The sequence below is a fragment of the Apus apus genome, chromosome Z (genome assembly GCF_020740795.1).
Source record: "Apus apus isolate bApuApu2 chromosome Z, bApuApu2.pri.cur, whole genome shotgun sequence".
NCBI classification, from domain to species: domain Eukaryota; kingdom Metazoa; phylum Chordata; class Aves; order Apodiformes; family Apodidae; genus Apus; species Apus apus.
The window spans coordinates 3188913-3329245 of NC_067312.1; the positions used below are offsets into that span (position 1 = coordinate 3188913).

General features: G+C 46.3%; 5 protein-coding genes and 1 long non-coding RNA gene across 24 annotated transcripts in view; 4 read left to right on the forward strand and 2 right to left on the reverse strand.

The window, feature by feature from the left end:
* Window positions 1-18994, forward strand: part of SKOR2 (SKI family transcriptional corepressor 2) — a 29826-nt gene extending 10832 nt beyond the window's left edge. The window contains 3 exon segments of the mRNA XM_051642446.1: window positions 5825-5892; window positions 16281-16345; window positions 18253-18994. Coding sequence (XP_051498406.1) covers window positions 5825-5892; window positions 16281-16343 — 131 coding nt within the window. The 3' untranslated portion in view covers window positions 16344-16345; window positions 18253-18994.
* A 12774-nt stretch (window positions 18995-31768) lies between these two features.
* Window positions 31769-32860, reverse strand: LOC127395472 (uncharacterized). Of its 2 annotated transcripts, none has more exons than XR_007891806.1 (2): window positions 32594-32860; window positions 31769-32498 (listed from the first exon to the last, which is right to left on the reverse strand). It is a non-coding gene; the product is annotated as an uncharacterized LOC127395472 (long non-coding RNA). The 2 variants fall into 2 exon arrangements; XR_007891805.1 differs by having other exon boundaries at window positions 32588-32860.
* Window positions 32861-37911: 5051 nt separating this feature from the next.
* Window positions 37912-41945, forward strand: IER3IP1 (immediate early response 3 interacting protein 1). Its single transcript, XM_051642547.1, has 3 exons — window positions 37912-38046; window positions 39344-39445; window positions 40543-41945. The coding sequence occupies exons 1-3, from the start codon at window positions 37956-37958 to the stop codon at window positions 40596-40598; spliced, it is 249 nt and encodes an 82-aa protein (XP_051498507.1). The 5' UTR covers window positions 37912-37955; the 3' UTR covers window positions 40599-41945.
* Window positions 41946-43937: 1992 nt separating this feature from the next.
* Window positions 43938-60605, forward strand: HDHD2 (haloacid dehalogenase like hydrolase domain containing 2). 5 transcript variants are annotated; one of them, XM_051642536.1, is made up of 8 exons: window positions 43950-44019; window positions 44138-44284; window positions 46843-46949; window positions 49896-50104; window positions 52193-52277; window positions 56644-56860; window positions 57206-57269; window positions 59131-60605. In XM_051642536.1, the coding sequence occupies exons 3-8, from the start codon at window positions 46849-46851 to the stop codon at window positions 59232-59234; spliced, it is 780 nt and encodes a 259-aa protein (XP_051498496.1). In that variant the 5' UTR covers window positions 43950-44019; window positions 44138-44284; window positions 46843-46848; the 3' UTR covers window positions 59235-60605. The 5 variants fall into 5 exon arrangements, with proteins under 5 accessions (XP_051498495.1, XP_051498498.1, XP_051498496.1 ...); XM_051642537.1 differs by lacking the exon at window positions 44138-44284 and adding an exon at window positions 45055-45174; XM_051642535.1 differs by lacking the exon at window positions 44138-44284 and having other exon boundaries at window positions 43938-44019.
* A 626-nt stretch (window positions 60606-61231) lies between these two features.
* On the reverse strand, window positions 61232-99660 carry KATNAL2 (katanin catalytic subunit A1 like 2). 4 transcript variants are annotated; one of them, XM_051642501.1, is made up of 16 exons: window positions 99584-99652; window positions 90872-90942; window positions 90314-90480; window positions 87180-87219; window positions 86134-86257; window positions 85304-85399; window positions 84353-84451; window positions 83529-83606; window positions 80645-80743; window positions 80043-80106; window positions 78336-78454; window positions 75948-76039; window positions 72874-72984; window positions 64611-64773; window positions 62737-62839; window positions 61232-62210 (listed from the first exon to the last, which is right to left on the reverse strand). In XM_051642501.1, the coding sequence occupies exons 1-16, from the start codon at window positions 99632-99634 to the stop codon at window positions 62071-62073; spliced, it is 1617 nt and encodes a 538-aa protein (XP_051498461.1). In that variant the 5' UTR covers window positions 99635-99652; the 3' UTR covers window positions 61232-62070. The 4 variants fall into 4 exon arrangements, with proteins under 4 accessions (XP_051498461.1, XP_051498458.1, XP_051498460.1 ...); XM_051642498.1 differs by lacking the exon at window positions 99584-99652 and adding an exon at window positions 97481-97552; XM_051642500.1 differs by lacking the exon at window positions 90872-90942 and having other exon boundaries at window positions 99584-99660.
* A 5203-nt stretch (window positions 99661-104863) lies between these two features.
* Window positions 104864-138933, forward strand: PIAS2 (protein inhibitor of activated STAT 2). 11 transcript variants are annotated; one of them, XM_051642478.1, is made up of 15 exons: window positions 104864-104951; window positions 115454-115928; window positions 118789-118873; window positions 119502-119552; window positions 119679-119769; window positions 124746-124880; window positions 128187-128292; window positions 128791-128864; window positions 129350-129510; window positions 129834-129967; window positions 130416-130603; window positions 133269-133408; window positions 133870-133928; window positions 135200-135237; window positions 136826-138933. In XM_051642478.1, the coding sequence occupies exons 1-15, from the start codon at window positions 104928-104930 to the stop codon at window positions 137009-137011; spliced, it is 1947 nt and encodes a 648-aa protein (XP_051498438.1). In that variant the 5' UTR covers window positions 104864-104927; the 3' UTR covers window positions 137012-138933. The 11 variants fall into 11 exon arrangements, 10 of the variants coding, with proteins under 10 accessions (XP_051498438.1, XP_051498439.1, XP_051498442.1 ...); XM_051642479.1 differs by having other exon boundaries at window positions 136829-138933; XM_051642482.1 differs by having other exon boundaries at window positions 136855-138933.
* The last annotated feature ends 1400 nt before the right edge of the window (window positions 138934-140333 follow it).

Sequence of the window (140333 nt, forward strand, 5' to 3'; positions counted from 1 at the left end):
TCTTAAACAGCTTCTTTGAAGCTTTTGAAGATAGGGTGCTTCCTAGTCCTCTTTAGGTGGTTCTGATTGGTGATGGACAATTCATTTGGCCTGTGTTTCAGAATTAGAAGGACCTGTTTGGATTTTTCCTCTTGAGATGGAATATTTGAGATGGCCCTTTCACCACAGCTGGTGAGCAGGGTGCTACCCAGGGGTGATGGAAGGGCATGTTTAAAGTCATAGACTCACAGACTGGTTTGGGTGGGAAGGGACTTTAAAGATCATCCAGTTCCAACCCCCCTGCATGGGCAGGGACACCTCCCACCAGCCCAGGTTGCTCCAAGCCCCATCCAACCTGCCCTTCAACACTGCCAGGGATGGGGCAGCCACAGCTTCTCTGGGCAACCTGGGCCAGGGTCTCACCACCCTCACACCAAAGAATTTCCTCCTCATGTCTCACCTAAGTCTACCCTCTTCCAGTTTTAATCCATTCCCCCTTGTCCTGTTATTCCATGCCCTTGTCCCACGCCCCTCCCCAGCTTTCCTGGAGCCCTTTCAGGCACTGGAAGGTGCTAAAATAAAACCAAACAGGTAATTAGGGTTTCTTAAAGCTGCCAGAAAGTTGAACTGCATTCACAGGGGGATGGGAAAAGACCTATTGATTGAGGCCTTTGGAATTACACGGGCAGCAACAGAGGGAAGCATGTTTCCAGGATAAATCCCATGTACCTGAGGACAAACTGGAAGACACAGTGAGGGCTCTGCAACATGCAATGCATGTGGTGTTACAGAGCTGGAGGCATCAGGGCCTCTCCAGTGATCTCTGCCCATCTGGCACAGCACCAAGCAGAGATCATGCAGGTCACCCCATCTCGTCACAGCTCTGCAGCTGCTTGCCCACACAGTGCCTCCAGTCCAGTATTAAGGTCAACCTAAAGGAAAATGGCATGTTTGCACTCACCTTTTCCTTCTTCACCAAGTCCCACAGAGGTCTTGACAACATCTCCATTCAGTATTTTCCTAATGTTGATGATGAGAGGTTTTTTTAAACTTTACTTTTTAAAAATCAATTTTTGTCCTGGTTTTCCTGTGAATCTATATGTGGATGGAGCACTGTGGAGTTACTTGACTCACAGTAACACAAGATAGACATGTTAAAACCTTCCCAGATTAATTGTCAGGCTCTTCTGCCAGTTTCTGACTTCTCTCAACCCCTGTGTGGCTGAAATATTTGACCAGCACTCAATGCAAAATGCTCTTGTGCTGGTTCAGAATCACAGAATGTTTTGGGTTGGAAGGGACCCTTCCAGGCCAAGTAGTCCAACCCCCCTGCAGAGAGCAGGGACATCTGCACCTAGATCAGGTTTCTCAGAGTCCTATCAAGCCTGATCTTGAATGTCCTCAGGGATGGGGCCTCCACCACCTCTCTGGGCAACCTGTTCCAGTGCTTCACCAGCCTCAGAGCAAAGAACTTCTAATGTCTCATCAAAATCAACCCTTCTCTAGTTTTTTGCTCATTGTACTGTCACTAGGGGACTCTTGTAAACAGTCCCTTCCCAGCTTTCTTGTAGGCCCCAAGTATCATAGTTTCTTGAAGACTTCAGAAACCCTCTGTTTTGTTAATCCCCCAAGTTCCTTCATAGAAATTCCAGGGGCAAAACCCAGTATTACCCCTGAGGTAAGTCAGTCAACTAACACCCACTCTAGCAAGCTGAGGAATGTTGCACCTTCCTGGACTGCAGGAAGAGGTGGGGACACACACAGCATTTTCCTATTATTTAAAGAAAATGCAGTTTTTTCCCCTTTCTGTAGCATCAGGTAGGGAAGTTCAGGGAAGCAAGGAAGTGTGAGAATTCTGGGAATGACTCCATCTTTAGCCCAAGTATTGAGAGATGTAGACAGCTTCATAAATGAAGGAGAAGAGCTGCCTGAGGTGACACAAATATTAATGAAAGGAGGATAACCTCATCCTTCAGGAGAAATTCAGTCATTCCTTGGGTTTGGGAGTGAAGTAATTTTCAAATCATTTGTGGAGATCAAAACCCTGATGTGTGGTATTGGCAAAATGGCATCTTGGAGTTTTGCCAGTCAGGTCACTCATTTATCCTTTTGTTCTTCTGCAGTCAAATGAATGCTCTGTTGTTGCTGTGTAAATAAGCCCTGCAATTAAACCCCATGAAATACAATTCAAATAAAATAAAAGAACATGTATGGCTGACCAAGGAAGTGGCAACTGTGTATGCTGGCTTTGAAAAAGATGTGGTTTCCATGTACCACAAAGTAGTGGTCAATTTTCTTCAGGATTAAAATAGAAAAGGGATAATGTGCTATAAACAATATATACAAGTGACCGTAAAACCTATTTACAGATTTAGATTTACCAAAAAAACCCCCTCCTCTGCATATAATAAAACAGGAAAAAGAGTCTGTAAAACAAGTAAGTGTAAAATCTAAGATAAGTGTGATTTGTGCTCCAGAGCAGTATGTGTTCTAGCAAAAGAGCACAGAATCACAGACAGGTTTGGGTTGGAAGGGGCCTTAAAGATCATCTAGTTCCAACCCCCCTGCATGGGCAGGGACACCTCCCACCAGCCCAGGTTGCTCCAAGCCCCATCCAACCTGCCCTTCAACACTGCCAGGGATGGGGCAGCCACAGCTTCTCTGGGGAACCTGGGCCAGGGTCTCACCACCCTCAGAGGGGTGGGACAGAAGGAGAGTGAAGAATTTCTTCCTAGTATCTAACCTAAATCTCAGCTCTTCCAGCTTAAAACCATTACCCCTTTCCCTATCACTACACACCCTTGTAAAAAGTCTTCTCAACCTTTTTTAAGAAGAAGTGATCCCTGTGTCAGCAGGGAGGCAACATGTGAGATGTGGAAGGTAATGCCCTGTCTGTCTAGGAAATGCTCCTGTCAGGTGATCTGGAGTTAAGTTCAAAGTCACCTTCTTTTGAGTCTTGGACCTGAGCACGTTTGGGGTCTTACACATTAATAGGATCAAGCCACCACCCACAGCAGGGCTATGAAGTGGTAAATGGGTTTTGGTTGCCATGTTCTCCTCGTGGAAATCACTGTTAAATGAGAACTGATGTTATTTGCAAGCTCATTCAGCACTCCTGTTCTGCACAGCGCTCAGTGGCTTCTTGTACCTGCTTGAAATGTGCTAATTTAGAAAACAGCAGATCTTATCTTCTGCTGTTTGCACCTTTCTTTGTATATTGGTGTTGAACAGATGAGGTTTTCCATGACTTACAAGATCTCTCAATGCAGAGATAGCTAGAAGAAAATAGTAAAAAAAAAAGATAATTGAAGAAAATAAATTTGCTGTCCTGATGGAAATAGGAGCACCTGTGCACAGCATGTTCACCCAGAACCCTCCACTGGTTGGTACCTGTGGTTGTTGGCAGGCTTGCATTTTGTCCAGCTTCATTTAACGTGGTAATAAGAAGGCAAGAGATGTAGTCTGGATAGTTGAAAGTATTTAATTTTGTGTTAAGGAAACTATTTAAATATTCATGTATTTTCTCTTGGGTATTGCTCCTGGCTTTGTCTGTGTGAGCAGTCAGACTCAGATAAATGCTGCTTGGAAAAATCACTGTCCTTACCCTTAACACTCCATTTCCACTGTGAGCTTGGGCATTTGCAGTGCAGGACTGAGCAAGATTTCTGAGCTATTTGTTCTGAGAGGTGATGAGCCTGGGAAGAGGCAGTCAAGAGGAGAGTGTTGAGAAGGAAAATGTCTCCATATAGCCTCCACCTCAGAGTGAAACTGGAGGACCTCAGTAGTAGCTGGCACAGATTTCTCAGCCTTCAGTCACCAGGACAGGATCATAGAATCATAGGGTTTGGGTTGGAAAGGAGGTGGTCACCTTTTTCTACTGCACAGCTTTTTGGGGGCTAAGAAGAGAGGAATTGCAAACCTGCTTCTTTTTCTGGTCAAGCTGCAGTAGAGGGAATGGGCTGACAAATTCTGTGGGCATTTACTTGAAAACTGAAGAGCTTTGTTAAGAGCTTTGTCATCATGTCCTTTTCTGTGTGGCTGTGCTGGATCCTGATGCTTTCAGCCTGACAAGTTTTCCCACTCTTTCTTTGTTTTGTTGCTCTTTTCTTCTTGGCCTAAAGTGCCTCCTTGCCTTTGAAACCACTAGCTAGTCATTCAAAGAGGGCAAAATGTTTGTGAAGAAGAGGAGGACAGAGCTCTGCCCCCTTGTACTTTCTCCTAGCCCCTTTCTATGCCCACACTCGATGGGGACATGTCCCTTTTCCCCACAGGTGAGGTACATCCTTCCCCTCTAGGGCATGGAGCCACAGCTGCTCGCTGCCTTCCTGCTCCTGCTTTTGGGGTGAGAAATTTGAGAATTATGGCAAAGCTGGTTTGGGAGTTGGGGAGCTCCCAGCACCCAGAGTTTTGGTAGGAGCTGCTTGTTCTCACCTGGACTCAAATCTTTCCATGGCAATTTAGGTGTTTCTGTGACTCCCATTCCTGTGCTATCCAAGTATCCCACAGTTATTTCATCCAGGAATCCTCCCAATGCACTTGCCAGATGAAGTAGTGCTGTTATTCCTGCTTTAGTGGTGATGAAAGGAGACATGGAGAGCCACAGATTTGGAGTCCAGTAGAGCAGGTATTGAACCCAGGCTTCCTGAGTCTAGTGTCCCAGCGACCAGCATGACTATTTAACTCTTCTAATTGATTAGTTGTAAATAAACCATTTGAGTCACTTTGGCCTGTTAGTGCCCTTCTCCAAGCCCTGGGTGTTGAGGTGCTCCATGCTGTTTGCTCTTGGCATTCATCTTGCTGTTCCCATGGTCCAGGACAGGCCTCAGTTACCCAGATCAAAAAGAAGTTGGCTGCAGTGGGCTTTCTTTCCTCTTCCACTGAGAATCATGGAATGTGTGGGCTTGGAAAGGACCTTTAAAGGCCATCTAGTCCAGCCTCCCTGCAGTGCTTAGGACCTGCTTCACTAGATCAGGTTGCTCACAGCCTTATCAAGCCTTCACTGTTCCAAGGGATGGGCCCTCCACCATCTCCCTGGGCAACCTGTTTCAGTGCTTCACCACCCTCAGTAGTCCATCAGTGCACCCAGTTCCCTGGGTTGGAGTCTGTTTGCTTCTTGTCAAGTTCCAGTTGCAGTCTATTTGCTTCTTGTCAAATTTTGTTTATATTTTCCTGTCTTTTTCCCCACCCTCCAACAGCAACGTTATGGCCCACAGACCAGCAGTTTATATTCTGCCAAACAAAGTTTTGACTAAAATGGTTATTGAGGAGGAAAATAAGGGAAGGAAGAGCTACTGGAGCAGGAAGGCTGCCCTGTGCTGTAATCCAGCCATCTGGGATCTTTCAAAGACTGTTTCTCTTCTGACTTTCACATGGAGCTTTAGTCTGAGTTGTGTTCAGAGCTGTCAGCACAATGTTACAAACTACAAATCAAACCCTGCATCCTTGAACGTTCTCACAGATTGGACAACCCTTTCCATGTCAACAGATTTATGCCAAAGCATAGAAGAGCAGTTTTTGTTCTTTTCAGTGTTGATAAATGTTTGACTAATGACTGCAGAGTCTGGCCTGTTGAGAAAATACCTGTGAGAATGAATGCTAGTGGCAGAAACTTAGCAGCCTACATTTGCTATTTGGGGAAGTAGCTGAAGCTGATTTTTACAGTTTTTCTGTTGTCTACAGTGTCTCCTACTAGACAAGTTTTGTGTTAGGGTTTTAATTGGCTGAAGGGCTTGGTAGCTCTTCAGTTCCTCAGTAGTGATGGGGTTTGATTTAATTTGATTTCTATTAGTTCTGTGTGGTCTCTGCTTTAATTACTGTGCCTTACTGTTTTTCCCCCCTCTTACAGATAATTTTCAAGATCAGATGAAGAGGGAGCTGGCATACAGAGAAGAAATGGTTCAGCAGCTACAAATTGTAAGTTTGCCTGCTCTGCTAAAAACTGTTATGAACTGTCACTTGATGTTTTTTTAAATGCACTCCTCAAACTTTGCCTTTGTGTGCCATGCAGATGTACTATTACCAAGCTCATATTACCTTCTGCTTAGCAAGACAGTTCTCTGCTGGTTTAGAGTCTAATTACCTGGAGATTTACTTTCATGCAGTAACCAGATGGGTCTTCATGTTTCAACTGAACAAAATGTGTTGACTCAAGACCAGGAGGTGCTTCTTCAGAGAGAAATGTGGGGACTGCATCAGGCAGTTAAATGTTTCTACCTTGGAAGAGTTGCCAAGGGGTGTGTTTCAGCCCCTCAGTGGGGGATCAGTGTGGAGCCAGCTTCTCACTGGCAAATTACACCTTAGGATGTGTCTTTTTCAATTTTCAGCCACCAGAAGAAGAGCTTCTTTCAGCAGTAAGGGATCAAGTTGCCAAAACACAGTTCAGTGCAGGCACACGTTGCTTTTTGGTCTCTTGCTTGTTATTTTAAAATAAAGAGGGATTTTGCATGTATGTGTTAGTGCAGCTCTAGATCATTGCATAGAGCGGTGCTGATTTGAGAACTTGACATACTTAGAATCATAGAATGATTTGGGTTGGAAGGGACTTTAAAGTTCCAAACCTCCTGCATGAGCAGGGACACCTCCCAGCAGCCCAGGTTGCTCCAAGCCCCATCCAACCTGCCCTTCAACACTGCCAGGGATGGGGCAGCCACAGCTTTTCTGGGCATCCTGGGACAGGGTCTCACCTCCCTCACAGCAAAGAATTTCCTCCTCATGTCTCACCTCAGTCTCCCCTCTTCCAGTTTTAATCCATTCTCCCTTGTGCTCTTGCTACAAGCCCTTGTAATATGTCCCTACAAAGATGGGATGGAGTACATTAAGCTGTTTCTTACTCAGATTCTGCTTAGTGTGGTTTTAAGAGCAGGGCATCATAACCAATGGGAGACTCCTCAGCTATTGCTTGTTTTATTAGTGCTTTTTCTGTGGTCAGTCTGATTTATTCAACAGGGTGTTTTTGAGGCAGACTTAACAAATATCCCCACTTACCCAAATCAACCCTGTGCTCAAGCATCTGCATTTTCCTTCTGCTTGTCACAGACCCTGGTGCAGAGGATTCTTTGTCCAGCCTTCTGGTACTGTCATTTTCTAACTGGTGGGTTAGGACATAAAAATAAAGCTGAAGGCCAGGATTGTCAGACTCATGCACCTGTGTTTAAAGGCATTTAGGAGTGGTCTTATTTTTAGAGCTGCTGAGCATTCCTGCTCCCTGTTCCTGCTGATTTTGGAGATTTCAATGAGAGATGGAGGGTGCTTGAAGGAGGTTCTTCAGGGAGGAAGTGGAAGTCCAGAACATCTTTGGAGACTTTTTTTTGTTTGCTGCTGATCTTCACTCATTTTCTTTAATGTGTCCAGTTATTATTGTGTTCCCCTTTGTCTCTCAATGCCAGGCAAGGGATTTGGTTTGAGCTGCCAATTGCATTGTCACAGAAGATGGTCATTGGGGTGCCATCCTCAGAAGTACTTCCCTAGGCAGGTGAACTGTCTGATCCCTGCTGTGAAGGACATTGAAGCACCAAGTTTGTGGGCCCACTTCAGCCTTTAGCTCTTGGGTCAGCTGAGCTTGGAGCTAATTCTCCCCCCAGAAGGAGAATGGATCATCTCTGCCATTCTCTTTGTGGCCCAGTTGCAAAGTTGTTACTGAAACAGGATATCCCAGACCTCCAGTGAGGGAGATGTGGTGGTTTTCCTGCTTTACAAGAAGTGCAGAAATCACAAGGTTCACTGTAGTGCTTTTTCATGGGCAGGGAAAGAAATATGATCATGTAATTCACACCCTTTTCACTTACTGATGGTGTGCTGCAGGAAGACTTAAGAGTCATTTGATCATTAAACAGAACTGCCTGAATGTACTTAACAGAGAACAGTTGCAACATTTCATGTACTGCACCAACAATTCAGGACCTCTTCCCTCACTGTGACTAATCATCATGAATAGAAATGGTGTGTAATCATCAGTAAGTCTTCATGCTCTCATTTGGGTATCCCTCCTAGGCTGACCAATAAATCATAGAATCATAGAATGGTTTGGGTTAGAAGGGACCTTAAATATCATCTAGTCCCAACCCCCCTGCATGGGCAGGGACACCTCCCACCAGACCAGGTTGCTCCAAGCCCCATCCAACCTGCCCTTCAACACTGCCAGGGATGGGGCAGCCACAGCTTCTCTGGGCAACCTGGGCCAGGGTCTCACCACCCTCACAGCAAAGAATTTCCTCCTCATGTCTCACCTAAATATTCAGAGGTGGTTTAGTTGATAACTGAAATGGAGTCAGCACTTTTTGTTGTGATAATCCCTTCAGTTATTTGAACTGATTCATGTGAATGTATTTTGCATGGTTATGTCTAGAATTAAGATTAATGAGCTGAACGTGCAAAGGTTGAGCTCCTTGGGTTATGACATGGATGAATTAAAGCTCTTGCTGCAGATTGCACAAAAAGCCTGGTTACATTTGACTTTTTGGTGGAGTTTGTTGTTTTGTTTTTAACAGGGGCAGGTTGTTTTCTATGTACACTCAGTTTCTTTTGAAGGATTCTACTTAAATTAGTCCTTCCTGAAGACCTGTGCATGGTCATGAAGTCATCAGTGGGTCCCAGAGGGCAAGTTTTGCTCTTAATAGTGGTTTCACTCACCCAGAACTGGAATGTTTCAAGCTGCATAATGGGGTAAGTCAGACCTTCAAATACACTGCCTCGGAGTGTTTGATTTGTCAGAGATGTCTGGAAATCCAGCAAGCTGAAGCAAAGCATGAACTAATTAAGCAAAGAGAATTGTATTGGAAAACTTTCTGGCAGCACAGCCTGCTGGAACCTGACTGTTCCATGGAAAGGACTGCTTGTAGGCAGTGCTTTGCCCTCAGCCGCTGCTGAAGGCTGCATGGAATGCTTTTTTTCCCCCCCTGTTTCTCGGGTGACACTGTGGGACTGCAATGCAGGAGGGGATGATGACTCTCCAGGCGTGGAGCTGCTGCCCTGAGTGGGGTGGTTGCTGTGGGGGGGTCTGGCCTGGGCTCCGGGTGCCCTCTGCTGCTCCCCGGCCGTCAGTGCACCCGGGAGGGATGTCAGCTTCATCATCTTCATTAAAATCCTCAGCTGAAACAGTGTTTAATCAATGGGGTTTTATTTTAATGCTCTGTCCACTCCGGCCTTCTAAAAGATTATTTTATTGCTTCCTGAATGTCATGATTCGAGCTTTGATCCTTAGGAAAATGGGCTCTCTTAGATCCTCTGCCATGGATGGTGGGAAATGTTCTATAAGGAGGGTGGTGAGACCCTGGCCCAGGTTGCCCAGAGAAGCTGTGGCTGCCCCATCCCTGGCAGTGTTGAAGGGCAGGTTGGATGGGGCTTGGAGCAACCTGGTCTGGTGGGGGGTGTCCCTGCCCATGGTTGGATCTAGATGATCTTTAAAGTCCCTTCCAATCACAGTCTGGGATTCTTTGATATTTTATGACCTATTTTATGAGACAGAGTCCTTCAGATCTGGATGTTTATGCATTTAAATTTGAATGTTTTGTTACTTCACTTTCTGGACCAAATGCAGGCACTATTGCACCATTTTCAGAGAGTTGGGAGATGCCCCATCCCTGGAAACATTCCAGGGCAGGTTGGATGAGGCTCTGAGCAACCTGATCTAGGTGCAGATGTCCCTGCTCACTGCAGGGGTTTGGATTAGATGGCTTTGAAATGTCTCTTCCCACCCAAATTATTCTGTGATTCTTTGGACATAACCTGGCTTAGTAGGCAGCTGGAGCTGGTGTGTGGCCAAGGAGTTGGTCAGAGTGTCTGGAGCAGCTACCAGGAAATATCACAACCTGTTTGTGCCAAGCTCTGAGCCAATTGCCAGGAAGCAACTGATCATCACATTTAACAAGAAAATGGATCTTAAATCACTGAATCAATTTTTCTCTTCTTCCTCTTTCAAAAGGGCTGTCTCCCAGATTGACAAAGTACAGTGTGGATACTTGGCAGGTCATATATAAAATAGGGATTTTTACATGTGGATTCAGGATGGATCATCTGGCTTCTGTTATTAAGCTTTACAGAAAGGGAAACAGAGAAGAAATTTCTACCCAGCAGGTTGGGGTAAATTCTAACATGCCACATGTGGTGTGGCCTCAGAAGAGTTCACCTGTCTTTAGAGTTGTTGGTGTCTGTCCAGTGTGCCCAGAATTCATCTCTCAGGACAGCTCAGCTCAGCCTGACAAAATCCTGAGTCAGCTCCTCCTGGAGACTGTATTTGTCAGCCATTGTCTTCTGAGCAACTATGTGAGTGGATCAAGTTTAAAAAGCATGAACTTTCTTCCTGGCTGCCTGATGTGAGAAAGAAGACCAGAAACAGCATTTCCAGTGTGAACAGTTTTTATCCTTTTATCTTCTTGTGAACCCCTCTAAAACATGGCCAGAGAGAAGCAGAACATCTTGCAACCAGGCTGGCTTTTCTTCGTTGCCATTCAGGGGTCCCTTCCAAGTGGTGTGGAGGTTCCCAGGAAGTGCAAACTAGAGCTGGAAACCTATCCCTTAGGAAAAGCTGAGGTGGTGGGGGTCACCCTGCTGCTGTGGTTCAGGTAACTAACCTCAGGTAGTGATCAATGCCACTAATTTGACATGGGGGTAAAAGCAGGTCTTTGAGACATGTTAGAAATGTGAATTATTCAGGTAGACCCTTGTCTTTCCAGTTCAAGGGGAAAGTGCTGGGTTTAGAGGGGTTTTTTTTAGTAATTTGTTTATCCTCCCATGAACTGAATTCCTCACTAGCCTAACTTTGGGGCTGACAATAAGGTTCAGAGCTGAGAGCTGGAACTCCTCTGATGTTTGATGGCACTCTACTTTGAGTGCTGCTTTGAACCAACTCTGTTCTTCAGAGGCAAACAATAAAATAAATCGGGAACTATCTGCCTGCAAAATTGATTTCTCTCTCTGCATCATCTTTCATCCTGATCTTTAAAGATTCACAAGGAGTGTTTAAAGGAGGGGAAACATCTACCTGTGGTAATGTTGGTAGATCTTCAGAGGTATGAGATCATGCTCCTTTGGGTCCTACTGTAATTAAGAAAAGCTCCAGTTGGTTTAATTCCTATTTTAAGTGATACATAAAAAAAAGAGGTGCTTTGTACAACTAATGTATTCATTATACAAACAAGGAATAACCACTTTTTTAATGTCTGGAGGTGCTGGTCACTGTGTGCCTGTCACTCCCTATTTGAAAAGTGGAAATAGGAAAGAGCAGTGCTTTACTGGGATTTCTGTTTTGGTTCTCTGCTTAAAGTGGTCCAGCCAGATTGATTGACCTTGACAAGAATGTTAGAGGGGAACATGGGTTCAGGAACCCAACAGCTCTTGGATTTCTTGAGCTGCATCTTGTGTTGAAGTGCCTGCCCACTGACACCCAGCTAATAACAGGTACAGAGCACTTCTGGACTCTGTTTTTACTGGATCTTGCAGACTCCAAGGCAGATTTCATTACCTTGTCCCGCCCAAAAAACAGAGATGTCTCTATTTTTTCTCATTAATTTCTTCTTCTGTGCTTTAGCAGTTGAGATGATGCTGATTGTTTCTTTATGTCTTGTGTTTGATTTCTGGTGGAGTTCCTCTCCAGGTTTAGTGATACAAATTAGGAATAAATCCTTCTGATGCCAAAGGTGGCACACACATCCCTGCCTGGGTACAAAACAGTGAGCTGACAAGTACTCTCTTCAGCAGAATTTTGGTTGCCACTCTCTGCTGTTTTAAGACAGGTGAGGGAAATTTGTATCTTGATCCTGGATCTGGAGCTGTGCCTTTCTTTCTCTCCAGGAAATTCAAATGTTAGAGACAAGGAATGCTTTGGAGAATGAAGTAAGAGCTTTCTTTACTTTAGAATCTGCTGAAACTCTGATAAAAAATGGATGTCTCTGTAGCAAGAGAGTCCCAAGCCGGCTTCTGCTTCTGCCTGGATGCAAAATCCTTTTCCTGTGGTATTAATGGGCTCCAGTATGTAAAATTACAGAGGGGAGAGACTGCATCATCCAGCCAGGATTCTTATTTCTTTGCATCCTGTGCAGACTGGAGTGCTGTCCTGAGGACATGCCTCTACCCACCCAGGAGGGAAGAGTCTCTGAATTCAGTTAGAAATGCTTTCAGAGGGCAATAGTGGAGTCTGGCACCCTAGGACAAGCCTTTGACACTTCCATACATCCTCCAGCTTGTGAAAGGCTCCAATAGGTCAAGGGAGGGGATTCTTCCCCTTTACTTGGCTCTTGTGAGATCCCACATGGAGCACTGTGTCCAGTTCTGGAGTCCCCTGCATAAGAAGGACATGGAGCTCCTGGAGAGAGTTAAGAAGAGGCCACAGAGATAATGAGAGGGCTGGAGCCGCTCTGCTCTGGAGACAGGCTGGGAGAGTTGGGGTTGTTCAGCTTGGAGAAGAGAAGGCTCCAGGGAGACCTTAGAGCACCTTCCAGTGCCTGAAGGGGCTCCAGGAAAGCTGGGGAGGGGCTTGGGACAAGGGCAGGGAGGGATGGGATGAGGGGGAAAGGATTAAAACTGGAAGAGGAGAGATTTAGGTGAGACATGAGGAGGAAATTCTTTGGTGTGAGGGTGTTGAGACCCTGGCCCAGGTTGCCCAGAGAAGCTGTGGCTGCCCCATCCCTGGCAGTGTTGAAGGGCAGGTTGGATGGGGCTTGGAGCAACCTGGGCTGGTGGGAGGTGTCCCTGCCCATGCAGGGGGGTTGGGACTGGATGATCTTTAAGGTCCCTTCCAACCCAAACCATTCTCTGATTCTATGATGTTTCTTCTCCTTAATCCCACACATCTTTCTATCCAGAAGCACCACGTGTGTAGAGACTGCAAGTTCAACTGCACATCTGTCTCCTTCGCTGCGTAAATAAGCTTTGCATTTGGAAGGGCTGTCTTGGCTGGAGAGTGTTCTGACTGAGTTTTCAAGTGCACTCTCTGGAAACGAGACCTGTTTAACTAAATACCTGTAGATACACATCAGGTAATAGTGCTGTGGGATACTGAAGATCTCTCCTCAAGCACCAGAACTCAGGATGATGTATCATTGTGTACCCCACCTAGAGAAGGGATGCTAAGGTGAAGCCTCCAGAAGAGGATTTGCTGTCCAAGTGTAGCAGGGATCAGACATGTGCTTTAGAAATGAATCCCCAGTCCTGCCTGCTTTCCTGTGCTTTGGTTCATGCTGTGGAGCAGACACAGAGCTTGCAAACTGAATTCCTTCTGGATGAAGGAGAGGAGGATGTGTTCCAGGAATGCACATAGGAGCATGCTCTAGTTCTTACTGGGTGATCAGTACCCAGGACCAGAGTAGGTCAAGCATGGAGAGGAAAAAAAACCCAAGAGAAATGCAGGATGGACACTGGGTCTTCCTCCTGCACCCTACAGGTCTGCTCTCTTGGTGATGTATTTCCTTTTAAGTAGGATTTAGTCATAAGAAACAGATTGAATCATAGAATCAGAGTGACAGGTTGGAAGGGACCTCAAGGATCTTCTGGTCCAACGTTTCTAGGCACTACTGTAGTTTATCTAGAGCTATAAGTGTGTATATATCTATATATCTCTCTATATATAGAGAGAGATGGCTTACTACTTAAACCCAAACTATCTGCACTTCTCTTATTGCTGGTAGGGGTGTAGACACTTTGATAAAGGCCACAGATTGGATCTTCATGCCTGTTTGAGTGCTGATCCTGTCCTGCATTGCAACAGTCACCATGCATGTGGAAGAGGGGACTTCATTGTTCTGAAGAACCCTAGAGACTTACTCCACGAGAGTTAGAAATGCTCTTCCAATGACAAAAGTAGAAGATGACACTGTAGGTGACTTAACTCATGAAGAAAGTAGTCACTTCCCTGTTGGACACCCATCTCTCCCAGTTTCATTTATCACCAGGAGGAACCAACACACAGCAAAAAAGATGCTGCTGTGCCAAGTATAGCAGAGAAGTGGATTAAGAAGAGTTAATTTCTGACAGAATGGACCCTGTTGTATTATCTAGGTCAGTACAGCTTGGGAGATGTCCTATATAACTGGAGACCAGGCAAACTGGTGGTGCCTGTTGGCTGCTGTGAGTGGGAGAAGGGAAGGAAGCAGTCGGGTGAAGCTTCATGGATCTCAGCTAAAATGGGCTTATTCAGGCAGTTTGTGGCTCCCTTTTGAATCTAAACCAGGTAAACAGGTAAACAGTTGCTGGGATCTGGCAGCAAGTTTCCTGGTAGGAAGAGCAGAAGTTACTTCAGTAGATTAATCAGTAGATTAATCAGCCAAAACACAGAGATCTTTTCAGGTCCTAAGTATTTTGATCCTCCCAGTTTGTGTGCAGGTATTTCCCTTCTCCCAGGGCTGTGTAGTGGGGGAAGCAGCAGGTCCTTGGAAGAGGTTTCTGCTCATCTTCGCAGATACTGTTGCTTCCTGGTCCTGCTGCTTTCCATCAGGTTAATCTCCTTTCCTGAGAGATGAAAGGGTTAGCTCCTGAGCTGCAGATGCCCCTTTCTTTTCTCTTCTCTTAAGCCTTCCCTGCTCTTTTCCTTCTTAAGGAAGGCAAGGATGAAGGAGATGACACTGTGGATACCAGTTCACCAGCCCAGAGACAGCACAGCTCACATGAATGTCCTCTCATGCTGGGGGCATCAATGTGATTAGAACCAGAAGAGGGATGCACAAGAATTCATGTTGGGCGTGTTGTCAGTGGATGTGGCTGTACATTCCCATGCTGCTTCTCGTGTGTTGTTCTGTGTGTGGGGGGCAGGTCACTGGAACTCTGTACATTTAGAACTTCAAAACTGGAAGAGGAGAGATTTAGATTAGACAGGAGGAGGAAATTCTTTACTAAGAAGGTGGTGAGACACAGGAACAGCCCAGAGAAGCTGTGGCTGCCCCATCCCTGGCAGTGTTGAAGGGCAGGTGGGATGGGGCTTGGAGCAACCTGGGCTGGTGGGAGGTGTCCCTGCCCATGCAGGGGGGTTGGAACTGGGTGATCTTTAAGGTCCCTTCCAACCCAAACCAGTCTGTGAGTCTGTGATTCATTTGCCTGCCTGTTCCTTTTCCTGTTTGTGCAGCTGAAGTCCCTGCTCCCTACTTCAGCCCAGCCTGTTTCTCAGCTTCTAGGAAGATATTTAGGAATATATTCTGGAGTGCCTGACAGCAGAAGCAGGTCACCTCAGTGCACAGCAGCACCTGGGGAGTGCAGGGACGTAGATTTTCTGAGCCCAACCTGAATTCCTCCAACAGTCCTTCCAAAAGGCAGCATCGAAGAGCTGTGAATTTGTAGCCACTTGGATTCCCAGTTACGGAGAAATCTCAGAGCAATTTAGTTTTGTTGCATTCTCAACTCCCAGCATTGGAAAGAGCAGCCCCGTGCTCTATTCCCAGTAGCCAGTGAATACACCATCCCACTTTGTTTCTAAATATAACTATGTTCCCTAATATGCCCATGTTCTGTTTTTCCTTAATTATTTGTTCCACTTCAGTGGCTTCCCTCAGATTGGTGCAAGTCAGAGAGAACTATGATGAACTTCCTAATTATGCTGATACAAATAGAAGCCTCATGCTCCCAACCTGCTGTGTTTTGGTTGTGAGGGGACGAGTGTTTGTTGCTTGCTCTGTTCCAAGCAGCTGAGCTTTGTCACTTCACAGGTGATTTTATTTCTGCCAGCAACTGGTAGAAACAAAACATGGGCAGACATCTTTGACATTGGGTTTTAAGATCTAGGGCCACTAAGATGATGAGAGGACTGGAACATCTGCCCCATGAGGAGAGGCTGAGAGAGCTGGGGCTGCTCAGCCTGGAGGAGACTGAGGGGGGATTTCACAAACACAAATATCTACAGGGGGTGTCAGGAGATGGGACCAGTCTCTTTTCCATAGTGTGCAGTGACAGGACAAGGGGCAGTGGGCAGAAGCTGGAGCACAGGAGGTTAAACATAAGGAAAAACTTCTTTCCTGTGAGGGTGACAGAGCCCTGGGACAGGCTGCCCAAAGAGGCTGTGGAGTCTCCTTCTCTGGAGACTTTCCAAACCCACATGGATGTGTTGCTGTGTTGGACTAGATGATCTGCAGAGGTCCCTTCCAGCCTTGACCACTCTGTGATTCTATGATCTGTTGGTTTAATTTGGGCTTTTTTTTTTTTGGCTTATTTCTGCTTCAACATTCCTGCAATTTTACAGAGTCCCATCCTTTAATTGAAAGCACTGTCTTCTAAAATGACACAGGGAGACAAACAAAATCTTTCCTTTGCAGGGATTCCAGCTTGGATATTTCCTTAGCCAAACCTTGGCTTAAAGCAGTGGCTTTGTTTCTGTGTCATTGCAGATTCCCTATGCAGCAAGCTTGATCAGGAAAGAAAAGCTGGGTGCACACCTCAGCAAAAGCTAAAGGTGAGCTTGTGAAAGAAGAGATCTTGTTCTTCCTGGCCCATCTGTTGTGTTTTGCTTTGCAGGGATTGCAGGAATTCAAGAGAATCATTCAGTTGTGTGATGTTACTGATTCTGGTCTAAAAGCTCTGTCTGTGAAGATGTTGTGCCACAGCCTGAGGCTGATAACTGACATGTCAAACAAATTAGGAGGCTTCACTGGGGTGAAGAGTTGACAGTTGGGTGAATCCAGGCCTAATCACCTGAGCATGTCTTTCTGCTGGCACTGGGAAGTGCCATCAAGGTCATCCCACTTCCATGGAAGTAGGGAAAGAACTTGGCACGTGTAGAACTTCACACACGGGTAGGCAGGGATGGTGTTTTCTGCTGCTCATGGAGCTTCTGCAGCTCCAGGAAAGAGCACTATATATATTTATTTATTTATTTATATATGTGTGTATATATATCAGCTTTACAGCACTTTTGTGGTTCAGTCCCTGATTAGCCTGTTGCCCCCATGCAGGATCTTCCTAAACCAAACACTGTCTTTTCCAGGAGTGTTTTTTAGAAGCATGAATTAAAAAAAACTGTCTCCATCATCAGTGACCTGAGAGACTCCAGTTTTGAGTGCTAAAGCTTTAAGATTTAAATGACATTCTTTTTTTTTTTTTCATTCTGGTAAAACAAGAAGATTAGGGCTTGGAGACAGCCAGAAAGCAGGTAGCCCTGCTACTGTGTTATGCCACAATATTTGCCTTGTGGATTCACTGGAAAAAATCCCTGAGGTGGAATAGGTAGATGAGGAAAGAAGAGCTTATTCTTCTGTTGAGACCTCACAAAGCAAAGATGTTCAGGAGGAGGTCTGGGGCATCTCAGAAGGGTTTGATAGGGTGATGGGGTTTTGCTTGTGCCGTGAAAGAAGGAAATACTTCAAAAGAAAAACATGAGGAGTAAATACAGAGTAACTAAATAACTAGTATCTGTGGCCTTGAGCTTTGCCTGCTGAGATAAGGAGATGAGTCTAAATTGGTCTGGTTTGCCCTCTTGTCCATACTTCCTTACCCACTGCCAGCATTTCCCAGTCCACATTCATCTCAGCACTGATGTAAAAGAATTTCAGTGGTATTAACCACCTGAGTAAAACCACGACGGCCTCCCCAGATGAGAAGCAGCAGGTCCTGCTCCGAGCTCCTTGTCCAGAGCTCTTCTCTCCAATCCAAGGCAGCCTCAGGGTGGCAGCAGCAGCTGAACGGAGATGTTCCCAGCATCAGGTTTCCATCAGCTGACAAACACTGCAAGGAAGGCGCTGGCATCACCAGCCACCAGCATCTCCTGCTTCTGTGCTGAGAGTGTGAAGGATGGATGCCTTTCTCAGGCTGGTTTTCTTCCCAGTGACACACCATCCCTGCAGACAACAGGGATTTCTCCAAGTAGGCCCTAGTGCTTTTGAAGGATGAGTTGTTACTGCAGTGCTAAGGTAAAGCAGCCAGGCAGAGAATCCCAACTGCAATTGCAGATTCTCCACGTGCCAAGCAGGAAAGAGCTGCCTCAGGAAGAAATGTGTGTGCACACCCAGACCCACACAACACAGCCAGGGGGTGAAGAAGACCCTCTGCCCTGTGTTTCTCCACCAGTCCTTTGCTACCCTTGTTGGGCTTTGTGTTCCTTCACACAGCAGGGCTCCTTGTGTTTAGTCAGACTTCAGTCAGTTGTAATTTGCACTTCATCTTTCATGTATTCCCACCTTGCTCTAAAGATACTACCTGGCAAAAGCCTCAGAAGATGCTTCTGGAGCAGGTGACTTAAGTGTCTCCCTATTTTCAAGGATGGTAAAGAAATGTTTTCATTCTGTGAGTAAAGAAATTTCAAACTTGGGCTTCTTGTTGGTAACATTTTCTCTTTCTTTTTTTTCCCCCTTTTATTCCCAGAAGCACAGGATCTTTTGCAGCTGTTACCTTGTAAGTTATAACCCACCACTCAGAAACCTGACTTGTATAAAGACTGAGAAAATGGAAGGGCTTGGGAATTTAAGGAACAAACAAATCAGGTTCTTCTGAACCCAAGGACAAGTGACCTCAAAGCATCATGGACAACCATGTAAAATAGAATGTAGCAGCCATTTATTAGTAAAAACAAAACAACAAGAACAACAAAAATATCAAAAAATGCCTGTCCTGGATCTTTTTTTTTTTGGTGGTAGCAGCCATTTATTAGTAAAAACAACAACAAGAACAACAAAAATATCAAAAAATGCCTGTCCTGGATCTTTTTTTTTTTTGGTGGTACCAAAGTTGAAGTCTTTGTGTTTTTAGAAGGACCGTGGAACTTGATAGAGAAAATGCTTTTGATGAATCCTACAGATAAGCTGTGAAAGGAACCTGCTGCTCCTTTCAACACCAACAAACACTTGACAACATCTGCCAGTTCATCTTTTGCTTTTAAATAGTGATTGTTTTATGGAAAGAAATGCCCAGAACCACATTTGGACGGATGGATAGAGCAGCATTAGCCATACACATTGCTTTTTAAAAGCAGACTGGAAACTCTCACAACCCCTTGGCCCTTTCCTCCTCTGGTATTTTGCCTGCTGTATGAATTAAGATTGTACTCCTCTGGAAATATTTTACAATTTAATATTGAGTGTAATTAAGAATATAATCACTGTTATCAAAAAAAAAAAAAAAAAGGTATTTAACTCTGTTGTAGTTTCTTTATCATTCATGTGGATAAAAAGTCTATAATAAAAAAAAGAAAACTATGAGATAACAGTTGAGCTTCCCTGTAATTTCATGCTGTGCTTGCTCCACTAAAGAAAAGAACTGGGCAATTTAGCTCAAATAATACCTTCTTGGAAGTATTTTCATTCACAAATTATGCATTGAAGGATTTTATGGCAGGAATCCTCTGCCTCTGGTAATTTAGAAACTGTTTGGAAGTAGAATTGGTGGAATTTCAGGAAGTGCCTTGTGGATTTGATTTAGCTCCACTTCCACAGAAATAAAGGGAGACTTGGGCCAAAATCAGTTGACTTTTGGAGACCTCAGCTGTGGTCTCCTAGGTGTGTTCTTGATGATGTGCAACACCCTGATGGCCAGGGGTTTCCTGAGAGGAATTTGTCTTCATGAGAAGGTCTCGGTTCCAAGCCCGGTGTCATCCCTGAGCTGTGTAGAAGATCATCTGCACCAACATGGCACCACCAGCATCTGAAACCTGCTTCAGCCACCTCCAGCATTTGGATGTGTCTCAGAGTTGCTCTCTCAATATTCCCCTCATTCCCAGAACACCCCTGGGAGATGCAGTCAGCTGGCTTCACGGTTCCTTGGTGCAGCCCAACACATCTGCAAGGCAGGGGAGGAGGGCACAACCTGTTGACGTGCCCTTCCCTGCCTAGTTTGCTGCTGGAGTAGATGGGCTGACAAGGCCCAGATGAAAAGACTCATTCAGCTTGATGCCTTTTATAGCCTGGAAAAAAAAAAAGCGCAATCAAAGCACCAGACCAGCTGGATCAGGTCAGACCAAAAGTTCATCTGTGCCAGTGCCCTGTTCCCAGTAGTGGATAAAAGCAGATCCTTTGCACATGCACACAAGCAGTTAGGGAGATGTTCCCAGAATATTGTTTTAGCTTCTAAGGATTTACAGCTCATGGGTTTTTTGGTCTAGATGTGGTGTCTTGTTTCTAATAACCTTCAATGGATTTCTTTCTTCCATGAACTCATCCAGTGACTTTTGAAAGCCCAGGCACACATTTAGCAGCTTACAGCACCCTAAAGCAACAGAGCTCCACAGGTTAAATAAAGGTCGTGAGGAAAAACCCAGAGCTTCTGATGTTTGGAGCTACCACCTGTTTGCTTCATTTTATGCCCTGGACTTCCACTGGATGAGACCAGTTCCCAGTTGACTACTGGCAGTCCTTGTCCACCTTTTCCATGTCAGTCATGATTTCTTAGGCATTCAGGTGTTTTTGGTGGTTGGTTTTTTTCAAGGTTGAAGAGTTGTAGTCATCCCTCCAACAAAAGCATCCCTGGTAGCCTTCATGTTCCTTTTCCTGATCAGCTGTATCCTTTTTCAGATGGAGAGCTACTTGTCTAGAGTATTCAGGATACTATATAGACTATATGTTAGAGTGACATGATATTTTCTGTGGTGAATCAAGACACCTGTAGTGTGGTGATAAAATGCCTTACTGCTGTAGATCAAAATTTTTGCCCAGACATAAAGTAATCCCATTGCTCAAGAATGGTTTGGGTTGGAAGGGACCTTCAAGACCATCCAGTTCCAACCCCCTGCATGGGCAGGGACACCTCCCAGCAGCCCAGGTTGCTCCAAGCCCCATCCAACCTGCCCTTCAACACTGCCAGGGATGGGGCAGCCACAGCTTCTCTGGGCAACCTGGGCCAGAAGAAATTACTGCCCTAACGACTTTTAATTGCTGGAGCTGCTGGATGTGGTCAAGCATGCAGAGTAACCTGTTGTCTCCCTCCCTGTTTGAGAACCAGCCTGTTATGCCCAGGAGCAGAGATGACAGATCTACAGCAGGTGTATTTGTTTTCTACTCCCTGCTCAGGCACGTTCAGCCCAACCATGTTCCCTGCTGACTTTCCACAGCAAGTAAGTAGCGTGTCCGCGTGTCGGTGAAGTTGGGACACTGCATGAAAGGTGTAGCTCACACAACTGACAGAATGAATAAACCACTACTAGTTTTCAAACTGAACATTCCAACCTGAAACGTCCAACTTGCACTTGGTTGGTTGTGCTGCTGAACTCCCCAGGCAGGAAATGGAAACACCACTTGTCTGGTTTGATCTACACACCACAAGTGCCAACCTTAGGATGGAATGTATGTCTCAGAATTCTGCATGAATTAAATGTTTTGAATTAAAAAATCATCCCTCCTGCTGATAAAGCTCAAGAATGTGATCCTGGAAAACAAACAAAAGAGCAGCCACCACCCAAACAAATCAACTTTGATAAACATCCAAGAAAGCTTATCACCGGTTGCTCTTTGTTTGCTTTCCTCTTGTGGCTAGGTCTGCACACGTTCAAGTGATGAGGATCCCATTAAACACTTGTGTTTTCACAGACTCAGCTCTCAACCTTTCCCCCAGCTGGCATCATCAAGAAGAAATTCTTCACTCTGAGGGTGCTGAGACACAGGCAACAGAGAAGCTGTGGCTGCCCCATCCCTGGAAGTGTTGGAGGCCAGGTTGGATGTGGCTGCTCTTTGGTGCCACGTGGGAATGGTCCCAGCCATGGTTAATTTACTGGTATAGGACAAGCCCTTATTGTTCCTGTCCTTAATGTCATGTTTGATTGGAAAAAGACATGGGCTAGGAGTTTGTCAACACCTTTAAGAACCTGCATGATTCACCAAATCCTACTTCTACAGCTGTTAGAGAAGCAAAAGGTAATGGCTCTATCAAATATTTTAGTTTTAGCCTTTCTCTCCTCAGAGTCTCCTGAGAATGGCAAGAGCCACAGCACAGGCTGTGCCCTGAGCTGTGATTTGAATTTTCCTGCATGCTTGGACAATTAATAGTTACAAAAACCTCACAATTAACAGTCCTTTTTATTTTTATTTTCCTCCCAGAATTGGGTTTCCATGAACTGCCCACATCTCCAAGTTCAGCTCTGTCCTTCAGACGTGGTGCTCCTTCTCCAGGACTTCAGACTTGCCTCACCTGCTTCTGAGATACTTCAGCACAGTTATTTCTGGTGGAGAAGAAGTGCACCAAGCAAAACCATGAAGGTATGTGTTCCTGTGTCTTTTGTCTTCTGTGAGGGATGAAGGTTCAGATTTCTTTAACATTTATTCCTCCTTTTTCATAATTGTAGATGTAGAATGTAGATGTAGAATGATGTAGAACTTTGAGGCGGTGATGCCAAAAGTTTTATTAGAAATTTTGCAGTGTACAAAAAAAATAAATAGCACCTTCTCAGCAAAGCTCTATTTTTCAGGCTATATCAACAAGAAATTGCCCAAACCAAACCCTTGCATTTGCTCTGACCCTCTTGAATAACCCCTTCCGGGGAGATGGTTTAGTGGTGGACGTGGCAGTGCTGGGTTAATGGTTGGACTCGATGATCTTAAAGGTCTTTCCCAACCAAAACCATTCTATGATTTCTATTTCTACCTTCTGGGCTTTCAATCCAGAATGCTTCTGCTAAGCAAAACTGTTGGGAGTGGTCCTGTAGGGTGTCTCACTATTTCTCTATCATCTTCTATGACAACAAGTTCTCCGTGGGACAACAATGTGCCCTGGTGGCCAAGAAGGCCAGTGGTGTCTTGGGGTGCATTAAGAACAGTGTGTCCAGCAGATCGAGGCAGATTCTCCTCCCCCTCTACTCAGCCCTGGTGAGACCTAACTTGGAGTGTTGTGTCCAGTTCTGGGCTCCCCAGTTCAAGAGGGACAGGAATCTACTGGAGAGAGTTCAAGGGAGGCTATGAGGGTGATGAAGGGACTGGAACATCTGCCTGGTGAGGAAAGGTTCAGAGACCTGGGGCTTTTCAGTCTAGAGAGGAGAAGACTGAGGGGGGATCTCATTATGTATAAATACATGAGGGCATCAAGAAGGCAGGGACAAGCTCTTGTCACTTGTGCCCTCTGACAGGACGAGGGGCAATGGATTCAAACTGGAGCCCAGGAAATTCCACCTCAACATGAGGAGAAACTTCTTTCCTGTGAGGGTGACAAAGCCCTGGGACTGGCTGCCCAGAGAGGTTGTGGAGTCTCCTTCTCTGGAGACTTTCAAGACCCATCTGGATGCCTTTCTGAGTGATCCTAGTTGGTGAGTTTTGTTTTGTTTTTCTTTTTTTGTCCTGCTCTGGCAGGGGGTTGGACTTGATGATCTTCAGAGGTCCCTTCCAACCCCTGACATGCTGTGATTCTGTGATCCTGTAGCTCTTTTTCCTCAAAGGGGCTTGTCCATGGAGCTTATGCCTAGGTGAGCATGGCAGGGGTTGTGGAACTAAATGATCTTTAAGGCACCTTCCAACACAAACCATTCTATGATTCTAAATGTATTTTGACACAATTCTTCTCAACTGGTTTAGATTATTCAGAGCATTTTTGAAAGGGTTGGGTTTTTTTCCTCACTATGGTAAGATTATCCTTGATCCATACACTGGTATAGAATCACAGAATGGTTTGTGTTGGAAGGAGATCATCTTCAAACCACTACTCAAGTATTCACTAATAAATCCCAGAGCAGGTAAATCATAGAATTATGGAATGGTTTGGATTGGAAGGGACCTAAACGATCATTCAGTCCCAACCTGCCATGGGCAGGGACACCTCCCACCAGCCCAGGCTGCTCCAAGCCCCATCCAACCTGCCCTTCAACACTGCCAGGGATGGGGCAGCCACAGCTTCCCTGGGCAACCTGGGCCAGGGTCTCACCACCCTCACAGCAAAGAATTTCCTCCTCGTGTCTCATCTAAATCTCCCCTCTTCCAGTTTTAATCCATTCCCTCTCATCCTCTCACTACACACCCTGGTGAAAAGTCCCTCCCCAAAATAACCTACAGCCATGCTCAGAAGCTCAGGCCCTGCACATGGCTCAGATCCTTCTGCCCTGTGTTGTGTGTCTCTGTGGCCATGTCCACACTTGACTGGTTGCCCTGTTCTCACTGGGTTTGTTTTACCTCTGCTGGCAGTTTGCAGTGCTGGACTGCACCCAGCCCACTTGAGATAAGGTGTTCCTTCAGGAGAAAGCTGCCTGGTCCACTGGAAGAGCTCAAGCTTCTCCACAAAATTTGGAGTCAGGTGGATACTGGGATAAAGAAGAAATAAAAAATATTAAGATGGTACACTATCCATTCAGGAATCTTCAAAGCATCCCATTGGTTTTTCCATTATGTGTCTGAGGGTTCAATGAAAGGGAATGTCCATTCACAAGAGGTACTTGCAGAACGTGTCCCAGACATCATGTCTTCACACTGGACATGATGGAAGGCTTTAAGTACCATTCAGGAGATGTTCAGTTCCTTGCAAGGATGAGGTCTGCTGTGTATTTAGCTTCTTTTCCCCTCGGGCCATGGCCTGAGTTCCAGGGAAGTCAGTAAAGAGACTCCCATTGACTTTGGTGGACTTGGGATCAGACTCAAAATCCCAAGTGGGCTACAAAGCACTTCATGTTTTGGTTTGAGCTTTCTGTTGGTTGGTTGTGGTGGCTTGGGCCCAGCCAGAAGCAAAGCACCAGGCAGGTGCTCTCTCACCCCTCCCTCTGTGTGGGATGGGGAGGAGAAAATCCAACTAGAAGCTCATGGGTGGAGACAAGGACAGGGAGGGTTCACTCGCCAGTTATGGTCAAAACAGACTCAGCTTGGGGAAAAAAAACAATTGAATTCATCACTAATCAAACCAAAGCAGGCCAAAGAGACACCAAAAACCAGGTCTTACACACGTTACTCCCCACCCCTCCCTTCCTTCTGAGCCCAAATGACTATGTTCCTGTTGGCTCCACCTCCTTCCCCCAGCAGGGGGGCAGGGGATGGGGTTTAGAGTCAGTTTATCCCACGTTTTCTGCTGCTCCTTCCTCCTCAGGGAGGAGGATTCCTCACTCTCCTCCCCTGCTCCAGGGTGGGGTTCCTCCCGTGGGAGAGAGTCCTCCAGGAACCTCTCCAACATGAGTCCCTCCCAGGAGCTGCAGTCCCTCAGGAGCTGCTCCAGCTCCCACAGTCACCAACTGCTTCAGAACAGTCACCTCTCCTGGTGCAGGGTCCTCCACGGCTGCAGGTCCACACCTGCTCCACCATGGTCTTTCAGGGAGCTGCAGACCCCCATTAGCCCCTCTGGGGTCCTTCCCAGGCTGCAGATCCATGTCTGCCCTGCTGTTGGTTCTTCACAGACTGCTCCATCATGTTCCTCCACGGGCTGCAGGGGCACAGCTGCCATCTCACCGTGGGCTGCAGAGGAACATCTGCTTGGGCACCTCCTCCCCCTTTTTCCTCACCAACCTTGGCATCTCTGCTCCAGCACTGCTCTCACCTCCCCCTCTCCTCTGCCCTCAGGTCTTAGATCAGTTTGTTTCCCCTTCTTGAACATGTTCCTCACAGAGGCCCATCCATTGTCACTGATGAGCTCAGCCTTGGCCAGAAGGTGTGACTGGGTGGGTTTTTTTTAAGCCAGGGAAGCTTCCAGCAGCTTCTCACAGGAACCACCCCAGGGGCCCTTCCCTACCAACCAAAACTGTGCCACACCAACCCAGCACGTGGATAAAGAAGGAAAGCACAGACCTCTGCATGAAGTCCTCTCCTTAGGAAGGCATAAACATGGGAAGGTTTCTTAACGTCACATTTGCTTTGGCTCAGAGCCAAAGAAAAGGCCAGTGATGCCCTGGAGAAAGGAGAGGAGGATCTTAGCTTATCAAGAGTCCTCCACTTTGGATGGTAGAGACTGGATAATTTGGGTGTGGCTTAACCAAAACCACACCTGCATGTGTCTGTGGGCCTGCTCTTCTCTGTTCATCTCCCTGTAAAATCTGTTTAATGAAACTCATTCCCACAGACCATAGAATGGTTTGGGTTGGAAGGCACCTTAAAGATCATCTAGTTCCAACCCCCCTGCATGGGCAGGGACACCTCCCACCAGCCCAGATTGCTCCAAGCCCCATCCAACCTGCCCTTCAACACTGCCAGGGATGGGGCAGCCACAGCTTCTCTGGGCAACCTGGGCCAGTGTTATTAAAAAACATGAAAAAACTCAAACCTCCCAGCCATGGTCATTACATAAACGTGCTCTGTCATTTGGACTGTGGACATCTGAAAACCCTGCCAAACAATCTCCTGGGGATCTGGAGAGGTGCTTGGGTCCTGTTTTATGCTAGCAGTGAGGCAAGAGGAGCTTGTTTTGCAGATGTTTATCAAGGCACAGGGGGGAAAATGCGTCAATGTCTATTGTGAGTTTGGAAACACCTGCCAGTGTGGAGTGTATTAATGTCTTCTGTGGGAAGGTATTAATGAGAAAGGAGTCTCCACCCAAGGCACCACTCCTTCTGTGACCACAAAGCCCTTTCTTTTCACCAGATAACTCGTGGTGTGGTTGCCAGCTCAGCTGCCTCCTGGCTGTGAGGACCAGTGGCTGTTGCAGAGCAAAGCAAGGTCTGGATCTGTGGTGGTGTGAGGTGGGTGCTGCAGAACACGAGTGACCGTCTCCTCCTGCCCGTGGTGCAGTGAAGAACAGCTAAGCCAGGCTGCAAGAAACACCCAAATGGAGGAGGTTTGAAACCCAGCCCTGAACTGGTCATCACCAATCAGCAGCTCAACAGCAGCTCCCTAAAGTCCTACCTCCTTCCTTTCGGTGTGGAGACCAGGTCAGTCCACCTAACACCCAAAAAGCAAGGATGGGGCTCAGACTTACCGGGGTCCCATAGTTGCCCCTTGGCCAGGAGCCTTCAGCTGGTGGGGCTCCCTTGCCTGGAGAGCACCCAAACCTCAGGGCTGCCTGCCCTCTCCACCCAGCCTGCTGGAGAAGCCCCAGAGGCAGCACTCTGGGGACACGGGGTGTTTCATGGCATGTTTCTGCAGTGACCCCTGAGCTGCAGAGACAGTTCTGCTGGAAGGACTTCATGCAGAAAGGTTTCAGTGCCCAGCAAAAGCCCTGGCAGGCTTCTAGGTGGAGTCTCCTGCTCCACCAGGTGATGATGAAAGGAATTGCTTAACCAAAGGATGGTGAGTAAAGCCTCTCCTTGATCCACCTCCACACTTTATTGATTGGCTTTACGGAAGAGATTATTCCACCCTGATAAAAACCACGGGGAGAAGAAAGAAGTCAACAGAGGCAAATGAAGTGAGCAATTAGTCTGAAACCCTTCAGAGGAGCTTTCCTTCCCTGCAAGGTGTTAGCAGCACGATGCAGACAGAAGGACCTCCAGCACTCACAAGGTAATCCAGAAATTTGTGAGCTTCTTTTGCTCCAGATTTAAACAGCCATGGCTTATTTTCTTAACTTCTTTCCAGCTGAAGGGTGAGACTGAGGTTCTCCTTAAGATATTTTACTGCTGGGAGGAAATAGAGGTTGTGTCACGGAGGACTGGAGGACTCTGTAGTAAGCAAGTGATCTTCCATTTTCAGCAAGAACCCAGCTCTTCTTGCACCAGGGGGAATTTCACATGGGGTCCTGAAACAGCTTCTGGGCCAAGATTTCAGTTTATTCAGATACGTGTGTTAATGGGTTAAAAGAAAAGCCTGGACAGTCCAATTAGCTACAAAATGACACTGCTTTATTTTAGTGCCCAAGCTTCAGAAGTAGGAACTGTTGCAGGTTGATTCCTGTTGATAGGAGGGATAATGTTTGTAGCAGTAGGAAAAATGTTTTGGAGAAAGGTGATGGCTTAAAAGTGAAAGAGGGGAAATTCAGACTGGATATGAGGAAGAAACGTTTTACTGCAAGGGTAGGGAGACCCTGGCCCAGGTTGCCCAGAGAGGTGGGAGATGCCCCATCCCTGGAAACATCCCAGCTCAGGTTGGGGCTCTGAGCAACCTGATCTAGTAGATGTCCCTGCTCACTGCAGGGGGGTTGGCTTTGAAAGGTTTCTTCCAAATTCTTCTGTGATTCTATGTCATACACAGCATTTCAGAGCTAGTATCATTCCTCATGGAAAGGTGAGTCTGGGTTTGCCTTGGCTTTTTGGGTTTTTTTGAGGGTTGTATTTTCTTCAGTCACTCACTTTTTTCTTATGCAACCCAGGTTCTTCACAATAATTCCATGTTGAGCTTATTGATGCAGAGAGACTGAAATATGAAAGGAAAATATCTCAGACTTCAGACACAGCTCTTTGGATACCTCAGAACATGCTGGCACACCATTTATTCTTGGGTGTATGTAACTGGATGACAGCAGGATAAATCCTGTGATCCCACATCTCATGTTTATGCTGGGAAAGGAGCTAGGAGAGAATAAAATGATGATTGGAAATGTATCACCCATGCAAGCTGGAAAGATGTGTGTGTCTGTGTGGCAGTACTAGCACGAGGTGACACCCAAATCTACCTCAAGCACTTGCTTTTTATCCATTATACATCCCAGTCATAAGACATCAAGCTTCTCCAAGAGGAATATGATGATGGTGAAGGTACAAAACCAAGATGCAGATCTTGAAATTCCCAGCCATGCCACAGACTCCCTGAGATCAGGCAAACTGAGCCTCAGTTTCCCTGTGGTGACAGCAGGTTCATGATCCATCACGGGCTTGTTGTGAAGAAAGCTGCTTGTGACCGATGCCGGGAGGGGGCTCCCGGCTGTCAGGACATTTCTGGGACTCTTCCCCAAAAATCTGGAGGGCTTTGTGGGCGGAACCGAGGGCTCACACGCCGTGTTTCCCTCTCACAGAGGAACGGCCGCTGCGGGACCGTGTTTATTTTAGAACACCCCTCCTCACCACGCCCACACATTGTCACCGAGACCGATGTTTAGTTTAGCGATCAAGCGGTTTATTAAGGGTTAACACAGACTGAAGGACCAAGGGTCAGGAGAGGTAGACCAGGGACAGGTCAGGAAAATAATCCAGAGGTGCTGTGGTCTTGTACGCTCTGAGGGAGAGGTTGGGATTAGTGGAGGAAAAGGGTTTGAGCCCGGCAGGAAAGTTAGAGAGTGAGTGTGTGTTTGTGTCTGTCTGTGTGTGTGTTTGTCTGTCTCTGTGTGTCTGTGTCTGTGTGTCTGTCTGCATTTACCCTTCCTGGCAGGGCTAGGCAGCAGGTCTGTCGGGAGGACATCCCCGTACCAGGGGCGACTCCCCTGGCATCTTCTGGTCCTGCAGCAGGGTCTCCTCCAGGTTCCCATGGCTTCTGGTCCTGCAGCAGGGTCTCCTCCAGGTTCCCATGGCTTCTGGTCCTGCAGAAGGGTCTCCTCCAGGTTCCCATGGCTTCTGGTCCTGCAGCAGGGTCTCCTCCAGGTTCCCATGGCTTCTGGTCCTGCAGCAGGGTCTCCTCCAGGTTCCCTTGGCTTCTGGTCCTGCAGCAGGGTCTCCTCCAGGTTCCCATGGCTTCTGCTGCTGCAGCAGGGTCTCCTCCAGGTTCCCATGGCTTCTGGTCCTGCAGCAGGGTCTCCTCCAGGTTCCCATGGCTTCTGCTGCTGCAGCAGGAAGATGGACTGTTCCCCACAAAGCTTCACTCACCATTTTGAGAAACATGGTGCCCAAATGAGGGGACAAACAATCTTGCTGGCTTGAAGCCATGTTGTTACTTGCCAGAAAGCAAGAAATTGTCTTTTGAGTCCCCATTATTTTTCCATCTATTTGTTGGTCACTCCTTATTACTTTCTGAAGTGATGGCTGAGATTTTTTACATGGAGATAAGCACTTCACTTCTGGAGACAACAGATTTAATCTGGTTTAAGAACCTGGGGTTCCATTACCTTTTCTGCTAAAAGTCTCCCTCTGGGGCAGATTGGCTGAGAGGAGGTAAAAGTGGGTGCTGGAGTGTGATGCCACAGCCCTTGTTGGTGCCAAGATTAGACGCTGTAGACAAACATGAAGTCAAACTGGAGGTGCCTGGGGAAGTTCATTGCCTTAAGAAGAACCTTCAGGCTGTTGATGTCAGATTAAATTCTGCATTTGGTATCTGTCTGATCTTGCTTTGCTCTCCCAGTCTGTAAAGAGAGCGAGAGCAGAACCTCAAGGAAGATCCTCAAGAAAGAAGTCTTACGAGGAAGTTGTAAAGATAACTGGATGAGATGGTGGAATTCTCAGACCCACCAATTGATCTGAAAGGAATGTGCCAATTTTGATTCAACTTGCCATCTGAATGTCTCTTGGCTTTGTTTTTCAGGATGGTCCCAGGAGGAGGTGAAGGAGGTTTCGACAACATGATGGTTTCTGAGGAAGAAGGTGCGCTACTTTCCTGTTTGGTAGCATTTTCCATCTGTTTCTTAGTGTTTATTCATTTTTATTTACTGCTGAGAGGTGCCAGGCAATAGCAGTGTCATTAAGTGTGTCAGATTAAAAGTGTTGAATGAGCTCAAAAGGTAGGAATGAAGAGACCTATTTCTCTTGGGGCTTTAGGGAGGGAAGAATGGTGGAAACAAAAGGAGCTGGTGCAGCAGATGAGAGGAGTGGGAGGCTTGGAGGCAGGGGTAGATATGGGACATAAACCACATTTAACTCCAGTTAAGTCTGGAATTAAACCAAAAAGGAGGGAAACTGAAATTGAGAGGGGTGGAAGGGGATGGAAAGTGCTGCCTAGAGGTTTGGGATCCTGCCATGGCTTTGCTGTGAATAGATGGACAATGAGAGAGAACTTTGTGGTCCAACATCAGACTGTTCCACCCTGAGTTCCATAAGGTTGGGTTTCAGCCCTGCAAAGCTTTGTGCTTTGGAAGATAAAAACCCCATGAGTTCATTAAGTGAGCTGTGAGATTTTTTGGGAAAAAAAGTAGTTTCCCAGGAGCACACTCAGCTGGTCATCCCACTCCATCCATGGTTTGCAGTAGGAAAATCAGTATTTGCAGCCTGGAACAACCTGGGGTCCTTTCACCCAGGGCTGCATTTCTTAAAGCGGTTTGTTGGCAAAACTCACCTGTGATTTCCACTCTCTCTTCAAGGTTCATACCCATCTACTTATGAGATTGTCATGGTGTCTCTCAGTGGAAGCCTCTTGCTGTTGGTTGCCATCACTGTAGCCATAAGTGTTCTCCGGAGGTGAGTGACCCAGGGCTGCCAGGGATTAAAACCTCCAGGAGCCAAGTGTGATCAGGGAGTCCAGGGGATGTCAAAGCCCAGTGCTCCTTGGAGTCCTGTTCTATGAGGCTCGTTTTCCATCAGTCCACAGCAGGGTTCAGTAAATGGTGCTTGGAGAATTGGTAGAGTGGGTGCTTGGGTAATAGCAGTTTAGACATGGAATCATTTAGGTTGGAAAGACCTTTAGGATCATCCAGCCCAACCATTCCCCCAGCCCTGCCAAGGCCACCCCTGCCCCATGTCCCTCAGCACCACATCTACATGGCTTGGAAACCCCTCCAGGGATGGGGACTCCAGCCCTGCCCTGGGCAGCCTGGGCCAGGGCCTGACAACCCTTGCCAGCAAGAAATGCTGCCCAAGATCCCATCTCAGCCTCCCCTGGCACCACTGGAGCCCATCTCCTCTTGTCCCATCCCTTGTTCCTGGGGAGCAGAGCCTGACCCCCCTGGCTCCAACCTCCTCTCAGGCAGCTGCAGAGCCAGCAGGTCTCCCCTCAGCCTCCTTTGCTCCAGGCTGGACACCCCCAGCTCCCTCAGCTGCTCCTCCTCACACTTGTGCTCCAGCCCCTTCCTCAGCTCCCTTGCTCTTCAGGACAATGATACTTGGATTTGTTTTATATCTGGACCAAATTCTTCTCTCCATCCCCAGATCTCATAGAAATGCATATTTCTATGTATTGAAACTTTATTGAGGAAAATTAAGAGACCCATGCCCCCAAATTTCTCACTCTTGCCAACATTTCCCTTTTTTTCAAGGACCACCTGAAGTCACAAGGACATTCCTTGAGATGTTTATTTTCATTATGAGAAAGTAAATAAACTGTCTTGAGAAACCTTCAAACATTTTGCTCAGCTTTAGTTTAAATGCAAGTAGCCAAACTGAGAAGGTATCCGTGGGGAAAAGTTGAAAGATGCAGGGGGTCATAAGATGTGTTTTATGTGAAAGGGCTGAAAATTAGGGGAAAGGCCACCTCCGTAATTAATTAAATGAGCTGTGTCCCAGCTATCAGTTCTGTACTGCCATGAGTTATATCCTGTTCTTGGTTCAGTTGGATCGGGTTCAAAATCCAAACAGCTCCTTGGGCTTATCTGACACCTAATGATTTGTTTTGCTCCGTTTCTCAGGCGCTGCACATCAAATTATGCCTCCAAAGACCTCAGTCCACCAGTGGTGGTGGTGGAAAACATGGCAGTGACCAACACCAGCTCTGAGAAGATTGCAACAGTGGATTTGAGTGGCCCCGTCTGTGTAAGTTACGTTTCTGACAACAAGGGAACTCGGATCCCCAGACTTTTCCAGCTCTGAAGAAGACAATTCCCATTTTTGGGTTGCTGTTCTTCTCCTTGGCTGTCTCGAGAACCCCCTCTGATTCAGCACCAGAGCAGTGATGGCCCACAGCTTCTTCCACCTGCAACCTTCTTCTGAAGAGAGACAGAAGGATGAAGGACTGGGGGGGTGCATGGACTGACGTGCCCCATTTCATTTCCTCCCCCGTAGCTCTGGACTGTGAACCCAAACCTCAACAGTATTAGAAAATGCAGGAAAATTGAATATTTAATTTTTTTTTTGAAGCGGAGAAAAAGCTGTAGATACCTGTACCTTCTCTGTCATCTCTGGTGTGAAAAATTGCCTGTAGAGACACATCTTTCCACATTATCTCTTTTCTGTGGGATGAGTCATGAGGAAAAGAAAATATGTAAAGGGGGATTTCTGGTAATTTTTACAAAGATTTCCCAGTTCCTCTGACTCACACGTGAATCCCTAACCTTTTGCACATGGTGTCCCTACCAGCTGTACCACCCTGGGGCTATACCAACATTCTTGGACAGATTGCAATCTCTTAGGTCACCAGCTTTGTGATTTTGCTCTTACCTGCCCGCTTTTACAGCCTGGAGGAAGGTACCATCTATTAATCTTTAAATTGAGCGGTGCAGCTTTCCCAGCCCGTGACCTCTGCTTCTGGTGTGACACCAGCTGGCCAAGGAGCAAGCCTGGCTCTTCTCCCCATGCAGGTGACAGTGACAGGGCACAGGTTAGTCTGAGATCTGGCATGGATGGATGTGCTCCCTGGAGCTGGCCAGCCTAGTCCAGCTTTGTGCCCTTTGCTACCTGCTGCTAGGAGTCCTGCAAGAGTTCAGGGTATTTAGTTTTCCATTTATCATACCAACTTTTTTGAACTACTTCCTGCATGTTTTCCCTACAAGTAGAATGGGCTGGGAGCAGCCCTGAGGAGCAGGCCTTGGGGGTGCTGGGTGATGAGAAGCTCCCCATGAGCCGGCACCGTGCGCTGGAGCCCAGAAACCCCCCGTGTCCTGGGCTGCATCCCCAGCAGCGTGGCCAGCAGGGCCAGGGAGGGGATTGTCCCCTCTGCTCTGCTCTGCTGAGACCCCCCTGCAGGGCTGGGGCCAGGGCTGGGGTCCCCAGCACGGGAAGGACATGGAGCTGCTGGAGAGAGTCCAGAGGAGGCCCCAGAGATGCTGGGAGGGCTGGAGCAGCTCTGCTCTGGAGCCAGGCTGGGAGAGCTGGGGTGTTCAGCCTGGAGAAGAGAAGGCTCCAGGGAGACCTTAGAGCACCTTCCAGGGCCTGAAGGGGCTCCAGGAAAGCTGGGGAGGGGCTTGGGACAAGGGCAGGGAAGGGGAGGGTGAGGGGGGGAGATCTAGGTTGGACATTAGGAAGAAATTCTTTGCTGTGAGGCTGGTGAGACCCTGGCCCAGGTTGCCCAGAGAAGCTGTGGCTGCCCCATCCCTGGCAGTGTTGAAGGGCAGGTTGGATGGGGCTTGGAGCAACCTGGGCTGGTGGGAGGTGTCCCTGCCCATGCAGGGGAGTTGGAACTGGATGATCTTCAAGGTCCCTTCCAACCCAAACCAGTCTGTGATTCTGTGATTACATTAACCATATTACCATTCAAAATATTGCTACTGATCTAATTTTCCATGGTCCCATGGAAGCACATTTGCACATCCATGGTGGCAAACAACAACTCCTCACCTGTAACAGCCCCTTTGGTCTCCATCATTCCTTACCTGTATTTAGGGAGCTGTTTCTGCCTGCCCATCACCCATAACAGCACCCTCAGGCACCTCTTCTCTTCGTTCTCCTTAATACCCCTGCTTTTTCTCCATGCTGTTTGCTACACACAGACAAAATCCAACCCCCCCTTGTCAAAATTCATGGAGCTGTTTCCTCATCCCCCTGTAAATCCCTCCTTAAGACCCACTGCTGCCTCAACACCTGCAAATCCTGACTGTCTTTCAGCAGTAACTTTCAGTTCTCTGGCAGAATCTCTTTGTTTTCACACTCCCCTGTGTTGCTCTGCTTTTGATATCCATGGTTTTCCAGCTGAGACATGGAAAATCCCCACACCTGTCATCTCTGAGAAATATCTGTATGGTACCGAGCATAACGGGCTTGGGTTCTGGACTGGTGTGGCAATTGGTGACTGAGGTGAAGATGCCAGTAATCCCAGTATAATCAAGGTGACATCATGTGATATTGTCCTGTTGATGACGAGATGAAGAGCAGTGTGTGTGCAAACACCAGACAACGGGTGACATTAAAGGCTGTGATGGGTACAGAGTCAGGCATGGTAAACCTAGGAAATGGCATCAATAAATGTAGGTGAAAACTGGTAACTTTCTATATATTTCTATATATTCCTTTACCTCCTTTACTTGTTTGGGCTAATTTCCAGCCTTTTCTGTGTCTCCAAAATACCCTTCCTGCTCTGGCTGTGTAAAATATCTGAAGGAGGAAATTGTCTAAGCAAGTCGAGCAAACAAGATGGTGGGAAGTGAGGTAAAGGATGTAGGGACTGAAGTCGTGAGAAGACTTCCTTTGACCTGGTCTTTGCTCACCAGGAATAAACCAGGATAATCCTGAAAATGTGCCTGTTGTCATGGACAGTCAGACCCAAGGAGCTGTGCTCTGCTTGATACTGAACAATAAGCTGAGCATAAAAAACCTACTAAGGTGTCTCCAGTACTTCACCAGCCTGAAATTGAAACCTTTGACATCTGTAAGGTGGTTTCAAACTCTCCCTGATGGTGACTGTCACTCTGCAGGTGACACTTCAGGCATTTACTTCAATGGAACATGTCTTCAGGAAGAAGAAAAAACAGCCTTTCCTTTCCTGCTTTTCCCTTCAACCACCTGCCATGGTGACTGAGAGATCAGGCTCATGTGGTGGTGAAGTTGGATGGATTTTACAGAGGGGAAAATCATGTCAAATTGATGTAAGCTTTTGATAGCAGCTACTCCTAGGAAATACATCTTAATTATGGGTAAAAACACTAACCCCTAACTTGTATATTTATTTTTAAAACCTCTTTTTCCCCCCCCCAGTGCCATAATTCTAAACATGAGCTCTTTACTGAGGTTATTATTTATTGATAGGTAAGGAGGTAGCCCAGGAAGTGCTACTTGATGCTGGTGGTTATTAGATGTGCCTGTTAGTGACCCCTTCATATTTATCTATATTTAATTATAGAACAACTGCCATAAAGCCCTAAGTTATGTCTGAGAAGAAAAGGCAGTTCCATTTGTGAGATCTTTAGATGCAGAATCCTGCATCTTCGACTGCACTAAACCAAGTGTTTTGGAAAGGAAAGCTGAAGAGAAGCAGCAGCTGAGGTGTTGGATTCTTCATGCCTACTTTGCGTGGTGTCTGAATATCAATTGTAAAGTCCAGATGCTTAATTAATTGCTGAAGTAACAGATCATCTCGTGCTTGCTGGTGAGTGGATCTTAACCCAGAGGTGAAGCATGGAGATTATAAACCCTGAATAACAGAATCAGAACCTTTTTGGTTGGAGAAGACCTTTCATCATGTCCAACCGTTCCCCCAGCCCTGCCAAGGCCACCCCTGCCCCATGTCCCTCAGCACCACATCTACACGGCTTGGAAACCCCTCCAGGGATGGGGACTCCCCCCCCGCCCTGGGCAGCCTGGGCCAGGGCCTGACAACCCTTGCCAGCAAGAAATGCTGCCCAATATCCCATCTCAGCCTCCCCTGGCACCACTGGAGCCCATCTCCTCTTGTCCCATCCCTTGTTCCTGGGGAGCAGAGCCCGACCCCCCTGGCTCCAACCTCCTCTCAGGCAGCTGCAGAGCCAGCAGGTCTCCCCTCAGCCTCCTTTGCTCCAGGCTGGACACCCCCAGCTCCCTCAGCTGCTCCTCCTCACACTTGTGCTCCAGCCCCTTCCCCAGCTCCCTTGCCCTTCTCTGGACACGCTCCAGCCCCTCCATCTCCTTCTTGTCCTGAGGGGCCCAGACCTGACCCCAGGATTCCAGCTGCCCCCTCCCCAGGGCCCAGCACAGGGGGACCATCCCTGCCCTGCTCCTGCTGGCCACCCCAGTGCTGACACAAGCCAGGGTGCTGGTGGCCCTCTTGGCCACCTGGGCACACCCTGGCTCACATTCATCTGCTCTCAACCAACACCCCCAGGTCCTTTTCCTCTGGGCACTTTCCAGCCGCTCTTCCCCAAGCCTGGAGCATTGCCTGGGGTTGTTGTGACCCAAGGGCAGGACCCAGCACTTGGCCTTGGTGAACCTCACACAACTGGCTCCATGGATCAATGGATCCAGCCTTTCAGGTCCCTCTGCAGAGCCTCCTACCCTCAGAATGTATCAGAAGGTGTTTTCCCAGGTCATATAAAAAATCTGTGCCAGGGCAAAAAACTGAGGTTGGGTCTCTCCAGTCCACCACACAGTTATTTCTCTCCTGGTGAATGAGCCTGATAACCATCAAAGCGCACTGATTATGCAAATCACTGCATCCTCATCGAGTAATAAAAGCTATCAACCATCCAGAGTGAAGGGGTTTGTGTATTGTATGATTACTGAGAAATAAAATCAGTCAGACTGATTATGCAGATGACCCCCTTCAGCCAATCAGACTGAAATATACATAGGAAAAAAGTGTATATTTATGCATCAATACCTATACAGTATCCCTGAGCTTCAGTTATTATTATTTTTGGTATTTGAGTGCAGAGGTACCCAGAGGCTCCAGCCAATCCGATATAAAATATAATTCTCTTCTTTTGGATTCTGCTACGAATCCTGACTTCTGCAGTCATTCCATTTTGGATGAACAACAGCTGGGATCTGAGCTGACTTCCTACCTGTACAAAAAATGTCATAGACTCAGAGACTGGTTTGAGTTGGAAGGGACCTTAAGGATCACCCAGTCCCAACCCCCTGCATGGGCAGGGACACCTCCCACCAGCCCAGGCTGCTCCAAGCCCCATCCAACCTGCCCTTCAACACTGCCAGGGATGGGGCAGCCACAGCTTCTCTGGGCAACCTGGGCCAGGGTCTCACCACCCTCACAGCAAAGAATTTCCTCCTCATGTCTCACCTCAATCTCCCCTCTTCCAGTTTTAATCCATTCCCTCATCCCATCCCTCCCTGCCCTTGTCCCAAGTCCCTCCCCAGCTTTCCTGGAGCCCCTTCAGGCCCTGGAAGGTGCTCTAAGGTCTCCCTGGAGCCTTCTCTTCTCCAGGCTGAACACCCCAACTCTCTCTCAGCCTCACTCACCAGGGCGGCCAAACCCCGCCAAGATGGCGCCGTCAGGAGGGGACGGAGAAGAAAAGGCGGGCGGGGGGGGTGGGCGTGTCCTGGGCAGGGGGTGGGCGTGTCCTGGGCAGGGGTGGGCGTGTCCTGGGCAGGGGGTGGGCGTGTCCTGGCAGGGGGTGGGCGTGTCCTGGCAGGGGGTGGGCGTGTCCTGGGCAGGGGGTGGGCGTGTCCTGGGCAGGGGGTGGGCGTGTCCTGGGCAGGGGTGGGCGTGTCCTGGCAGGGGGTGGGCGTGTCCTGGCAGGGGGTGGGCGTGTCCTGGGCAGGGGGTGGGCGTGTCCTGGGCAGGGGGTGGGCGTGTCCTGGGCAGGGGGTGGGCGTGTCCTGGCAGGGGGTGGGCGTGGCCTGGTAGTGGCGGCCCCGCCCCCGGCGCCACGTCCGGCGGGCCATGGCGCTGACGCTGTACGCGCTGCTGCAGGCCGCGCTGCTGGTGGTGAACGCGGTGGCCGTGCTGCACGAGGAGCGCTTCCTGCGGCAAGGTGAGACCGGCCCGGCCCGGCCCGGCCCGGCCCGGGAAGCACTCCCCCCAACCCCCCCGGGACACGCCCGGGTGCGGCCGTGCTGCCCGCCGCCGCCGCCCCCCCCCCCACAGGGCCGGCCCGGCGGGGCCTGCCCCGGGGAGGGACCCCCCTTTGGGGGAGCGGGATGCTCCGAGGGAGGGGAGCGGCTGCTGGGCTGGGTGGGACCCCGGGCTGCCTCGCTGTTGCGTTCCTGCCTCGTGGTTTTTTTTTTTGTGGTTTTTATCTCTTCTGGGAGTGGGGTTTTTCCGGCGGAGCCCTCCTCTCGTCGCTTTCTCTCCCCCTTTGTGTCTGTTTCTTCCCCTCGTCTTCCTCCTGTTTCCCCCGCCTTTTTGCGCCGCACCGCAGGGGGGGGTTTATGTCACGGCCCTGAGGTGGGTTTTCCTGCCTCTTCGTCGTCCCGGGATTTTTGCTGACTCGTCTCAGCCTTTGCCCGCTCCGTGTTCGGGCGGCGGCGGGAGAAAGATCCCCGGGCTGGGGCATCCCCGGCCTCTAAAGCAAGGGGGAAAAAAAAAAACAAACAACCCACGAATCCAGGAAAAATGCTGACACAAAGATCTGGAAAGCCCCAGGAAAAAAAAAAAAAAATTACCAGTCATCCTAGGTTTCCCAGTCTCCTCATCCAGAGAGTCCTGGCTTCTCCTGGACAGGCTGAGCTCGGATTTTTGGCAGGAATGCTGATCCCTTTTCTCCCCGTTCCCCAGTGGGATTCGCCACGAGGGATTCCCTCGATTTGGCGTTTTCTTTTGCTTCCTTGGAAGAGCAGCAGCTCTTGGAGAAAGGAGACCTGGGGACTAGCAGGGTGGGTTAAAGCCGTTTGAGAATCAGGAGACTGGTGGAACTCCAAACTGATCCCAGCAGGAAGCAGCTGGGGAGAGAGAGGACTCACCACCCCCCAGCAGAGTGAGGGAGAGGAGTAAGGGGAAAAATCCCTTTAAATTTGTCCCTGGAGAAGAGAAACTGGGTTGTGCTGTGCAGCTTGGAAAACCAACAGCCACTCCCTTCCCTGCTCTGCTCGTCCCCAGACAGGTCAAGGCTGTGACCAGCAGGATTCAAAAGTCTCTTGTCCCATCCCTGGGACCACGTGCTTTATTATATATGGTATTAAAAAACATGATGTAAATTGAGTTGGTCTGGAGTTAGTTTGTTGTTCAAATGGTAGCGATAATATTGCTGACAGCACTTGTTGTGTGGTTTGGGGGTTGGTTGGTTGGCTGTTTTGTTTCCTGACATGTCTGGCTGTTTTTATGTGACACAGTTGGCTGGGGAAGTGACCAAGGGATTGGAGGATTTGGAGAGGAACCAGGAATTAAAGCACAGCTAACCAACCTGATTCGATCTGTCCGGACCGTTATGAGAGGTACAGTGAATGTTTAAACATTCTTGTCTGTAAAGTTCTGTGCTGTCATGAAGTAACACCAGCATTTTGACTTACTGTTTTTAACCAAGCAGCTTCTCTTTCTACTTGTCATTTCCAGTCTCTCCTTCCTGAGGAGGGTGCAGGTCCCAGCTAAGATGTCCTGAGTTTGATGGAGTGTAAAACATTATCTGACTCTGGCTTGTGCTGCTACTGCTGTGTCTTCTTTTTCCTCTGAGTTTGAGAGCTGGGGGGAAAGCTCAGTGGTCAACTGGAGTGTGCAGTCAGCTTCACCTTGGCTAAACTCAGTTTTATGGGATATACCTGGTGAGGGAAATGGAATTCCTGGGATTCTTAAAGGTACATCAGGCTTGTGTGCCTCAATGGACTGGGGAAAAAATCAGACTTGACTTTATAAATTACTGATCATTTTCTTCACTATAAAGCACAAAAAAATTGCTTTTATAGGTGATGATAAAGAGGAAGTAACAAATCTAACCCATCTTGCCCACCACAGAGTAAAAACTGGTACATTTCTTCTAAAAATCACAGCAAACCCAGATAGAAACTGCCTTTGAGGCAGTTTTGTTTCATTTGGAGAAAGGATTCTTTGAGTTAAAACATGATCATAGAATCCCAGATTGGTTTGGGTTGGAAGAGATAATCCAGTTCCAACCCCCCTGCATGGGCAGGGACACCTCCCACCAGCCCAGGTTGCTCCAAGCCCCATCCAACCTGCCCTTCAACACTGCCAGGGATGGGGCAGCCACAGCTTCTCTGGGCAACCTGGGCCAGGGTCTCACCACCCTCACAGCCAAGAATTTCCTCCTCGTGTCTCACCTCAGTCTCCCCTCTTCCAGTTTTAATCCATTCCCTCGTGTCCTCCCTTGTCAAAAGGGCCATATAAAAGTACTGTTGCTTCCTACTTATTTGATTCTGGCTCCTTCCACTAATCCTGATTTTTACACAGGAAAAGGAAGTATCTTTTTAAAACTGGGATTGATTTTCCTCCTTAAAAGACAGTCTCCCAAGATAATCCAAAGTTCTGTCACTCTGAGGCAGAAACGACAGCGTTCACAATTGCTCTTCTTTCTCTGCAGTGCCATTAATAGCAGTGAACTCCGTTACAATCCTCCTGTTGTTGTTGTTTGGGTGAAGAGACCTGCTGGGAAATCTGGTGGACATCCAAAGAAGCAAGTTGCTGCCCATCACTGCTCTTGAGTTTTCTGGGAACCCAGCACGGTTTAGCTGTCAAATTGACGTTCAGCTCCAAAACAATAAAGACACTTATTTCTACTTATCCCAATTTCCTAATGTTCACTTTGCAGTTTCATTAAACAAGATTCTGGGATCAAGGCAACAACGCTGCTGATGTACTGGACTGTGACAAGTGCTGTTGCTGCCTGTTCATAGCGCCGACTGTGTCGTGACATGTTGCCGTGGTTGTCGACGGGATGTGGTTTTTAAATGTCTCCTTAACTCAGGGATGAATTTTCCTTCAGCACACTTCCCAATTTCTTTCTAAAATTAAGGAAAACAGCATTTCCATTACCACCACACTACTATTTAAGGGAATGCAAACACTCTGCCAACATGTTGTAAATTATTGAAGTAGAGTTGTGATATTGGAGGAGATAAAACTTAACTGGGTGAAGTTAAGTTCACGTTGGAAGTCGAATGTTCCTGATTTGATTTGGACCAGGATATTTCTCTTGGCGTTTTGATAGACTTTTCAAATCAAAGAGTGTTTCATGCAAATGGTGAAATAAATGGAAAACAGGTGCAAGTGCTATGCAAAATCTGGAAAAGCTGTACCTAAAGCTAGGCCACTCTTGTTAATTTAGACTAGCAGGTGGTAATAGTAATTAGCATTTGTTACTGTTCTGTCAAGGATTATTATACTTTTTAAAATGTGTGTTAAACTTCTGCATGGTGATCAGTGTGTTGGAAGTGGGGAACCATTTGTATTCTGAGCTTGGGATAATGTGGGAGGGGAATTCTTTGTTAAAAACCAGTGAATCTGCAGCCTCTTCTGTTCCTGCTGCTTCTTCCCCTCCCTCCATCTTCCTTCATTAAATGAACAATTTCTGAAATGGAAACGGCGGGTTTGATCTTGCAGTTCTGTCACAGGAAGTACTGCTAATTGGTCTTGTCCGTGAGGGTGAGGTCTGATGTTATCAAGTCTGGACTGAAGAAGGTTGAAGCTCAGGTACCTTTTTAGCAAAATGTAGAAGTCTTATGTCTGTTCCTCAAGTGTTTTAGCTTCTTTTTCAAGGAAGGCCAAAGGGAAGCTGGCAGTTGAGAACAGCTTTAGCTCATCATCTCTTCTGCCATCTTGATGACTGAAGCATTCAAAGATAAATCTGTCAAAGGTGTAAATGAATTTAATGACCTTCAGTTGCAGTGCTTAGCAGAGTAACCTGTGTCCAGGAGGAGAGTTTTATGTTTCTTTTTTTCTTTATTTAGTGAAAACTTGTAAATAAACTTGGAATTTCTAAGTTAAGCACCTCTCTTTCCTAACTCGCTCTCTCTGTGGATAGTGGGAGTATCCCAGAACTGTTCCTACTTTTTTCCCCTCATCCCTGTGGCACTTGTGTCATCCCTCTGCTGTGAAGCTGCAGCTGGGTTAATGTAGGAAACCTAATAATGACCCATGGGAATGTTGGCCAGAGGGAGAACAGGATCCTGCCTAGCCTTTAAATTCTAAAGTAGGGAGATCTATTACAAAAGTATTCCTTCCAATAATCTTTGTGCAATCCAGAGGTGAGGGGGGTACAGTGTGGATCAGTTATTTTCATCTATCTGTGGAAAGCCGAACAGGATGGATGTTTAACAAATTAAACAGGGAACTTTTGTTAAAATGTTTGTTAAAAAAGCAGTGGTAGGTGTTTCCATTGCTCATGCATTGGGTTGGAGTACTGGGTTATTTCAACCACAGCTTGCATGTCGTTTCCTTTTCATATTTATTGACTGTTAAAACCCTGGTTCTTATTAAAATAGAAGCCAGTACTAAAGTTAAAAAGCAGCAACTTTAAAAATGGGTATAAAATTCTTTTCCCCATCATCGTGTCCTTTCAGAAAGGCTGAAGGTTCAAGGCACAGTTTCCAGCACGTGGGCAGATCATTTCAAAATTAATAAGGAACCATGCAGGAGAAGGGTTCTGTGCAGCAGGAATCCTGTTTCTGAGGCAAAACTGGGACGTGTTTTACCTGGTAGGTGCAAAATAGTGGTTGAAAGTGGGGCAGCAGCTGAAGATCAGGTCTCCCAGGTAATGAGCAGGGATGAGGGCAAAAGGGTTGGCAGCAAATGGGCAGAGAAGGAAGGAGCATAGAGAGACAGCAAGGGAGTGGCTTGAGTCTTGCATCTGGGGAAGAACAACCCCATGGACCAGTACAGGTTGGGGTGACCTGCTGGAGAGCAGTGCAGGAGAAAGGGACCTGGGGGTCCTGGTGGACAGGAGGATGACCATGAGCCAGCAATGTGCCCTTGTGGCCAAGAAGGCCAGTGCCATCCTGGGGGCATTAGAAAGGGGTTAGTAGGTCAAGGGAGGTTCTCCTCCCCTCTGTTCTGCCTTGGTGAGGTCACATCTGGAGTATTGTGTCCAGTTCTGGGCCCCTCAGTTCCAGAAGGACAGGGAACTGCTGGAAAGAGCCCAGGGCAGAGCCACAGAGATGATGGAGGGAGTGGAACATCTCCCTGATGAGGAAAGGCTGAGGGAGCTGGGTCTCTTGAGCTTGGAGCAGAGGAGACTGAGGGGCGACCTCATCCATGGTTACAGACACGTTCAGGGCAGTGTCAGGAGGACAGAGCCAGGCTTTGTTCAGTGGTGTCCAGTGACAGGACAAGGGGCAGTGGGTGCCAACTGGAGCACAGGAGGTTCCATGTGAATATCAGGAAGAACTTCTTTCCTGTGAGAGTGACAGAGCCCTGGGACAGGCTGCCCAGAGAGGCTGTGGAGTCTCCTTGGCTGGAGACATTCAAACCCACCTGGACACGTTCCTGTGTGATGTGCTCTGGGTGACCCTGCTCTGGCAGGGGGGTTGGGCTGGATGGTCTTTCCAGGTCCCTCCCAACCCCTGGGATTCTATCACTCTGTGCCTCTGCCGCAGCCCCCCGGGGGAGCAGCAGCCAGGGGGGCCCGAGCGCGGCTCCGCGGCGGCTGGTGCGGCGGGAGGAGGGCGGGGGGCAGGCAGGGCGGCCGCGCTCTATCCTGTGTGTCCCCCCCCTCTCTCTAAGTGGGCTCGCCCGCCTTCCTCAGGCCTGGCGGGGCGGGCGGAACCATCCGCGCCGCGGCAGAGGGGAGCGCGGCCTGCTCGGCCTGTGCCTCGGCAGGGCGGGAAGGGGCGGGAAGGGGCGGCTGGCTCCGGAGGGCCAAGCGAGCCCTCCCGGGAGGCCCGGGGGGAGCAGCGGGGAGGCACGGGCAGCCCCTGCGGCTCAGGGGGGCACGGCCGGGCCGAGGGGGCTTCTCCGTGGGGCCGGGATTTTTTTTATTTTATTTTTCCCCCCCCCCCCACGACGTGTTTAACCCACGAAGACCGGCGAGAGCTTCCCCGGCCCGGCCTCCCCGTCGTGCCTGGTAAGGGATTTCCGTGTGGTGTGGTGAGGTCTGGCGCGGTGCGTGCTGAGGGGAAGGGTCCTCACCTGTGTGTGTGTGTGTGTGTGTGTGTGTGTGTGATTTTGTGTCTGATTTTTAGGGTTAGAACGACCTAAGTTCAGCCAGAGGACACTAGCCCAGGTTTTGTAGCTCCCAGATGCCCCAGGCCGCGTCAGCGCTCAGTCTCTCCCTGGATTTAGTTCTTGTTTATATCGCATCCTGAGGTCCAGCAAGGCCTTCTCGCCAGGTCAGTGATGCACACAGGACACCCCCGAAACAGCCTCCTTAATTGCTTCCTCCAGGCCTCGTTACTCCGGCAGGTGCTCGTGGCCGAATCGAGCCCCTCTCTGACTGCAGCTGTAACTTGTGTGTGCGTGCAGAGTGCACCTTGCACAGAACAGCCGCCTCATTCTGCCTGTCTGACTCGTTTTCCTGTTGCTGCAGTTTATTTAGGACTTCCCTGCTAGGCTGTGAGCTTAACACTTAAAACTGGGCTCTGCAGAAGACTTCCATGCTGGCTGAATAAATGCACTGTCGATGGGAGAACCAGCGGAGGTCTAGGACAAAAGAGGAGTAAAATACATTAGAAGCCACCACCATTTCTGCTAAGCTAGGGTATTCTGTCTCTGTCCTTAGCTGTGCTATCCGTGCACGCACGGTGCAGTTGCTCTGCTAGAGAATTTAGATACTACCACCTTCTTCAGTCCTCTTTTTAATCTCAGCACTCAAAATTCCCGGTGCCAGAGTGGAAATGCCTGAGGGAAGAGAGGTTGTGGGTTTTTTTTTTTGTCATGGAGATAATGTGGAGTCATGCAAATTCCGTTCTGTTCAGGCACTTTGTCTGCACTACATATTTTTCTGAGATGTCTTAGAAACCTTGTGCCTTCTTTACCCATGCAATTGATGGAGCTCCCTGAGGAGTTCTGTCACCAGTTTTGTGTTGTAGACATTTAACCTGTGTAGCAACAGACATACTGTCAGCTATTATTATTGTTGTTGTTGTTGTTTTTATTGCAGGCAATCAGAAGGAATAATGAAAGTGCAATCTCACCTGTGTCTTGTACCAAGACATCAAGTTTACAATATCTTGATTACTGACAAAACTATCTGCCAAGACAAAACTGTCCTGATAGAAAAGTAAATTTATTAAGGCATTATTTATTAATTATTGACTGCTCTGGGTGGTTTTTAAAATTATGTGTTCTGTCTGTAACCAGAACAGCTCAACATATAATTGTGATGACTTGCCTAGTGTTGATAGCTGAGATAGGCATCATTGTCTAACAAAACAGGAGAAAAGCTTCCATGTTAGATATTTGGGAAGAAATAGCTCATCAGAATTCCTTGTGGAGCACAGTACAGCACTTGCAGCACACAAAAGGGGAAGTACTTTTTTTCCCAGCATCCGAAGGGGCTACAGGAAAGCTGGGGAGGGACATTTTACAGAGCTAGTAGTGAGAGGACAAGGGGGAATGGACTGAAGCTGGAAGAAGGAAGATTTAGCTTAGACATCAGGAGGAAGTTCTTTAGTGTGAGGGTGGTGGAAGGATTCCACATACATGGAGATTCAACTGATGGAAATACCTTCTGTGAAATAGCTGCTATCTGCTGTTTCTGACCCAAAAAGCACCTCTCCTGTGAGAACGGGCTGGGAGAGTTGGGGTGTTCAGCCTGGAGAAGAGAAGGCTCCAGGGAGACCTTAGAGCACCTTCCAGTGCCTGAAGGGGCTCCAGGAAAGCTGGGGAGGGGCTTGGGACAAGGGCAGGGAGGGATGGGATGAGGGGGATGGATTTAAACTGGCAGAGGGGAGATTGAGGTGAGACATGAGGAGGAAATTCTTTGTTGTGAGGGTGGTGAGACCCTGGCCCAGGTTGCCCAGGGAAGCTGTGGCTGCCCCATCCCTGGCAGTGTTGAAGGGCAGGTTGGATGGGGCTTGGAGCAACCTGGGCTGGTGGGAGGTGTCCCTGTGAATGGCAGGGGGTTGGATCTAGAGGATCTTTAAGGTCCCTTCCAAACCATTCCATGATTCTGTGATATAACCTCACTGTGTTCTTCTGCAGTGCCTTTGGATGCTGGCATTTCTTTTGGGCTGAGTCTCCTCCACCTGTTTGTGTGACAAACTTGCTGTAGAAAAGCTCCCTGACTGTCCCCTGTGCAAGAGGATGGAGTAACCCTTTGGGGTGCTGAGTATCCTTAATCCCTGAGAGCTTCTTGGCTAAATCCACCCTGGCACACAGGCAGAGTCAGTCACTGAACAACCTCAGAGCTGGGCCACCTGGAATTCTCTCATGGGGTGGATCACCCCAGATCTTCGCTTACAAAAATAAGCTCAACAGTAGCCACTTTGGCAGAGCATTTGCAGCTTTATAGGCAGAGCCCTGTGTCTCCATTGAGTCCTGTTGTATTTATTTTTACTTGGTGGCAATGGGACTTGCCAAAATGTGCTTCCTGAGGCCTTGAACCAGCAATCCCAGACCTAATGATCCTCTTCCCAAACGTCTTCCTTGTTTAGGGAGATTTTTTTTGACGCGCGCAAATAAAGGCACTTAAAAAACAAATAGCCCCTGATTTCCATATATAGAGTCTTTGGGAAAATACCACCCCATCAATTATGTATTTTTTTTTAAACACTCTGCCTTTTATTTCTCTTGTCTGACGGGGCCCATTTCAGACTGCAAGTAATGTTCTGAGTGGTACCGGGCTTGGCACAAACGAGGCGTTTAGCTGAGTCCCTGGTTTTTATTACCCATTGTCTGCTAACCAGTTGTTTGTTGTTTCATTTCTTTGCCCTTGTCCCTGGGGAAGGGAAGGATGGCAGCTCGGCGTGCTCTGAAAGCTGTCTTGGTGGATCTCAATGGCACACTTCACATCGAAGACTCAGCTGTGCCAGGCGCCCAGGAAGCTCTTAAAAGGCAAGAGACCTTTTTCCCTCCCCCCCCTCCTCTGATAGGTTCTGTCAGCCTGGTTTGCACAAAGACACTCCTTGAAGGCAACAGGCCTGAAGCTTCTCCTTTTGTAAGCTGTTATGGGTAAGGAAATTCTGCTTTTATTTTCACCTGTGTTCATACCAGGAGAAATCAGCAGAGGGCCTGGATATTGAAAAGTTGCCATGTGCCACCTGAGCCCCAGCAGCTTTCCTAAGTTGCTCACTAGGCCTTTTCTAGGTAAAAAAAAAAAAAAAAAGACAGTATTCAGAGTTTTTCTAATCTTTGTGGGACTGTAGCCTCAACCAAAGTGGAAAATAGTGAAATTAACCTGAATTACCTCATCTACTCCACAGTAATTTTATCTCAGCTGTTCCTCAGTGCTTTAACTACAGGAACCTGATTTTTATGTCTGAATCCTTAAGCTCATGGTGCACTAAAGTGATCTCACAGAGAGAACAACTTGACCTAGTGGGGAAGGCACCTATTGCAGAGTTCTCCTTCCATTTGGTCTTTCAGCCAAGTTTTTTATTTTTCAAGTTTCTACTTGGCAAACAACCTCAGTGTTTTTTTAAGTTTGAGAAGCATTTGATAATACTGCCCGTCTTTTGTAGGAATTGAAACAGAAGAGTTAAGCACCACTTTCTCTTCTGATGAAGGGTGCCTAAAGAAATTGAGGCATCACAGAGTGGTTTAATCTGTCTGAGTCAATGGCAAAATAGGGTAGGCAAGTCCAGGGATCTTTGTACCTGTTTTCCTGGAGAAGACATCTTGCAATGGATGAAAAAAACACAAAGTGATAAAAAATACCATGGTGAGTGAGGGAGGACACCTCAAGATGCTGGGACAGTAATCAGGGAAGAGGAATAGGGCTGAATTAAGGATGAGGTGTTTTTACAGGAGTTGTCTTGGCTGCTGAGGTTTTTATAAAGCTGGACTGTTGCTCAGAGGAAATGTTCAAAGGAGGATTAGGAAACTGCATTTCTCTTCACAAATAATTCATGCTCTTTTTTGCTAATCCCTGTCATTGTCTTTCCTCAGAAGAAGCTGAAATGATTGGCATGCAGCTTGCTTAGGGAACAAGGGGATAAATTCCAGTTTTAGGGTTACTTCTCAGTATTGAGGTCCATAGGAAAAAAAAATAATAGTAATGATTATTTTATTAGCAACCAGGGGAATATTTTTTTCCAGTTCATACTTGTGAAGGGTCAGTGTATCTGACAAGAGAAAGAAGCAGCAGGTGCAGGCAAGTCTCCAGCACTGACCAACTTTATTTTGATGTTCTCCATGCAGTCCTCATGCCAGTGGTTGTTTCTATAGCAACAAACAGAGAAAGTGATGGTGGGGGAATAATTAAAGAGGATGCAATTGAAATTGTCATTGAAAATTATTTGATTGTTTGGTAGCATGTACTGTCAGTGTAGGGCAATAATGTGGTTTTATGTGATACTGGTGTTCCTCAGTAAAGGGAGGAATGGCTGCAAGAGCCAGTATAAAATCACCACACAGGTAACAGAGCCTCCTAGAACATCCTGCAGCTCTGAGTGAACCACAGCTGCTGTGAAATTCACCCAGCATGTGGAGTTCCCTGTAGTAATTTAGCAACAAGGGTCTTTTGTTTATTTACTTTAGTTCAGAATGCTGTTGATTCAAAATACAGGGCTTGTTTCTTTATTGTCCTGGTTGCATTAAAAGGCTTTTCAGACTTGTTACTGTTGATCATTATCAGCAATCCATATCAACAATCTAGAGGAGGGGACTGAGGGCACCCTCAGTAAGTCTGCAGATGACACCAAGTTGAGCAGGAGTGTTGATTTCCCTGAGGGTGGGAAGCTCTGCAGAGGGACCTGAAAGACTGGATCCATTGATCCATGGACACGATTGTGTGAGGTTCACCAAGGCCAAGTGCTGGGTCCTGCCCTTGGGTCACAACAACCCCAGGCAACGCTCCAGGCTTGGGGAAGAGTGGCTGGAAAATGCCCAGAGGAAAAGGACCTGGGGGAGCTGGTTGAAAGCAGCTGAATATGAGCCACTGTGTGCCCAGATGGCCCAGAAGGCCACCAGCATCCTGGCTTGTGTCAGCACTGGTGTGGCCAGCAGGAGCAGGGCAGGGATGGTCCCCCTGTGCTGGGCCCTGGGGAGGGGGCAGCTGGAATCCTGGGGTCAGGTCTGGGCCCCTCAGGACAAGAAGGACCTGGAGGGGCTGGAGCGTGTCCAGAGAAGGGCAAGGGAGCTGGGGAAGGGGCTGGAGCACAAGTGTGAGGAGGAGCAGCTGAGGGAGCTGGGGGTGTCCAGCCTGGAGCAAAGGAGGCTGAGGGGAGACCTGCTGGCTCTGCAGCTGCCTGAGAGGAGGTTGGAGCCAGGGGGGTCGGGCTCTGCTCCCCAGGAACAAGGGATGGGACAAGAGGAGATGGGCTGCAGTGGTGCCAGGGGCGGCTGAGATGGGATCTTGGGCAGCATTTCTTGCTGGCAAGGGTTGTCAGGCCCTGGCCCAGGCTGCCCAGGGCAGGGCTGGAGTCCCCATCCCTGGAGGGGTTTCCAAGCCGTGTAGATGTGGTGCTGAGGGACATGGGGCAGGGGTGGCCTTGGCAGGGCTGGGGGAACGGTTGGACTGGATGATCTTAGAGGTGTTTTCCAGCCTAAACAATTCTGTAAATTTGTTTGTTACTCGTATGAAGATGGAGTGTGGAGTCACCATTTCCCTCCTGCCTTCTCCTGTTAGATGCAGAGCAGGGGAAGCTCGATCTCCTGGTACACACTGCCCTCCTGTCCACAGTAGTTACCAACCTGGTGGCTTTTTGTGTGGCACCTGTGCTCTGGGACATACACAGTCTTTTCATCTGCAGCCTTTACCAAGATGGTCCATTTTCAGTTCCCAGGAGACAGCAGCAGCAGGACCCTGTGGCCAGTTGACCTTTGTTCCTCCTCCCCCAGGCTGCGCCGCGCTCCTGTCACCATTCGGTTTGTGACAAACACAACAAAGGAGTGCAAGAGAGACCTGCTGGAGAGGCTGACCAGCCTGGGATTTGACATTGCAGAGAATGAGATCTTCACCTCTCTGACAGCAGCCAGAAATCTTCTGGAGCAAAAGCAGATGAGGCCTCTACTCCTGGTGGATGAGAAGGCCCTGCCTGATTTCACAGGTGAGGTGGGGGAAGTTACTGGACAGCTAAGGAAACAAAGTGCTCTCCATTTTGAGAGTGACAATCATATATATGTACCATTAGATGTGATGAAGCCTGAAATGTGCAGCTTCCCAGAGTCAGAAAGGTCCTTTTTATTTTTTATTTAAATTAACATGAAACAGTCTGATGTCATAGCTTCTTGAGGAATAGTGGAAGTGACAGCCAAAGCCTCCAGATAATCAGGAATTTGAATAAAACTCCATACATTTTATTAATTTCCAATGTAAAAAAAAAAGTAATACTTATCACTAGATCATTGGAGATGTATTGCACCTACCAGTGCTGGTTTGTTTTATAGCAAGGATGTATCAATTAGTTGGAAATCAGGTTTCCCTCAGCTACAGTACAGAGGTTTTGCTTGTAAAGAGCTGAAAAGTCAATGTGGAGGCACCTGCAGGAGGCTCCTGTCTTAATAGATTCCTATGAAAAGTAAAATCTCCAGGTAGTTATTGTTACTTACCTTATATCAAACATCTAAGTCTCACTCTCTGTACTTTAGTAGCTTAATTGGTGACAGGTTCATCACCCTAACTTCTCTAGGTTGTCATCTCTAAAGACCTGGTTAAAACTTGCTGTACTTTCAGCTGTTCCCATTTCCCTCCCTCAACACTAAGGGGAGTAGAAGATTATCTGTGCTAACCTGGACATGTCTGGCAGGTGTCTGAACCTAGGACAGGTTAAGTTGTTGACTCAACCACGTCATTGTTTCAAGAGTACTGAAGATAACCGTATTTTTTAACATATTCAGAGCTGAAAACTGTAAATTCAGTCTTCCACTTAACGGCAGGGCAGGAGAAAGGTGGATGGTTTGTCACTGCTCCCTGCCTCTTGCCTTGTGAACTGAAACCCTCATGGCTATGTAATTTAAAGAGGGTTTAATCTTGCTAGGAGTTAGACATTTCCTGGTACATTTTAATGCCATAGTGTAGCCAGTGACCTTCAGAAAGGTCAAGTGTTCAGGAGAAAAGCCTCTGTGGGCTCCCAGGGCTATGAAACCCGATTATCTCTTTTACCTAATCTGTATCCAGAGAAGTACACCCCCAGGAATATCCTGTATTTGTGTTCTTGGGAATCATAGAATGGCTGGTCTAGGAAGGGACCTTGAAGATCATCTTCAACCCCCCTGCATGAGCAGGGACACCTCCCACCAGCCCAGGCTGCTCCAAGCCCCATCCAACCTGCCCTTCAACACTGCCAGGGATGGGGCAGCCACAGCTTCCCTGGGCAGCCTGGGCTGGGGTCTCACCACCCTCACAGCAAAGAATTTCCTCCACATGTCTCATCTCAATCTCCCCTCTACCAGCTTTAATCCACTCCCTCTGCTCTTGTGAGACCCCATGGTCAGTACTGTGTTCAGTTCTGCAGCACCCAACACAAGAAGGACATGGAGCTCCTGGAGAGAGTCCAGAGGAGGCCACAGAGATGCTGGGAGGGCTGGAGCAGCTCTGCTCTGGAGACAGGCTGGGAGAGTTGGGGTGTTCAGCCTGGAGAAGAGAAGGCTCCAGGGAGACCTTAGAGCACCTTCCAGTGCCTGAAGGGGCTCCAGGAAAGCTGGGGAGGGACGGGATGAGGGGGAATGGATTAAAACTTCCAGCCCAAACCAGTCTGAGATTCAATGAACATAAACTGGATGGAATTCACTTGTCTTCCCATTTCACTCTCTTACAAAGCAGATTAATCAGAGAAAGAGGTTCTGAGCCAGCAACGAGTCATTCACTGAAAACAGTTATGGTTGAGGTCTGCTGCATGTTGGTGGAGGCAGTGAGAGGATCAGTGGTCAGCAGCTGCTGGTAGGACTGTCCAGCTGCAGTGTTTTGTGCAGGATGGAGGAGTCTGGGTAGGTCAACACCTGTGCCTTAAAGACATCAAGCTGGGTAGATCAACACCTGTTCCTTATTTCTAAAAGACATCAAACTAGTCTGTGTGACATGTTCGTGTCAGAAAATGCTCCTTTTTGCTGCAAAGTGATTCGTTGCACTTGTTGACTTTGTACTGCTAAGTATGAGTAAAATTCCCTTTGCCCAGAGTCATGTTTTGGTTTTCCAGGGATAGCCACTGAGGAACCCAACGCGGTGGTGGTTGGACTGGCTCCTGAGCACTTTCACTACGAGATGATGAACAGAGCATTTCGGTAAGTCATCTCCTCATGGCTTTTTGGGTGTTGGCTGTTGGTGCTGGGCTCTGTACCTCCACCTAGGTGAGGAAATCCTTCTTGGTTGGGGAGAAGAGGGTGGTAGCAACATCACCGTTATGGAGCGTGATGACGGTGTCCCTGTGTGGGAGAGGGAGCCACTAACCTTGGTGGCTTTGAGCAACCTGGTCTGGTGGGAGGTGTCCCTTCCTGTGGCAGGGGATTGGAACTAGATGATCTTTTACATCCCTTCCCACCCAATCCCAAACCAGTCTGGGATTCTGCTCTATGGGGCCTTAAACATAAACCTCAGGAATTCCAGTCCTGGTTTTCATAGCTTTCAGTCTCAGTGGTCACTGAGGTGAAAAAGTTAGCAATGCTTCAAGAGTGAATAGACAAAACCAAGGAGTTTGGGAAGCATTTGGGAGATGCCTCCTATGTTCAAACTTCAGCCTTTGGACATGAAAAAATGATAGGAAAGGAAATCCAGTATTTATGGCAGATTATTCCTTACCTACCTAGGCGGAATTTCTAGCAGTATCTTCTGAAGCATCTTGTGTTCAGGAGTGGCCAGGATAATATGATGAGTTATAGGAACTATGGATCAGATCTGGTTTGTCTTATTTCTAAAGCTTGTGGTTTTGTGTGTTGATGAAGGGGTAAATCAGATAAAACTGTGACTGTCCATGAGCAAAGATGCAAAGATGTTTGCAGAGGTGTGTAGCCAGGCATCCTTCTTTCTAGTTCTAGATCAGCACAGCACTCTTGACTTGAACTTGAAAAAAAAACTTCAAGAGACTTAAAGAAGAGACTTGAAGAGACTTAAAGATGAGCCTGTTGCTGAGTTTAGTCCTAGTGATGTGCCTTTTGTCTGTTGTGAAATGCAGAGAAGGGTCAGTGGAACATCCCTGATACGGAGAGAATCCAGAGGAGGCCATCAAGAGAATCAGAGAGCTGGAGCAGCTCTGCTCTGGAAACAGGCTGGGAGAGTTGGGGTGTTCAGCCTGGAGAAGAGAAGGCTCCAGGGAGACCTTAGAGCACCTTCCAGTGCCTGAAGGGGCTCCAGGAAAGCTGGGGCTTTGGACTTTGGGCAAGAGTTTGTATTGATAGGACAAGGGGTGATGGTTTAAATTGGAAGAGGGGATATTTAGTTTAGATGTTAGGAAGAAATTACTTGGTGTGAGGGTGGTGAGACCCTGGCCCAGGTTGCCCAGAGAAGCTGTGGCTGCCCCATCCCTGGCAGTGTTGAAGGGCAGGTTGGATGGGGCTTGGAGCAACCTGGGCTGGTGGGAGGTGTCCCTGCCCAGGCAGGGGGTTGGATCTACATGATCTTTCATGTCCCTTCCCACCCAAACCATTCCATGATTCCATGATTTACAGTATTGATGCCTGTATCTGAGCTGGTGTTCTGGGCTTCTGTGGGAGAGAGGAGGTACTTGTAAGGCATCACTCATTTTTCCCCTATTTGTGCTTAAAATAGGACAGTTGAACTGTGCCCTAGAAGTGCTTTTTCCCTTCCTCTGACTGTGAAGAGCCAGCCTGACTAATTACTGGTAGGCAACTACTCAGTTGACATCCAACATTAGGTTAGGAAAATCTAACCCAGTATGAGTCTCAAAACGAGATCCACAGAGTAAGGCCGTTCTCTGGGCACTATTTGAAATGACTGAGACTAAATTCCTCTTTCTGTATACATGGGGTTTTCATGCCACGTTTAAAAGAATTCTCTCAGGTGAGATCTTTCCTGCAAACTGCTGAATCTAAGTGGTTGTGGTGCTGCTGTCAAATTAAATTTTTCTGTATCCTAGAGGCATCCTCCCACCAAGATCAGATCTGGCTGCTCACAGATAAACATGCCAGCTCTCTCCTTGTTGAGCTTGCTTTGGAAGGCATTGATTCAATAGAAGTGTTTGGTGATAATGAAATGAAATGAAATATTATCATTTATGTACTGCTTAGAGTACCCAGGCTGCTCTGCAGGCATTTGGGAAGGAGCGAACATCCTCCAAGGAGGATACAACCCACCTCAGGCAGCCCCTTAGAGCAGAGCTGCAGCAGAGCTCCAGAAAAGCAGTGAAGGGGCAGAGCAAGATTCTGTTTGTTTTCTTAAAGCCTTTTTTTATTTTAAATCAGGCAGGGTTAAGGAGAAAAGAAATTCTTTCTGACTGCCAACGTTGCCCCTATACTGCCCAGCTTTGCTGGTTACAGGCCTACCTGTTGGGATAGACTGAAGCTCCTGCAGTACCTGAGGCAAATGGAAGTGTCTGGCAGTTGTTACCTCACCTTGCAGAGCTACTGGCACAGGAGCACAGAACTGTTGCAGCTGGAAAAGATCTGTAAGATCACCCACTCCAACCAGGAGCCAGGAGGGAAAAAACAAACAAACCAACCCCAAAAACCCACACACCAAAGCACCAACAAACAACACCACAATACCCACCATGCCCATTAGAGCATGTCTTGTAGTGCCACTTCTACGTGTTTCTTGAATCCCTCCAGGGATGGGGACTCCAGCCCTGCCCTGGGCAGCCTGGGCCAGGGCCTGACAACCCTTGCCAGCAAGAAATGCTGCCCAAGATCCCATCTCAGCCTCCCCTGGCACCACTGCAGCCCATCTCCTCTTGTCCCATCCCTTGTTCCTGGGGAGCAGAGCCCGACCCCCCTGGCTCCAACCTCCTCTCAGGCAGCTGCAGAGCCAGCAGGTCTCCCTTCAGCCTCCTTTGCTCCAGGCTGGACACCCCCAGCTCCCTCAGCTGCTCCTCCTCACACTTGTGCTCCAGCCCCTTCCCCAGCTCCCTTGCCCTTCTCTGGACACGCTCCAGCCCCTCCATCTCCTTCTTGTCCTGAGAGGCCCAGACCTGACCCCAGGATTCCAGGTGCCCCCTCCCCAGGGCCCAGCACAGGGGGACCATCCCTGCCCTGCTCCTGCTGCCCACACCAGGGCTGACACGAGCCAGGATGCTGGTGGCCTTCTTGGCCACTCCACACAATCCCATGTTCTGTGCAGCTGTTCACCAGGCATGTCACCTGGCAGCAGGGATGGTTTCTGTGGAACCCTGAGGGTGGTGCATGCTGATGTGTCAGGGCAAAAATGTGCCCATGGAAGGTGTGAAGATCTTTGCTGTTGGGCAGGGAGGAGTTCCCAGTCTCAGGTCACCCTTGTACTCAGCTCCTGAGGCTCTCAGATGCTGCGCCCAGCCAAGTCTCCTGTAACACCACCATACTCTCTTATTGTACTCATAAGTGTTAGGAATCTGATGACTTGTGGCTTTGAACTATGTTCCACTTGGATTTTTTTTGGTTCCAAATAGCAAGGAACCCAAATACAACTTTATTCCTAGAAGACTCAGTACTAGCACTGTTAACTGGGCAATTGGGTGGGACATGAATGCACCAAGTATCTTTATGCCTTTTCCTGTAACTTTTTACTGTAATTCCTCCAATGTTCAAATATAAAGTTTAAGGTAAAATGATACCAAGAGCCTCAAGAGCTGCTGGGCTGCAGGTTTCCTGGCAGCACCAGCCCAAAAGCACTGAGGTATTCCAAGTCCAGGCAAGGAGATGAAGGCTGTGGCCATCAAACTGCTACCTTCTACTGCAGTGTGTTCAGGTATTTTAAAATAGTTGTGTGAGGAAAGCTGATGGGTTCTAATGTTAGGATGTTTGCCTTGGTGAAAAGTGAGGCTGCTTGGAGTAATGGAGCTGATTGGATGAGAGCTATGGACAGGATTTATAAATAGTTAGATGTTAAAAGTCCTCAAGACAATATATTCTTTATTTGGGGATTTATTAGCTCTATCTGGGGAAATGAAAGGAAGGAACATTCTTTAACTCTCAAAAGGAATACCAGCTGGCATTATAGTTTGGGGCTTCATGAAAGCCAGCTCAGTCCTTTGGCTGTAAAACATAGAATCATAGACCCACAGACGGGTTTGGGTTGGAAGGGACCTTAAAGATCATCCAGTTCCAACTCCCTGCCATGTGGACACCACCCTCCAGACCAGGTTGCTCCAAGCCCCATCCAACCTGCCCTTCAACACTGCCAGGGATGGGGCAGCCACAGCTTCTCTGGGCAACCTGGGCCAGGGTCTCACCACCCTTATACTAAAGAATTTCTTCCTCATGTCTCACCTAAATCCCTCTCTTCCAGGTTAAATCCATCCCACTCATCCCATCCCTCCCTGCCCTTTTCCCAAGCACCTCTCCAGCTTTCCTGGAGCCCCTTCAGGCACTGGAAGGTGCTCTAAGGTGTCCCTGGAGCCTTCTCTTCTCCAGGCTGAACACCCCAACTCTCCCAGCCTGTCTCCAGAGGATATCAGGGCTTTTTGATATCATTTTTATACTTTCTTCTTCATTGATTCCTTAGGTTGATTTTGGATGGTGCTCCTCTTATAGCTATACATAAAGCCAGATATTTCAAGAAAAAAGATGGCTTGGCTCTGGGACCTGGACCTTTTGTAACTGGGCTGGAATATGCCACGGACACCAAAGCAATGGTGGTGGGGAAGCCAGAGAAGACCTTCTTCCTGGAAGCTTTACGGGGGATGGACTGTACCCCAGAAGAGGCTGTCATGATTGGTGATGTACGTGGGGATCCAAAACCTCCTCATTGTGTGGTGCCTCCCAGATGCCATGGACTGATCTGTCTGAACTCACTGGGATTAAACAAGGGGTGAAAATTGAACCATCAGAACTTGCAGGCTGTAACGTGTCATCTGTGGGGTTAGTTCTCTTACTGTAGTCACTATTTGATCCAGCAGAAAGCACCTGGTAAATAATTCCCATGACAATTTGGCTGATAGGCAGCTACAGGAATTGATTCTGTAAGTGGCTGGTTAGTGGTGTGCAAAGCAGAGAATGTCCTGAAAGACTTGTTAATGAGTTGCATCTGTGCTCATCTAACCTGCTGATCTCCTCTTCTCTCCCAGGACTGCAGGGATGATGTTGGTGGCGCCCAGAATGCGGGCATGCGTGGGATTTTGGTAAGGACTGGTGAGTACTCCATGGAGCTGTTATTCCAGAGAATTACCTTGGCTGGAAAAGACCTTTACGATCATCCAGTCCAAATGTTCCCCCAGCCCTGCCAAGGCCACCCCTGCCCCATGTCCCTCAGCACCACATCTACATGGCTTGGAAACCCCTCCAGGGATGGGGACTCCAGCCCTGCCCTGGGCAGCCTGGGCCAGGGCCTGACAACCCTTGCCAGCAAGAAATGCTGCCCAAGATCCCATCTCAGCCTCCCCTGGCACCACTGGAGCCCATCTCCTCTTGTCCCATCCCTTGTTCCTGGGGAGCAGAGCCCGACCCCCCTGGCTCCAACCTCCTCTCAGGCAGCTGCAGAGCCAGCAGGTCTCCCCTCAGCCTCCTTTGCTCCAGGCTGGACACCCCCAGCTCCCTCAGCTGCTCCTCCTCACACTTGTGCTCCAGCCCCTTCCCCAGCTCCCTTGCCCTTCTCTGGACACACTCCAGCCCCTCCAGGTCCTTCTTGTCCTGAGGGGCCCAGACCTGACCCCAGGATTCCGGGTGCCCCCTCATCAAAGCGGAATACAGGGGTACAGGACCTGCCATTTCTAAGGCTTGTTAGGGCTGGTGGGACAACCTCAGTCCATCATCCCATGCATTTTGGGGTGAATTTCCTTAGCTGAAGGGTGGTGGTGGTAGCCTGTCGAGCAGTAGATTGTGTTTAAGTTAGGACGGGCCATTACATTTAATGTTTCAACTACAGGGCTAGAGCACAACCCCCAGACTGACAGATGATATCAAGTAACAGATGAGCAGCTCTGCTCTGGAGACAGGCTGGGAGAGTTGGGGTGTTCAGCCTGGAGAAGAGAAGGCTCCAGGGAGACCTTAGAGCACCTTCCAGTGCCTGAAGGGTCTCCAGGAAAGCTGGGGAGGGGCTTGGGACAAGGGCAGGGAGTGAGAGGACAAGGGGGATGGATTAGAACTGGAATAGGGGAGATTTATGTGAGACATGAGGAGGAAATTCTTTGTTGTGAGGGTGGTGAGACCCTGGCCCAGGCTGCCCAGAGAAGCTGTGGCTGCCCCATCCCTGGCAGTGTTGAAGGGCAGGTTGGATGGGGCTTGGAGCAGCCTGGGCTGGTTGGAGGTGTCCCTGCCCATACAGGGGAGTTGGAACTGGATGATCTTTAAGGTCCCTTCCATCCCAAACCATTCTATGATTCTGTGAAGGCAACTGATCTTACAGGTATGAATGTTTTTCCTCTAAAATCCCAAGCTCTAATCAAAAACCAGAACTGTTAATGTGATATCTTAGATTACCAGAATCAGTCATAGCAATGTAACCTCTGATCCTTTAGGAACTCCAGTGACATTCCCTAGTAATTAACACTGGTTATTATAAACGTATTGTTGCTTCTGACCAAAGTGCAACCTTGAGGAACTGGCAGGTATTATTGACGTTACTGATGGTGCCATGGCCTGGGCAAGGTCTTTCTGAGGTGGCAGCTGCTCCACCACACAGTCCAGTATGTTCAAAAGCCAGTAACCCTACTCTTCATCATAAAAGGCAGAGGGAAGATGATAACAATATTATTCCAGGAACCTACAACACAAATATCTGACTACTCCATGAGAGAATAGTTCCAGTACAGCAGAGAGAAACCAGTGCACCAGCAACCAAAGTTCTGAGCTAGAGTCACCCCTGGAGGTATCTTTAGTGAGGGTCAGTGTTGGTTTGGGGAAGACTTGAGATGTTGGTTGCAGGAGAAGCTCAGATGGACATTCCTCCTACAGTGTCTGCTTGTTACTGATCTGAGGAAGCTGTGTTTTTCGAGGGGGAGGGAAAATGCCCAAAGGAACTTAATAAATGTGTATTTTTCTTAATCTGTTACAGGTAAATACCGACCAGCAGATGAAGGCAAAATCAATCCAGCTCCTTACTTAACTTGTGGGAATTTCCCAGAGGCAGTGGAACATATCCTAGAGAGTCTGCTATGAGAAAGGGAACAGGTCAGTTTGAAGAAACATCCATTTCACATCATTTCCTTTACTCTTGCTTCAGAAATCAAGGTCACAGGATCAGTGCACGCATTGTATCAGAAACCAGGCCAGGAGCTCCTTCCACTCCAGCTGGGAAAGGGCAGAGGATCAGCATGGGGACAGTCACAGCCCCTTTCCTCCAGTAGTTGCACAAGGATGTGAGTAGGAATCATGGATACCAGCAGGTGAGACAGAAACTTCCTGAATGGGAGCATGGCAAAGAGTTCTGCTTATTGTCAGTTTTCAAGAAATAAAAAGCCCTGCCTGGGAAGTGTCATGTTCTTCTGCTGAAGAAGCTAAACTGAAACAAAAAACCAACACACCCCACTGGAAATACTCAAGTAACTAAACCTGAAAGACTAACAGAGCCTTAGCCAGCCTGTAGTGATTTCACTGAGTGTGATTCTGCTCTGATTTAGAGATTATGCAAATTTAGGAGTGATTTTTAAATTAAAACAACACCATTGTTTAATAATATCTACTGCTGGTATCTTTCCTCTCATTAGAACAGACCCTGTTATTTTGTATTTCAAATCTTACATCAAATTAAAACTGTCAGTGTTTTACAGATGTTTTAATTAGATGTTGTTATTAAAAAGAATGGTACAGATATAAAAATCTGGTATTAGATGCCTTAGAGACTGTGAATTTTTGGAATTGGACTTCAGCAGGTGTCCTATTAATGCTACAGTTGCAAAATTTCACTATTGTTGGGGATTTTTTTGTTTGTTTCTTTCTAATGCTATGGGAGAAATCCTCCACAAGCCATTGGGACAGATTCCAGTTTTTATACAGTTGGTTGGTAGAGCAGTAAAATTAAATTTAATTCTGTAGCAGGCAGTGCTTTTCATATGCACTAAACCCCCCAATATGAACCAACTTTGTAATGATGGTAAATAGCTTTTCTGGTCCATTTGTGAACTGTAATAATCCAAGTCCTTTACAGTTGTTTTACAGTGCTCCTGAGTCTTAAATTGTTAGATTGTAATTATACATTCCTGGAGTATTAACCTTATTGAAAATACAGCTTTGTGGTAATGAACTGTGCTTGTTCTTGTTAAGAAAAAAGCATAATGACAAATGACTGGGAAGCTCTGCTTATGTAAAAAATTGTCTTACCTGCAGTCTGACATGGTGGGGGGGGGGTTACCTGCATTCAGATTTAACCTCTGTCCCAGACAGAATCTGTGGATGGACCAGACTTGGCAGTGGAAATAAACAATAAACCTCCCCCGGGCACAAAAGTTGTCTTTAGATACCACATGTGTGCCCTTCTAAATTGTACTCCACAGTTTTGAATAAATTCACACATCTGGTGTTCATGTCAAACAGTTCTGAACGTGTGTTGGTTTCTGCTTGGAGCCTGGCTTTGGTCCTTAGAGTGAAGGGCAGGAAGGAGGTGAGACATTTATAAGCAGCAGATCAAGGGAGGTGATTCTCCTTCACTGCTCTGCTCTCCTGAGACCCCACCTGGAGTACAGTGTCCAGTTCTGGAGCCCCCAACATAAGAGAATATGGAGAGAGTCCAGAGGAAGCCACGGAGATGCTGGGAGGGCTGGAGCAGCTCTGCTCTGGAGACAGGCTGGGAGAGTTGGGGTGTTCAGCCTGGAGAAGAGAAGGCTCCAGGGAGACCTTAGAGCACCTTCCAGTGCCTGAAGGGGCTCCAGGAAAGCTGAGGAGGGACTTGGGACAAGGGCAGGGAGGGATGGAAAGAGGGGAAATGGATTAAAACTGGAAGAGGGGATATTTAGGTGAGACATGAGGAGGAAATTCTTTGGTGTGAGGGTGGTGAGAGCCTGGCCCAGGTTGCCCAGGGAAGCTGTGGCTGCCCCATCCCTGGCAGTGTTGAAGGGCAGGTTGGATGGGGCTTGGAGCAACCTGGGCTGGTGGGAGGTGTCCCTGCCCATGCAGGGGGGTTGGAACTGGATAATCTTTAAGGTCCTTCCATCCCAAACCAGTCTGGGATTCTATGATTAAAGGACACATGGAAACCCTGACTGGTTACCCGACCATGTTGATGAACAGAAAACATTCAAACTTGGTGGCTTTTCTCACTGCACTGCACAGACTTGCTGTTTGCATTTTATGTCTGGTTGCAAATTCAGTGGGTAACCCATTTCTAGTGACATTGCCTAAGTCTCCTGATTTTCTACAATGTCTCCAAGTTCTATTCATTGCCTCTTCCACCTTGGAAATATCCCCAAGCAACTACAAAGCAATACATTGGGCACATCAAGGCTTTCACCTTGGGTGAAAATGATGACAAACCACTACAAGGCACTTCTAAACTCTTGAATTTCACTGAAAACAGTCACTTTTCATTAAAAAGGGTGCAGGTCTCTGCTGGTAGAGCCTCCCTGATGGTGATGCTTTAGTGAGTTTCAGAAAAGGAGACCTGAACTAATTACTGACCTTTTAACAAGCTTCCTGCCCCAGTTCTTCCACAGACCTGGAAGCAACTGTCATGAATAAAGACTGAGAAGCAAACAATCTTTCACATCTTTATCCATAAAATTAAGGCTGGAGTCTTTGTTAACGTAGCAACTGCCATTCCAGTATTTCCACGAAGAGTGTTTCTAGAATGGTAACTGAAAACAGCTAATAAAAATAATTCAAAATCCTCCCTATTAAGTTTTAAAAAGTGAAGATTCCCCCCTGACCTTTCTCAACTGCCTTCTCTTTCCTGGGAGCAACATGCACTTCCTTCCCCAGCACCGTTCAATCCTTTGGCTCCTCGTCAATGCCGTTTAGGAAAGTCTGGGAAGTTTTCACTCTTTGGGGGGGGTTTTCCTTTTCAAACTGACTCAAACTCCCTCTGCCAAGCTGTGTACTTCTGGCTTAGGTTCTTTGCTGAGGGCTTGGTGTGGGCGATCACATCCAGGAAATCCGCCGTCGTGATCGTGTCTAGTCGGATCACGGGTAGGTTGCTGTTACCTGAAGAGAATGGAATAAACACTATTATGATTACTAAAACACATTCTTTTACCTCCACGCAGTGCTCAGTAGACAAAAACACCGGAATAAGCTTAGAAAACTGATCGCCTTGCCCTGCACTTCTCTCCCCTTCTGAACGGTGAGACTCCAGCAGAAGGATGAAGAGGGCAGACTGCTGGCTGACCCATCCTGCTTAAAGAGGGAGGTTCCCCTATTTGCCACGCGGGAAGTGTCCCTGCCCATGGCAGGGGAGTTGGATCTAGATGATCTTTAAGGTCCTTTCCAACACAAACCAGTCTGGGATTTTATGATAAATAAAAAGCACATATTTGTGCACAGAGCACAGCTTTTAAAAGGGTCTGCTCATCACCGATGGTAGCTAAGGAACACCTTTTAGAAATGTACGCTTTCAAACTTTCCTAAGCAGGTAACAGCTCCACCTGCTGGGGTTAACTTTACACACTCTGGAGTTCCAGCTGTGGATCCACATTTCCCAGGCTGGATTTCCCACTCAGAGCTGTAGTACCTGTCTGATGGTTTTCAAGAGCATCGAAAATTTTCCTGACTGGTCTCATGGCTGCTTCCTTGCACACGAGTTTTATGTCTGAGCCGGAGTACCCGTCTGTTTCCTGTGACAGGATCAGAATTACAACATTTTACAGCTGACAAATCAGACAGGAACAGCATCTACAAGCATATTTATATTTATATAAAGTATTTGTAGAGTCTTCTGCTGCCTGAAATATATATGTGTGTGTATATATTACATACATATTTTTATGTGTATTGTCATCTCAAGGGTGTGTTCCTTGTTCTTGTTTGGAATGCCCACAGTACCTTGTAGGAGCAAGGAAAATACTGGGCATTTTCTTTCTAAAGGGCAATTTTCTGTAGGTCAAATAAAACCTGCCCTTCTGTGTCTGTTCCTGTTAATAAAAGAATTTTATTTCCTGATGAACTTTTGTGAAACAAAACCTGAGCAGTCTCATCTCTGTGAAAAAAAACGGCCAACTGAGTAAGCATAAAATGTTTTCAAAGATGTTAGGATGTGACAAGGGCTAAATGAGGTAATTCTGGGTGCCTAGTGAATCTCTTCACTGTCTAAATGCTCTTTTCTCCTCCAGCAGTGGAGCTGTGACAAACCTTCCCTACACAATTAACTGTTCATTACCCCGATGAATTGGAAGTTCTCCCAGCCTGGCGAGAAGAGGGATAAAATTCAGTGTTGCTGGAAGTCTCCTTGTATTTAAGGCTGAAAAGTTGGCCCAACAGGGAGGATCAGAACACACCACTTTGTGAGCAGAGCTGTGCTGCTTCCAGAGCCAGGTATGTGCCTGTGAAGTGCTCGGCCTCAAATGGGGCTGAGGTCCTTCCCCCAGCTCTGTAGGTCACTGGTGAGGTACTGTCCCTCTGCTTCAGACCTCTGCTTCTGCAAGGTTGCTGGTGATGCCAAACTAGGAGGGATGGCTGGCACACCAAAGGGCTGTTCTGCCATCCAGGGTGACCTGGACAGGCTGGAGAGCTGGGCAGAAAAGAACCTCATGAGGCTCAACAAGGGGAAGTGGCGGGTTCTGTGCCTGGGGAGGAAGAGCCCCATGGAGCTGCTGGAAAGCAGCTCTGGGGAGAAAGACCTCAGGGTCCTGATGGACAAGAGACTGAACATGAGCCAGCAATGTGTCCTTGTGGCCAAGAAGGCCAATGGCCTCCTGGGGGGCATTAAGAAGAATGTGGCGAGCAGGTTGAGGGAGGTTGTCCTGCCCCTCTGCTCTGCCCTAGTGAGGTCACATCTGGAATATTCCATCCAATTCTGGGCTCCCCAGTTCATAAAGAATAAGGAACTACTGGATAGAGTCCAGCTCAGGCCCACAAAGGGGACTGGAGCATCTGCCCCATGAGGAAAGGCTGAGAGTGCTGGGGCTGTTCAGCCTGGAGCAGGTGGGACTGAGGGGGGAATCTCATAAACACTTAAAAATATCTCCAGGGGGTGTGAGGAGATGGGACCAGTCTCTTTTCCATAGTATCCAGTGACAGGACAAGGGGCAATGGGCACAAGCTGGAGCACAGGAGGTTCAAGTTAAACATAAGGAAAAACTTCTTTCCTGTGAGGGTGACAGAGCCTGGGACAGGCTGCCCAGAGAGGCTGTGGAATTTCCTTCCCTGGAGTAATTCCAAACCCATCTGCACGTGTTCCTGTGTGATCTGCTGTAGGTGAACCTACTCTAGCAGGGGAGGTTGGACTAAAAGATCTTCAGAGGTTCCTTCCAACCCCAACCACTCTTTGTGGCTCCATGTGTGTGACGTCTTCTGCCACGACAAGAGTTGTCCCTCTTGCTTACAGCTCCCACCTTGAAAGACCTCAAGCACCCAGTGGGCACTGTCCCTGCTGCAGTGCTGTCTCACCTGGCCCAGCAAGCTGTAGTCCAGATCTGTTCTCAGCTCCACTCCTCCACTGTTGCTCAGAGGGGGCAGCCAGTGCTGGATCATCACCTGCCGTGCCTCTTTACTTGGGAGGTCAACCAAAATCCTCTTCTCCAACCGCCTCAGCATGGCAGAGTCCAACTCCCTGCAAGCAAAGGAGGAGAGGAGTCACCTCAGCAGAGACAAAGCCTCAACAGCAAGCCTGGCTGCAGGGACTGACATTTTTGAATCCCACCTGTGTCGGCCTAGTTTTGACCTAAAAAAAAAAAGGGTTAATTATCCAGTGTAGTCCTGGTCTGTATGCTCATGACATGCTGGCTTGTGACAATGAGGCTTCACAGTAACAATCACAAGTTGGTGGTTATCTTTCCTGGCTTTCTTGCAGCATGTTTCATCAGCAACAACCTCTCCCTTTCTCCTGTCAAGGAAACACTACAAATTGCCTGTCTTGGACATTGTCTGGACTAATTAATTGCTACTTTGTAATGAATGCTTAGTAGGTATAAAATACAGAGGGAAGGTCTTGGATGTGAGGGCCACGTTTATGGCAGAACAAGATGTGGATCTGAGACTGCTCCTGCAATACAAATACAACAGAGGGGGACAACTCTTCATTTTCACTTGCTTCTGGTGCACAGAGGAGACCTGAAAGAAAAATGAATGTTTCTTTCTGTTCCTTTCTCAATGCATTTTATCATCATCACCATCCTGATCAATGTGCTGACTCCAGCTGGAGACCTGTAACTACTGGAGTTCCCCAGGGGTCACTGCTGGGTCCAGTCCTGTCCAAAATCTTTATCAGCAACCTGGATGAGGGGACAGAGTGTGTTCTCAGCAAGTTGGCTGATGATACCAAGCTGGGAGGGGTGGCTGAGCCACCTGAAGGCTGTGCAGACATTCAGCAGGATCTAGACAGACTGTAGAGCTGAGCAAAGAGGAACCTCATGAGGCTCAGTAGAGTCCTGCACCTGGGGAGAAGAAACACCAGGCACCAGTATACATTAGAGGTTGACCTGCCAGAAAGCAGCCCCATGGAGAAGGACCTTGGGGTCCTGGTGGACAAGTTGTCCATGGGACAGCAAGGTGCCCTTGTGGCCAAGAGAGCCAATAGTATCCTGGGGTGCATTAAGAACAGTGTGTCCAGCAGGTCAAGGGAGGTTCTCCTCCCCCTCTGCTCTGCCCTGGTGAGACCACAGCTGGAGGATTGTGTCCAGTTCTGGGCTCCCCAGTTCCAGAGGGACAGGGATTTGCTGGGAAGAGTCCAAGGGAGGCTACAAGGATGATGAAGGGACTGGAACATCTGCCTGATGAGGACAGACTGAGAGACCTGGGGCTGTTTAGTCTGGAGAAGAGAAGGCTGAGAGGGGACCTGATGAATGTCTATCAATATCTGCAGGGTGGGTGTCAAGAATGGGCCAGTCTCTGTTCAGTGGTGCCTGTGACAGGACGAGGGGAAATGGAACCAAGTGACAACACAGGAAGTTAGACCTCAAGACAAGGAGAAACTTCTTTCCTGTGAGGGTGACAGAGCCCTGGGACAGGCTGCCCAGAGAGGCTGTGGAGTCTCCTTCTCTGGAGACTTTCCAGACCCATCTGGACACGTTCCTGTGTGACCTGCCCTGGGTGTTCCTGCTCTGGCAGGAGGGTTGGACTTGATGATCTCCAGAGGTCCCTTCCAATCCTGACCATTCTGTCATTCTGTGATCTAGAAACAGCTTTTCCTACCAGTTCCACCAGTTCTGTCAAGCATCAGGAGCTCTGGTACACACACACACCAGCTCCTCTCACACACACATCCAAACAATTAATTTAATCAATTCTTTTCCCCAAGTGCTTTTCAGCTGTTTGCATCTAACAGTAACACAGCCAAGAAGCTGACAGCAAATTCCTACTCCATCCTTATGGGAAGGGAAAGGTCTCCATACCCCAGTCATCCATGCAGTTTTCAAGAAGAAATAGCTGCTACAATTTATTTACTCCCTCATAAGTCTCCAGTGCCTTCACAGAATGACAGAATGACAGAATCTAAGGGGTTGGAAGGGACCTGGAAAGACCATCCAGCCCAACCCCCCTGCCAGAGCAGGGTCACCCAGAGCACATCACACAGGAACGTGTCCAGGCAGGTTTGAATGTCTCCAGCCAAGGAGACTCCACAGCCTCTCTGGGCAGCCTGTCCCAGGGCTCTGTCACCCTCACAGGAAAGAAGTTCTTCCTGATATTCACATGGAACCTCCTGTGCTCCAGTTTGCACCCACTGCCCCTTGTCCTGTCACTGGACACCACTGAACAAAGCCTGGCTCTGTCCTCCTGACACTGCCCTGAACGTGTCTGTAACCATGGATGAGGTCGCCCCTCAGTCTCCTCTGCTCCAAGCTCAAGAGACCCAGCTCCCTCAGCCTTTCCTCATCAGGGAGATGTTCCACTCCCTCCATCATCTCTGTGGCTCTGCCCTGGACTCTTTCCAGCACTTCTCTGCCCTTCTGGAACTGAGGGCCCCAGAACTGGACACAATACTCCAGATGTGGCCTCACCAGGGCAGAACAGAGGGGGAGGAGAACCTCCCTTGACCTACTAACCACCCCCTTTCTAATGCCCCCCAGGATGGCACTGGCCTTCTTGGCCACAAGGGCACACTGCTGGCTCATGGTCATACTCCTGTCCACCAGGACCCCCAGGTCCCTTTCTCCTACACTGCTCTCCAGCAGGTCAGCCCCAACCTGAATTGGTACAGTACAAAGCTCAAAGCCAGCTCAAGAGGCACCTGTAGCAGAACAGCAGAGTTTATTTCTGTCACCTTTGGTGACTTGTCCTTATGTTTTAATAGCAAATGTGCCCTGGTGGCCAAGGCTGATGGTATCTTGGGGTGCATTAAGAACAGTGTGTCCAGCAGATTGAGGGAGGTTCTCCTCCCCCTCTGCTCTGCCCTTGTGAGGCCACATCTGGAGGATTGTGTCCAGTTCTGGACTCCCCAGTTCCAGAGGGACAGGAATTTGCTGGAGAGAGTCCAAGGGAGGCTACAAGGATGGTGAAAGGACTGGGACATCTGTCTGATGAGGAAAGGCTGAGAGACCTGGGGCTTTTCAGTCTAGAGAGGAGAAGTCTGAGGGGGGATCTAATTAATGTCTATAAATACATGAGGGCATCAAGAAGGCAGGACAAGCTCTTGTCACTTGTGACCTGTGACAGGACCAGGGGCAATGGATTCAAACTGGAGCCCAGGAAGTTCCACCTCAACATGAGGAGAAACTTCTTTCCTGTGAGGGTGACAGAGCCCTGGGACAGGCTGCCCAGAGAGGCTGTGGAGTCTCCTTCTCTGGAGACTTTCCAGACCTCTCTGGATGCCTTTCTGAGTGACCTGCCCCAGGTTTTTGGTCCTGCTCTGGCAGGGGGTTGAACTTGATGATCTTCAGAGGTTCCTTCCAACCCCTGACATGCTGTGATTCTGTGATTCTACAGTTGTAGCACATGATAAAGAAAACAAAAAAATGGGCTCCCAACTGCCCATCTAGGTGCCTGCTTAGGTTTTTCTCAGACCTCAGCATGCCTTGGTCTCAGCAGGAGCAGAAGTGTCTCTCACCCCACAGAGGACCTCATCGTTTGGGAGAGCTTGTCCCACATGCAGTGAGCCAAGGACAAGGAAAGCAAATATTAGAAAACCTGATCAGTAGGAACTCAGAGGACCACAGGAATTCACTCAGCTCCATTCCAGTACTTCTAATAAAGCCTTTAGATTTAAATACCACAATGAGCCAATCAATGGCTGTCGGTGTATTCATACGGTTATTGATATTTTTAGACTGTTTAAGATGCCATCCAACATTCAGGACAACACCTCTCCAACCTGGTACAAAGAGCCATGTTATTCCCTGCTCTCTTTCCAAAAGCCGTTTTTCAGCCCCATCCAACCTGCCCTTCAACACTGCCAGGGATGGGGCAGCCACAGCTTCCCTGGGCAACCTGGGCCAAGGTCTCACCACCCTCACAGCACAGAATTTCCTCCTCATGTCCAACCTAGATCTCCCATCTTCCAGTTTTAATCCATTCCCCCTTGTCTTCTCACTCCCTGCCCTTGTTCCAAGCCCCTCCCCAGCTTTCCTGGAGCCCCTTCAGGCACTGGAAGGTGCTCTAAGGTCTCCCTGGAGCCTTCTCTTCTCCAGGCTGAACACCCCAACTCTCCCAGCCTGTCTCCAGAGCAGAGCTGCTCCAGCCCTCTCACCATCTTTGTGGCCTCCTCTGGACTCTCTCCAGGAGCTCCATGTTCTCCAGTCTCAACCTCCCCTGGCAAACATGAGGCCATTTCCTCTTGTCCCATCCCTTGTTCCTGGGGAGCAGAGCCAAGCCCCCTGGCTCCAACCTCCTCTCAGGCAGTTATCTAGAGTGACAATGTCTCCCCTCAGCCTGCTTTGCTCCAGGCTGAACACCTCCCCTTTTGCTCCTCTTAGACCTCCACACTCTCGTTCCTCATCCTCCTCCACTGTACACACGGTGCACTGCTGAGAGGGAAGGAAAGGGCTCCCTACAGGGACATACCAGACCTGACTTGGATTTTGCACCTCACCTGGAACTCAGCTTGGCCATGGGCTCACAGCTCCAACAGGACTTGGGCAGAAGGAAAGAGTTGATCAGCCTGCACCAAAGCTTCACCCATCCCAAAGCAACAGGGAGAGAGAAGGAACCTCAATGAAATGCACTAATACATTAGGGAACATTCAGTACGTGGTTGAGGGTTATTTTACTTCTTGTCTAACAAGGCCTTTATTTTCTTGAATTAGGTTGAATTATTTCAACATGCAGTTTGGCAACAGAAAGTGCCTGGGTGATGAGTCTCAGGAAGAGGTTTGAGCAGCAAGCCCAGGACAATGATCAGTAGCTGCAGTGCAGCTTAGGGCAGGGTAAAGAGCTTTGTTTAGGCTTCTTTTCACTTATCTAAAAGCAGCTTTGTACTGATTTTTTTTTCCCATTATTATCAATAAATATCCAAGTTCAGCAAATCTCTTGAAATCCAGCTTAATACCAAAGCTTGTGAAGCCACAACCTCAGACTGTAGTGCAAGGAATTTTCAAAGTTGGTTCTCCAATGTGTATATATATATATATATATATATATATGTATATATATATATATATATATATATATATATATATATGTGCAGCTGAAGTCTGGGTCTTCCAGTAGGACTGAATGTCCCCTAATGCACATTAAAATAACCTTGGAACACAGAGTTGAGATCTTAGAGGGGGGCGGTTCAAACCCCACCAACCTTTCTGAAAGCCAAGTTCCTGGAGGCTGTGAGCCTCAATGAGGGTGTAAGATGCCCATGATTTTCACTAGCTTTCCACCTCCCTGGAACACCTTTCTGAGGACACCCTCAGCCACATTTTAGAGCATATTCTCTCAGGTTGGCACATTTCTGCTAGACAAGCTAGTCATTACACTCATTGAGAGGGCAAAATCCAACCTGCCCATGAGCAAATGATTGTCAGGAGGATGGGGCCAAATTGTTCTCAGTGGTGTCCAGTGGCAGAACAAGGGGCAATGGATGCAAACTGGAGGTTTAGCCTGAATATGAGAAAATACTTCTTGGCTCTGAGGGTGACAGAGCCCTGGGACAGGCTGCCCAGAGAGGCTGTGGAGTCTCCTTGGCTGGAGACATTCCAACCCACCTGGACACATTCCTGTGTGATGTGCTCTGGGTGATCCTGCTCTGGCAGGGGGGTTGGGCTGGATGGTCTTTCCAGGTCCCTTCCAACCCCTTAGATTCTGTCATTCTGTCATTCTGTGAAGGCACTGGAGACTTATGAGGGAGTAAATAAATTGTAGCAGCTATTTCTTCTTGAAAACTGCATGGATGACTGGGGTATGGAGACCCTTCCCTTCCCATAAGGATGGAGTAGGAATTTGCTGTCAGCTTCTTGGCTGTGTTACTGTTAGATGCAAACAGCTGAAAAGCACTTGGGGAAAAGAATTGATTAAATTAATTGTTTGGATGTGTGTGTGAGAGGAGCTGGTGTGTGTGTGTACCAGAGCTCCTGATGCTTGACAGAACTGGTGGCACTGGTAGGAAAGGCTGTTTCTAGATCACAGAATGACAGAATGGTCAGGGTTGGAAGGGACCTCTGGAGATCATCAGGTCCAACCCCCCTGCCAGAGCAGGAACGCCCAGGGCAGGTCACACAGGAACGTGTCCAGGTGGGTTTGGGAATTGCCTGAAGGGGCTCCAGGAAAGCTGGGGAGGGACTTGGGACAAGGGCAGGGAGTGAGAAGACAAGGGGTGATGGATTAAAACTGGAAGAGGGGAGATTTAGGTGAGACATGAGGAGGAAATTCTTTGCTGTGAGGGTGGTGAGACCCTGGCCCAGGTTGCCCAGGGAAGCTGTGGCTGCCCCATCCCTGGCAGTGTTGAAGGGCAGGTTGGATGGGGCTTGGAGCAACCTGGGCTGGTGCGAGGTGTCCCTGCCCATGCAGGGGAGTGGGACTAAGTGATCTTTATGGTCTCTTCCAGCCCATTCAGTAATTGTATGATTCTGTAATTTTTGCATTGCCAGAAACAGTTAAACAGTTGCAGGAGCAGATGCACATTAACAAGTCACATGCAGGAATCTCTGTCCTCAGAAATGGACAGAGAGAGGACATCCTTGTGCTCACATTAACACATCTCCAGCACCCCTAGATCTTGCACCAGCCACACTGCGACCTTCAGAGAAAGTGCCATCTCTCAGCTTTTTACTCAGTGGGTTTTAAATATCCAGTTTTTCCTTTCAAACCAGAGAGCAGGAGTTGAGAAACAGGCTCCTTTAAAGACACCTGACCCTTTAAATATGCTCCCACTGCATGTGAAGTTTCACTACTCAAAGCATAACTTAACAGACCACAGAAAGGTCCAATGCTCTGCTCAGAGTTTCTGAAAGGGTAATAACAAGCTTTTCTAGAATATTAGCAAGGAACCATAAGAAGACAAACAGATGATTAATGTATTAATTCTCTTTCAAACGTAACTGTTCACACACACAGCAGCTATTTATTTTTACAACACTTTCTTACAGAACTAGAATATATTTCAATCAAATTCTGCTCAGTTCCTTTCATGCAGATACTGGAAGAAAGGGTGAATTTTGCACTGCTTGAAATTCATGAGTTTGTCCAAGACAAAAACCCCCAAAATTACACACAGACACCACTGTTATGGCCACAAAAGGCAGGGATGAGTTTGTACTCACACAGTTGGGCCAGGGTAGGAACCAGCTTGTACAAGTAATCTCTACACAATAGTGAGGAACCAGTCTGACCTGTACATAACATCTGCAGCAACAGTGATGTGGATGAAGGCACCCTCAGTAAGTCTGCAGATGACACCAAGCTGAGCAGGAGTGTTGATTTCCCTGAGGGTGGGAGGCTCTGCAGAAGGACCTGAAAGGCAGGTCCCTGGCCCAGGTTGCTCAGAGAAGCTGTGGCTGCCCCATCCCTGGCAGTGTTGAAGGGCAGGTTGGATGGGGCTTGGAGCAACCTGGGCTGGTGGGAGGTGTCCCTGACCATGCAGGGGGGTTGGAACTGGATGATCTTTAAGGTCCCTTCTAACCCAGACTAGTCTGGGATTCTATAATGGTGTTGATTTAAGGACAGCACATGACCTTGCCATTTTCTGCTGGACTCCCCAGGCATCCACAGTTGTTAGACTACAAATGTTACCTCTTCTACCTCATCCTCTCCTGTCTATCTTCCTCTCCATAACATGTCCTGCCCATTTGGAGGATCAACATGAGGAAGTGCTGTAGTACCAATCTTAAACCACTAATTCTTCTATTCTAAATTATGTTAAGGAATCTGAAGAATTTTCTCCCTCAACTTTTTAAAAGTCACATTTGATACCACTAAAATCCAACATTCCTATTTATGGAGTATCCTTCTAAGCACTTGATGTTTTAAGCACCTTACAGTTCCAGGCTGAAACCCTTCTTAGCTTTAACATAGTAAATAACTTGCCTATAAAGTCAAATACTCCATTTTAAATATTAGCAGCTGGTAGGACCAGCATATGTTGACTTTATTATGGATTATTTATTATGGATTATTCTCATGTGACACAAATAGCAAGAACTGTAGAGTTTACAAGTGAAAGCTCCAAATTAATCTTTAAATGCGTTAACCAAGTATCAAAGCTTTTTCTGCAAAGATCTCAATCAAATCTTTTATCTGTGCTTAGAAGCTCATGCAAATGTATTCAAAATGTACTCTCTGGATCTCTTACCATGGCAGATTGGAAGCTGCTAAAACAAACACAAGATCATCAGATCTGGCCAAGCCATCCATCTGCACCAGAAGTTCTGTTTTCATCCGTCGACTTCCTTCATGTTCACCACTACCAAGATTTAGAGAGATATTATTTGCTCAGTACATTAAAATGATCATCTTTATTTATACTGTGTCATTCACAGCAACTGAGCCCTTCTCACAGCTTTGCCCCAGTTCCAAGCATTATTATGGTTCCATTTTGCTAACATCTAAGCAATCAAATCAAGCTCTCTCATAATTACTTAAATGGACTCTTTTCAGTGCATTAAAGCGAAGAGAATAAACTATCCCTGAAGCCAAAGAAAGTATTTCTTTTTTTCTTCATCTTCATCTCTGCACAATGTTCAGGTGAACTGGCAAACAGCTAAGGCTTTGACTGAAGGATCTGTATCAGAGAAGTTGTATAATGTGATAGTTGCCATCAAATAATTAACAAGCCTGCCTATTCAGGGCAACTACTGGCATCTCTCTGTGAGTTCATGTTAAGTGGCCACACAAACATACACCTACTGCTGAACTCAGGGTTTTGCAAAATCAGAGAACTACAGACTCACAGACTGGTTTGGGTTGGAGGGGACCTTAAAGATCATCTAGTCCCAAACACCTGCATGGACAGGGACACCTCGCACCAGACCAGGTTGCTCCAAGCCCCATCCAACCTGCCCTTCAACACTGCCAGGGATGGGGCAGCCACAGCTTCTCTGGGCAACCTGGGCCAGGCTCTCACCACCCTCACAGCAAAGAACTTCCTCCTCATGTCTCACCTCAATCTCCCCTCTTCTACCTGAAAACCATTCCCCCTTGTCCTCTCACTCCCTGCCCTTGTCCCAAGTCCCTCCCCAGCTTTCTTGGAGCCCCTTCAGGCCCTGGAAGGTGCTCTAAGGTCTCCCTGGAGCCTTCTCTTCTCCAGGCTGAACACCCCAGCTCTCCCAGCCTGGCTCCAGAGCAGAGCTGCTCCAGCCCTCCCAGCATCTCCGGGGCCTCCTCTGGACTCTCTCCAGCAGCTCCATGTCCTTCCTGTGCTGGGGACCCCAGCCCTGGCCCCAGCCCTGCAGGGGGGTCTCAGCAGAGCAGAGCAGAGGGGACAATCCCCTCCCTGGCCCTGCTGGCCAAGCTGCTGGGGATGCAGCCCAGGACACGGGGGGTTTCTGGGCTCCAGCGCACGGTGCCGGCTCATGGGGAGCTTCTCATCACCCAGCACCCCCAAGGCCTGCTGCTCAGGGCTGCTTCTGGTTCATTCTCCACCCAACCTGTATTTGTGCCTAGGATTGCCCTGACCCAGGTGCAGGACCTTGCCCCTGACCTTGTTGAACTTCATGAGGTTTACACAGGCCCACCCATCCAGCCTGTGCTTCAATCAAAAAGCAAACGGAAAAATACGCTGTCTGGAAACAAAGTGAAAAATGGGGCAGAGACCACCCAGAAAGGATCATTCCTGAAAAAAAAAAAAAAAAAAAAAGAGGAGGGGAACTTAAACAAAGTGCTAAGAAACCTGGCCCTGATCCAGGCAACCAATTCTGTTTGAAACCAGTTTGAACTCTTGGTGCCAGATGTGGAATTCTTGGCAATTCTGGGACCGAACCTAAAATAAAAGCTCAGGCCTTCAGATGGTGAGAGATGCAGTTCAGGTTTTATGGCTTATTTCATGGGTGGTATGTCAGTATTTACTAAGGATATGTAAAATTAATTACATGACCTTAGATTAAAATCCTTATTAAAACACACAATCCAGGGATGTTAACGAGAGCTTTTAAAATATATATATGAAGGCAAAATTTAGGCCATCATTTACAGCTATGAAGTGACAGTTATTACAGGTTGTAGCTTTATGATATGTTATCATCTATTTACACACCTTTGTGAGTGCATAATTTGCACTACATAAAATCCACTGTAATGAGTCCGTAGTGGTTATGATAATATGTTTATATTTCTCCTGCTTCTTCCTTATCCCTAACCTATTAGACTGTCTACACCACGGATGAGAGTAATAACATCCTCCCATCCCTGCATCTGGAAGTTCTGACAATGCCACCAAAATCTGTCCCATTGATGAAAAAGCCATTCTACTGGGTACACTCCATCTTACCCTGCTTTGCCTAAGCCTGTGCACAGTGGCACAAAATCGGCTGCTTCTTACTCACCTCTCTAACAAATCTGTTGTTTCCCCTTCCCTGCCTTTATTTCAACTTCAAATCCCTTATTTTAAAGTGCAGCAACACTGGTGATACACTCTTGAACCTCCCTCCTTCTCATTCGTGGCCTTGCTGGACCCACAGCCCCTTGCTGATCTTCCCACAACCTTTCAAACGTGCTTCTCTACTGATCTTTTATAAGTGCAGGGGCTGTTAGGACAAGGGGTAATGGTTTCAAGCTGGGAGATTTAGATGAGATATGAGGAATAAATTAATTTGCTGTGAGGGAGGTGAGACCCTGGCCCAGGTTGCCCAGAGAAGCTGTGGCTGCCCCATCCCTGGCAGTGTTGAAGGGCAGGTTGGATGGGGCTTGGAGCAACCTGGGCTGGTGGGAGGTGCCCCTGCCCATGCAGGAGGATTGGAACTAGATGATCTCTAAGGTCCCTTCCAACCCAAACCCATCTGGGATTCTATGATCTCCTCTATTGTGAGTGAGCTTCACCTCTCTCTTTAAATGCCCCCAGCAACACTTCCAGGAAGCACTGCTTTTTGAGCTCATGTTTGGACAATAAAACACTGCAAAGCTCGTAAAGTTGACAAGAGAACAAAAAAACCCAACAACCAAGCAACCCAACTTAATAAAAAGTTTTGAATGTTACAATTACCACTCAGAGCAATTATCGTGTCAATAAAATCTGTAAGTCTTAAAACATTCATATTGAAGTTTATAGAGTGGCTTGAGGCTTCAGTTTAGCCAAGATTTGTTTCTAACAGGTACAAGGGAGGATTGAACATCGGTCAGCAACTGAACATGCACCCACTGTTGAAAAGGTGGAATAAAAAGGGGAGGGATAAATATTCTCCTAAAGGCATAGGAAGTGGTCTCAGCAGTTACCTAGGAGCAGTGCCTCTTTGACTCATCACTGACTCCAGCTCATCCAAGAAAATGGTGGAAGGAGCATGGTACCGGGCAAGCTCAAATAAAACCTGTTTTAGAGAGAAGAATAAACGGGAAAGAAAAGATAAACTAACATAAAAAGGCACTAGGTGATAAATAACAGCACCCACATTCCAAACTTGTAGGGCAAAAAGGGATATCTGCTGGGAAAAAAAAGCTCTGGGGTAGGCTGAGGGTCTGTGAATTCTCTGAAATTCTGAAAGGCTTGTAAAGGAGATAGAAAGAACACAGCCTTGTAATCATGTCTTTATATGTAAATCTTTCTGGGTAAATCCTATCAGAGTACCCTGAGAATAATGGGATAGAAGAAAATGATCCATCAGAGGATGCCGGGAAATCCTAAATTCATATCAGAGATTAAACAGCCCTCTTTTGTTGTGGCTGCATTTGTAGGATTTTTTAAATAAGGATTTGAGAAAAAAAACAAAACAACAACACCTAAAAGTCAGCTGACCCACAATGAGAGAAAATGGACTGATTCTCTTGGTAAGAATCAAGAAGTTCTTTTGTTTTTCCTGCTGAAAACAAACATAAACTGCTTGAACAATCCAGATTAAAAAATGCAACATTAATCTGACACCAAAAAAAATCTGGGTCTGCCCTTTTTGAGAAAGATGTCTCATCTGTTTTTCTGTGAAGGTGGAGAGACATTTTAGCCATAAGAACATACTGTTGTTCTTCTCCAGTGAAGTGCTCTTTGACTTTTAAAATAAGTATCACTAACAACATATGTTAATCCAGATTTCTGTTTTAATCTGAGCACTTAAACCCCCCCAAATTTCAATAGAGAGATATTCTTTTCTACCCTTTGGATATGAAACACAGGGTTGAAATTATTTGCCCAGAATCACAAGTAGTTCATGACCAGTCTACAGTTGTACTACAAATCTAAAATAGAAAATCACACCAATGCAGCTGAGAAGTGAGGAAACAGGATGAGGGAACATTCCTCCAAATGAGCAGAAAACCCACAATATACTTCACACAGCTTCAGGAAACTCCTGCACCAGCCTCAGGATAGGATATAAATTATATCCTATAAATAGGATGTAAATTCACACCATGCTTTTCTTAAGAGCTGTCCACAGTCTTATCTTATTTCTGGATTCTCCCAAAAACTCAACTAAGGGTGAAATTCAATATCACTGCAAATACTCCAGCTTGTTCACAAAAAACCTTTTGGCTCAAGGTGTCAAAAACCAGCCTGTCCCATCCCTACTCCTGACAGAAGGGCAACTGCTAGGAAGTCACTGAGACAGATGTCAAGAGGATCAAGAGCACAGGAGGTGAATGTCAGGAGAAAAATGTGTCATTTTAAAGGACAAAGGCCACACGAGGAATAATGATGTTGCAGACATTGTCTACATTTCAGGAGAGTTGGGGTGTTCAGCCTGGAGAAGAGAAGGCTCCAGGGAGACCTTAGAGCACCTTCCAGTGCCTGAAGGGGCTCCAGGAAAGCTGGGGAGGGACTTGGGACAAGGGCAGGGAGGGATGGGATGTGGGATAATGGCTTTAAGCTGGAAGAGGGGAGATTTAGGTTGGACATGAGGAAGAAATTCTTTGCTGTGAGGGTGGTGAGACCCTGGCCCAGGTTGTCCAGAGAAGCTGTGGCTGCCCCATCCCTGGCAGTGTTGAAGGGCAGGTTGGATGGGGCTTGGAGCAAACTGGTCTGGTGGGAGTTGTCCCTGCCCATGCAGGGGGGTTAGGACCGGGTGATCTTTAAGGTCCCTTCCAATCCAAAGCATTCTGGGATTCTATGATTCTATGCCTGCTGCTTGCTTGTCAAGATGTAAAAATACATCTATCCACTTACCATCAAACTATCTTCCTTCCAACAACATGACATCTGCATTTGACTGTAAGATCTTTGTGACAAGGGAATTTTTTGCCAATTCTGTGCCCTGAAGACTAAGAATAGTAAGGAATTTGGGAATCCAAGTAGCATATTGTAGGGAACCCAAGAGCCAATCCTTGCAGAATGAAGCACTTTGAAGGGGTTACTAAGCAAACACTGCAGTTAGGAACTCTGCTGGCTTGTCTCTTATTAAGTGAGTCAGAAATCTTTGCTGCCTTCAGGAATCTGCTTCATCTTACAGAACTAAAATTCCACAGGAAGAATCCATTGTGAGGCTTCTGCAGCAGAGCTGTTATTCCCATTTTAAGAACTGGATATTAACAGAGTTACATGCTTTGTCCAAGACTGGAAAGATTCTGAGTATCTCAGGAACACTGACTTTCCAGGACTGTATTAAACTTCAGAATTTTATTATAAATATATATATATATATATAATTAACTTATAATGAATAAAATAGTAATTCTTACCCGGACAAGTTTTTCTGAATCACCCCTCCACTTGCTGACAATGGTTGATGCTGATATGTTGAAAAAGGTTGTGTTGCATTCTGTGGCAACAGCCTTAGCAAGCAAAGTTTTCCCAGTACCTACAAACAACAGCATTGAAGAAATTCACTCTCTAAAGAAATGATGTGCAGATGTTTGAATAATTCCCCTCTTCAGACACACTAAAGCAGAAAAAATCATAGAATCACTGAATGGTTTGGATGGGGAGGGACCTTTCAAGGCCATCTGCAACTAGACCAGGTTGGTCAGAGCCCCATCCAACCTGACCTGGAATGTTTCCAGGAATGGGGCATCTAAATAGTCACAGGAACAGATGGAGTGTAGTGCAGTGACAGCTTTTGCAGCCTGACTCAGGCAGTGCCCTTTGTCCCTTCCCAGCCTCACTCATGGTGGTTGTGCTGGTGTCAAAGCAGAGCAGAGGGAGCAGTGAAGTTGTGCTGACAAGGACACCAGCTAGAACAGCAGTGGGCAAAGCTTCCTCCCCATTTCCAAAACACAGAAGAAACAAGAGAGAAAGAGAGAAAGAGAGAAAAGAAAGAAGAAAGAAAGAAGACCCTCCTTGCAGTACTGTGTTCAGTTCTGGAGCCCCCAGCACAGGAAGGACATGGAGCTGCTGGAGAGAGTCCAGAGGAGGCCCCGGAGATGCTGGGAGGGCTGGAGCAGCTCTGCTCTGGAGACAGGCTGGGAGAGTTGGGGTGTTCAGCCTGGAGAAGAGAAGGCTCCAGGGAGACCTTAGAGCACCTTCCAGTGCTTGAAGGGGCTCCAGGAAAGCTGGGGAGGGACTTGGGACAAGGGCAGGGAGGGAGAGGACAAGGGGAAAGGGTTTCCAGCTGAAAGAGGGGAGATTGAGATGAGATATTAGGAAGAAGTTATTCACTGTGAGGGTGGTGAGAGGTTAAGGTGCTTTCCATCTCAAACCATTATTCTGTGGTTTTAATGTTGTATTTTTTACAAAATGCAGCTCACTGGGAAACATCATCTCTCTGAGACATCACAAATTAATAATCTAATACTAAAAAAATCAGCCAGAAATGCAAACCACTTTGTATTGGATTGGTTTTGAACTGGTTTCAAACTGGAAGACGAGAGATTTAAGTTAGACATTCAGAATAAAGTATTTCTTCTGAGAGAAGTGAGACCCTGGCCCAGGTTGCCCAGGGAAGCTGTGGCTGCCCCATCCCTGGAAGTGTTGAAGGGCAGGTTGGATGGGGCTTGGAGCAACCTGGTCTGGTGGGAGGTGTCCCTGCTCATGCAGGGGGGTTGGAACTAGATGATCTTTAAGGTCCCTTCTAACCCAAACCAGTCTTTCATTTTATGACATTTTCATTCAGAAGGTGAGTCCATGTCAGATTTATTCACATTTTGTAAGATCAGGCCAAGCCAAACTTCATTAATATAGCTCAAGCTGAGTAAAAACAGAGGCATAACATGAGGTCTCTCTCCTCTGAACGCTTGGAGCAAGTATGATTTTTTTGAATATTCAAGTGCAGAAACAGCCAAGGCTTGTGAGAAAGGCAAATGGTCAGGTTTGATCACCCACAATTGTCTCCTTTCATTTCACCTTCCAGAACTTGTTTTTTACCAACAGATTTGATCTAATTACTGATTTACCTGTGGGACAAAAGCAGAAGTGATAAAAAAATGGATATGGTATAAAGCCCTTCATACCTGGTGGTCCATACAGCAATAATCCTTTCCAAGGAGACAGAATGCCTGTAAACAGCTGGGGGTACTGAGAAAAACAAAATACAATAATTCAGGTATTAAAAATGTATCACCTATAACAAAATGCAAAGGACTCTAATCCCTACCCCACTCCTCCTAATGCATTCAGGAAGCCTAAGAAATTTGAAGAGAGGGGGATAAAAAGCCCTCCAAAACAATGTAATATACATGGTCTGAGTGCTGAGAAAAATACTGTAGTTAGCATTTGAAACCTGTTTTAAGTGAATTTTTCAAATGCAGTTGGTTTGACGTGGTCTCCTAGAAGTCATCTTCCATTGAGTTAATACAGGCCAAGTCCAGCACCTCTTACATTACTGTAAGTGCCAAAGAACAGGACCCAATGCTTACAATTTCAATATTGAAAGACCATTTTTCTAGAGAAGAATGCATCTGGCACTGCCAGATGGAAGAGAAACCACACCAGTTCTAACAAGGACTGCCTACAAAAGCCCTGACGCAGTAAGAACACCAAAACACTGCTGTAAGGACAAGGAAAATGCTAACAAGCCCAGGGCTTGTTTTCTGAAACCTGTTTAGCTCCTTACCCTTATGGGATAAACCACTGCTTCCTTGACTAGCCTTTTAGCTGCATCCAGTCCAATGATATCATCCCACTTCACGTTGGGATTATGGAGATAAATGTCCTGCAACACAGATAGCATCTTGTTAGCAAAACTTCTGCACCAGGATAACCACCTCTGGCAAAGTAAATCAGCTCAGTTAAAAAGTAACGGTGCCACTGAGTGATACAAACTTTTGTTTCTCCCCACCTGCTTCCTTTCCTCATAAGAGGAAACCATACAAGGAAAACACATCTACAGAAGTGTCTATAGAAGTTCTATAGAATGCCCTTAGTTTCGCCAGGAGCAGGTGCACTGCCAAGTGTATATGCTGAGCAGATTTGCTTCCCACTTCTCTGCTTCTGTGTGATGGAATTAGTAGCCAGCTACAACATGAAGAGCCACTGGATGTTTTGGTGGTGGCCAAAGAAGGTGGAAGGTGGCCAAACACTGGAACAGGCTTCCTAGAGAGGCAGTCAATGCCCTGAGCCTGTCAGTGTTTTAAGAGGCATTTGGACAATGCCCTTAACAACAGGCTCTAACTTTTGGCCAGCCCTGAGTTGGTCAGGCAGATGGACTAGATGATCATTGCAGGTCCCTTCCAACTGAAACTTCTATTCTATCCTATTAAAAAAAAATGTGTAAGCCATAGGAGCAACATGTTTGCTCTCTGCAACTGGAGAGGAGGTTGGAGCCAAGGGGTCGGTCTCTTCTCCCAAGGAACAAGTGTTGGGATAAGAGGAAATGGGCTCAGGTTGTCCCAGGGGAGGTTGAGATTGGATATTAGAAAAAAAATCTTCACTGAAAGGGTAAGTAAACACCGGAATGGGCTTTCCAGGCAGGTGGCTGAATCCCCACATGCTTGAAGGTGTTTAAGAGACGTGTAGATGTGGTGCTGAGAGACATGGTTTAAGCATTGGACTTGGTAGAGTTGGGTTATGGTTGGACTTGATGATCTTAAGGGGCTTTTCCAACCAGAACAATTCTGTGATTCTGTGTTGGCTCATATTTACATCCACCTTCTGAAAACCTGCAACCAAAGCAGCCTGATAATTAAAATTATGTCTTAGTCTTTGAGTTCCAACACCCTTTGACAGTCACTCTCCAGTGCATTTCTCTTACCTCTTTTTTGAACATGCTTATTCTATAGCAATGAGTTCCACAGCTTAACCATACAAAAAGTGAAAACACTTTCATTTGTTTTAAACTTGATGCTCAGGAACTTTATGGCTGTGCCTATTACTTTTATTATTACTTACAAGTAACAGTGAAAAATTGCTATTTACTCCATACTATGCAAGATTTTATATACTGCAAGAAACTCTATAATTAGTCTATGCCCTGAAGCACTCACTGAATTAATTTCATTTCATTCATCAAACTTCCCAAATACTGTCTGAATCTTTCCATTTGCCTTGGTGATATTTGGTGGCGTCACATTCCAGAAACTAACTGTTCTGCAGAAAATACCATATTCTCAGTACAAATCCTTGGGTTAAATTCTGCTCTCCAATAAGGACAGGCAGTCCCCAGAGACTGAAGAAAAAGTATTTGCTTGGGTCTGAGGGGAAAATTTGACTTAATACAGTTAGAACAATTATTTATATAGAGTAGATTACACTTTCCCCTTCTATTAACAGCAAATTAGGATAAATCAGGTTTATGATATTAAGTAGAGACTTCGTGTTTCCAAATTAAATTAGATTGTGTTGTGAAACAGATACCACAAGCTATTTATTTTTATTGATTTACACAGTGTTGATTACCACAGCAACTAGAAACACACCAGCACAATATAAAGAAACGTATCATAATGAAGGCTAAAGGAACCCTACTGCTTTTTGCTAAAGTAGCAGCAAGAAAACACTATTTTAAAGGTTCACCATAAATTAAAAACCAGACAGGAATGGAAATGATAATGAGGATGTTCTTACTTTAGGGTTGGAAATCTCCTAGACTTCAGTTGTACTAAACTGCAAATGCAAAACTTGCAGGCCAAGAATTTGGGCTATGAAAATCAGTCAGCAAAAGTCTTCCAGGCTTTTTTAAACAACTGATTTTAAGTACATGGGAGCAAGAGCTGATACCATTTCTGACGCTTATACCCAGAAAGAGCCACAACACTATAAAATACTGTGATCCTATGAAGCCTTTTGGGATTTGGGAGGTGATGCATGCAATGCATTTACCTGCTTCATAGCCCAGGGCTTGTTTGATAGGTTGCACCTCGACCCATGAGTGAAATGGAAAGATGGTGCCAATGCTGGGGTTCTTCCCAGGTGCCAAAGTGCCCATCTGGGAAGAATTCCCAGGCTGCCCTGGGATATGGTGTTATTGCTGCTGCTCCTGCAGTCCTGTGTTGGCATGAGGGGAGGGCAAGAGCCTCCAGTGAGTAACAGCATCTGTCAACTGCACCAAGCAAGAAAAGAATGTGGGAGTATCAGTGTCTGATGATTTTGGCACATGGTATCTGGTGGATAAACTCAAGATATTGCTGCAATAGTGCCACACTGAATACATCCATAAATCCCCCCTTGTTGTTGTTGTTTTTTTTTTCCAGAGAAGTATTGCACATTTTCTGTAGCAAGAAGAACAAAGGGAAAAGCTACAAGTCTTGTGGGTATAGCATGATTAGATTATGTGTTTCCCACTAGAAATGAATAGCCTTAATTACTTTCTCCCATTGTGTATCAGAAAGAAACATCATTACATGTAAATAAATGACTTGTTGGGAGCTGCATGATAAGAAAAACAGCTTGCACATGCAAGAATAAACACCATCAGTGGCAGCAACAAGAAACAAGCAGTGTTCTCAGGTGACAAAGACAAGTAAGATCTCTACACAACAGAAATGGAGCTCTGATCTTACTTTGCTTACAACTGTTGCAAGTTCTCTCATCTCACCAGTCATGCCAATAAAAGCACTAAGGGGTTTCAACAGTCGTTCCTAAAAAGGACAAACAGAAGTTCTTGTCAGAGTTAAATTATTTGTAAACAGATGAACTACAGAATAGTTTCAAAAAACCTCATACATGGTAATAACATCAATGTTTAAAGCTGTAAAAATGGGGATAATCACAAAGATTTTGAAGTAAGCCACATTTGCAGTAACTCATCTTTTCCCCTGACAGAATCTAATCCTGAATTAACATGAAAGCCAGCAGCTCTCCTGTTGCACACGTGGTCCTACACATGCCCTACACAGATTAAGAGGAGTGAGAAATGGAAACATGGCTCACCTCTGTTCCATACTCTGTTCTGAATGTCTCTTCCAGTGTAGCAGTGGGTGCAGGGGCACTGAGGAAGCCAGATGTGCTGTCCTAAACACTGTGGCTTATGTCAAGGAGTGATTGCTGTAAATTTTCTATCTCAACCATCTAAACTCATCTTGTCTCAGCTGAGATGAACACTAAATAATCTACTGAATTCAAAGGAAGCAGAATTTCGCCCTCAGATGCTCTGTAGGTTTCTGCAATTATTTTGTTTTGTGACTCCTAAGGTACTATTTGCGTTTATTGTATTGTTCAAAGAGTAAAGAACTGTCCACAAATTGTCCACAAGAGAAATAAATACACCACCCAGAAATCTAAGCCCTCTTTAGCACATGGAGACAGCATCATTGTGGTATTTTATTTTGCTCCTGGTTATACAAAACTGGTGTTCATTGGACAGAAATATAAACAAAACACTTACTGAAGGATCTGGGTCACAGCTAAGGCTGTTCAGGGCTATTCCATATGATGATCCTTTGACAGCATCCTGAATCATCTCATGGAAGTCAATTATTTGGCCCTAAATGGAGGAAATAAAGTTGTGAATAATCTTATCTCCTCCTAAAGGAGGAAATAATGTGTTACCAGGGTGGTAGCTCTTCTGTTAAATCTGCATTGGGCTGAGTTTTGCTTGCCATTACAGCAATGGATTTCCTTTCTGTACATGCAGTCCTAAACACTACAAAATCTGACCACAGAATCTGTGGTAGCAATGAGAAAAGAATAAACAACTCCTCAGTCATGGCAACAAGTTAACTGCAGAGCCTCTTCTCATCTCATTCAGGAATTTGAAATTTATCTTCAATTGTTGCTATTACCACTGGGTTTTAAAAACAGAAATATTTTTCCTTCTTGACATCATTTGATACAGTATTTAATGGAAGCAGAGCCTCCTAAGGAAAGAATTACCACCCAAATCATAGAATCATTAAGGTTGGAAAAGACCTCTAAGATCCTCAAGTCCAACCATCAACCCAACACCACCATGCCAACTAAACCATGCCCTGAAGTGCTGCATCCACAAGTTTTTTTAACAGCTCCAGGAATGGTGACTCCACCACTTCCCTGGACAGCCAGTTCCAGTGCCTGACCACTCTTCCAGTAAAGAAACTTTTCCTAATGTCCAATCTGAACGTCCCCTGGTGCAACTTCCTCTCTCCCCTGGAGCCCATTTCCTCTCATTCTATCACTGGTTAGGAGGGAGAAGAAACTGACCCCCATAAAACTGACCCTTCAGTTAATTATACAGGAACATTTTATATAAAAATGGACAGAAAAAGCTCACAGTTATATGATATTTGTGAAAAACTTTCATGTGTTTTTTTCTACAGGCACATTTCTATCTTAAATCACACACTAGCTTTCCACCAACCCTTCTTGGATGAGCGCTGTCTCCTGCAGTTCTGTTGACTGCTGAGATGGTTAAGCCAAAGTCATACTCCTCCAGAGAACCTGCACTGTCATTGTTCTACAGAAAGAAATGAGTTTTAAAACAGGTTTGTTGCCAAGTAGATGAGCTGCAGATATCCAGTTAGGGGTATCTTCCCACCTCTTCACTCACACCCATGTGAGCTGTATCACGGAAGTTCATAGAATCATTGAATGGTTTGGGTTGCAAGGGACCTTAAAGATCATCCAGTTCCAACCCCCCTGCATGGGCAGGGACACCTCCCACCAGCCCAGGTTGCTCCAAGCCCCATCCAACCTGCCCTTCAACACTGGGCCAGTGTCTCACCACCCTCACAGCAAAGAATTTTCTCCTAATATTTCACCTAAATCTCCCTTAAGAAAGAGGAAAGAGAAAGGAAATTTAACGGGAAACACAACATGGAAAACCACAGAGCCAAATTACTGCCTCCATCTCTAACACCTTATGCCCTGTGAAGACACAACTGACACAAGACTTTCTATTTGGTTGATTTGTCTTGCTTTCTGGCACTACCGGGTGAATTTACTGGTATTAATGGGAAAACTGGTTGCTTTCAGCATAGGCTGGACTATTTGACTCCTTTTCCTCTAATTTTTGCCTGTGACTTGATCCCCAGCTCCCAACCAGAAAGCATATTCTCCTGAAGTCTTGCCTTAATAATCTTTACATTACATAATTAGTAAAAACTCGCATTCTCTTGCTGCCTAAAGTCTCTCACAGTAAACCCACATTAATTTCACCTGTAAAAATGCTAAGATAAAACATGTTTAAACCTGTTTGGGGCTCTCCTTGGTGGATAATTTTAATTCTGTTTTGCTCCCAGGTGAAGTTTTTGACAATGGTCGTTGCACTGCCTGATGTTTGAGCCTTGGGAGATTATGAGAAGAACTTGCTGCCCTAGTATTAAAAAAAATGTATCTTGAAAAGCATTCACAACTTTTTTTTTTTTTTTCTCCTCCTTCAAAATACCAAAAGATTAAAAGGCAGAGTTTTCAAATAAAGCAGTCTGGAGGTAACTTTACTCCCACTGAAATTACGGCATCAATTTCAATAATATAATTATAGAATCACAGAATCTCACAGACTGGTTTGGGTTGGAAGGGACCTTAAAGATCATCTAGTTCCACCCCCCCTGCATGGGCAGCGACACCTCCCACCAGACCAGGTTGCTCCAAGCCCCATCCAACCTGCCCTTCAACACTGCCAGGGATGGGGCAGCCACAGCTTCTCTGGGCAACCTGGGTCAGGGTCTCACCTCTTTCAGTTTAAAACCATTCCCCCTTGTCCTCTCCCTCCCTGCCCTTGTCCCAAGTCCCTCCCCAGCTTTCCTGGAGCCCCTTCAGGCACTGGAAGGTGCTCTAAGGTCTCCCTGGAGCCTTCTCTTCTTCAGACTGAACACCCCAACTCTCCCAGCCTGTCTCCAGAGCAGAGCTGCTCCAGCCCTGCCAGCATCTCCGGGGCCTCCTCTGGACTCTCTCCAGCAGCTCCATGTCCTTCCTGTGCTGGGGACCCCAGTACTGCACACAGTTCTCCAGGTGGGGTCTCCCAGCAAAGTTCAATGCTTACTGCTTTCAAACACATCCCACTACCTTAGCCACACTACAGAAATTTTGTAAATTGCCTGCATCTCCATTTGGGAAAGAAGCCTTTATTTTCCTCTAATAGATGCAGAAAAATTCACCACACAGCCAGCAACTTGATTCTAAGTTTTAGCAATTCCTTTGGTATCAGAACATTATTTTAACCACACAGCACATTGCTTTTATAGCAATAAATTGTCCAGCCAGAAACACACCCTCCCCCCCCCAATTTTTCATACCTTCTTGGTCTTCCCCCAGTCTTCAGCTGTTTATTTTCTGCTGTGGTAAAAATTAATATTAAAATGGAAAATAAATATTAAAAGGGCCACTTGATATACCCCCCCGCCAAAAAAAATATATATTTTTGAGCATACATTAATGACCTTGGAAATAACAATGCATAAACAGGAAGAGAATTAATACAAGAAATGCAAGCCTGCAAAAAATTTGTGAAAACAAACTGAAATTGGAGAGACCGGTTTGGGTTCAGGCTTGTTAAATTTTAGGTTCACTCAGTCTTTGGTCTCCTTGCTTACATTTTGAAACCACTGTAATTTTCACAGTTAAATGGTCACTACCAGAAATTAGATTAAGCATAATGAATTAATTTAATATAAGACACAGGAAGATTATTTAATACTAATAATTATTTCATTGCTGAAATGGGAAATATGAATTTGCCTTCTTCATCACATTAATTTTATCATGCTCAACTTACCAAGACATCATAAATGTCACATTGCAATGGTGGTAATCAAACCATGTTTTTGGACTTATATACAAAAACTTAGGGTTTGGACTTATATAATTTGAAAAAATATCTATCAAAAAAAGCTTATTTCAGAAAATGTCCAGCTCACAAAGCCCAGATGTGATCTCATAAAACCAAGGGCTTGAATCATATAAGCTTAGAGTCATAGAACTGTTTGGGTTGGAAAAGACCTTCAAGAGCATCCAGTCCAACCATTCCCCCAGCTCTGCCAAGGCCACCCCTGCCCCATGTCCCTCAGCACCACATCTACACGGCTTGGAAACCCCTCCAGGGATGGGGACTCCAGCCCTGCTCTGGGCAGCCTGGGCCAGGGCCTGACAACCCTTGCCAGCAAGAAATGCTGCCCAAGATCCCATCTCAGCCTCCCCTGGCACCACTGCAGCCCATCTCCTCTTGTCCCATCCCTTGTTCCTGGGGAGCAGAGCCCGACCCCCCTGGCTCCAACCTCCTCTCAGGCAGCTGCAGAGCCAGCAGGTCTCCCCTCAGCCTCCTTTGCTCCAGGCTGGACACCCCCAGCTCCCTCAGCTGCTCCTCCTCACACTTGTGCTCCAGCCCCTTCCCCAGCTCCCTTGCTCTTCAGGACAATAATATTTGGATTTGTTTTATATCTGGACCAAATTCTTCTCTCCATCCCCAGATCTTATAGAAATGCATATTTCTATGTATTGAAACTTCATTGAGAAAAATTAAGAGACCTACGCTCCCAATTTCGCAGCACTGGTGAGGCCACACCTGGAGTGTTGTGTCCAGTTATGGGCACCTCAATTCAAGACAGATCTCGAGGTGCCGGAGTGGACAGAGGAGGGCAACGAAGCTGGTGAAGGGCTGAGAGAATAAATGTTATGAAGAATGCTTGAAGGAGCTGGGAATGTTTAGTTTGAGGAAGAGGAGGCTGAGGGGAGACCTCATCAGTCTCTACAACTACCTGAAAGGTCATTGTAGAGAGGTTGGTGCTGGTCTCTCCTCACAGGTAATTAGGGACAGAACAAGAGGGAATGGCTTCAAGCTGTAACAGGTTTAGACTGGACATTAGGAACAATTTCTTCACAGAAAGAGTGGTCAGACACTGGAACAGGCTGCCCAGGGAGGTGGTGGAGTCACCATCCTTGGATGTGTTTAAGGGTCATTTGGATGTGGTGTTGGTGGATATGGTTGAGGAGAGAACTTTGTAGAGCAGGGATGATGGTTGGACTCGGTGATCCCAAGGGGCTTTTCCAGCCTGAACAGTTCTATGATTCTATGGTTCTATTATCAGACCAATGGCACAATCTAAGGGAGGTGGGAAACTACCAGGCTGGAGCTTCGCAAGAGAGACACAAGCAGGAAGGAGGCTGCTTATGCTTCACGGAAAAATGATCACACAACCCTGCCAGCCTGATTTCCCTTACCCAAGCCCAGAATGCCCCAGGTTTGAGTAGCTTTACTGACCCAAAAATGGGTACTGAGAGCTTCTAAGTGTCTCAGAATGGCTATTTGGAAACTGCTTGTTCACTTGGATCATGGATCAAGTCTTAGTTGCCACACAGTTTGTGTATGATGTGACAAATGCTTTGTAATACATTTTCCTTCTTGACTCCTAAGAAATCCCTTTGGTTTTGTCCTGCAAGGCTGCTCCTCTTTGTTCTAACACCAATCAATAAGTTCTAGTCATAAACCCATTTTTCATGTAGATAATGTTTGCTTCCAGCCAGTAATGATCTTCTGCATCACTGTGAATGTCATTATGACTTGTAGCTTTAGTATCTTTCAAAATCATCTCACCTATACAAGTGATTTTATTATATTTATATAATGTTTCATTTACCAGTGATTTCAAAGTTGCTGGCAATCATATGAAATGATGACAACTGCTCAGAGACATTCCCAGGCTAATCATCCCCTGCTCTAATGATTATATTTTTCTTACAGAACAGGCAGAGATGTTGATGTTTCCTGCACTCTCCAAGCTCTTCATAACTGACTCTTAAACAGTTGTTCTTATTGTTTCTAGACATTACATTTTGTGCTCAAGTACAAAACCATTCAGGCTCTCAGAGTCATAACAAAACATTTGTGTTCTGATTTGCCTCATTCTTTATCATTCATTTGTACCTCAGACTTTAAGTCCTTTGGAGCAAATAAATCTATTGACTTCTAGTATACAAAACTATGCAAAACAAATGGTTAATGAAACTACTGGTGATAAACTTCTAAGCACTAGTTTGGATGAGCTAATATATAATATTTCATTTAAGTGGTTTATTTTAGTGTAAAAATTAAAACCAAAATAGAACAGATGTAGTATTCTCTACTCAGGAGAAGAAAGTGAATATATCCATGACATAACACTTTCTGCTTGAATGGCATTGCCCAATATCAAAATGTTTTTTTTAAGAAAGAAAAATATCACGCTCCTTCCTCTGTATAAAGAGACAAGGAAGAGCAGAAGGTCTCAAAGCTCCATCTCTCAATTCTTATGTCCTATGTGCTAGAACTGTATCTCTGTAAGAGATTTCAGACATTAAATGCTGACATACACGAGACGGGCAGTGAGCATAACAGGTAAACACACAATTTAGGCTTTGGAAACAAAAGCTTTCTTTTTGGAGCACAGCCACGTACCTGTGTCCAGGACCTTTTTGGTAATTTTAGGATACTTTTGGAATTTCACAAAGTAATAGCTTTCATATTCCATCAAAATCGTCTCAAGGTCAACGTTGTCACAAACTTCAAAGCCACGTAAACTTAATCTTGTCTCTTGTTCCAAAGCATTTGCAGCATCGACATACCTAGTCATTTAAAAACCAACAAAGATCAAAAACTAGAGTTACCATCTTACTCTGATTTTTGAGAGAAAAAGCAACCAATAGCATTAGTAAGTGTATGGTATTTTTAACCTGTCCACAACTCTGTTCATTATGAAAGCATAAACTCTATTTCAAAACCCTTTGCTGATTGCTCTGCAGTGTTTTTAAATCATACAGGACATTTTTGTTCCAGAAACTGAAACAATTCAGCAAAGTAAACTGCCAAGATATGTAACAGTAGTTTATCTCTTTCTCACATCAAACCAAAGGGCCATGCTGTCTATCCACCCAAAAGACGACAGAAGGACACATTATGGGAGGTCAGACACACACAAACTCACAAATGTAGAGCACTATTATTTTAAAAACATACCCTTCCTCCATTAAATAATGCAAAATTAGAATGAGGAGATTTTTTCGACGAGCTTCTGTTCGCATCTCATCCTGTGAATTAAGACAGAACTCTAGATCAAATGTAATATTCCCTTTATTGCTGTAAACAGCATCAAACATAGCCTGTGGAAACAAGCAAATTAAGACAACAGCATGTAAGAACTGTAAAACAACTCAGTGTTAATAAACAGAAGGAAAGTGGTTTTCAGTATAGTTTTTCTTACCCATTATCAGGGCTACTGGATGGGTATAGGAGAGAAAATAATTTTTGAGGTTGAAAAAAAAAAATAATCACGTACTTCCCTCATTATGGTTATGGATCTCCAATGTGCTCAGGCTGCTGGGAATTTCAGAGCAGGACTCTTGCAGACTTGAGGCACAGTGTCTCCAAGGGCTGTGCATGGAAACCTTGTGCTCCACCACAGCTTGGTTCCTTCCTCTACAAACTAGAAACCTGTTTTGTGAGTACTTGGAGAAGAGGGGATGGAGAACAGGTCTGGGATCTGCACAACTACGCTACAAGGCCAGCTCTTAACACTGTTGGCACCTCCCATTTCATGGGCCTTGATATTTAAACATAAGAAAGACAGAGAGCACCTGAAAAATTAGAAATCTGGGATTACACCAGACTTGCCCGATTTTAACAGAGTAACCAAAGTCAGGTCTCAACATGCAGAGATGTCAATATGGTATCAGTCTTACAGACTTCTTCACACAGATTGATGAGCCCAAAGTCATTTACAAATAGTTCAGTGGCAAAACCAAAGCAGAGTAAAACATCTTTGCCATCATTCAGTGAAGCTCCATCCAAGGGAGCATGCAGTGCACTACTGAGTATAGCAAAAGGGGCAGTGGAAAAGGAGCTCTTGTAGGATTTTGGAGTAAAGACTTACTCTGATGAAATGTGCCATATATACGAGTGCCCACAGACAAATCCTAAGACTTTGAGGTCATAACAGAAATTGCTACAAGGAAAGCTCTAGAAATCAGCATATTCATAGAAGGATACAATCGTGGAATGCCAGGTTGGAAGGGACCTCAAGGATCACCTGGTCCAAGCTTTGTAGGTACTACTCTAGTTTATAACAGGCTCAGCACCCTGTCAAGCTGAGGCTTAAAACTGTCCAATGTGGAGGAATCTGCCACTTCCCTTGGGAGACTATTCCAATGTTTCACTGTCCTCATGGTGAAAAATTTACCTCTTGTGTCCAATCAGAATCTCCCCAGGAGCAACTTGTGCCCATGACCCCTTGTCTTTTCCATGTGACTCCTTGCAAATAGAGTCTCCATCTTCTTGGTAGCCACCCTTTAAGTACTGAAACATGGTGATAAGGTCTTCCCTAAGCCTTCTCTTCTCAAGGCTGAACAAACCCAGTTTTCTCAGACTCTCCTCATACAGCAGGTCCCCCAGCCCTCTGATCATCCTTGTGGCCCTTCTCTGCACCCTCTCCAGCCTGTCCCTTCCTTTGTGTAGAGCGGGGACCAGAACTGAAGGCAATACTCCAGGTGTGGTCTGACAAGTAGAGTGGGATGATGACTTCTTGATCTCTGCTGGTGATGCCCTTGTTGATGCAGCCCAGCATCCTGCTGGTTTCTTTGCCCTCCAGCACTGTGCACTCATGATGAGCCTGTTATCCACCCAGACCCCCAGGTCCCTTTCCACAGGGCTGCTCTCCAGCCAGGTGGATCCCAGTCTGAACTGCACTCCTGGGTTATGTGTTCCCAGGTGCCAAACTTTACACTTCTCCCTGTTGAACTTCATAAGGTTCCTGCTAGCTCACTCCTCCAGCCTGTCCAGGTCATCCTGGAGGGTGACTCTCCCTTCTGTCAACCTCTCCACTCATCTTGGTGTCATCAGCAAAATTCTTCAGGGTGATCTTGATCCCAACATCAAGGTCACTTAAACAGCATTGGGCCCAATATCAACCCCTGAGGGACCCCACTTGTGACCAGTTGTCAGTTTGAGGAGGAACTATTTACTATCATCCTCTGGGTATTGACTGTGATCTGCCTCATTGGGATTTGAAGCTGGGACCACAGGAAAGGCAGGTATGGCCAAACTCACTTTTAGCCAAATAAACATCTGCTTTTCTCTTTTAGGATGCTGGCATTTAGCACTGGGAGTTGGACTTGATGATACTTATGGGTCCCTTCCAACTTGAGATATTATCATTCTGATAACTGATGAGGACCTAGTGTGAGCATCTACTTATGGCACTTATTCAGTGGATGGGAGAAAAAGAAGAATCATAGAATCATTTTGCTTGGAAAATCCCTTTAAAATAATTAAGTCCAACCATTCCCCCAGCACTGCCAAGGCCACCACTAGCCCATGTCCCTCAGCAACACATCTACACAGCTTGGAAACCTCTCCAGGGGTGGGGACTGTATTTTCTGTTGCTTGCACAGCACATATATATTGCTGGTCATGTTGCACTATAGCGCATACACAGACTCCCACTTCCACCCCAAATTTCCCTGCCCCATCAAACAGTGCCTGCATCCATCCCCTAGAGAAAGCCTAGTCCATGTGTTTACTGCAAGGCCTGCAGGAGACAAACCCACAAATCTTTGTATCTTCAGACTGGAAACAGAATCCCAGCATTTGTAGCAATGACTGTCTGCTGCTCTCTGCCAGTGCCTGGCACACAAACAAGCCAAATAATTACAACTGACCAGCCTTATGTTTTTAACTCCCTAAAGATTCATAAAAGACACGGGGAAAGAACATTACGCTTTAATTCCTGGTCTCTTGGAAGGAAGCATCATTATAATAGACTGTGGGTGCTGAAGAATCATTTATTCCTACAAGCAAAGGTGCTTTCAGGTGGTGCAATGTACTGCAAAACCAACTCACCTCTTTAGTGTGCCTTTCCTTTTTCAGATTAAACCTATCTGCTCCCTCTGCACTGTGCACAGCAGTGGATATCACACAGCATTCTGCTGCTAATCTCCATACTTGAGATAAAACTATAGCTGTTTGAGCTATTTTAAAATTAATACCTCCCCGTGTGTTTGTCAACCTGTAAAAAGTACCGGGTAGAGCAGACAAAAGGTCACCCAGTATGGCAGATACTGTCTGGGTTGTTTGCTTCAGACGTGGGGCCATCTAGTGACATAACTAGGAAAGGCCTGGGGTTTGCTTTTCACTAACGGGTAATTTTTATTTCACCTATTAATAAAAAGATTGCTAGAATCTTCATTCTGATTTTCTAGATTAAAAAAAACAAACTGGCTGGGGAAAAAGGAAGAACCCATACCCCACTTCTAGCCTGAACTACCTTTGATATTCTCTTGAGAAAGTTACACCAACACAAAATCATAACATCATGGAATGGTTTGGGTTGCAAGGGACCTTAAAGATCATCCAGATCCAACCCCCCTGCATGGGCAGGGACACCTCCCACCAGACCAGGTTGCTCCAAGCCCCATCCAACCTGCCCTTCAACACTGCCAGGGATGGGGCAGCCACAGCTTCTCTGGGCAACATGGAGCCAGTCTCTCACCACCCTCACAGCAAAGAATTTCTTCCTCATGTCTCACCTAAATCTCCCCTCTTCCAGTTTAAAGCCATTCCCCCTTCATCCCGTCCTTCCCTGCCCTTGTCCCAAGTCCCTCCCCAGCTTTCCTGGAGCCCCTTCAGGCACTGGAAGGTGCTCTAAGGTCTCCCTGGAGCCTTCTCTTCTCCAGGCTGAAAAAACTCCAACTCTCCCAGCCTGTCTCCATAGAAGTGCTCTGCTCCTGAGTCCATAAGGAAGCTACAGTACTGTCTGCCTTTCATTGGTGGTACAGAGATGATTTTTCTAAACCTTTTAGGGAGGAAGAATGCTGTGCAAATGCTTGGTAGATCAGTAACTCCTGAAGGAAGTAGAGAATTTCCTGAGAGGTGCTGCAAGAAGAAATGAACCAATGCTGAGAAATGTCATAAGCAAAGAGAAAACATTGACACTCTGGGATGAAAGCATATTTTCCTTCTTATAGTTTTGAGGTGTTAGGAAAACAGATTTCGAATTATGGATCTTTTACAATTTCTCCTGGATGATCTGAATCTTGCAAAAGAGGCTTGGTGGTGCAAGAACGAAGTTGGAGTAATCTCTTTCTGGGAGTCCCACTTGTTCATTTTTTTTAAATCCAACCACTCCTTCTGCTTCCTGCTGAGAAAAATTAACTCTTGTCTTTGCCCCCATCTCAAAAGGCAAGACCACAGCTATCTCGGCATATTTAAACACAGTGTGAGAACACCATGGTTGCCACAGAAGACAAACACATCAAATGTTTCATGTCTGAATACATACATTAATACTATGATGAGAGAGGAACTGCATCTGCCTGATGAACTGACAGGGCTCACAATGCATGCTTGGAACCCTCCTTGGAAAGAATTTGTGTTCCACTGTGTCTTCCACTATTGTTCATCCTAGCAGGTCACTTCTGCTATCCCTGAAGGTGTTTTAAGTTGTGGTATAAATAGTGATACAGTGATGGGCAGCATCTCAAATATTCTAAGTGGAGACTTGCTTTGGGTGTGCATTGTGTCTGTGTAGGAGCAGCACACTTCAACCCTAATATGGCAGTCTTCTTCTTGTGCTGAGCTAGCAGAAGAAAAAGAGAAAATGTGCATCAAAAAAGAGCCCCATCTAAAAATCACAGGACAGCTTAGGCTGAAAGGTTCATTTTTGTCTTCAGCTCATGTTCACATGAATGCAAAAAAGCAATGGTTAATTTGGCAAGTCTGACATCTGCTCCAAGAAAAGTAACTAAGCTGTTAATCAGTTGATCAACTGACCAAGACTTGCATTAGATAGGATCTGAAACACAGAATAGAGGTATCAAAATCTCTAATCCCAGCTCTGTGAAGCTACTATGAAACAAAAATTAAAGACCTTTCAACCTGTGTGTGTTACCAAATCATAAATCTTGTGAGTCAGCGGGGGATGAGCCATTGCTTTCTTGACCAACCCCACAAAGCCAGGTCTCCATGCATTTCATCAGTCTTGTTCTACCACGTACCCTTTCCAAGAGACTGATGAACCTCTGCATGTCTTGGTGCCACCAGCAGCTTTAGCTGTACACAAACAGCTCTCTGCCCATGCTGGCCTCCTTCCCTGAACTCCAGTTTATTCTCTAGGCACTCACACCCACTGCAAATATGTCCACAGAACAATGATGCCTGCCACTGTACAGACAGAGACTAACACTGCCCAGGACTTCTGCAGTGTTTAGAGAAGAAATGGTAAATTTTCCACAGCATGAAAAAATAGGAGTACTGACAAGTGCAAAGTTACTTAAAATTCAGTTTAGCTTTACAGTGATTTAGCCTTCCTGCTTAATTAGTATTTAGAATTGCATGTTGTTTATAGCCACTGGTAGCTCAATAGATGCTTAAGTGTTTAAAGTTTAATAAGCTTCCATTCTTAAAACAAAAAATGTATGTAATTAGATTTTCGATTACTATAGGGGATTTTGGGGCTAATGCCATTAATAAAACTTAAAGGCACTTAAGTGTGATCTTGTTTTAAAAACTAAATAGTTGAGCACTTAGCTAATTAGCTCCAACACTTGTAGTGCACTTTCTTTATTTCTGGCTTAACAAAAGAGTGGTATGTATGACTTTCTTTGAGCTGTTTAAAATTAAACTCTATTAGAGTCATGCATCTTTAACTGCAACTGTTTGTTTAGTCACTTCCATGCCTTACACTAAAATGCATTTACATTCTAAATCAAGCTAGCCTCTTGTGTAATTCCATCAAATTAATGGACCTGCTAAAAGATTAATTTAACCCCATGATGTTTCATTATCATTTAATCCCATGTTTCTGCATGACTTTATTGAATAGCAAGAAGAAAAAAAGCTACAGAGAAGTCACAGTCTGAGGAGCTTGGAAGTAACAACTATTCTGCTGTATTGACATGCCCTTGTCACATCCACCTGGGGCAGCCAGAGAGTTCAGAGGGATCCGTGACCAGGAATTCAGACAAGAGGCAAGTGCATCTCTCTGTAATCAGACATGGAAAGACCTGATGGTAACACACACTCAGTGTGTCTCTCCCCTCTCTTTGCTCTGGGATGCCAGGACAGCTGCCAAGCGTGGGGTTCCTCAGGATTAAGCTGGCACCCCGTGCCAGGAGAGAGGAGCTGAGCCATGATGGACTTGTCCCTTTTCCCTCCCCCCTACACCACCCTGTACCCCCACAGCTTTCCCTCTTCCCTACCACTTTGCATGCTGTATTTCCAGCCTTGCCAGGAGTTTTAGAAGGCTGATGTCAAATTACTGTTCAGCTTGCTGGCATAACTATTTTTGAGAAACAGAGAAGGGAAATGGTGAGTTTTAAACAATGTATGACCTGGCTGCCATTGAATAGAATTTCCCAGCAGGAAGAGAAGGTACTTCTTTACTCTCTTCTCTTCCAAGTTACACAAGCCTGCTGCATACAACAGAGTTGGCCAAGTTTCTCAGAGATAAACAAAGAGCTTCCATAATTAAGGACATAATTAGGGCAAGCTCACCACAGAAGTGATGGCTGCCCTAGTAGCAACACTAGGATGCATCCCAGAGGTGTTATGTTTAAAATCTAAATATTTTGTTACCATTTGTGTTTGGAAAACAGAAAGCTTCCAGCTTTTGCCCCCCAATGCATGCCCTCTTCTGTTAACTCCTGCTCCAAGGCTAAGGGCCTCTCACAGATCACTGTCACCTCCCTCCTTCAACAGGAAGGCTGCTGAAGCCAGGTTTCACTCTGCCAAGACTTCCGTGATTTGAAGAGATGTGTGTCATGAACAGAAAAAAAATGGACACAAAATATGGTGAATTACTAAACAATACCAAATAAGGATGCTGAATTTACAAACTAATCGGTAAGAATTAAGTCTCCCACTCATTTGTATGAATCTGCACAGCCCTACTGCAGTTCAGAATAATGTTGCTTGCCAAGGTTTACAGAACAAACACAGGAAATATTCAACAATTAAAACCAGTGAAATGCCTCCTCACATATTTATTGGATTGTACAACTTCACTGGGTAGCTGTGAACAGCATATAATTGTCATGCATTTAGGATTTTTTTTAAAACCCTTTTTCCCAAAACTGGGGAAACAGAATTAATAATAATTTCCATACTATATGAATTACAGATAGGGACAGGACTGGGCAAGTAGGAATTCCAGGAATCCTTTAGGGCTACAAATTAAAGATTTAGCACCCAAACTTCTAGATACTGCATTGGAATACTGGAATTCAGAAAACAGGAATCAAGTATCTAGGCTCCCTCTACAGAAGTCAAGAACCTTATAGCAAGAATAAAAAACATCCCCTTGACAACTTCACGTTGTTCACTAGCCACTGACTGGCTGAAACAAAGCAGGCTCCAGACTTCTGCCCCTCTGCAGAATATGAACACTTCCCTCTACCCTATACCCAAAATACAAACTCTGAGCCATCACATCCATCCTGCTGCCAAAAACCTAAGGAAAATTCAATTTACAAAGCAAACTTAGCTCAGGGGTGAAGAGTTCCTAAGCTCCAGCTCCCATTCCCACAAATATGTATGCATTTAGCAGTCAAAATTAGTCCTGGGACGATGGCAACCCAAATCCCTACTGGTGGGGTTACAAATTAGACCCATTTTCCTCTTGCTTCCCTTCTGCACGTTGTTTCAATACTACTCCTTAGGGTGCCCTTCTCAGTGGCTGGGATCTGGATCCACTCTGGGGCTCACAGAGACTGTGCTGGATTCCTAGACAAATATATAATGTACAGTAGGAGGCTGAAACGAGCTAAAACTCAGTCTGACAACCCCTCCTGAAAGTTTTTTGTGAGGAAATCCTCCCCTGCCCACGTCCAGTGTGAACAGGGATCCGTTCCCTGCACAGCACCCAGCACCTCTCTGGGTGCAGCCTGTGTTACTCCAGATGAATCTGAGCAGCAGATGGAAGCAAAAGAACGGGTTCAGAAACTCGGCAACGATTTTGCAGTTTCTGGGCTTCCCGGAGCTCCGTGGGTTGGAGACGAGGTGGGACAATTTATGGGAAAAGGGAGTGGATGGAGGAGAAGGGCCGTGGGGAGCAGGGGTTGGGAACTGCCTCCTTTCGGTGTCCCTGCTCCCGCGGGGCAGGGAGGGGGGCTGTGGGGAGCAGGGGCTGGGAATTGCCTCCTTTCGGTGTGGGGAGCAGGGGCTGGGAATTGCCTCCTTTCGGTGTGGGGGTGTGGGGAGCAGGGGCTGGGAATTGCCTCCCTGCGGTGTGGGGAGCAGGGGCTGGGAATTGCCTCCTTTCGGTGTGGGGCTGTGGGGAGCAGGGGTTGGGAATTGCCTCCCTTCGGTGTGGGGCTGTGGGGAGCAGGGGTTGGGAATTGCCTCCTTTCGGTGTGGGGAGCAGGGGTTGGGAATTGCCTCCTTTCGGTGTGGGGAGCAGGGGTTGGGAATTGCCTCCCTTCGGTGTCCCTGCTCCCGCGGGGCAGGGAGAGGGGCTGTGGGGAGCAGGCCCCGAGGAGCCGGCCGGACAAGCAGCACTTCGCGCCTGCCAAGGGCAGCGAAACGAGGCTGGGGGGCCCGCGGGAAGCCCCCAGGCCTGAGGAGAGCCGGCAGAACCGACACCCCGGTAACCCCCAGGGCCTCAGGCCCGGCCCACACCCCTTCCTTCCCCGCCCCCCCCATTCCCATAGCAACGGGGACGCTCGGCCGCCCGGCTCTCACCGCCTCCCTCGCCTGGTAGGTGGTTCTCAGCATCTGGCAGGAGAGCTCCATGGCGGTGGGGGCCACGGGTGGGCCCGGACACGGGTGGGCCCGGACACGGGTGGGCCCGGACACGGGTGGGCCCGGACACGGGTGGGCCCGGCCGCTCGCCCTGCCCTGCCCCTCCGGCCGGGGCCCCTCACGGCAGCGGGCGCCGTCAGGGAGAGAGAGAGACCCGCCCCCTCCCTCGGACAGCCAATCCAGACGCCGGAGGGTGGAAGATTGGCCGAAGAGCTGCCCAATCAGGAGCGGGATCTGGGCGGTGCTTACAAGCTGAGCCAATGGCGGTTGAGGGGCTGCCAGGTGCTGGCCAATCGGCGGCGCGCTCACCTGAGCGCGGCGCGCCGTGAGGGCGGCCGAGCTGCTCCCACCCCGCCTGACCCCAACCAACCCAAACCAGCCCCAACCAACCCAAACACCACCCAAACCAACCCAAACACCACCCAAACCAACCCCAACCAACCCAAACCAGCCCAGACACCACCCAAACCAGCGCAGCCCACGGCTCCCGCACGACCAGCTGGCCCAGGCGGGCGGGGTGCGGCTGCGTGTGCGGCGTGAGGCGGTGGCCGGGCCTTAAAAATGGAGGCTGGTGAGGCTGAGGGAGGGGAGGAGGGTTCCCCCCCTTCAGGGCACCCGGAGGCTGGTGCTCAGCTCGGCTGGCGGGTTGCACCCCGGTTTCAGGGTGTGAAGTACTGCTGGGGGTAACTGGTGCCTGCTGGGATGTCGGTACTCGGTCCAGCTGGGGGAAAACCAACCCACCAACCCACCAAAAGCCCTGAAAATACGTTAAAAGGGTGCGAAAGCACCTTTTTGGTGCTATCCTGTTCCTACTCAGGAATGTTTATCCAGCCCTTTTCTTAAACCTTCTCAATACAGTATAAACCAACACAAGCCTTCCACTCCCTCGAGCTTTGTTCCGTGTCCCCAGACGCACGTAGCTCGTAACAACCCTTCTCCTGTCCTGGAGCATCCGTCCCATCAGGAAAGGCTGGGAGAGCTGGGGCTGCTCAGCCTGGAGGAGAGGAGGCTGAGGGGGGATCTCACAAACCCTTCTAAATGTCTCCAGGGGGTGTCAGGAGATGGGACCAGTCTCTTTTCCGCAGTGTCCAGTGACAGGACAAGGGGCAATGGGCACACGCTGGAGCGCAGGAGGTTCAAGTTGAACATAAGGAAAAACTCCTTTACTATGGAAGCCCTGGGACAGGCTGCCCAGAGAGGCTGTGGAGTCTCCTTCACAAACCCATCTGGACATGTTCCAAACCCATCTGGACCTGCTCCTGGGTGATCCTGCTCTAGCAGGGGGGTTGGGCTGGATGATGTTCAGAGGTCCCTGCCAACCCCAGTGGCTCCATGGCTCCTTTCAGTATGTCCTAATCTCAAGGATGTCCTAATCTCAAGGATGTCCTAAGCAAAAACAGGACTTCAGCATATGTTAACTCTTCAGTTAGTTGCCCTGCAAATGTAATGTACTTTCATCCTGTTAAGCACGTAATTTAATACATAGATTTTTTTATTAAATTTGTCCCATAAACCGTGAGATTTCAAAGTGGATCAGATTAGTATTCCTACACTCAACACAAATCCTCTCCTACTAGATGCTGTGTTTAATTTTGCGACCTTCATGTAGAGTAATGGATTAATTTTCCACTCCCGGCTGCTTCTTTTTTGTGACTGCGAAAGAGAAGTTCCTATAATTGAAGTTAGGATTCAACCCACCCCGATTAGGTTTCCAAGTTCATGTTACTAATGTTGAGAGCCTGGGTTCTTGGCTTTCCTTGGTTGGAGTTTTCTATGTTTGTGAATGAATCTTTCAAACTGCCCTTGGGAGATAAACACACACCACAGACAGTTCAGGACTGTGATGTCCCCAGGAAAGCTCAGGCAGATAAATCTGCAAGCAGAGATTTCTGCAGCTGAGCCGTGGTGGGTGAAGGCGTCCCTGAGCAATTCAACAAAAATCCTTGCTAGGGCACTCATTATCTAGGTCTTAGAGTCGATAGACATAATTTAATAAAAATAATGATGATTTATAGACAAGACATACATAGTTCCATGCCAAAATGAAGGTCTCTCAGCCTGGTATGTTAGGATAGGCAGGCAAAACTAATTAACATGTATTTCTTTGTCAAAACTGATTAGAATATAAAAAATAAAAATAAGTTTCTAGTTTTATTTTTTTTTCCTCTGCTAAACATGAATGTATCTACTAAGTCTGACATTGCTGTAGTTACGTGTAACTTCACTGGGTGTCTTGACCTTACAGATAGAAGATCATGACCCATCTAAGCTCTGTTTTGTCAGTTAACTGCACAGAACGTTCAGATACAAAGCACCCCTGTGAACAATTTATTTCAAGAAATATAAACATCTCAGAACATCTTGTCTTCTAATCAGAGCCCATATTTTTATGGGCAGCAGAGCAATTAAGGGGGGGCTGTGAGCATCCATGCTTTGACAGTTCTGACACAAGGCGTGTGGGCATTGAGCACCACTTCCCCATGAACATTTTTGCCACCACTTTCTCTAGCATTACATAAAAAATGAATGGCTATGGGATAGGATAGACAGTGGAGAAGCCTCAGGCTGGCTTTGTAAAGTTATTTGCTAAACACACACACACAAAGTCTACCTTCAACCCAGCCATCTCAGATGCCCCCAGTCCTACCCCTGCTTCTAATTCATATTGCAGCTGGTTAAGCAGCACAGGAGAAGCTTGTTGAGGTATAATGCTGATGAGTGTAACTCTTGCAGTTCTCAGAGGAAGCTGTAAGGTGGGTCGAGTTGTTTGTTGTTGATTGTGTTTTTTTAATTCTTTTTTTTTTTTTTTTTTTTTTTAACTGCAGCATGTTTTATGGGAGTTTGGGCAGATGATCAGATGTCCCAGTTTCAGCAGGTCGGAAGAGTTAGTGCTTGGACGGACACACTGTGCACCGTCCTGGAAAGATTGCTAGAGAAGGCTGAAGACCAAACGTTTGGGTTTGTTGGTTGGTTGTTCTCCTAACAAGCCTGACTCAATTGAGGGGTGGGGGGGATGCACCTCTAGGCTTCCATCTCACCCTAATAAAAGCCTACTGGGAAAAGCCCCTGGTTGCTGCGGTGCTGTCTGACCAGATGGTAGCACAAAGCAGCTGCCTTGAAGCAGGGCAGGTTGCCTGTTCCTCTGCATGGCTACTTCTGGGCCTGGCTTCAAAGCTTGTATTGGAAAATCAGAAAGAACTCAAGGGGAGACTGTGGGAAATGCTGTGGGACATGCAGCAGGAGCAGCAGCAAGGGCTGTGGGGAGAAAGAGGAGGGGAAGGAGGAGACGCTGGAAGTGGTGGTACAAGAAGCAGCAGAAGTTGGAGGAATGTCTGACCTTTGAGGTGGGTTCCCTGAAAGTTTGGTGGGAAGAGAAATGTTGGTAAAGGTTGAAACTTCGGTGAGCTGCTCACATGGCCTGGTGCCTGGGAAGCGTAAGTCTGGCATTGCTGTGTGTGTGAGGAGCTTTGAAAAAAAAAAACCACAAAACCAGCAGTGTTTTTTAAGAACTAGAGCAAAAGGGAGATTTATTCCAGTTACTGGATAAAAAGGAGGGAGGTTTGAGACAACCTTGGTGAGGAGATAAGATGATGGATTGGGGGAGGATAACCCTGTGTTTTTGTGGAGCAGGGACCTAGGAAAAACCTCGAGGAGGGTGAGAGGTATGTGTTTTTTCAAGGGAATGGCCCCAGTTATGAGTAGGAGAAAGGCTGTGAGGGAAAGGTGGGAGAAAACAAAATGTGATGAAGAGAGCAGAAAACAATGATAAGCTAGTATGTAAACTCTTATAATCTTACACATGTGAGATGCTGAAAGACAAACTGTTTGTCCTTATCTCCGTGGATTTTAGGGGATGAGATGAATGGGATGGTTGAAAGATGAGGTTATGAAGTGAGAGGCGAGTGTATGTGAGAAGAGACATTCCGGGCTCTGGTGTGAGGTTGGACATGGATGTGTTTCCCAGTGCATTTGAAGGAATAACGATGTAAGGCTGTGCTGAAAGGAGAAGACTTTGGTGGTGTGTGCTTTCATGATCTGAGAAATCCTAACCTGCAGCTTCCCCTTTTAGTCTGGCATTGCAGGGAGCAAGAAGTGTTTGATGGTCTTGGCAGTCACAGTCACACAGCAGTGAGGCAGGCAGCACGCCTCATTTGGATGCAGATTCCTGCTTCTGACTAACAAAAGGGGCTTGAAATTAATGAAATCCCCATGCTTAGATCTTAAAGGATGTTACTGGTACAAGGCCCAGCGCAGGACCAGGTAATGCAGTGCAGGACTGAGCTCCCTGTGGCTGTGGTTAAAGCCTTTAGCAGAACTAGGCGTTGTAATTACCACTCCGAATCCATCAATTATGACAAAAACTGTTGCCTTTCGGTTAATTCATTCTGTGTTTCAGACCTTTTTGGTTTTTGTTTCCCGGTGTCTCTCCTCACCCTCGAGTCAGTCTGGTTGGTTCAGCTGTTCGTTGGCTTGATCTGCCTTTATTATTATGATTTTTTTTTTAATTGCAATACATTGGTTGTTTGGTTTAATGGCCCAGTGGCCAACTGAAACCGAATATGGTGACTTGGTAATTATTGTGACGAGGTTAACGATCCCTGGCTGCTTTTGAAAATGTTATTCTCAGCTGCACCTCTGTGTTTATCTTTCTGTTTCCCTTGCAGCAGGAAACCCCATTACCCAGCTTTGAAGCCTCCTGCCAGTGGCATTTGGGCTTCGTTTTAATTTGTGAATAGAATGTCACATCTTTAGTAACAGGCATCGGGAGAACGTGGGGGTTTGGTGAGAAGACTCAAAGCCGGGTACCCAGCCCCAAGCTCCATCCCCAGCGCTTCTCCGTCTCAACAGGCACCTTGACCACAAGGATTTGCTGTTCCTGCCGGGTTTTCCGAGTGCGTTTGGGGTGTGTGTGGGTGTCGTGACTCTTGTTTGAAGCAACGATGCTAATTTGGGAGCGGGGCAGGGTGGCAGCCGGGGGAGGGGGGGAACACGGAGGAGCTTCCAACCCCCCCGGGAACGGGGCGGTCTCCGTGGGGGGGGGGGGTGGGAGGGTCAGAGGGACCCACGGGGAGAGATGGGGGGGGGGGGGAGGAGGGTGTACCCCATAAAACCCAGCAGCAGGCCTGGCGTTCCCGCCCCGTGACGGCCCTTCCCGGGAGGAGGCGGGAGGGAGGGAGGGAGGGAGGGAGGAGGCGGGAGCGGCGGGGCCCGCCCCGCGTTGCGCGCCGGGGGCAGGATGGTGGCGGCGGGGCCCGGCGGCGGCGGCGGGAGCAGCGGGTAGAAAATGGCGGATTTCGAGGAGCTGCGGGTGAGGAAGCCGGGCGGGGGGGGGGGGGGGGGGGTTGGGGTCGGTCTGTCTGTCTGTCTGTCTATGCCTGTGTGTGTCTGTGTCTGTGTGTGTCTGGGGACCAGGCGGGAGAAGGTGCCCCCCCCCCCCCCCCCCCCCCCCCAAATGGGGGCTCCTCGCCCACCCCGCGTTTCCACCGGGTTTTTTGTTGTGTTTTTTTTTTTTTATTATTATTATTTTTTTTTTGCTGACGGGAGGGAAGAGACGACCTTCCCGGCCCTCGGGGAGCCCGCGGCCTGGGCAGGCGTTCGTGGGGCGGCGGGGCTGCCTGAGGAGAAGCCTCCCTTGCCCCCCCCCCCAGGGAGAGGAGGAGGAGGGCTCGGGGAGCCGCTCTTCGTCCCTGCCGCGCGGGTTGTGCTGGCGGTCTGTGTGTGTGTGGGTTTTTTTTTTATTTCCTTCCGTCTCTCCCGACATCTTAAGGAGCTGCTGGGGCCGGTTCGGCTCGGCGCGGCCCGGGCGGCAGGGCCGCGGCCCGGGCGGGAGGCCGGCATGGCGGCCTGGGCAGGGCCCGGCTGCCCGGCCAACGCCGGCTGTTCGGAAAGGCTCTGCAGCCCCCGAGCTGCTCTTCCAGCGTCCCGCAGTCGCTTTAGAACTGTGTGTGTGGGGGGGGCTGCCGCTGCCAAAGCGTGAAAGCCAGGTCTTCCCTTCCAGGCTTGCCCTGTCTCTTAATGGAGCGCCTTTCTGTGTTGCACCTGTGGGCTTCCCTGCTCTGGCCTTTTCGTGTTTTTAAGGTGTGTCACACAAAGAAGGGGACTGCATCGTTTTCTGTTGTGTGGGTTTTTTTCTCCCCCCCACACCCCCCCACCTCGTGTTTCTCAGCATCTTTGTTGGGAAGGGGGGGGGGATTTTGTCCTCCTGCAGCAGCATCCACACCTGCAGAGGTGCCCCCGAGGGAGCGCTGCGGGCCACACCTCTGCCCCCGCCGGGACTTGCCTGCGGGAGGAACAGAAGCCGGTTCCATAGGAACCCCCGCGAGTCAGGCTGAAGTGTTGAGGGGGCTCTGGTGGCTGAACTGGCTGTAGTCTGAGCCACGGTGGGAAATTCGCTGCAATCACCGGGGAATTTCCTATGCTCCCGGTCTTCTTCCGGCGCTGACACCTCTTGGGTTTGAAGTGGTTGCAGTGTAGCTGAGGAGCTTGGTGTTTAAAAATATCATGGAAAGAGCTGAGTTTCTTTATTTGAGGGCAGCAGTGCTCTATCTCAGTCTTAGATTTAAAAAAGAGTTGGCTTATTTTTTCCTAAGTTGTTTACAGTTATTTTTTTTAAATGCATTTATGTTTACATGCTTTTTTGTTTGGTGTCCTGACTGGTTTTTCAGCCTCCTTTCCAAGGTTTCTCAAAGGCTGTAGCTGTGTAGGTGACTAAACCCCCAGTGTAAACTTTGTAGCAGAGAATTCTTCTTCATGTCACTGTTCTCCTCCAGGCTTCAGCTGTGATCTCGTGTTTTCCAAAGTGCTGTAATCACTCCTCTAGTTGTGCGTAAGTATTGATAGGCTGCGTCTGGGAGTTGGGTACCTAAATACCTTTAAAACTGTATATGCACCTGAGTTGCTTGCCAGCAGTAACACAGGAGGTACTGGATGGGGGGAAGGGAACTGCGTGTCAGACCAGCTACAAAACTGCCTTTTCATCACTCAAAATAACAGGTATCAGTACTTTAAACAAACAAACAAACAAAAAAATTGAAGTGTGAAGAAGTGTCTTTTGATGTTCTCATTCATCTTATTTGTGAACTGGAGTGCCTGTGAAATGGATCTGCTAGCCTGGAGCTGTTCTTGGTGTCTGTTCAACATCCAACTGATAATAATTCACAGGCCATTTTAGGAGAGCTCTAGATACGTTTTAGAAGATAATATAGTAGACTGCCTCATGTCTTCAAGGCCTTTACTGCATTTGGGTGTGCTTGCTTGAATGCCAGGCACTTGGTTGGCAGACTCAATTTTTTTAATTATTTTTTTTTATCCAGACAGTTCTTCCTGCTTTTGGCCAAAGAGAGATGCTCCCCCCACTCCCAGCAGACTTACTGAATTGGCCTTTAGTACTGATCTTAAACTGCTGCTTTATAGATTAACGCACGGGACGTTTTTATGGCAGTATTGTTTGCTGCTCTCTTGCTGGTTGCAATTTCCTGTGGTGTGTCATCTCTGCCTGCCTTACAAAAGGCTACTGGGGCAACCTGGAGAGTTGGATTTATTTTGGTAAATAGGTAAGGACTGACTAAAAGCAGGAGGTCAGGGTTATCTCCTGAATCCCGTTTTTTAAGGGAAGCATTCAGGGTCATAATTTTTCTATTCCCAGGCAAATGGAGAGCAGAAAAAACAGACCACAATGCAGGAGGAAGCAGTTAAGGATCTGCTACAGCACCTGGATGACCACAGGTCTGTGGGGCTGGATGGGATCCACCCAGAGTACTGAGGGAGCTGGTAGAGGAGCTTGCCAGGCCTCTTTCCATTATTTGTCAAGAGTTGTGGCTAGCAGGGGAGTCCCAGATGACTGGAGGCTTGCCACTGTGTTGCTCATCTAGAAGAGGGGGTGGAAGGATGATCTGGGGAACTACAGGTCAGCCTGACCTCAGTACTGGGTAAGATGATGGAGCAGGTCATCTTTAGTGCACTCACATGGCATCTGCAGGACTGGGCCAGCATGAGTTCATGAGGGGCAGGTCCTGTTTGACCAACTTGATCTCCTTCTATAACCAGATGGGGGATGAGGGAAAGGCTGTGGATGTTGTCTTCCTGGACTTTAGCTTTGAATTTGTTTCCCACATCATTCTGGAGAAACTGGCTGCTTATGGCTTAGACAGGTATACTCTTCACTGGGTGAAAAACTAGCTGGCTGGCCCGAGCCCAGAGAGTTGTAGTGAATGGAATTAAATCCAGCTGTTGGCCTGTCACAAGTGGTGCTTCCCAGGGCTCAGTGCTGGGGCCAGTTCTGCTTAATATCTTTATCAGTGATCTGGATGAGGGGATCAGGTGCATCCTCAGTAAGTCTGCAGATGACACCAAGTAGGCAGGAGTGATGATCTGCCTGAGGGTAGGAGGCTCTGCAGAGGGATCTGGACAGACTGGATCGATGGGCCAAGGCCAATTGTGTGAGGTTCACCAAGGCCAAGTGCTGGGTCCTGCCCTTGGGTCACAACAACCCCAGGCAACGCTCCAGGCTTGGGGAAGAGCGGCTGGAAAACACCAGGGGATGTTGGTTGAGAGCAGCTGAGTGTGAGCCAGCGTGTGCCCAGATGGCCAAGAAGGCCACCAGCATCCTGGCTTGTGTCAGCACTGGTGTGGGCAGCAGGAGCAGGGCAGGGATGGTCCCCCTGTGCTGGGCACTGGGGAGGGGGCAGCTGGAATCCTGGGGTCAGGTCTGGGCCCCTCAGGACAAGAAGGAGATGGAGGGGCTGGAGCGTGTCCAGAGAAGGGCAAGGGAGCTGGGGAAGGGCTGGAGCACAAGTGTGAGGAGGAGCAGCTCAGGGAGCTGGGGATGTTGAGCCTGGAGCAAAGGAGGCTGAGGGGAGACCTGCTGGCTCTGCAGCTGTCTGAGAGGAGGTTGGAGCCAGGGGGGTCAGGCTCTGCTCCCCAGTAACAAGGGATGGGACAAGAGGCAATGGGCTGCAGTTGTGCCAGGGGAGGCTGAGATGGGATCTTGGGCAGCATTTCTTGCTGGCAAGGGTTGTCAGGCCCTGGCCCAGGCTGCCCAGGGCAGGGCTGGAGTCCCCATCCCTGGAGGGATTAGGAAAACCCACAGAAGTGGCACTTTGGGATATGGTTTAGTGGCCTTGGCAGTGCTTGGTTAATGGTTGGAGCTGATGATGTTAAAGGTCTTTTTCAACCCTAATGATTCTATTATTCTATTCTATGATAATTTGATTATTTGTTAGTACCTCTGCATCTTCAGAGTACAAGTTCTGGGAAGCTATGGCAAAAAGGTTTTGACTGGGAGGCTGTAGTGAAGGAAAACAGAGACACAAAGGAACCAGTCATTACGTCATGCCCTTTGGATATCTTCAGTTTTGTTACAGGATTCAGAAGTAACTGTAACCACAGTCCCTACTTTTCAAGATACTGGTGCAAATGTCCAATATGAGGCTTACTGTTCCAGGCCTTCAGGATTTGAATTAATTGGTAGTGTTTATTGAATTCTGTAGGTTATCAGTTTCTGGAGTATTAGAGAGTTGCTGAGAAGATGTGAACACAGCTCTGTATTTCTTTTATTTAGCTACAGTTTATAGACCTGTTCATCACAGCCATGTTTTTAAGCATGGCACATACCTTTACCAATAATCTTCACTCATGAGCACCCAGTGAATATAAGAGGGTCACACAGATACAGGTGGACATGGAACAGAAGTCAGGAGTCTGGTGGGGAGGCCAGAGATGGCATGTGAATACATTTTTGAGCAGAATTGGCCTGGGAATAGGGAACTTCAGCTCCTTCTGAGAGCCATCTGTGATAAAATTGTTCCACCTTCCAACAGATACTGAATTTGCCAAGATTTGGCTTGAAACTACAGTTGGCAGCCCAGCAACATACCACAAATAAGAGGATTGGTTATGTGTTATTATTTAGAGAAAACATCCCATAGGTGCCCTTAGTTTCTGCTGGCACCCTTGCCCTCTAATCTGGAAACAAATAATAGAGGGCACACTATACTTGAAATTCTGCAGTTTAGAAGGTAACAGCTTCAGTCTCCTAGTTTGTGTTTAATTGGGTTTTGAAGTAATGTGTTAGTTTTGTCTTTATGGAGGAGGGGAAAAAAAGCAGCTCTCTACATGCAAATGAATATGCCTATTCCAAAACTAATCTGTACAACACTAGTGATCAGTTTCATGGCCAATGAGGAAAACACCTCATTTTAGTGAGAAGGGACAGAACTGTGCTTGTATGTCTGACGTGGAAAGGGAGATTACACAAAATTCCCTGGAAAATCAGTTACGAATGCTGAAAGCAAGCCCCAAGTTTGTTGTTTTTTGGTTTGTTTTTTTTTTGCTTTAGCACGCACAGGAATATGTAATGAGATTAAAATGTGACAAGCAGTATTGTTCAGATGCCATGCTAAAACACAGAAATTGAATGCGCATTCTTTTATGTACTCAGTCTCTCCTTCATACCAGACTTGGTGTATTTTCACTCATCATCGTTCATTTTTCCAGTCTGAATGGACAGCATTTGCCTGTTTAGCAGGTGAAGCAGTGCTTAGTGCTAAATTGTTAGCCAAAAGCAGAACACTGAAAGCTGCTTTCATGTGTCTTCTTGAGGCTTGTTGCCAGACGCCTTGTTATACTCTTTTATTTTAGCCATGTCAATAACGTTGTGTGATATATGCCAGCCATTTTGGGAATTTCAAGCTCCATATGTTGATCTGGGGCAAACAAAATGATGATGGAATAGATACTCAGAGGTGTCTGTTGGTGATGTAGTGATCTTTAGGTTGCAGTTAACACTGAGTATATGTTAATAAACTAACGGTATGTTACCATAGGTTATTTTGCACCTTCTGTAGTAGTCCTGTTTGTTCTAGGTGCATAGTCAGTTACAGGCCAGTGAAGCTTATTGTGGTACCTTAAGTTTGTTGTGTCTAGAACAATTAACAATTAATGATTGTGCTGAAACACAGTGATGGAGAAGAGGAAGGAGATGGTACTTAAGAAAGAGGCTGCAGTGAAAAGGGTCAGACTTTGTTTTGAGTGTCTTATGAGAAATGGGCACAGGCATTTGCTTTAGGATTTCCACTGTTACATTTAGTGCATGCAAGTTGGAGGGCTAATGCCTGGTTTGGGAGTCAGACCAAAGCTAGTCCAAAGAAGAATTCCCTTAATACTGGGGACCTGCTAGCCATGCTGTTTGCACCAGCTATTGTATTCTTTAGAGCTGCTTTTAATGTGCTGTTCTAAGAGATTCAACTAGTGATATCTTCATTCATTCCCAGGACTTGCAGTTTTTTTATCAATGGTTGCATCGCTTTTCAAAATACATTAATATTTGTAGCTAAAATCAGGATAGAGGTCTTCAACCATGCCAAGACAAGTTGCTCTTGTAGGCCGGTATTGCACACATCCATCCTACTGTAAATCACCTTGTATGCAAATTTATTTCAAGAGAAGTCACAAATATGCTTCTCTGCTGTGAATGTCCAGAAGACGGCTTAAAGTGAGCATGGAGGATTTGTGGGGCTAGTTCCCTTTATAGGGGGGTGTCCCTTCCCTATATACCCCTCAGAAAACATCTGGAAGCCAGTGGGGCAGAAGCAGAGCTCCCAGGGGGAGGCTGGCTAGAAATTTTGAGTTGACATGGATTGCTCCTGCAGGTTCAAGTGTAGGGTTCACTGCTTGCACAGTTGTGGTTGCCCTGGAAGCTACAGTTGGTGCTTGCTGTGTGTGTCAAGACATGTGTCAAGAACTTAACAGATGTTCTTGGTTACCTTTCATTCCCATATGTAAGCACAGTGACTGTTGAAACTGGAGGTAGCTTTGGCAGGGGGAATGTGGAGAATTGTGTGCCTCTCGTTTGAGAGGTGCTTGATCCCTTCCTTTGCTCTGAAACACGCCTGCCCTGAACTTCAGCAGCATGTCAGCATTTCCTGGACTGCTTAATGTCATAATCCCTGTGAAATCAATGCCATTCCAGATACACCTACAGCTTAATGCTTTGGAATGAGTTTTCTGCTTATGAATCATGGTTGCTATAGTTTAACAGTAAGAAACAAAAAATCTGTGAAACTTGTTCTGACCTTCAAATATGAATTTCAAGAGGAAAAAATGTTTCTGGAATATGACAGTACTTGAATTACCCAGTCTGATTTCTGTCCTTAAAAATTCTGTGTCCTGGTTTCAGCCAGGATAGAATCAGGTTTCTATTTAGTGATTTTACTTTCCAGTTGAGTCTCTTCTAAGTAGCTGCACTTGCTGAAGTTAACAGCATGTTTTTCAGTGTCTGCTTCCAGAACTGGTAACGCTCCCTATTTATAGTTACGTCTTGAGAACCTCTACTTGGTTCTGAAAAACATCTTGGAATGTCCCTCTGGAGCTAAAAGGGAGTAAAGTGGTCAGACCCATGACCCTCTGTGTGGAGGAGCAGACCAGACAGGTGACCAAAACTGACCGAAGTGTTCCGTCCTGTATGTGTCATACTTGGTATAAATCTGAGGGATCATGAGTGTCAAGCTCTCTTCATCTGTGGCTGGTGTCCTGGGAGGAGTCTGTCCATTCATCTGCCTGAATCCCTGCATTCCTGCATCCAGCTCCCATCTGCCATCCCAGACTTCAGGAGATGAGTCTGGGACTTTTCCAGGGCCTGTCCTGCAGCCTTGGTGGTGATGTGAGCATTATGGGGGCGGGGCAAAAATGGTTTTGTCTAGATTTTATTGTTTTCTGTTTCATCATTATCGTTCTCATTAAAGCTGTGTAGTTTGGTTTCCAGCCCATCAGTCTCCTTTATCCTCTCTCCCTGTAGGGGGGGAGGGTTAATGGAGTGCTTCTGTCAGTTGCTTAATTGCCAGCCCAGCGTTAAACCCTGACATTCTGTCAAACTACTCTTTGTGTTCATGGAGAAACATTAAAAATAAAACAGCTTTGGTCTTCTGTGTTAAAAAAGCTTTTTACTGGGCTGTGCAGCTGTAAAATGAACTTCTTTTAGGAGAAAATGCATGGCATTTACATGACAACTTGAATGTCTAATCTTAATTCAGTTATGTTAAAAGCGTGTTAATAGGTAGGCTGCAGTCTTCTGCAGAACACCAAAAGAAAATAAGTTGGTGGCGTTTGTTAGAAGTAATAGCTGTGTTGCACCATGATTATAAATGCTCCTAAGCACATGTTATGCCTCCATAAGACCTTGCTGATCATAATGATTGTCCACTTAGATGTATCTGTCTATGGAGTAAGAAGCTAAAATGTGTAGATTGGTCTGGCTGTATTTCCATGCAAGTGATTGTTATTGCATTGCAGGGAACAGAGAATCAGCTTCAGGGGGAAAATGTTGCAAAAGCCATTGTTCAGTTACTTCCAGTAAAAGTCAAGTTTGCAAGACTTCTTTCAAAAGCAGAATGTAAGATTTTTGCATTGCTGGACAAAACTGTTTATTTTTTATACTCCCAAGCATTTTTATTGCAAGTGTTAACTTAATGTCTTGCTGACTGTGGTGTTGAATCCAGCCTGTGCCTTCCAGTGCAGCGAAATCCATCTTGTAACAAAATGCTAGTTTGTGGAGTTCCCACATAAAATGTTAGCTGTTTTGAAACATGATTGACTGCTCATTTCATCTTCATTAACTTGCAGGAATGCACAGAGGGCAGCAAGCAGGATAGAACATTATTTTACAATACATGCAGTTTCATTAATCTGAATGTAAAGGATCTTATTCATTTGCATTCTGATGGTGGAATCCAGAATCGTGCTTTACTGCCAGCATCTGAAATAAAGGAGCTGTCGTTGCTATCGTGTGTATGCAACTATCTGTGGAAGCATGCAGCAGTTCTCAGTACATTCTGGAATATCTTTATTATCTTCTAACACAATTTTACTTTTATGTGGCATGACTATAAAGCTGTTCTAGTACTTCAAGCTCTTATTTAGAAATACAGACATGCTTTATTTTCTTTACCCTGTTTGACTGTGAGACCAAGGAAAACCAGCAGGGGAATGCCAGGTGGAAGGTGATGTTTGCCATCAGCTTGCGAAGTGGAGGGAGTTTTGTCTCTGTCTTTGCTTTCCTTGTGCTGTTTTGCTGTTGAGAGAAGTTGCTGGGAAGAAATTAAGGGAACATCTGCTGTTGGTCTCCTATTCAGACGTGAGCAGGAGCCACTCAGGATCTCGTGTGATGCTGTTTTCACTGGCGATTGCATATCTGTGGAAGGGGTGTTGTGGGAATACTAGTTTGAAATATGGGTTAGCTTCCTGATGGCTACTTGATAAGAAACGTCACCATACCCGAATCGATGGCCTGGAAATGTTTAAATTCAGTACCTGAAATAGGTGGTTCTGATGTGCATGAATAAACTGGCCCTTGAAAAAGCAAGCCCTAGCCACTTGCTCCTGCTGTCTTGTAATGGCACAAGTTGAGTTTTTCTCTCTCTCAGTTCCCTCACCTGGATTAGTGTAAAAGCAATTTTCTCAACATTGAGGAGAGAATAGGGAGCAAGCAGCTGGGGATGCAAGGGCAAGTGCAGTCCTTTTATGTGGCTGTAGCATAGTTGTTTCATACCATAGCATGGTTGTAGCATAGTTGTGTTTCAGCTTCAGCTAAGATCAGGTCTGTGTTAGAATACGTGGGTGTAAACTCTGTAACTGCACAAGAGGGATTAAGGAAGGTAGACACAAAACATTGCATTTTGAGTTGTGCCACTTCTGAAATCGGTGCCCAAAGCTTCAAATGTTTGATGCTAGACTGCTATTTAAAAGTCAAGAACATACTTTTGAACTGTCTTTAAAAATATATTTTATGATTCCTCATACAAACCTTCTGTTAGGGCCTTCATCTGTCAGCACGTCAGTCTGGAGTTGGTAAGAGACAGCAGTACAGATTAAATACGGTTGTTCTTTCACCTTTAAAAATCAACCTCCTTGTTATGGTGGAAGAGTCCCACAGAAAAAGGAAGGAAATTGCTTAGAGTAATTTTGGCCAATTTTATACTTTAGAAAAGAGAGCTTGCTCACAAAAATGGGAGGTGGTGTGCCTGTGCCAAGCTTATAGGTTGTGGTAATAGGGGGAGAAGACTGCTTCCTCTTGCATAGTCAGCTTTATTATTTTCATGGTTTAAAGTCAGAATCTTTGTGAGCTTCATAGTTCAGTCTTTCAAAACTAATCCTAATTATCAAGTAAGTAGTAGTATTTTCTTTGAAGAAGGATTTCAATGTTCCACAATACTAGATTATGATACAAAAAGGACAGGGAGTTTTTTGTTGTGTTCTGGAAGAATCAGTTGTGTTGGTTAAACAGTTTCTTAACATGATGTATCCTTTTAAAGGGAGTCCACTTCGCTGTGCCATATTTTCAGGAGTGAAAACTGTTGTAGCTGTCTCTGATCACACATGCATTTCATGTGTTGCACATAGAGGACATTTTAGAATAGAGCATGCAGAACTTAAGAAGTAAAATAAACAAGTGTTTAAAATGTGTTGGAAGACAGGTGGTAATACTGATTAATCTGATTTTTGTTTGTTTCATGAAGTGAGAGGTATTTGTTGGTAGAGTTCATGCTTCTGTCTGTGAATTTCAGGTAGTATTGTGTGGGTTGCCTTAAGGTTTTGTTATTGTTGCTTTTGTTAGACTGTGGAAACAGTTAAGCCTTTGGAATCAAGAACACAACCAAATTCAACCTTCATCCTGGATATTTTGTTTCTTCTCTGAGAAGGCAAAAATGAAACCAGATGATGGAAGCTCAGAGGCTTCACCGTGTTCCTCGAAAAGGCCTATTTGGGGCACTGTTGGTTCACCTGTGCTTATTTCTCCCTTTTTTTTTTTTTCTCTAGAATATGATATCAAGTTTTCGTGTTTCTGAACTGCAAGTGTTGCTGGGGTTTGCTGGGAGGAATAAAAGCGGGCGGAAACATGACCTCCTGATGAGGGCACTGCACTTACTGAAGAGTGGCTGCAGCCCAGCAGTTCAGATCAAGATCCGGGAACTCTACAGGCGTCGGTACCCGCGGACAATTGAAGGACTTTCGGACCTGTCAGCCATAAAACCTGCTGTTTTCAACTTGGACAGCAGTCCCTCTCCTGTCGAGCCTGACCTGGCTGTTGCTGGTATCCACTCGCTCCCTTCTACTTCGGTCACGCCTCAGTCTCCTGCCTCGCCTGTCAGTTCTGTGCTCCTCCAGGACACTAAGCCCCACTTTGAGATGCAGCAGCCGTCTCCTCCGATTCCACCCGTTCATCCTGATGTTCAGTTGAAAAGCCTGCCTTTTTACGATGTGCTCGATGTGCTCATAAAGCCTACAAGTCTAGGTAAGTGTTTAATAGCTCTGCGGGTTGCTTTAACCCATGAAATAGGTGTTGTTTGCGGCAGTACAAACTCCAGACTTAAAGTATGTTTTGCAGTGGGGGGGAGAAGTGGAACGTCCGTTCCCTTCTGATTGTAGAGTAGTTTGGGTTGGAAAGGACTTTCAGAGGCCATCTAGTCCAACTCTTCTGTGAGCATGGCCATTTTCAACTAGACCAGGTTGTTCAGAGACCCCATCCAACCTGACCTGGAAGGTTTCTAGGGATGGGGCATCTACCACCTCTGGGCATCCTGGGCCAGTGTCTCACCACCTGCAGTGTAAGCAATTTTTTTTTCCTTTTATCTAGTCTGAATCTCCCCTCTTTTCGTTTCAAATCATCACCCCGTGTCTGATTGCTACTAAGTCTGTCCCTGTCTTTCTAATAGGCCCCCTTGAAGTATTGAAAGTCCACAACAAGGGCTCCCTAGAGCCTTCTCTTCTCCAGGCTGAACAACCCCGACTCTCTCAGCCTGTCCTTGTACAAGAGACGTTTTTATTTCTACCCTTGCCCTCTTCTCACCAGCTGTCCCCAAAAGTGCCAAGCCACCCTTCAGAAAATAGTGTCCTCTTCTGTAAATATTATATGATTAAAGATCTTTTGCTTTAGAGTATTAAATAATAGGGTAGAATAGTTCACTTGGATGGCGCATACAATGATCACCTAACTGCCTGACAGCTTCAGGGCTGACCAAAAGTTAAAGAATAATAGTTAAGGACATTGTCCAAATGCCTCTTAAACACAGACAAGTCTGGGTCATCGACCATCATGCTGGGAAGCCGTTAGAAATGTTTTCTAATACTTAGTCTGAACTTCACCTGAGGTGACACTTGACTCATAGATTTGGACCTGAAGTCTTTTCCCTCTTATTTTCTGTCTTGAAATTCAGCTTGTCTTGCCTTACATGTTAGAAAATGTTCCCTAACTATTGAGTAATATTTAGAAACACATCAGAATTTTGCAAGCTGTTTGCGACCCCATAAATTTTAGTTTCTTAACAGATAATAAGGTCTTTTAGGCTGTGTCTTGTGCTTCAGTGAGGTGTATACTGATCACTGGCCATCTTCTAGTAGATGAAGCAGCAGGTGTTGCTAACAAGCATAGTTTACAATGCCTGTTGTCACTTCTGTCAGTGTGTCTTGACACCGTGTTAGTGGATACTGAACCTATGTATAGGTCTGATAGCTGCTGTGGTGTAGGATGGCTGTATGGCTCCTGCTGCCATTACCTGTACAGAGAGAATCTGCCAGCGCCACCATGTCCTGGTTAGCTCCTGTCTGTGTTCATTGTGTGCATCAGCTGAGTATCTTAACTGGCTTCCTGAGTTACTCTTATAGAGCCACCCTGTCTCATATCATTCAGTGTGTGCTCATCGTTATGTTTCTGCTGTGCAGTTGCCTTTTGTTTCCTGGTTAGTGATATCTAGACATGGCAGTGACAGGCTGGAAGATTCCCTAACTGCTACTTTCCTCAACTTTGAAAGTGATCTTTTTTTTTTTTTTTTTTTCTGAAAGGAGAATGCTTTCTTAGGGGTGTCACCATGTTACAGTTAGAGCTGAATGAACCTTTTCCCTTAAATACTGTATATGGGTTCTTTGCACATTGCCCAATTTTCTAAATCCTGTAACATTTGGGTTCTTACAGCGCATGAACAAGGGGGACGAGCAATTTAACTGAGTATTTGCTTGCCTTCAGGCTCCTTCCAGAGCACACGATCTGAAGGGCCACAGGCAGAGCTACAGCTCAGATCTGTGTGAGGAGAAGTGGGGAAATGAGATGTGAGAAATTACTTGATACGCAAATAATGGGCTCTTCTGATGTTAGAAGGATATGAGCAGTGGCTGAAAAAATCACTCTTAACATTCATAAGCAAATTGGGAAATGTGGCTTCCTTTATTTAATATTTTTTAGGTGGATGAGGGTGGGTTATATTTCCAGTTAGTAGACCTGGGTGACTGGAACAGGACCAAACAAGTTTTGTGTGTGGGAATTAAGGATTCAGAAACTGAATAGACAAGTAGGTCAGAGAGCTAGGAGTGTAGTCTGCTTCATTGCCACTCTTTAAAAGGGCTGAGCATAGGCATTCTTTTGCACTAACACGTGAATACAGAGCAGCTGCAGGTGTGGGTTTATTTTTAACCCTCACTCAGTTCAGTAATGAGATATTTCTGATCTTTGTCACACGTGCTCAAGTATTAATTTAAAACAAAATGTTGGCTGTTTTGTGCATACGTGCACATACAATGAACACTTAATATTAAAATATTACTGCTTCCCATCACTGACAGACAAGTAGGATTCTGATATGAAAGTTGTATTTTTTATTTTTATTTTTTTTCTTCTTTTTACTTTTTCCCAAATGCTCCTGGGGGTTAATTCCCAGACACGAAGCCTACCTGGCTTCTCAGGCATTAGGGGTTGTGTTTGCTTCCTTCCTCCCAAAGACTTAGTTACCTTTAGCTGTTTCTGAATTGAGTAGCTTTGAGGCTGTCCATTAGTCACTTCTGGTCCATTAAAGTAGTTGTAAACATCTTCTCTGTGGTACCCTTTTCACCAGGTACCCAGTGTTTGTATATTGTTGTCTATTTGTTTGAACACAAAGTCCTCTCTCCCTTGGGAGAAGGGATTATAATGTGGCTTCCAAGCATCTCCAGTAGTGAAGGGTAATGTGATAATAAGCCATCTGAATATGATTTATTCCATTGCTTTTTTTCATTATGTAAAGTAACTTGCTCCTTGTTGCAGGAAAAACTAAATTTCAGATTCTGTTTCAATCAATGCCATTAATCAGCATGACTAAACCTCTTTGTGTCTCTTTTTTTTGTAGTACAGAGCAGTATTCAGCGGTTCCAAGAAAAGTTTTTTATCTTTGCTTTAACACCTCAGCAGGTCAGAGAAATCTGTATTTCCAGGTAAGGATTAAGAGTGTGGCATGGTGTAGATAAACTTCTTATGCAAGCTTTCAAAAGAAAGTGCAGTTTTTTCATTAATTTTACGCATTTGATAAGCTTGTAGATGTAAAGTGATAATCCTCACAGAAGTATATTGAGTTTATCTGTTCTGTCTTCTCCAGGAATTCCTGTGCACAGATTTTTTGTGCCGTTGTGGTAAATCGTACACTACTGAAGAGTACTTGGGTCCAAATAACTGTGACTATTTAGAGAGGTGGCAGGCTTTTGTTCCCTGCATGTTTCCTGGCTGCAGGAATGGAAGACTGCTTTTATCTTTTGTCCCAGGGTTCATGTTGTTGTAAGACCTTTGGTGTAAGCCAAGAGAATTCAGAGGGCTTTTTCCTCTCTGGCATCATGCTTTATTGTTACTATAAACTCTTGACAGAGGGTGCTCCTCCTCAAATCCTGCTGTACTTTCAGTAGCTAAGCAGAGGTGTTGCTTTTAAGACTTGTTCATAGCTCAATAAAAGATAAATAAGAGCAAAGTATAGTGATGTTGGGCTGGTGTGCCAGTTCTTTCTGCATATGACTGGAATATGAGATCTGCTGTCTGAATGGGTACTTCTCTTTTTCATTCTCTTTGTCACAGAGACTTCTTGCCAGGGGGCAGACGAGATTACACAGTCCAAGTTCAGCTGAGGTACCTTTTTTGTAATGTTTTCTTACAGCTTCTCAATTGGCTAATGTAACAAAAGTCTAGATGTTTGTGGGAACATATGAATGTGGTGACACTTGAAAATCACGCTTTCTCTTTTTGGGGATGTAGGTTGTGCCTAGCAGAGACAAGCTGCCCTCAAGAAGATAATTACCCTAATAGTTTGTGTATTAAAGTGAATGGGAAGCTGTTTCCATTGCCGGTAAGCTTGTTTGTACTTATTTGTTGCTTCTTTGACTTGTGGGGTATGTGTTGTTCCTGTAATGTTAGCTTGCTAAAACAATCAAGCTGTTTACTGTTATGACACTGACATTTCTCTAGTTACTAATGTTAGGCACCTGGTTTGTACATTTGCTTTGTCAGATACATATTACTACTATTAGTCATGTTACAGCCACTTCATGGATACTGTGTTTTAGCCACCTATAGCAAACCTCATCTGTTGCAGCTAAACACAACAAAATATGTCAGAACTAAACCAGTGTGTGCATTGGGGAATCCTCCTCGTAGGTCTTCAGAGTGAGTTTTATTTGACTTGATTGGTAGTAGCCGTTGCTGTTTGGGCTATCTGTATTTCAGATTGGCTTGAGTTCCTTCTTGTTTGAGGGGACAGTATCACCTTATACTGAGAAAGTTTCTACATTGCTTTGCAACTCTTTATTTAGAGCAGAATTAATTGCAGGGATGAAGAACAGTCTTGCTTTAAGATTCTTAGCATTTGTTGATACTGGAACAGAATAATGTTGGCACTCGCACACTTTACCGGTGTCTGATGTTTGAAAAGTTAGTATGTAGGCAGGGACACCTGAAGGATTGAGGGTATAGAAAAAAGGAAAACTGCTGTCATTATTAGTGAAAAATCTCTGGACTGGGTATATCACTACAATGGAAAAGAGAAACTCTTATGTAACCCATTCTGAAATAGTTCTGGAAGCTGTAGAAGATGGAAAAAGCAGTAGTACAGAGGGTTTTTTTTTTCCAGCAGCAGGTTTGGAAAAATGCTGTTTGGAGAGAGGAGGTGTGAAAACTCATTTTCAGAATGTTTGTCACCTTCTTGGTATGTCAAATGTGTTGTCCTGTACCATCTCTCCTGCCATATGCAATCACAACTGCTTTTTTTGCCTCTAATCAGCTGAAATGAGACTCTCTGTCTTATTTTTCCCTACTTTTTTAACCATTGCGTCACTGTTCATCTCTCTGTCTTCAAGATTTCTTGGATATATCTTCTGGTCAGTATTTCCTGCAAACGTCAGTTATTTTCTCTGTGATAAAGTGGAGGATTTTCTCCTTTCTTCTGAAGATTGTCTTCAGAGCAACCTACCATAAAGAGCTGTGCTTGGTTTTACCATGTGAAGATCAATTTCTGCTGTTTCTCAGTTTTGCTGATGTAGTTTACCACCTGCTATGCTGTGTTAAGCTATCAGTTTTGTGCATAGCAAAAATTGTTTGTAATCTTGGATTACTGCTTTGCTTTAGATCTAAATTCTGTAGGTACTTCCTGCATGTCATAAAGTGATTTTTTTAATCTCTTCAGCAGAAACTTGAGGTGAAAAATTTCTGTTGTCCTGGCAACTTTCTTTCCTCCCACGTTCAACGTGAACTCTGACAAATACAGTCTCACTCTGAGTGCTCCAGCAAGCATTTTTTGTTGATTAAGTCACTATCTGTATCCCTTTGGTGGTTCCTTTCTGTTGCAGGAAATGTAAGATAACTTCTTTGCCTCAAAGACTATTGTCCAACTCAGTAGTGCTGGTGTTAGGTAGTTAGCCAGTGATGCTAGACTCTACTGCCAGCATGTACAGTTGGTGAGTACTGTTCTGTCTTTCCCTGGTACAATAGGGGTCTGTAAATTATTCTTGGTCATCTCCTTGGTTGCAGTCCTTACCAGAAACTTGAGAAAAATGCTGCCTGTGTGCCAGTGCTGCTTCAGGTTGTGCCAACTCAACACCATGTTTTATGGTATTCATATCACTATCTGTGTCCTTGTACAGGATTGGTTCTGTCTTAAAAGGAGTAAATGTAGAGCCTTGCATGCTGGTGTCTTGGCAAGTAACAAGGACTTTGTGCAAAATGCACTGCAGCAGGTAGTTCTGTTGTCTGCTCTTGTAGGGAAGACAGGGTGTGAAAGTCTGAGAAAGTAATTTGCTCTTCTTCTCAGGGGAACTCCATAGACCACTGCAGTTTTCTTTCGAAGGACAAAGAGAAGGGTATTGGGAAAGGCAGGAAATAGCTAGACAGGGGAGCAATTACACTTTCTGTGAGTAGGTTTTTCAGGCTGTGAAAGGAGAAACTGCTGCCCTAGCATTCACCCACTACTCAAGGAGTCACACCAGTCACAGACAGGAGTCCTTTTCAGTGGGCAACTCCAGTGAGCTGATGGTTGCTCCTTCTGGCTCCACTCACTCACACTCTCAGAAATGCTTCATTCTTCTTCAGGCTCGACCCTAGGTTTCCTGCAGCAGAGTCTTGGGTGTCAGATCTTAGAAAAACAAATAATTAAATTGAAAGGTAGAGCAGCAGTGTCAAGTGGAGCTGGGTGCCTGCAGAGATAGACCCTGAACAAAGGATTCCCTGGGCAGTTAGACCCTTGTGAACTACACATTCACCTGATGCGTGCTGTTCATTTGTCTTCTAGTCCAGTGGTAATGTTTGGTCTGGGGTCTTCTAATACTTTTTTGTGTTTTTCTGTCTCCAAGCAGCCAAGCTGTTGACTGTTCTTATCTTGCTTATTTGCACTCTCTTCTGATGCTTGTAGCCTCTTTATCTACTGGTTTAATTTTCTTTTGCACCTGCACTTGTTAGCAGAACATGGGGAAGTGGAAAGTCCCAGGCTTACAAGAAACATTTCTTAAAAGTGTCCCAAACATCAGTTTGTTAGCATTTTTCTCAGACTAAGAAGATAAAACTCAGCACTATACCAGCTACTAGGAGAACTACTAAGACAATTAACTCTGTTGTGGCCTAAGGCTTTAGCAAACCTAGCTGTCATGCTCAGCATAAATCACACAGTATTATAACTAAGTAAGTTATTGTAATGAAAAGTTATTTATCTAAACAACTAGTATCTCTCAGCAATGGCTCTAGTAGATTCCATCTGCTTTGCCTAATACAGGTTTTGCAGGAATCCTGGAAGATTAAAGACCCAAATAACATTGCCACCTGCTAGCCACTAGAGTTGGCAGCCTAATGACTATGCTGGTTGTGATAAGCAAGCAGAGTGCTCTTTTCTTAACTCCTGGAAGGCTAAGGAAGGGAAGGTTTTGAAGTGCAAAGGAGCAGAATATTGAATCTTTTCTCAAGGTCATTGCTCTGTGGAAAAAAAACCTCAAAGACTTGACTGAAATGCAGAGTTTGTCTTCAAAAAGGAAGAAAAATTGGGAAATATGAGGGAACACAGACTCTAGCTCTCTTGAAACCAAGGCAGCTTCATTTTAAGTTGGAGACAGCAGGATTATTGTGGCTGGTACAGTAGATGTAGAAATACTCGTCTGAATATTGCAGGGAAGGTGCGTTCATCCACAAACTCTGATAAAGTCACCACAGTAGAGAAAGGCTTATATATATATATACACACTCTATAAATGACTGCAGCTGTGATGTCTGATTAAAGAAATGGCAAATCTTTCACTCTCACATGTGAAATGGTCAGCAGTCCCCATACATCATCTTCCTCTGCATTCTGCAGTAAAGCAGACATGGTGGGGTTCCTGGTAGCTGCTGGGTCACTCATCTGGGCTGAGAACCATTTTAGAGAGAGTTGTTCAGCAACTGCTGTATGCTGCTTTGGCCCCACAGACCTGCTCGTAGAAGCTCTGAGTCCCTGTTCAGTCCCTGCAAGCAGGAGTCTGCTGTGAAATTAATAAAGGGCAGTCATGAGGGCCAGGGCTTGGTTGTCAGGTGAAATGTGTGACTAGTAATAGAGCTTTGGAAGCATGGGAAATTGTGACAACTACTGAGTCCTCTCTGGATTAACGGCAGTGATTATCCTATGATGTACTTGGCTGGGGAGTGGAAGAGGCTAGTTTTTTTTAACTTTTTAAATTTTATTTTATTCTCAGACTTAGCATCTTTTGATCCTAAGAACCAGGCCATGAATGTGTGTGCTCCTCTGGATTAAAAAAACAAAGTGTTTTTTCTAGCATATCCTTACTGGGAGAGTTTCTTGTGTAGAGCAACACTGTCTTGAACTAAATGAAACCTGTCAGTCAGTTCTGTGCAAGACCTAGGGCTGCAGTCTTTCATTGGCACCCTTCTGGTGCAGGGTGAGTTTTTGAGATGAGTGGGCTGCAGGACGTCTGTGTGAGCTCAAAAGGAGGATCTCTGACTTCCTGGTACAGACTGTCTTGCTTTCATGGTGGCTGATGTGAGGTGAGAGGACCAAGCTGCAGGTGCTATGTGCTCTTTCACGCAGCACGTGTACTTTCTGCTGGAGAGCGTGAGCTTGCCCAGAAGCAAAAGGGAGCTGCGTGGCTCCTGATTCAACTCAAAAACATCATAGAGGAAATAAAACTAGAGAGAGAAGCTTGTCCAGGTTACGAGATTCTTCCTCAAACCTGAGCAAACAATATGTAGTTTATTTTGTTTCTGCAGACAACAGCAAAGCCCATGAGTTCTTAAACACAGATAGTTATTCCCTGTGCAGCTCCTCTTCAGGGGCCTTGGCAGAGGGTGTTGCTAAGGGGACTAGGTGTAGTGGATGCAAGGCAATGCAGGCAGCCAGGAGATGTGGAGCTCTTGGAACAAGACTTTATTATCTCTTAATTTGAATCAATGAAATGCTTTCTGGGTGAGAAAGACTGAAGTCATTCTTTATTACTTGCTGTGTTTGTTGCTAAGGCTGTGCCCTTGCGATGTTCCCACTTTTTCTGTGGGGTAGTGGAAAAAAGGACAAAGCATCAGTATTACTTTTTAGTCTTCCAGTGAACTTACCTGGACCTGGCACTTCTATAAAACCACTTTAAAACAAAAAATGCTTTAAGATTGTGGCTGACTTAGTGTTAGGCTGTCAAGAGACTGATGCTTCTTCTCAGAATACGTGTTGAATTTGGCCTCGGGCCTGGAGAACCCCTAGGTCTACCTGCTTCCCATAGATCTGTTTAAAACTAACAAGTCTGTTTCAGCAGGTTTCAGAGTACAGGAAGGAGACTTGGTAACACTTCTCATCCTTTCTTCCCATAGGGGTACGCTCCACCGCCAAAAAATGGAATTGAACAGAAGCGACCTGGACGCCCCTTGAATATAACCTCTCTAGTTAGGCTATCATCAGCAGTGCCAAACCAGATTTCTATTTCCTGGGCTTCAGAAATTGGAAAGGTAAACCTTGTGTTCTTTAGGATGTTGGAAGTTGTTGAAACAACAGCCTCATCTGGCATTCCTTCTTCCCCGCTGCCTGTTGTTGCTGGCAGGGCACACACCAGCAAGTTCAGTATTAGGTGGCTGAGCTTGTTACCAGTGCCAGGAAACAAAGTTTGCTCTAGAAGCATGGTGGTTTACAGTAACCTGAATAAGATTTGCGTGCAGCTTACAGACACTTAAAGAATTTGCATTAGAAATCCTGCTGGTCGTGTTACACCAAAATCTGTTTGTGGTGAAAAGAGAATCAGAGAATGGTCTAAGTTTGAAGGGTCCTTAAAATAAAAAACCCAGTTCAGAGATGATGAAATAATAAATGGAAAACCTGCTTTCCTCCTTGTGGCCTGATGGTGTGGAAGGTGAGATTATGTAGCCATATATTCTAAGGCATGTTTCTCAGGATTGGTGTAGCAGTCCATTGGAAAAGGCTTCTTAAGTTGACTAAAGGTGCTGAGGCCATGGAGGTGGGGACATGTGTTTGCTTTTGAGGTGTTTTCTAAGCAAGTAATACTGAGTATTGTTACAAAAGCAGTTTTTATTTAATTGGAAGAACTGGTTAGTAGATATTTCCATCTCTATTAAAATTGTATTTGCAAGTAAACCAAAACTGGGGTGGAATTCGGTGGCAGATTGCTGGGAAGGGTTTCCTGGGGAGGTGTCAGGCTGTTGCAGCCAGCTGTTTCTGGGCTTGATGGATCTCAGCCATGCTTGGCTGGACCTTACTTGTGTGTTGTGTGTGTTTGTCATGCAGGATGTCTGAGCAGTGTGTCTTTTCCTACAAGTGAAGAGTGTCTGGAAGTTTGGGTGACATGAGGGAGAAATGACTCAATGTGGGGAAGGATGGAGAGCTGGGAAAATAGAAGAAAACTGAAGCCTCTTCATAATGGAATTCCAAACTTCATGGAAAGCTGCACTAGGGAAAAAGCAAGCTAGACTTCAGGTGGCAGGAGATTAAAGGGGATGGTGACTGAAATATGATGCCTGTTGCTTTCTAGTATCTTCAATCATTAATCATAGTTAAAAGGAATTAGCCTTTAAAATGGCTGCATGGCTGTTTAAAAATCCCGCTTTGGATTTATTGAGAAAAAGGAGAGTGTGAGGAATCTCTGAATTCTTCCTAGGTTTAAATAGCTGTTGCAGCAGCCCTTTCAGGTGATGGTAACTGAGAAAGCACTTACTCCTCTCTTGGTGACTAGCTGTGTAAATCCTTCTGGATTCAATTATCAGAGTAGCTTGCTTGCTTTTTTCTTCAAAATTAAAATCTGTGGACCAGACACACCATATGTTTCAAAGTGGGACTCCCGTATAAACTTTTATACACTAATTAAAATGTTAAAAATTGCCTAGAAGGCTAATGCTCAGAAAATAAATGAAGGGCAGTGCTGACAGCAAAGTTTTTCTGAAGCAGAGGTGGAAGGAAAGATCTAAGCTGTTGCTTCCAGATCATAAAGCACAAGAATCTTGAAATGACTGCAGTGTTGTGTGTGGTCTTGGCCCCCCCTGCAGACCCCTGTATCTGCCAAAACTTATCCTTATGGAACCATGTGCTTTGGAGGCTGTCCCAGCATTCCCCCTTGCCCTGGGAGGTAGAATGAGTTCAATGAGTTCTCTGGTTTCATGTTGGCACTCTGCTCTAAGGATTGGAACTAGCACAACACCTCTCCCATTCATCCTCTAAACGGGACCCGTGGGGACAGTGTGGAGTGTCAGTGGGTTCACATGGTGAGGGCTTATTGGCACACATTTGACTGGTGTAGGGCTTCCCAGCAGAGAAGGCTGTCATCCCACACAGGTTGTCAGACCTGACCCTGTGGAATGCCGTCTGTAGGCAATGAGCAGTGCAGTATATGGTCATCCTCATTAGGAAACTGAGCAGGAGAATTCCAGCTGACAGAGCCCTGGATCAGGCTGCCCAGGGTGGGTGTAGAGTCCCCTTCTCTGTAGATATTCAAGATCCCTCTGGATGCAACCCTGTGGAATGTGCTCCAGGGGATCCTGCTTTAGAAGAAGAGCTGGACTGGATGATCTCTAGAGGTCCCTTCCAACTGACAATTCCATGGTCCTTTAAGGGAAAAAACAAGGAGGTTGGAGCCAGCAGGGTCGTTCCCTTCTCCCAAGGAACAAGGGATGGGACAAGAGGCAATGGGCTCCAGTTGTGCCAGGGGAGGTTGAGATTGGATCTTGGGCAGCATTTCTTGCTGGCAAGGGTTGTCAGGCCCTGGCCCAGGCTGCCCAAGGCAGGGCTGGAGTCTCCATCCCTGGAGGGGTTTCCAAGCCGTGTAGATGTGGTGCTGAGGGACATGGGTTAGTGGTGGCCTTGGCAGGGCTGGGGTCATGGTTGCACTGGATGATGTTAAAGGTATTTTCCAACCAAAACAAATGATGCTGTGACTTCTCTTTCCCATGCATTTATATAACTTTATCCTCTTGTTGTGTTTAGAGTTGGTTTTTCTACAGGTGGTGAAGGAGGAGCAGAGCAGTAGGGGTTCTTATTTAACATTCTTGTGCAATACCCTGACAGTATAGGAGCCATGAGAAAGTGGCTGGCAGGGAGACTGCAGTTTGTGTTTATTACACAGATGAAACCATTATTATTTTGCACTAGTGGAACTTGCAGAATTTTCTCTTCGTTAGTGTTCACTCTCTCCTCCAGGTCACTGAAGAAAAGAACCTGGCAGCTGGTGTGAATTAGGAAAGAGTAGTAAATGCTAGGGAACATGGCCAGCCTCAAAGGAATATGGTGTAATGAGGCTTGGCTTGCAAGTGCAGAGGAAGCTAAAGAGGAGGTGCCAGGGAATTGGTGCAGCTCTCTGCCATTTGAAGGTGTTGGTTTTGCACCTGGAAGAGCATTCAGCTTTTCTTTTGTCATGTGATTCTTTGAGCTCATCACTAACCTGTTGGCACTGAAAAAAGGGAAGGATTTAGGAGACAAACGTAAGGAGATTGTAGAAAGTGCATGAATGAGAAGGTGTGTCACCAGTCTAAGTCATTCCAGGAAGTAAGATCAGTTAGTTTTTTGGTTGTGAAGTTACTCTTCTTAGTTAAGTCCCAACAGAGCAACTGGACTTGACTGGCAGGAGAATTCCAGCAGAGCTTTGGACTCCTTCACAATAGTGAAGTCATCTGCCCATGCTGTTCATAACTATTAAGCTCAGAATCGGCATGTTCTTGTTCTTGCTGTATGCTACAACTGGTAATAAATAATCTGTTGTCATAGTGGGAGTACTGTATTTAATTAATGTTACATCTTGAATCACTTTTTTGTAGAATTACTCCATGTCTGTGTATCTCGTTCGTCAGCTCACCTCAGCTATGCTTCTGCAGAGGTTAAAAATGAAAGGCATCAGAAACTCTGATCATTCCAGAGCACTAAGTAAGTGAAGCTAATTTGCCTGTCTGTACTTTTTGAGGGTGGTTGGTGGTTCCTGAAAGCTAGAACTACTAATACTAAGAGGATTATGGAGCATTTAAAAAAAAAAAAAAAGTCCGTATCCAGGATATCAAAGGTTCCCTTTGCTGTTCCTGAGGCATCATGCATTCAGTGAGGGTCCATGTACCAGCAGATGGGAACTATGGATTGCATCTGAAGTGTTCTTTGTACCTCACTCACTGATGGTTACTTTATTCATCTCTGGGCATGTTGGGTTGAGTTTGCTCTACTGCCCATTGCGGCTGTTAGTGCATCTGCTCCACATCAAACAGTCCTGTGATACGCCGTGTTTGCCAGCTCCTTACAACCAGTGAAACCATTGCTGTGAGCTAGTTTCCTAGATTCTTATCTTTTTAGATAGCTGGAAATGAATTAGATGTATTGGTGAATCAGGATTAGCATTTTAAATAATGATGTTCGTGTATAACTTTATTTTAATAGTTAAAGAGAAACTAACTGCAGATCCTGATAGTGAGATTGCCACAACCAGTCTGCGGGTATCTCTGATGTGTCCTGTAAGTATGCCTGGAAGTTGCCATATACAGATTTGTATTTTCATCTTTAGTGTAGACCTTTTTAAAGGTCCCACTGGAGAAACTTCACTCGCTTTTGTTAAGCTCAGTGTTAAAATGGGTATTATACTATTATACTAGTCTAAGATAAAACCCTTGAAATATTTGGTTAAAAGAAAATTATAAAAGTTGATGCTTCAGTAGGTCTCTTAATAATAAAAAAAACAACAACAAATCCTAGAAATAACACTGCAGGTCCGTTATGTATGTTTCTGACTGTGTTCAACTCTGAAGACTTTGAGCATAGCTCTGTTCCTTGAAGGACACTCTCCCTGCTTTGGTAGTGTGGATTTGTCTGCCAAGTAACCTTAGTGCTGGACACCTCTGTAGTGGGAAGAGACAGTTACTGCACCGACTGCTCAGTGTTGGCCACCCAGGCCTGCTTCACTGTCTCCTCTTCTGACACTCTTTAAATGCATCTCCTGCAGCTGGGGAAAATGAGACTGACAATCCCATGCCGGGCTGTTACTTGCACACACCTGCAATGTTTTGATGCTGCTCTTTATCTTCAAATGAATGAAAAGAAGCCTACCTGGATCTGCCCTGTCTGTGATAAGAAGGCAGCCTATGAGAGCCTCATATTAGATGGGTAAGAGACTGGGTTTGCAGGTTACACAGTTACTTAGTTTTTTATTATGTACTTGATTTCAGCTTTTGTGACTTGATATTTTGTGATGAAGTTGAGCCATTTCTATTTCCGTTGTCAAAATACTTCAGGCTGGGAGGAACCAATAGATGTCTGGATGTCTCTGAAGGCTGTAGTTACAGCCTTTCAGATAAGATGAACTATGGAAAGAGTATATGCAGTGGGTTGAAGATGTTCACAATTAGTTCTTCAACTGTCTCCTTTTCACTTAGAATAAAAAATGTCAATTGGAATAAAAAATGAAACCACTCAACTTTATTTTTCAGGCTTTTCATGGAAATTCTTAATGAATGTTCAGATGTGGATGAGATCAAATTCCAAGAAGATGGCTCCTGGTGCCCCATGAGACCAAAGAAAGAAGCTGTGAAAGTCTCAAGTCCACAGTGCACCAAAATAGAAAGTAAGTTCATCTGGGAACTGGTTGCAACCCAACAAAAAAACCTTGGAGACTTAGTTGTAGCTTGGATAATGTATATGGATCTTGATGTTTGTTTAGTGGAGGGCTTAATACTTCTAACCTTCTTGTCATTTAAACTAAAAAGAACGAGTTGTATGTCTAAAAGTGTGTAGCTTTGGGCTTTGTCTTTGCTCTTCTTAATAGCTGTTAAGAAAACAGAAGGTTTCTTTTGTTTTAGGTCCTTAAATTGCTAAGTGAAGATTAAAGCTTTGCTTGAATATTCTCAACATGATGCAGAATACTGATAAAACAGCTCATGGGCCATAACATTCTCTGTGGTGGCCAGGAAGATGAGCTAAGATAGGATAAGAGTTCCTGCTTTTGTTGTACATGGAAACTGCTGATGTCAACAGCCTTTAAAAACACAGTGATACTTTGTTTTCTCGTTTAGGTTCCAGTGTTGTTAGCAAACCCTGTTCTGTGACATTGGCCAGTGAGGTCAGCAAGAAGAAAGTTGATGTTATTGACTTGACAATAGAAAGCTCTTCTGATGAAGAGGAAGATCCTCCTGCCAAAAGGAAGTGCATATTTATGTCTGAAACACAAGGAAGCCCAACCAAAGGGTTTGTCAATCTTAAAGTTAGTTGTTATTCTTTAATTTCTCGGAAACTGGTTCATAGTCAAATGGACTTGTAATCTCTCTTCGGGATCCAGAGGATAATTCCTAGGCCTCTCTTTGCCCAAGGCTTTGTTGATACGGTGCCTTTGTACAGGCAGAACACTATTAAATAGATTCACTTCTCACAAAAGGCTTGCACTGACTGTTGCTGTGTTTGCAGGGATATTTCTCTATAGAGGAAGGACGCTGATTGAGCTATTGGACAGGATTCTCCTGAGAAAGCAGATTATGCCAAGTGGAGGAGTTTTACCACTCTTTCTGAGTTAGTGTCGTCTCAAGGCTTTTCTCTCCCTGTCTGTTACACCCTTTATCAGTCTACTCTGGTGCCCAGGAAATCGGGCAGTGTTGTGTCCTTCCATCCTGCCAGTCTTGGAAGGGAGGTGCCTTGCTGTTTTGAATCAAGAACTTTCCTCCATCTCTGTTAAGCTCGAACAGCTTGGACACTGTTGTTGGCTATGGTCATCAGTCAGTCCTGCACCTTGGTGAGCACAACTAGTGACTTCCCAAGTCCTCTGACAACTCCATCTTTGTAGTCAAGCCTGACTCCACCAGCAGGCTTAACCAGCTGCTTCACGCTTCTGCCACCTTCAGTCTGTCCCAGTCCGTGCAACTCAGCTGCATTTACTGTTTGTGGCTTCCATAATGTTGCTGCTCTTGGGTGCAGGAGACCTGCAGGGAGAGAGGGTGTGGGAAACTGTTCTTTTCTTCCCCTCATAAGCCTAAACAGAGGGGCACTGGCTAGGCTCACCAGCAGTGACTGCTCCAGGTGATTCCAAGCCTCAGCTTTCAGTAATGGCTTCTTGGTGTTGCTGCCTGCATGAGGTGTATCTGTGTCTCTCAGTGTAGTGGTTTGTGTCTTCTGCTGAAATAATAGTAGCAAAACTAGACCTCTTCTGTTTTGCCAGCTTTTGAGGTAATGAGCAGGTGTCTCTAGTCTACAGGCTTGTGTGGTATTGGATGAACAACTAGGTGGTCATCTTCCACAATTACCAGCAGTGACAGTGAAGTGCTCTTCCTTTTCCTGAGGCTTGTGGAGTCTTCCTTCTGCAGGAGACTGTTTCTTTTTATTGTAAGAGAAACAATGGCTACAAATAGATCTCTTGATGAAGGTTCAGAAGGCACCAAGACTTCTTTCCATGCTGCTATGTTTGTCTCAGATGGCTACCTGAATGCATAATTGTAAAAGGACTGAGTTTTCTTGTCTGTCTGTGGCCAATGTATTTTCCTTACTGTTGGGTGTGGGAAGGGCAAGTTTTCTTTCTTCAAATCCAAGTCAAGACCACTCTTCTGGGGAATAGCTGAGCTGCCATAAACAATGTTGCCAGAGTGCTAGTTTTGGCAGAACTGTGGGGAGTCTTCCTGTAGGGAGAAGCAACATAGGCTGAAGTGCTTGAGAAGGGAGGGTCTGGAAACTTTGGCTGTCAGGAGTAGCATAAATGCCCCAGTGCAGCAGTCTGGGGAAGAGGAAGATGTGAGTGGATAATGCTGTGGGCTGAGGGAGTGATGTGGAGCAGCTGAGAGCAAGACTGGTGATCCCACCATGGGATATTTTGTGCACATGGCTGGTGCTTGAATGTCTGTGGTGTTGTCTTTAACAGTGCTGGAAAGTGATGGGGCAGAAGGTGGGGCTGCCTTCTCCTGGAGAGCTGAACTTAGCATGGGCTTAGGCTGTGAGACAAGGTTTGATATTTATCTCCCGTGGGTGTCATTTGTGCTCATGGGGCTGAGTAATGGTTAGTCATGACCCTGGCATGGCAGGCTAGCACCAAGAAGCAGTTATGTGGATAAAAGGAAGTAGAATAATAGGGGTTGGAAGGGACCTCGGAAGATCATCAAGTCCAACCCCCCTGCTGCAGCAGGAACACCCAGGGCAGGTACACAGGAACGTGTCCAGATGGGTCTGGAAAGTCTCCAGAGAAGGAGACTCCACAGCCTCTCTGGGCAGCCTGTCCCAGGGCTCTGTCACCCTCACAGCAAAGAAGTTTCTCCTCCTGGTGAGGTGGAACTTCCTGTGTTGTCACTTGGTGCCATTTCCCCTCGTCCTGTCACAGGCACCACTGAACAGAGACTGGCCCATTCTTGACACCCACCCTGCAGATCTTGATAGACATTCATCAGGTCCCCTCTCAGCCTTCTCTTCTCCAGACTAAACAGCCCCAGGTCTCTCAGCCTCTCCTCATCAGACAGATGTTCCAGTCCTTTCACCATCCTTGTAGCCTCCCTTGGACTCTTCCCAGCAAATCCCTGTCCCTCTGAAACTGGGAAGCCCAGAACTGGACACAAATAGGTGCTCTCCTCCTGTCTTTGGCCAGCTACACATACCTTCCAAGGTGCTCCACAGCTGGAGGTTTCCATTTCTGTCTCTGGTATAAATGACTCCAGCACTGCACTTAATGCCAACTTGCTCTTACATCACAGCTGCTGTTGAGAGCCAAGATGCAGTCATGTTGTTGTGAAGACTGTTAGGAAAGAGGAAGTTGGTGTGGAACACTGTGCAGTGAGTAGCCAGGCCACAGTGTTGGTGTAACGTAGTGACCTTGTGGTCCAGAGCCCACAGCAGTGCTTAATGTCTCTTCTATAACAAAGGGCCAGGTTGTTTGTAATTTCCCATGCTGTTTGAAACAGGGTTCTCATGTATCAGCCATCTTCTGTCAGAGTGCCCAGCGTGACAACCGTCGATGCTGCTGCTATTCCTCCCTCGTTAACAGACTACCCGGTACCATTCCATCATCCACCAATATCCAGTATTTCATCAGACTTGCCAGGTAGGTGGTGGCTATTTTCAGTGTCTCTTCTGACAGCCTTATTAATTTGCGGGGTGGGTGCAAATTGGAGGATTGTCCAACTCTTTGTGGAACAAGACTATATTGCAGTGATGTCTAGACAAGTCCAGTTCAGGCTGCCTGTCCTGTTTCAGCTTGCACTATGCAACAGGGATGTGAGGAACGTTGCTTCTGGGATGCAAATTGGCACTGTGGAACAGTAGCCAGAAACACTTTGTGCTGTTTTCAGTTAGACTGTGTGCAAACGTGTGGCTGACTGTAGATGCAAGGGAGAGTAGCTGCTTGTGTAAGGTGCAGAGGTGTGATGGCACTGACCCACCCCAACCCTAGAGGTAGAGATACTCTGCTAGTTGATTCTAGTGGTGCTCTTGTCTAGACTGTATGAAAAAGGTTAAGGTGAGCTACAATCTGTAAGCTGACCTCTATTGACTTTCTTTACCTAGACATACCCTAAATGCCTATGATGTATTCTTCAACACTGCTGCTAAATATCAGACAAAAGGTGGGGATACTGATTGTTTTCTATCCTGGCTCCTTGAAAAGAACTCTGTGTGTAGGGACTCTGGGGGTTCTCTTTGCCGGCTGTAGCGAACCCAGAGCCCAGGAAATGGTGACTTGTGGTGACAGGTGTCACTTTGGTCTCCCGTACTTCCCTCTTCCCCCCTCCATTGCTTGTCTCCCATTTCTCCCCTGCAACATCTCTGGGTGTTTTCCTCTTCTTTCAGCACCAGTTTGGCAATGGGATGGATATCATTCCCCTTGTTTCTCTGTCCATTTTGGCTCCCTTACTCCTCCCTCCCTCCACTTCTCCCTTGTCAAAAGAATCGGTTGTCTTCCCAAATTGGATAGGAGAGTAAGCTGAGAGAATGGAAGTCTAGAACTCGTTTTTGTCCATCTCTATCAGCTGAAATTCTGGAAAACACAAGAACAACAAATGTAGCTGCCAATTCTGTAAAAGCAGCTGCACTTGAATCTCCTTCAAAGCTTTTCTGTAATGATGAAGAGGAGGAGAGAGGCCACTGGCCAGAACAGATTTGGAGGTGAGGGGAGAGGGCAGGAGTAAGTTTACCATTTCTTTCTGTTGACATAGCAAACACAAGGCCAATATTTAAAAACAGCAAAAAAGGCTGCAATTTATCATTGGTTTAATAATTTTAAACATCTTGCCGTAAGTGCTTACATGCTAATGGTGTACAAGATGGACACTAGTTGTCACTGCTCTTAGAGGATAAACATTGAACTACTTGTAGTCTCCTCTTCTTCGTTCCTTTCATTTGTCTAGACACAAAATGGGGATGATATTAGAAATGTTTCCTTATTGGCTGCCCATGGGTGGAGGAAGAGACCTGCTGCTTGTTTCTGGACTTGTGCATGTTGTGACTTTACTTCATTCCAGCATCTTTAATGTGATGACACTCTTCATGTCCCAGTTTGGCCAAGTCAGGTACAATACGCAGTGAAACTTGCATTATGAACCAACAGCTCCAAACAGCAAGCTCCATCTAAGCAACCACATTGAATCACCCTGCAATATCCAGTGAATAATACATCATTGTGTCATTCTCATTCTTAAAAAGAGCCACTTGTACTAGATAATTCGTTTTGCTGCTGCCTGAAGTAGTCGTTGAGAGTGGTGTCACAGTGGTATGTTCCATTTAGAGACTGTGTAACAGTTGCAAAATGTGTTCTAGGACCACAAAAAAAGTTCCTTAAGTTTGTTGTGTTTGAAGAAAAGATCAACTCACCAATTTATCATCTTTCTCTTCTTTATAGGTCTGGATTTTCTTTCACTAATCCCAGTTGATTCACAGGTATGTTTCTGAACTGCTGTGGGGTTAATTTCCAAGTCTGCTTTTTGTGACGTGTTGCTTGAGTACCTGTGTGGGTGCTGCCATAGTCCATCGCTGCAGTTTACTTGTTTAGACACAACCACAGAGCAGGGAATCCCATTTTCCCAACAAGAGGTGGTGATGAAGATGTGTTAAGGGAGGATTCAGTTTAGCCTCACTATGTGAAATCTAGACATGGAAATCTGCTCTTTATGGACATTTTGCCTTTCTAAAGCTGGTATGTGCACAGCGCTAGCTCGAGTGTCTGTAGGCCAGGTGGAGCTTTGTAAGTGCACCTCACTGATTGTGTCTGTTGGTTTTGGTATTTGTAGATGGTTCTAAAGAAAATTGGATGGGCACATGACCATTTTTATAATAAATCAGTCTGTGTAACACCTAAACCCCCTTGGCTTTGGATTATATGGAAATTTATTAGGTCAAAAGTAATTAGGCAGTATTTTTACTTCCCTGAAAACTTAAATTTTTACACTAAGCAGAAAGATACTTACTGTGACCAGAGTCTTACACAGACATACTGCAGCCTTGAAATGTGGGGGAATGCTGTCCTCATAACTAAAACAAGAGGATCAGAAGCAGACCCTCCTTCATCTCTGTCAGTAGAAAAACAGCAGTGGGACTTTACTGTAGAGTTGACTTTCTGGTGCCTTGAAGGGTGAAGTTCCTTCTTGTCTTTCCACTTACTGCATTTTGCAGTACTCCGTGCTCGACCTTAAGATCCAAACTGCCAAGGGTGGGAATAACAGAAGGTTGTTCATGAGGGAGACTGGAAGCAGGGTTGCTGCCATGAAGTGTGCACTTTGAGCCTCAACTATCTGAACTACCCAATTCCAAACACATGCCCAGGCTTGGAATCCGCAGGGTAAGGGAAAGTAAGATGTGTTGAAAAACTTGTGTGCACATGGGGGTGTCTTACACCATCCTCTTCTTTGACATCTGGCAAGCTTGTTCTGTTTCTAAATACCTAAAATGTAGAGCTCTGCTTCCAGAAGCCTTGTTGTCCCCTTCAGGGCATTGAAATCAACTTAGTATTTTCTTAAACGAGTCCTGATTGAGCCTGATGATAGTGCTGAAGTGCTTAGAGGCCTAGATGGATCAGTGCAGGTGTATACTGTGAAAACGGGTGGGTGCAGCAGCTGCCATTTGAGGGATGGAGTTACTCTGACCACCACTGAAGTAGCAGAGGGCATTGTGCCACCTCTGTGAGGAAGGGGGCCTGAAATATCACAGTGGCGTCCCTCAGCTGGGGGCAGGGAACGTGTCCCAGATGCTAAGGGGTATTTTGTGAATGTTGTGTGGTCGTGTTTCTTGATGTGCTGGTAAATGCTGAAGCTAACCAGTTAGTAATGAAAAAAAACACAGGGAGGGTGGGGTGGATGGGTTCATGGGGACCATCTCAGCTCGACTGACTTGCTGGTTGGCAGGAGTCTGCTTCTTGCCGTGCAGGTGTCGAGGAGGTTCTGTCGTGTGCTTGTCGTAGGGAAGATGTATCTTCAGGTCATACATTTCCCTTGTGCAGTTAGTCTCCTCATTCTCCGTTGTTTGTTTCAAGCAGTACTGTCCTCCTATGTTTTTGGATAGTCTCACCTCAACCTTAACAAGCAGCACGCCTGGCAGCATCATCACATCCAGCAGCCACCAGGAGAGCAGCACGCACGTTAGCTCCTCCAGCCGGGGAGAGACCGCCGTGATCACCAGCGGCGGCGGCGGCGCTCCCGACATCATCTCACTGGACTGAACCCAGGGGGCAGCACGGCTCTCCAGGAGGGGCCTCACCACAGCTGCTGCTGTCTCTGCCACTCGAGCATCTCGGGAGATACTCTTGGTATTTATTGACAGGATTTGCCTTCTGGAAAACGGAGGAGGAGCGATGGGGTTATTTTTTTTTTTTCTCTTGCTTATGAGGTAGCTGGTGTAGACAAGGCCCCTTCAGAACATGCTTTTATGCTTTTAGCTTGTTCTGGGGAAACTGACTTTTTTTTTTTGTTGCTGAGTGGATTCCACAAATGGTTTTAAATTTTGTTTGTAAAACATAGCAATAATGTAAAAACAAATTAAAACTTTTGTAATAATAATAATAATTAAAAAAAAAAAAAAGGCACTTAACCACTCGAGCAGCAACAACCTGGACAAAGGTGCAGGAGTGTAAGCATTAATGGATTTTTAGTATTTTCACTGGGGGCCTGTAATAAACTTGAGACAATGAAGCTTTGTGAAATAGCCATGACTTGTGTTGTACGTCTCCTGTTCCCCTCTTCCCTCTTATGTGGGGATGCAGGGAAAGCCTCTGTAAATGGGAACTACTGTTTTGTTCGTTTGGTTTTTTTTCCTCCCGATTCCAAGTTTTTCCACAAATGCAACAAAATCCTAAGCTGTGACTTCTTCCTTTTAATGTTCTTTGGGCTCAAGAGGGGACAAACTATCTATGCAAAGCCTGCATCACACAGTCTTTGTGCTGCCACATCAGAACTCCTTCCCCACCACCGCCGCCTCCAGATGCTGCGCAGTTGAGCTACAGCTGAACTTCCTGTTTTAAAACTTTTTAAGGGGATACAAAAAAAGCCTTTAACCTCAGATTTAGATTATAAAGTGGTTGGTGGCCCTCTTTTGGAACTGCCACCCCTCACCAGCTGCTCAAGTGAAGTGGATGCTTTCTGTGGCAGCTGTTGGGTGACCAAGTAGGGATTGCTTTCTGCAGTGCAGGATTATTTTCTAGGATCTCTTGCTCATGGCTTGTGTCGCTTCAGAAACTCTTGTATTCTCCTTGGGAATACTGCACTTAGACTCATCATGGGGATGGCTTGGCTTTTTTGGAAGATGAAAGCTGTAGCTGCACAGTGTTCCTGCCTAACTGGAATTAGGTGTTCAGGGCTCAGTGATGCGTTGTCCCACACTACCTGGCCTCCTCATCATGGCGTTTCCAATTCGATGGGAATAACTTCCTTCTGTTTGACTCCTGTGAGGAATCTGCTGCTGTGTTGTGTGTATGCAGTGTCTCCCCACACACAGATATGGATAACTTCATCAGTTCTCTGTGGATGAGGTTACAGACCAGGAAAACCACCTTCCACAGAGCTGGAATAATAGAATTGTCTATATGTTGACATAGCAGCTTTTCCAAGTGTTTGTGTTTCTGCTGAGTAACTGTATGTGAGATTATTCCTTCCCAAATTACCAGCTTTTGTTTTTTTTCCCCATTTCCATTGTTTTTCCTTCAGTGAGGTGTCTGGTGCTTTTTGCCTTCTGTTACTGTTACAGTGTTTGAACCAAGTACACAGATAAGAAGTGTTGGAGCAGGATGTATTATTGTAACCCTTGTCTGCCCTGTACTCCCACCTTCAATGCTGCATTACTATTCCTCATTGCCTTTTTTTGGTATGATCTTTCACAGAAGTCTTCAATTCATATGTTGGTCTTAATATTTAATCCCGTCTTTCTTCCCCTTTCCTTATCCCTTGAGTTTTTTTGTACCTGTCAAGGATGGGTTTTTAGCATGATCTACTTCCAATAAAGCCATGCTACTCATGAAGTTGTTTTTTTTTTTTATCCTAATGGCCTGCAGCAGATCAATGCTTTCTGCATCATAATTGCACAGTGACTTGAACTGTAGAGTGTGGAGAGAGGTACCAGAGTCATTCTGAATAAAGTGTTTAAAACTGGTTTCTCTTGCTGGAGGTGCTGTTTGTGCTCAGGCAGTGGCTGAACTGGCTGCAAGGATGGGAATGTCTTCTCTGTGTGTTGAGAAAGTTCAGTGCCACTGTTAGGAGAGGTGCTGTAACCCATTTGTGGTGTAAAACAGGTGGGATTTTGTTAATTATTGTGCCCTGTTAGTATTGACTTCTCAAGGCTAAGGGACAGTGGTCTTCAGCTGCTTTGGGCAGGAGTTTTGAAGGTGCATTGATCTTTAAGGCTTCTGGAGCCATGACAGCTCTGAGAAATGCACTTGCTTGAGCCTTACCAATGTAGGACAGAGCTGGACTGGTAAGGGTTCCTGGGAACAAGGTCCTGCTGAGCACACAGGTAATTGGCTACTAGGCTTGGGTAAGGCCTGAATCTGTTAATTCACATGAGCGGGGGGATGATGGGTATTGAGGGGTCGAGTCCTGCAGGGGAGGTGATGGTTACTGAGGGGTCAAGCTCTGCAGGGAGCTCCACTCACCCCTTGGTTCACCTTTTCCCACAAAACCACGTGGAATTAACTTCAGTGGTGCGTGGAGAGGGGCTGGGAGCTGCCTGTACCCCTCCTGCCCTGCTCTAAGCAAGCCTGTCCACTGTACCTAGATCAGGTTTTGGGTTGGTTTTCCTTCAAATTCTGAATTGCCTCAGAATGTCTATCCAAGAACTTCTAACAGAAGAAGAATCATGAAGAAAAGGTCAGATGACTTCTTACCTTCTTGTTTCCACTGCAGAAGTACCTGGTTACTGGTCTGAGTGGACTATATCAAAGACACCTGCAAACCAACTGCAGAAGGGCAGTAAAGCTTGATGAGCCTAACACAAAGTCCCCTTGCTGCACAGGTAACCAGCAGGCAATGAGACACATGCTCAAAAGACCTGCCCCCTTTTTTTCCCCACCTCTCCATTTGCTACATCTGCATTTTCTGGAAGAGAAGAGAGTTCCTTTAAAAGAGCTAGCTGCTAAAATACTAATTGTGGCCAGGCTGCACCTATTCACATGAAGCCTGGTTTCTAATGTTCTTTACAAGCCAGATGAAGCTGTCTGAAACATTCATGGGCCATGCAGGCAGAACTTTGCTGCCCCAAAATATAGCATGAGCCTCAGGAGGTTCTGCATCTGTCCAGGCACTTTTAGAATTGGGATTTTTTTCCTCTTCTGTTCATATGTAGCTGCTAGATGCTAGAATGCTTAACTGTAACTGCCAGCCTTTCACTGTGAGCCCTCAGGAGCAGAAGGGCTTCAAGGGTGGAAATGAAAGCATGAACCTCTGGGCTGAGAGGAGAAAACCTGGCAGTTCAGCAGAAGGTTCTCAAAGAACAGCCATGCAGGAAGCCACTTCCTACACTGAAGGGCAACAGTGACTGGGCAAACTGTAGAGCAC

Coding starts and splice junctions, on each gene's coding strand:
- IER3IP1 (XM_051642547.1), top strand. CDS start 37,956: ATGGCGCTGACGCTGTACGCGCTGCTGCAGGCCGCGCTGCTGGTGGTG. Junction 38,047..39,343: donor GGAGCGCTTCCTGCGGCAAG/GTGAGACCGGCC, acceptor TATGTGACACAG/TTGGCTGGGGAAGTGACCAA. Junction 39,446..40,542: donor TGTCCGGACCGTTATGAGAG/GTACAGTGAATG, acceptor CTTTCTCTGCAG/TGCCATTAATAGCAGTGAAC.
- HDHD2 (XM_051642535.1), top strand. CDS start 46,849: ATGGCAGCTCGGCGTGCTCTGAAAGCTGTCTTGGTGGATCTCAATGGC. Junction 56,861..57,205: donor AGGCTGTCATGATTGGTGAT/GTACGTGGGGAT, acceptor CTTCTCTCCCAG/GACTGCAGGGATGATGTTGG. Junction 57,270..59,130: donor TGGGATTTTGGTAAGGACTG/GTGAGTACTCCA, acceptor AATCTGTTACAG/GTAAATACCGACCAGCAGAT.
- KATNAL2 (XM_051642501.1), bottom strand. CDS start 99,634: ATGGAGCTCTCCTGCCAGATGCTGAGAACCACCTACCAGGCGAGGGAG. Junction 80,107..80,644: donor CAGTGGTTTATCCCATAAGG/GTAAGGAGCTAA, acceptor TGTTTTTCTCAG/TACCCCCAGCTGTTTACAGG. Junction 72,985..75,947: donor CAAAGAGGCACTGCTCCTAG/GTAACTGCTGAG, acceptor AAATCTTGGTAG/TGGTGAACATGAAGGAAGTC.
- PIAS2 (XM_051642478.1), top strand. CDS start 104,928: ATGGCGGATTTCGAGGAGCTGCGG. Junction 104,952..115,453: donor CGGATTTCGAGGAGCTGCGG/GTGAGGAAGCCG, acceptor TTTTTTCTCTAG/AATATGATATCAAGTTTTCG. Junction 130,604..133,268: donor AAGGGTTTGTCAATCTTAAA/GTTAGTTGTTAT, acceptor TGTTTGAAACAG/GGTTCTCATGTATCAGCCAT.